The 131,397-nt window shown below is 31.3% G+C and overlaps 11 protein-coding genes, 1 long non-coding RNA gene and 2 pseudogenes across 37 annotated transcripts; 10 read left to right on the plus strand and 4 right to left on the minus strand.

Annotated features, from left to right (window-relative positions):
- Nucleotides 1-2,003: 2,003 nt before the first annotated feature.
- On the plus strand, nt 2,004-10,461 carry LOC111297142 (uncharacterized). Of its 6 annotated transcripts, none has more exons than XM_089740884.1 (13): nt 2,004-2,321; nt 2,643-2,759; nt 3,081-3,197; nt 3,519-3,635; nt 3,957-4,073; nt 4,320-4,436; nt 7,321-7,341; nt 7,981-8,019; nt 8,158-8,178; nt 8,280-8,309; nt 8,914-9,086; nt 9,262-9,501; nt 9,998-10,461. In XM_089740884.1, the coding sequence occupies exons 1-13, from the start codon at nt 2,240-2,242 to the stop codon at nt 10,031-10,033; spliced, it is 1,227 nt and encodes a 408-aa protein (XP_089597010.1). In that variant the 5' UTR covers nt 2,004-2,239; the 3' UTR covers nt 10,034-10,461. The 6 variants fall into 6 exon arrangements, with proteins under 6 accessions (XP_089597010.1, XP_089597008.1, XP_089597006.1 ...); XM_089740880.1 differs by having other exon boundaries at nt 2,007-2,321; nt 9,993-10,461; XM_089740885.1 differs by lacking the exon at nt 2,004-2,321 and adding an exon at nt 2,894-2,922 and having other exon boundaries at nt 9,993-10,461.
- Nucleotides 10,462-51,585: 41,124 nt separating this feature from the next.
- Nucleotides 51,586-55,125, plus strand: U11/U12-31K (RNA recognition motif and CCHC-type zinc finger domains containing protein). Of its 2 annotated transcripts, XM_089740886.1 has the most exons (3): nt 51,586-52,510; nt 53,811-53,884; nt 53,998-54,308. In XM_089740886.1, the coding sequence occupies exon 1, from the start codon at nt 51,655-51,657 to the stop codon at nt 52,441-52,443; it is 789 nt and encodes a 262-aa protein (XP_089597012.1). In that variant the 5' UTR covers nt 51,586-51,654; the 3' UTR covers nt 52,444-52,510; nt 53,811-53,884; nt 53,998-54,308. The 2 variants fall into 2 exon arrangements, with proteins under 2 accessions (XP_089597012.1, XP_022745860.2); XM_022890125.2 differs by lacking the exons at nt 53,811-53,884; nt 53,998-54,308 and adding an exon at nt 54,830-55,125 and having other exon boundaries at nt 51,587-52,510.
- Nucleotides 55,126-55,211: 86 nt separating this feature from the next.
- Nucleotides 55,212-59,893, minus strand: LOC111296077 (vacuolar acid trehalase). Of its 3 annotated transcripts, none has more exons than XR_016325982.1 (8): nt 59,587-59,893; nt 58,476-58,549; nt 58,144-58,185; nt 57,279-57,320; nt 56,599-56,682; nt 55,973-56,060; nt 55,598-55,868; nt 55,212-55,496 (listed from the first exon to the last, which is right to left on the minus strand). XR_016325982.1 is itself a non-coding variant. In XM_022890126.2 (8 exons), exons 1-8 carry the CDS (start codon nt 59,774-59,776, stop codon nt 55,470-55,472), a joined length of 645 nt encoding a protein of 214 aa, XP_022745861.2. In that variant the 5' UTR covers nt 59,777-59,884; the 3' UTR covers nt 55,212-55,469. The 3 variants fall into 3 exon arrangements, 2 of the variants coding, with proteins under 2 accessions (XP_022745861.2, XP_089597013.1); XM_022890126.2 differs by having other exon boundaries at nt 55,598-55,695; nt 59,587-59,884; XM_089740887.1 differs by lacking the exon at nt 58,144-58,185 and having other exon boundaries at nt 55,598-55,695; nt 57,279-57,325; nt 58,466-58,549; nt 59,587-59,887.
- A 114-nt stretch (nt 59,894-60,007) lies between these two features.
- LOC111296075 (serine carboxypeptidase-like) lies at nt 60,008-64,461 on the plus strand. The gene is made up of 9 exons (XM_022890124.2): nt 60,008-60,429; nt 61,166-61,334; nt 61,503-61,622; nt 61,778-61,921; nt 62,040-62,190; nt 62,385-62,473; nt 63,429-63,687; nt 63,776-63,909; nt 64,006-64,461. The coding sequence occupies exons 1-9, from the start codon at nt 60,089-60,091 to the stop codon at nt 64,129-64,131; spliced, it is 1,533 nt and encodes a 510-aa protein (XP_022745859.2). The 5' UTR covers nt 60,008-60,088; the 3' UTR covers nt 64,132-64,461.
- A 571-nt stretch (nt 64,462-65,032) lies between these two features.
- On the plus strand, nt 65,033-65,611 carry LOC149515780 (uncharacterized). Its single transcript, XM_089740888.1, has one exon. The coding sequence runs from the start codon at nt 65,120-65,122 to the stop codon at nt 65,483-65,485; it is 366 nt and encodes a 121-aa protein (XP_089597014.1). The 5' UTR covers nt 65,033-65,119; the 3' UTR covers nt 65,486-65,611.
- A 152-nt stretch (nt 65,612-65,763) lies between these two features.
- On the plus strand, nt 65,764-69,245 carry LOC111297050 (serine carboxypeptidase-like; annotated as a pseudogene). Its single transcript, XR_016325983.1, has 5 exons — nt 65,764-66,831; nt 66,938-66,990; nt 67,958-68,046; nt 68,587-68,840; nt 68,943-69,245. The product of XR_016325983.1 is annotated as a serine carboxypeptidase-like (transcript).
- A 2,675-nt stretch (nt 69,246-71,920) lies between these two features.
- Nucleotides 71,921-73,091, plus strand: LOC111296178 (dehydration-responsive element-binding protein 2B-like). The gene has a single exon (XM_022890303.2). The coding sequence runs from the start codon at nt 72,234-72,236 to the stop codon at nt 73,026-73,028; it is 795 nt and encodes a 264-aa protein (XP_022746038.2). The 5' UTR covers nt 71,921-72,233; the 3' UTR covers nt 73,029-73,091.
- Nucleotides 73,092-73,906: 815 nt separating this feature from the next.
- Nucleotides 73,907-78,050, minus strand: LOC111296254 (vacuolar protein sorting-associated protein 24 homolog 1-like). 2 transcript variants are annotated; one of them, XM_022890454.2, is made up of 6 exons: nt 77,732-78,050; nt 77,455-77,531; nt 76,539-76,641; nt 75,619-75,740; nt 74,291-74,485; nt 73,907-74,214 (listed from the first exon to the last, which is right to left on the minus strand). In XM_022890454.2, the coding sequence occupies exons 1-6, from the start codon at nt 77,841-77,843 to the stop codon at nt 74,134-74,136; spliced, it is 690 nt and encodes a 229-aa protein (XP_022746189.1). In that variant the 5' UTR covers nt 77,844-78,050; the 3' UTR covers nt 73,907-74,133. The 2 variants fall into 2 exon arrangements, with proteins under 2 accessions (XP_022746189.1, XP_089597015.1); XM_089740889.1 differs by having other exon boundaries at nt 77,455-77,519; nt 77,728-78,028.
- A 1,433-nt stretch (nt 78,051-79,483) lies between these two features.
- On the minus strand, nt 79,484-84,433 carry LOC111297947 (uncharacterized). 2 transcript variants are annotated; one of them, XM_089740890.1, is made up of 6 exons: nt 84,245-84,433; nt 82,714-82,953; nt 81,605-81,692; nt 80,488-80,554; nt 79,738-79,838; nt 79,484-79,648 (listed from the first exon to the last, which is right to left on the minus strand). In XM_089740890.1, exons 2-5 carry the CDS (start codon nt 82,838-82,840, stop codon nt 79,785-79,787), a joined length of 336 nt encoding a protein of 111 aa, XP_089597016.1. In that variant the 5' UTR covers nt 82,841-82,953; nt 84,245-84,433; the 3' UTR covers nt 79,484-79,648; nt 79,738-79,784. The 2 variants fall into 2 exon arrangements, with proteins under 2 accessions (XP_089597016.1, XP_022748296.1); XM_022892561.2 differs by having other exon boundaries at nt 79,484-79,838; nt 84,245-84,432.
- Nucleotides 84,434-85,354: 921 nt separating this feature from the next.
- Nucleotides 85,355-88,138, plus strand: LOC111296239 (uncharacterized). 2 transcript variants are annotated; one of them, XM_022890435.2, is made up of 3 exons: nt 85,355-86,703; nt 86,790-87,180; nt 87,442-88,138. In XM_022890435.2, the coding sequence occupies exons 1-2, from the start codon at nt 85,454-85,456 to the stop codon at nt 87,163-87,165; spliced, it is 1,626 nt and encodes a 541-aa protein (XP_022746170.2). In that variant the 5' UTR covers nt 85,355-85,453; the 3' UTR covers nt 87,166-87,180; nt 87,442-88,138. The 2 variants fall into 2 exon arrangements, with proteins under 2 accessions (XP_022746170.2, XP_022746169.2); XM_022890434.2 differs by having other exon boundaries at nt 86,790-88,138.
- A 5,752-nt stretch (nt 88,139-93,890) lies between these two features.
- SPD1 (P-loop containing nucleoside triphosphate hydrolases superfamily protein) lies at nt 93,891-98,884 on the plus strand. Of its 2 annotated transcripts, none has more exons than XM_022892553.2 (9): nt 93,891-94,453; nt 95,756-95,970; nt 96,417-96,567; nt 96,676-96,867; nt 97,023-97,185; nt 97,286-97,527; nt 97,731-97,907; nt 98,001-98,162; nt 98,444-98,884. In XM_022892553.2, the coding sequence occupies exons 1-9, from the start codon at nt 93,998-94,000 to the stop codon at nt 98,744-98,746; spliced, it is 2,061 nt and encodes a 686-aa protein (XP_022748288.2). In that variant the 5' UTR covers nt 93,891-93,997; the 3' UTR covers nt 98,747-98,884. The 2 variants fall into 2 exon arrangements, with proteins under 2 accessions (XP_022748288.2, XP_022748289.2); XM_022892554.2 differs by having other exon boundaries at nt 93,910-94,453; nt 97,268-97,527.
- Nucleotides 98,885-100,672: 1,788 nt separating this feature from the next.
- Nucleotides 100,673-105,572, plus strand: LOC149515781 (glycine-rich RNA-binding protein RZ1C-like). Of its 8 annotated transcripts, none has more exons than XM_089740892.1 (4): nt 100,679-101,012; nt 101,931-102,028; nt 104,566-104,998; nt 105,259-105,572. In XM_089740892.1, the coding sequence occupies exons 1-4, from the start codon at nt 100,951-100,953 to the stop codon at nt 105,485-105,487; spliced, it is 822 nt and encodes a 273-aa protein (XP_089597018.1). In that variant the 5' UTR covers nt 100,679-100,950; the 3' UTR covers nt 105,488-105,572. The 8 variants fall into 8 exon arrangements, with proteins under 8 accessions (XP_089597024.1, XP_089597018.1, XP_089597019.1 ...); XM_089740893.1 differs by having other exon boundaries at nt 101,934-102,028; XM_089740898.1 differs by lacking the exon at nt 101,931-102,028 and having other exon boundaries at nt 100,673-101,012; nt 104,508-104,998; nt 105,177-105,315.
- Nucleotides 103,194-115,029, minus strand: LOC111298053 (uncharacterized). 5 transcript variants are annotated; one of them, XR_016325984.1, is made up of 7 exons: nt 114,641-115,029; nt 114,366-114,508; nt 112,081-112,424; nt 111,552-111,725; nt 110,807-110,900; nt 109,056-109,100; nt 108,927-108,941 (listed from the first exon to the last, which is right to left on the minus strand). It is a non-coding gene; the product is annotated as an uncharacterized LOC111298053 (long non-coding RNA). The 5 variants fall into 5 exon arrangements; XR_016325985.1 differs by lacking the exons at nt 108,927-108,941; nt 109,056-109,100 and adding an exon at nt 103,194-103,327 and having other exon boundaries at nt 114,641-115,027; XR_016325986.1 differs by lacking the exons at nt 108,927-108,941; nt 109,056-109,100 and adding an exon at nt 106,017-106,035 and having other exon boundaries at nt 114,641-115,027.
- On the plus strand, nt 106,743-108,411 carry LOC111298052 (DEAD-box ATP-dependent RNA helicase 36 pseudogene; annotated as a pseudogene). The gene is made up of 2 exons (XR_016326235.1): nt 106,743-107,447; nt 108,061-108,411. The product of XR_016326235.1 is annotated as a DEAD-box ATP-dependent RNA helicase 36 pseudogene (transcript).
- Nucleotides 115,030-131,397: the final 16,368 nt, after the last annotated feature.

Below are 131,397 nucleotides of genomic sequence, written 5' to 3' on the forward strand. Positions count from 1 at the left end.
TTGTGCCACAAGTTTGTTGAAGCATCATTTTCAATGGTATTTACCTGGTTACCGTTCAATTGCATTCATGTTTTATACATTGTGCAGCATAGTTTTCTCCTTGCAACTATCATAGATCCTTTGAGAAGCTTTCATTGTCCATTCTTTTATCGACTTTCATATCCCTTCTTATCAAAGACATTAATAGCAAGTAAGTTCATTTTCATATCTGAAATGTGTTTAACATCCCTCAAAGTCAACATGCAGCCTGTACTAGTTTGTATAACAATATCATTAATCCCAACAATCTGTGACACACTCTTGTTTCTTATCTTGGTATAACCAAAATCTCTTGCTTTGTAAGTTGTAAATAACTCTCTCTTAGGAACACAATGATATACTGCTCCTATGTCAACTATCCACTCAATGTCGGGATCACTAACATGATTACAATCTCCATGTGTACAAATCAAAGTAACTGAATCACTATCTGAATTTACTGTTGCAACATTACCATCATTTGAACTTTTACCTTTCTCATCTTTTCGCTCTTGCTTCAAGATTTTACAGTTTCGTTTTATATAACCTGCCTTACCATAATAGAAACACTTCACTTTACCTCTAGACTTGGATCTATGTTTAAACTTACCATGACCTTTTGAGTCTTGACCTCGTCGATATTTTTACCCCTGTTCTCTGTGACCAGAGCTTGATTCTCAAGGTCTACATCTTTTCGCTTTACTTCTTCATTAAGCATACTGTCATTTATCATCTCCAATGTCACCTTATAATCAGGAGTTGAATTAAGAACAGTCACAACTAAAGTATTCTAGCTGTCTGACAATGAACCCAAAAAAAAAATATCTTCATTTCATCATCCATCTTAAGCTCTATAGTAGTCATCCGATTAAATATATCTTAAAAATCACTCAAGTGCTATGTAACAGATCGTCCATCCCTGTATTGTAAAGTTGTAAGTTTTTTAATAAGCATAACTTTATTCATACATATTTTTCTCTCATACAATGCTGTCAATTTTTTTCAAATAATATGAGCATCTAACTCCTACGCTACATGATGAAACACGCTGATATCAACCCATTTTTTTATTGTCACCAACGTTTTTCTACCTAGCTTCTTTCAGCTTTCATCTTTCATATCTGCTGGTTTAGGTGAATCACCCAATATTGGCTTATACAAATCTTTGCAGTATAGATGATCCTCCATCATAGGCTTTCAAATTGAATAATTCGATGCTGTCAATTTTATCATGGAACCTGTATCACCCTCCATGATCTCAAATAGAATTTACTTCTATCATGGGTTACTTTTGTATCGATGTCTCAAAATAAGCCTTGCTCTGATACCACTTGTTACGCCTGAAGCAATAATCACAACAATACAGAAGTAATAGACAACAATAAATAATCAAAGACGCAGGAAAAATAAAACACACCAAGATTTACGTGAAAAACCCTCCAGTGTAGAGAAAAAAAATCACGGACCACCAGAAAAATCTTCACTATCAAATAATAGGTATACAAAATTCTTCTCTAGCTAAAACTAGAACTAATTAATAACTAGAGAAACAATTAGAGAAATCTCACCAAATAAGTGACTCAACAAATACACCCTGGATTTGTTCCTAGAGAGCTTCAAACCCGATCTTCACCGTTCAAAATGTAGAACTCTGAATCGTAAACCTCCTGACAAGGTTTCAACTGAATCAGACTACGGATCGACTTTTGTTCAACTAATTTTTCTTTATCTTTTTTCTTTTTACTTTTTTTGATTTTTTTTCTATTTGATTTTTGACACACATTTAAAATAACTTCATTTTTTTTTATTAAACAAATAGAGCTCTATGTAAAATAAAAAATTAAAGCTCATGACCTTTACTTTACTTGGACCAAAACTATTTACATTAAGCTAGACCCATTTTTCTAACAAGTCTTTAGTCAAAAAAGGAAAGCGCTGAAGCGACCACTAAGGGCTTGCCACTGCTGTAGTGTCGCAAACTTTGTCGATCTGTTTAGGAAAAAAAAGTGATCAACGCGTTTGTTTTCCTTTGTTTCGTTTGTTCCTGCAACTTGTTCGCGAAAGTCTCGTATGCAGCGCGACAATTCAACTATGATTCAGAACCTGTCCCCCTTTTTTTTTTTCCTTTATATGTGGACTCGGAGACTTGGGTTTCCGATTTATCTAACCTCTCTCTGCTCAAGAACAAAAAATCCATTGCTCATACAACCAAGCTTTGCAAATGGATCAGAACCTTGGAGAACAGGATAATTCCACGATTAACAGTTTGCAACAAGTTCATTACTTCGATTTCATGACAGACGGTAAGTGATAAAATTGTTTCCCCTAATCTTTTTAGTGTTTGGTAAGCTAGAAAGTGAAAAGAAAAACATTTTGCATAAACTAAATACATAATAAATGTTTTGGTTAAGAAGATCTAAAAATATTCATTTGTTAGTGATATCCATGGAGAATTTCAAGGACAAGGCTAGTATTCAGATTCTTTCTCTGTCAAATTCTAAAGTTTAGAAGGTTTCATTGCTTTGAAACAGTTCTGATTGATGGGAAAATCTTGTCTCTCATCCTTTTTCTTCTAATATTTCAATTTAAATTATATCTAACCTCTCTTTGGCTTCATTTCTCAGATACTCAAGCTTTGCAAATGAATCAGAACCCTGGAGGACAGGGTAATTCCTTCATGATCAGCAGTAGTTTGCCGCAAAATGCTGACTTAGGCTTCCCGGGAAGACTTCAAACACTCGGTAAGTGGTAAAATTGTTTCCCCTAATCTCTTTAGTGTTTGGTAAGCTAGAAAGTGAAAAGAAAAACATTTTGCATAAACTAAATACATAATAAATGTTTTGGTTAAGAAGATCTAAAACTATTCATTTGTTAGGGATATCCATGGAGAATTTCAAAGACAAGGCTAGTATTCAGATTCTTTCTCTGTTAAATTCTAAAGTTTAGAAGGTTTCATTGTTTTGAAACAGTTCTGATTGATGGGAAAATCTTGTCTCTTATCCTTTTTCTTCTAATATTTCAATTTAAATTATATCTAACCTCTCTTTGGCTTCATTGCTCAGATACTCAAGCTTTGCAAATGAATCAGAACCCTGGAGGCCAGGGTAATTCCTTCATGATCAGCAGTTGTTTGCCGCAAAATGCTGACTTAGGCTTCCCGGGAAGACTTCAAACACTCGGTAAGTGTTAAAATTGTTTCCCCTAATCTCTTTAGTGTTTGGTAAGCTAGAAAGTGAAAAGAAAAACATTTTGCATAAACTAAATACATAATAAATGTTTTGGTTAAGAAGATCTAAAAATATTCATTTGTTAGGGATATCCATGGAGAATTTCAAAGACAATGCTAGTATTCAGATTCTTTCTCTGTTAAATTCTAAAGTTTAGAAGGTTTCATTGCTTTGAAACAGTTCTTATTGATGAGAAAATCTTGTCTCTCATCCTTTTTCTTCTAATATTTCCATTTAAATTATATCTAACCTCGCTTTGGCTTCATTGCTCAGATCCTCAAGCTTTGCAAATGAATCAGAACCCTGGAGGCCAGGGTAATTCCTTCATGATCAGCAGTAGTTTGCCGCAAAATGCTGACTTAGGCTTCCTGGGAAGACTTCAAACACTCGGTAAGTGGTAAAATTGTTTCCCCTAATCTTTTTAGTGTTTGGTAAGCTAGAAAGTGAAAAGAAAAACATTTTGCATAAACTAAATACATAATAAATGTTTTGGTTAAGAAGATCTAAAAATATTCATTTGTTAGGGATATCCATGGAGAATTTCAAAGACAAGGCTAGTATTCAGATTCTTTCTCTGTTAAATTCTAAAGTTTAGAAGGTTTCATTGCTTTGAAACAGTTCTGATTGATGGGAAAATCTTGTCTCTCATCCTTTTTCTTCTAATATTTCAATTTAAATTATATCTAACCTCTCTTTGGCTTCATTGCTCAGATACTCAAGCTTTGCAAATGAATCAGAACCCTGGAGGACAGGGTAATTTCTTCATGATCAGCAGTAGTTTGCCGCAAAATGCTGACTTCGGCTTCCCGGGAAGACTTCAAACACTCGGTTAGTAAATGCATAATAAATGTTTTGGTTAAGAAGATCTAAAAATATTCATTTGTTACGGATACCCATCGAGAATTACAAGGACAAGGCCAGTCTTCAGATTCTTTCTTTGTTAACTTTTAAAATTTAGTAGGTTTTATTGCTTTAATACAGTTCTGATTGATGGGAAAAGTCTTTCTCTCATCCTTTTTCTTCTAATATTTCAATATATATTATATCTGACCTCTCTTTGGCTTCATTGCTCAGAAAACCAAGCTTCGAAAAGGGATCTGAACCTTGGAGGACAGGGTAATTCCTTCATGATCAGTAGTAGTTTGCCGCAAAATGCTGACTTAGGCTTCCAGGGAAGACTCCAAACACGCGGTAAGTGGTAAAATTGTTTCCACCAATCTCTTTGGTGTTTGGTAAGCTAGAAAGTGAAAGGAAAAACATTTTCCATAAAATAAATACATAATAAATGTTTTTGGTTAAGAAGATCTAAAAATATTCATTTGTTACGGATACCCATCGAGAATTTCAAGGACAAAGCTAGTATTCAGATTCTCTCTTTGTTAAATATTAAATTTAGTAGGTTTAATTGCTTTGATACTGTGTTGATTGATGGGAAAATTCATGTCTCCTATCCTATCCTCCAGATCCTCGAGTGCCATAACTTTTTTCTGGCTTTAGTCTTAGAAGACTCAGGCCTACCTTTCTTGATCGCGTGATTCCCAGTATCTATCATGTGAAGTCCATTACTCTCTGGCTCATTAGTGGATTCCTTAGAGTCTGTACTATTAATATCTTCTCTTATCTGTAGGCCCACTACATTACTGATATCAACCGAATTGCCAATAAGACCACCGTCTTGTTCTATGTGCAGCCCACTCCTCAGGTTATCATATGCCTGCTGCTTCCGTTCTTTATTCTCTTCAACTACCAGATTGTCACTGTCCATCATCACATCTTGATCATTTTGCGTATTGGAACTACCACTGTTGATAGTGGCATTCCCATCTTCAAGAGCCATGCATTCCACGTTTAACTCTACGACCATTTCTTCCAATCTCTCAATATTTTTTTCGTCGCCATTTTCACTTCCACAGAAATTCAACTTTTCGGTTTTCAGGGTTCATCGTTTGCATTTCTCAAACCGTCACTTGAATCGGAGTAAGGAAGAGGTTTAGAGTCTTTCCTTTCTTCCTCGTATGAATTGCAGCAACAGTGAAACAAAGATATAACATCTGAACCAACTTCACTTACACGAACTGGAAAAGACTTATCACCACACTCAACATTTATTATTTCATCAATCTCTTCTAATCGATTTGTCGCTATTAGCATAGCACTTCTACAAAAATCGTTAAATTCCAAGGTTTTACCGTTCATTGATACTAACTCACCGTACAACTTGGCAATATTCTTGAACGTATTGTATCCCCATCCATGTAGTGGCACCCCAAAGCATGTAATCCATGTCGTTCTATATTTGTAATCAATGGATTCAGACCTTAACTCAACAGCGTCAAACGTGAATATCAAACTCAACATCTTCATCCATGTCCAGCCTCCTTGCTTCATGACCTCCATGGTTTCTTCCACGTCAAACTCAATAAACTGTCTTCCAAAAATTTTCTTAACATGAATATAAAAAACTCCCTGGATCTTGAAATTTTCTTGCAGCCTATTAGCTTCATAGAAACCCCCAGTCGTTCCAATTGCACATTTTCTCAGTTTATGCATCACTTCTACGTCCACATCAGCATTGCAATGTTAGACTTGAGAACTTGCCTCTTTAGGATTCTTGTTCGGAACTCCTTTGGTCACCACATCTTCTATCTTGTTTAATAACGCCTGTTTATAAGATTTTTGAGAGCTAATAGCCTTTATTGTGTCGCTCAAATTAGGCTTCGTGTTGTCAGCTCTCTCTTTCAAAGGCGCTACTTCTTCCGAGTTTATAATCACTTTCTCTCCAGTCTGCTTACGTCTCCCTTCTGATTGAATCTTTCTCCAGTGAGTTGGTCGTCCTCAGAATCTGGCGTGATTCATGCTGATTCTCTGACCAAAACACCAAGTCCTGTTCAGTTTATCCACTGCTCTCTTTGCTCCTTCATAATCTGTGAACCAAAAAAATCCAAACTTTTTCCGTCTCTGGCTTCTCTTCTGTGGAATGAAAACATCTGTACCTTCCCATGCTATTGAAAAATCTGTTGCAGCCCTCTCCAATGCACTTTGAATGGAATGTTGTTAACAAACACCGAAAAGACTCATTAATTAGGAAATAGTTAAAAACTGAATGATGTTTGTCGGACCAAGATTTAATGTAAAATGGAAATGAGTGGTCAACGGAACAATGTTTGTTCTTGCAAAACAACTTTCTCATGTTAATTTTTTTAAAAAAATTAAAATTGTATTAAATTCAAAATAAATAAGTCGAATTTTTATTTACATTCAAATAAATAATCTTTAAAGATAATTTTGATTTAAGAAATACAAAAATATAAAAAAAAAAGTTTGTTTAAACTTTGAAAAACATTTTACAAAGAGTTATCAATTTTGAAAATTTGTATTCTTTATATAAACATTAAGATCACTCTTTTAAAAAAAATTTTCAAAATATTTTTCAAATTAATCACTTTAAAAAACATATTATTTATTTAGTACGAAAAATAATAAAACTTAAGAACATGTATTAAACAAATTTTTTAAAAAATCTTAATCAAGCTTATTTAATTTAATATTTGGTCATTTCAAAATAATGATCAATTCAAAACTAATAGTTTTCCTTTTTTTAATATGATGAAACTTAAAAATAAATTTACTTGATAAAAATAATTTTTCAAAATCATTTTGAAGATCTACCTTTTAAATAATGCATGTTTCCTAGCAAAACTCTCCTTCAACTAATTCATTTTTCCTTTTAATCTAACATTCATAATCAATGCCATTCAACACTCATAATTCAATATATATATGTTAAAGCATATATACATTTGTGTCATAATGTATAAGTTCATAAACTTGATTACTAAACATAAAATCGTTATCAATCTTTTTTATTTAGGTGCGACTGAATCTGTCATCTTTTAAAGAGATTATACACTTAACTCAAGCTCTTTAATATCCAATTTCTTACCGTTTTGCAAGTCCAAATCCATATCTTGCAGCTTCTATCGGTATTTCCACTTTGAATTAATTGATGACTGAGTGGAATTATTTTGGTTCAAAAGTAGACTTTTATGTATAATATTTCTTGTTCTTCTTGCAGGTCCAAGTCAAAATCTACAAGGTAATCAAGGTTCTATCAAGCATTTTCATTTTGAATAGAAATTAGGAATTGAAAGTGAAATGTTTTGGCCTATATTACCATTTTACATGTATAATATATATGTTTTTGATTTTGTATATCAAATCTCTTTCCTTCTGAACTATTTTGGTTATAATATCATACAATTTTATATACACACACACATGTATAATAATCTATCAGGTTCTATTAAGTATTTTGCTTAAATATAAAAAAAGCCTTTTAATAAAATCAAATAATTATTTAAACGTTTATCATTCTATTGTAAATAATTGAGTCTTTAAATATTTATTTTTATCCAATTTAAACCCTTAAACATTTATTTTCACCCAATTGATCCCTTAATTAAAAGGAAAGAGGTGTTGGCAATTAATCAATTTTATCCATAAAAACTTAATTGAGTGAAAATAGAATTTTCAAAAACTCGATTGCATTTAAAAAACAGATAATTGAATGATTATTTAATTTTAATTCATGGGCTCTTTTTTATACTTAAGCCTTAGTATTTTCATTTTTAATCCATTAAAGATAGAGTGGAATTATTTTGTTTAAAATGCATACCAGCATATAATGCATACATACATATAGATAATAATATTATAAAATATTGCCTTCTTGCAGGTTTAAGTCAGTATCAAGCAAGTCCGCAAATGAATCCAGGTTTTATTAGTATTCTTATTTTGAATCAAAATTTGGATTGAGTTAATTGTTAATTCGGTTAGTTTTAATACCTATTATGAGTAATATATAGGTTATTGATATGTATATATATCTAATTTCTTACCCTTAATTTTGCAGGTGCAAGTCCATATCTTGCAGGTTCTATGGTTATTTCCATTTTGAAATAATTGATGATTGAGTGGAATTATTTTGGTTCAAAAGTAGAACTTTATTTAAAATATTTCTTGTTCTTCTTGCAGGTCCAAGTCAACATCCTTCAGCTAATCCAGGTTCTATTAGCATTTTCTTTTTGAATCGAAATTAGGAATTGAGTGAAATGTTTTGGCTAATGTTAGCACTTTACACGTATAATATATATGTGGTTGCAGATTTAGGTTTTTTTATTTTTTTATTTTTATTTTTATTTTTGTTTGCTTTGAGTGTCAAACTTATAATAGACAAATAAAATTATATAACAGGTTTATTAATCTTATTGATGAAAAAAATATTTTGGAAAAATTTTTGGGATGTCTAAATTTTTTTTTTTCAATATTTAGAATGTACATGAACATTTTAGTATTACATGTGGATTCATCCCTGCGTTTATGTTTTTGCTTGTGTATATCATACACAATCGACAACAATCATCGGACATATTCTATTAATTTTTTAATTTTAACAATTAAAATTCAATTTCGAATACCAAAAAGTATATACAAAATATGTTTTTATATAAAATATGAAATAAATAGAAAAACAATAAATAAATAAACAGAAGAATCACTCAAAACCGAGCCTCAATTATTTCTGTCTGACTGCTCACAACTTTGGTTTTTGACTTCACTGGTTCATTCAAATGATGGGTTCTAATTTCTTTAAATTTGAGTAATACAGTCATACAACTGGATGATTTATCGAAGGAGATGTATCAATATGGATTGTCCTGGAAAAGAGAGCAGGGTTCACTAGCCACAGACATTGCTCCTGGAGTTATCACAGAGCAGAGGGACAATAAGAACATGACGAAAAGCGCTACCAGATCTAGAAATTATAGGATCAGAAAGGAGGTATATGAATTACCTAGCTTTCTACATTTCTCCTTTCTGATGCGCATTGGTTCTTGTGTTTTTTTTTTTTAATATTTGAAATTATAAGGATTTGAATTTTATTAAAGTTAGAATTCGGCATTTTCCCCAACGGAGAAGACAAACATTCTTGATCTTGATTTTACTTTGTGGCCAGGAGGAAAAAAAAAATTTGACGTCCGAAATAGCTGATATGGCGAACGAAAACAAGAGATTGAAAGCAGAGAATGACAATCTCCATGGATTTTATGAGACTGAGATAAAAAATCAACGTCAAGAGAAAGATGCTAAAGCCAAGTTGATGGAAGATCTAGATCAAGAGAAAGATGCTAATGCCAAGTTGAAGAAAGAAATTAAAGCTCTCAAAGCGAATGTAGATTCACTCAGAGTGAAGATAGTAAGTTTCTATCACTTTCTAAGTAAAAAATGGGATGAACAAGGGATAGACGTAGGGATGCCATTAATTGGATTGAGTTTGGTCGAATTCAGATTTAGTAGATTACTCAAATCAGGATAGGTTTAAGCCGCAGCTTCATATTAAAATTCATGATTTTTTTTTTTCGCAACATGGGCATAGCTCATGAGAAAGGGAGAAGGTAGATTTCGAATAAGACCTCTTATCTTTTTATAAGCTTCTTAATTATTAGACCAAAGAACTAAGGATTAAAATTCGTAAATTTGCTAGTTATTATATGATTAATTTTACTGTTGTTGTCGACATTAAACAGCGAAATTCGATTCTCAATTAATTTTGCAATTTTTTTTTTAGAAATTAAACACACTATCCATTAGAAAATTTTACATTTTCTTTGTTGGAGACAGAAAAAACCATTAGTTAAAATAATCTTTCTACTAAAAGCTTCTGTTTTTTTTTTTTTTTTTGTTAAGATCAGCATGGACAATTTGCTGACAGAAAATGCGAAGCTTAAAATCGAAAATACTCTTTTGAAGAAGAATCTGACGGAAGATATAAACGAAACGCTTATGAAGAAGTACGTGAAATCGAAGTTAAATTGTGAACTACTCGAAACGGTGAACAGAGCTTTGTCATTAAGCATAAGGAACAATGATGATAAGAATCTCAAACCACGAAGTGAAGCAGTCGAAGTTGTTGCCACCGGTGACGGATCCAAATAGTGAAAGTGAATCGGGGTATTTATGAATATTTCTAGTTCAAATTGTACGGATGTTTCCTGTGTTGAGTTGTAGAAATAGGACTTTCACAAAAAATAGTAAAATTTAAATTTTTATATAATAATATTCGTACAATTTAGTAAAATTGATAACGTGAATTATTGCTGTCGTTATTGTAGCTGATGTGAATGTTGCTTTTTTTGAAGTGACAGTTGATTTGGTATCTGTGACGACTTGTTTGTTCAAATGGCATTAAATACTGATGTAAATTTTTTTTTGCTGGGAAAAATGCTGATGTGGTTAATTTTTTTAACTATAAAAGACAATTTAGTTTATCATTTCATCACATTCTTGTTACAAAATTTTTTTTTCAACTCTCTCAAAAAAGTCCCCCTTTTCAAAGCTTGAAACCCAGAGAACATGGAGAAATTACACAGAAATCACAGAAAGAAACACAGTGGGAACACACTGAGAAGAATCAAGCAAGACTCGATAATCAGCTCCCATTCCTAGCCTACTATTGCCAGAAACCACCTATCAGCCAAATTCCCAGCAACAAAGAATTGAAACAGAGTCAGTACACAGAATCGACCTCGCACACACACAGAAAACCCAATACCCAGTTGCCACATTCACAAAACCCGAAAACCAACAAGCACGAACAACGAGCAACAAGAACTAAACAATCTTGCAAACAGAACCAGTTTCCTGCAATACACAAGCAATACCTAGCACTCCCATACCCAAGTCATTCTCGATTCAACAAAAACAACTGAAATCCAAGCTCTAAGCAAACAACAGAAATCGGACAGGGAGTTGCTTTTGGAGGTTTCGGTTTATTTTTTGGGTCTTATAAACTGAAGGAATTGGGAGGAAGCTTTTTGGGCTTCTGACAAGCAGTGGTGATTGACAGTGCACGGTCACGGTGGAGGCTCGCCGAAATCTGAAATTTTGAGAGTTTCAAGTTTGTAGAGAGAAGAGAACGGGAAGAGACAGGAGGTTTTTCGATGGTCTCCTTTATCCTTGGTTGAGGTTTTGAGCAGAAAACATGACAGGGAGGAAGGAGGGGTTGCTGGCGGCGTAAAGCGGCGGCATCAGTGGTGGTCGACGATGGCGAACTAGATTCTTAAAGATTGGAACCCACGAGCGTGAAAAGCACCGAGATTATAGAAACATACTGAAATTTCAACCAAATCGAACGGTGAAAAGGAGCAAAAATGATGGTGGAAAGCCGCGGCTTCGCATCAGATCTGAGGCGAATGAGGATGATTTTCAAAAAACTGAGCTCAGATTCGGGACGAGGAGGCCGAGAGGAACCAACGATGAGATTTTAGGCTTCAACGGCAGTCGGATGGTGGTGGCACGGTGACCAGTAGCTGCGACCAGAAAACCCGGAGGAGAGAGAGGCTTTGGTAGAGAGAGGAAAGAGAGAAAGAAGAAAGGAAAATAACGAAAAATATAATTTTGCTTTTATGTAGTCTCACCAAAACAACGTAGTTTTGCTAAGTGAATGGGCAAAAAAATTTGCCACGTCATTTTTTTCCTGCTGGAGAAAAAAATTCCACGTCAACATTTAATGCTCAAGTGGACAAAAAATTTGTCATATATAGAAAGTCAACTATCACATTGAAAAAGTCTATATCCATGTCAGCTTCATTAACAGCAACAATAACCTAAGTTATTAATTTTATAAAATTGTATTAATTATTATTGTACAGGGATTCAATTTTTACTGTTTTTAATTAAGGAATTAATTTTACCATTTTAATAAAATACAAAGAGTTTCTGTACAATTTGATCGTATTTTTAAAGATTAAAAAATAAAAAAATTTGAAATAAAATTTTTTTTAGATATTTCAAAATTTTCTCATGAATATTTTTTTCGTCAATAAAATTAATAAGTTTTTCATATATATTATAAGTAGATATCTAAAAAAAAAATCATGAACTCACCTCTAGTTAATACTATTTCAAGCAGAGACCCATTTATATATATATATATATATATATATATATTATGGTAATGAGTATTTCGAGTTTTGTTGATGCACGTTAGGGTTTTATTTTCGGAGTGCTTTTTGTAAGGATCATATTGACAAGAATAAAAAAAACTTGTCTGCTAATCTGGATTAACCCTTGTGGTTAATTGATCATTTCTTGGTTTGACTTGTAATAATTTTTTCGTTAATTTGGTAATCGCTTCCACACATTTTAATCCCCCATCTGGTTTGCATGGTGGTTCTTCGGACTTGATTAATTTATGCTTTTATTAATCGACTGCTTAGAATTGAGCTTTTTTTTGGACTACAGATATGAAAATGCCTTGCATTATATAAGAGCAATTTTGAGAATTCACCATAATACTAGAAATAGTAATTTGGATTTAAATTAGATCATTTGTACTTGAAAAAAAAATTGAATAATTTCTTGTTTTGTGTTTTGTGTTCGAATTATTTCACCTAATCATTAAAAACCCATATACTTTTATAATAATTGATGCAAATGAGATAATTGATGTGAATGAGATTATAATTCATTTTCGTGCTATTACTGTCATTAAAAAGATACTAGATGAAAGAGCAAATACTTCACAGCATGTTTTTGAGTTCGTAATTTATGATCGATTTGATAAATATTCAACTAAAGTTTTAATATGTCACTCTTTTATAATTTATTATGAAAATTTAAATTTTTTTCTTTAAAATAAATTTTAATTTAATTTTTCACTAAATATTGTTGAAATTATTATTGGCATAGGTTTATCTTATTGTTAAACTATTGTTAACGAGTTCATAAAATATATGATGTATGCCTTCAAGATTTGAAGTATTATTTTTGTTTTAATATTTTTTTTTTTACGTTTACAATGTTATAAGAAGGATGATTTATTTATAAAAGACTATAATTTATTATTATTATCGGAATTAAATTTTATTAAATCATTTTTGAATGAAAATTTTACAACCATTAATTTGTGAAACAAATTTGTTTTTGAATTTGAAGAGAAGCGTTTAACTTTAAGAAATGACCCTCAAATTGTTATATTTAGTTTCTAAAAGTCTTTGAAATTAGTCAATTGTGAAATTAATCTCCAATTTATAATTACTTACATTATTTTTAATAGTTTATCTGGATTTGTTAAAATTTAATCATTTTTTTAGGTGTTATATCATTTTCTTCTTCAAAATCAACTAAATTTTACAAAGACAATACTATTTCTGAAATTATTCAATTGAAGTCAGGTTTGACACGAGTCCTTTGTGCCATTACAAAAACAACTTTATCAATCTGCCCATTGGAAATTGACTAAAAAAAGTACCAAAAATTATAATTGGGAATAATTCCCAAATATATGAAAGCACCTCATTATAAAAGTTCATGAAAAACTTTCCATTCACTTTTCTTTCATATCTAATATCTCAATAAAAGGATCTTCAGGTCCTTTTCCTAATTTTACTGATTATAAACCATCTTATTTTCAAAGTAGAACAGCATTAAAACAACATGCTTCAAGCCACATAACTTATGTTTCCCAATTTTCTAGCTATAACCTTAAATTCTTGAAGATTCAATTCTTACCAATAATACTTTCGGTTTCATAGCTAAGCTTGATCAAAATTATAACATGCAGCTTTTTGACCAAAATTTCTATCAAAACTAAACCAAAAAGTTACTTAAAATATTGTCTTTCAACTGTTTCTTTGTTAATTACCAACCTTGTAACTGCTAAAGCTTTCAGAACCATATGAGATATAGAAAAGTAGAAAATCTTAGTCTAATAAAAAACAGTAACTAAATCAACCTTAGACTCACATGCTAACACTTGGGGAAAGGTTTGAGATTCACGTACCCACAAAATAGGACTACAAAATATATATATATATGTATATATATATATATATATATATAACACAAAATTATATAAAAGAAAGAAAATTAATCAAATTACGTACCAGAACATGAGAGCTAAAGAAAACCATCACAATCAATCATATATGCCCTAAAGTTATGGAAAGATCATAGGAAACCAAAAGGCTAAGTGATCAAATTTTAAAATAAACAACTATGTAATAATAATCACCTCTGCATGCTCCGTTAGAAATGGGTCAACATTAATACAAAAAAAAAAAAAAAAAAAACCCTTCAAATCTGATGCTATGTCAAAACAGTCCAAGTATAACCAAGTAGTTAAATTAGTCTCATTCAAGCAAAAAGGTTTTCTTTTCTTGATCATACAAACCAAAACACTTAAATTTTAAATCCAAATTTTCCTTTCTCTTCCCAGTTTTTCTCATCAACCAAACAGAACAAAACCGTATTTAAATTCAATGCAAATTCTAGCATTTTGAGTTACAAAAATTGAAGAAAACTTCTCAAAAAGCTTGAAGTAAGAAGCTTTTCCAAAAACTCATACAGGATTTGACAAAAACAAACAAAGTAAAGGAAGAAACGCAATGGAATTCACCAAGAACAAAGAAACTTTTATAGCCAAAAAATGACTCACAAGCAATCAAAGATCAATTTTTATAACCCAAACCAAATACCAACGGGACAAAAAGAAAATCCACCGACTTTAAACATCAAAAAACTTAAATTTCAACAGTAAAACCAAGATTGAAAACAGCAGCAACAAAGCTGTTGCCACCACCAACAATAAACAGTCATCAACAGGAGATTGAACCCAAATAACAGCATTTGCAATCTAAACCTAAATAATAGCAATTGAAATCTAAACACAAATACCAGCATTTGCAGTCAAATCCATTAAAACTAAAAAAATTGGTTTATCCCTAAATTTTTCTGATAGTGAGATTAAATTAGAGAAATGAATTATGGCTAACTAACCGCAAATAAAAGATCAATTTTTTTTAACCAAGTAGAATACCTTGGCTTCAAGTTGGCATCTAATGGCCCAATCTCCTCAAAATTTCCAATTCCAACTCCCGGGGCACCCTATATTGAGAAGAAATCAAATATGCAAACAATATCAAAATTGAAGCAAAAATGAAATCTAGTCCAAGCTTTTACAAATGAAACATGAAAAAGAAAATTCAAAATTATTCTCTCCTTTGCTCATTAGTTCACTTTACACATTTTTTTTTCATGACATTTCATGTTACAGCAGATTCGTATAGATAACTTACAGGTCCACTTTATATCCATAAAATGATTGGCCATGGCTTGAAAAAAGGTTACTCTGTAAGGACTTTTATAAAGCCACCAAAACCTGCATGCTTCTATATCACAACTCAAAAAAACGCAAAAAAAAAAAAAAAACACCCAAACTCAGAATCATTCACAACAAACTTTTGGATTGAAGAAAACATCCAAATGAATGAGAATTATACAAATTATGAAGCTATTGTTTTTCTTGGTCTGACAACAATTCGTTGTTCATGAACTAATTCTAATGCAAGAAAACATCAAAGCATTTGACTCATACGTGAACCAATTCTAAATTTTTTAAAATTAAAACAGAACAAATTGAAGCAAAATTTAAACTTGGGTATACAATAAATCAAACGCATTTAGCTTTTTTTCTTTTTTTAAGACCTAAGCAAGTCTCAGCAACAACAACCTTTGATCAGAAACCATTTTAACTAATAGTTGGAAGTGAAAAATTGCTAACCTCTGTACAGGGATCATCATAATGACCTCTTAATAAGCTCATAAAGAGATATAACAATTTCAGCACTTATCAACACAATGATGAGCCAGTCCAGAAAATACGATTTCCTATTTTGAAGAATTTCTTGAAGAAACTGAATGTTGTGCTGCAAACGCAGAAAAGGATGCCATATGTTAGCAGGTAGGTAAAGTACAATATTTCCTATAGTTTTACCATAAAAGAAAAAGTCCATATCAGTAATGACTTTGTTTTCATGCATATATGTGTCTTGAGTGGTACATTTAAATATGTATGCCACATATTGCCTTCTTTTATAAAGGCATGTTTTTCAGAGTGCAAATAGCATACCTCAACAAACTTCAACTTAAAATCAAGACTTCAAAATCTTTGAGTTAATTCAAATTCATCTCGTAAAAATTCTCATATTTGATTGTATTTGGCATTTTTCCAAGCAATATCTTATCTGTTAAAACCAAGAAAAATGCATGAGCTAAATTGCATACGCTCCGAAAGAAACATTCTTATTGGTATTTTTTTTTATCCCAGTATGAGACCAATCTAAAAACAGATAAAAGTGAAAATAATATGTAGACATCAATTTTTGTCCCAGAATAAAATAAAATAAAATAAAATAATATTACAAAATACGAAATACAAAAAAAAAATACCAAAAATAATACAAAATACAAAAAAAAAAAATGAAAAATACCAAAAAAAAACAGAAGACAAAAAAAAATTAAGGACGGCACCACTGCCATCAGACCCTACCCTCCACACTTAATTACTTCTTCAGTTGACAAACGTCAAATAAAACAAAATTGAATAAAAGAGGCACGGGGCTCGTGTTTACATCCCGTGACCGACCCCATGCCTTTCCTTCCGAACGCGTATGGATGGAGCTCTATAAATAGAGCTCCTAGCGAAGACGTTGAAAAAAAGAGAAGAATGAGGGAAAATTTTGTAAAAAAAAAGAAAAAAAAACCATTTAAAAAAATCAAACAGTCCTCCCCGCAGGGAGAAACCCAGCGCCGAGAGCCCCCTGCACAAAGAAAAATCAAGGTCAGTTCAAAAAAATAATAATAATAAAGCCAGAATACAAAAAAAAGAGATCTGACTGAAGCTTCACTAGCAGATCTAGGAAAGTGGGGACACTTTTTGGTAAAAGGGACCTCAGATCTGAACTCAAGAGGTCAAGGGGAACGTTTTGGTATTTTCTAGGAATTTTCCGACCACCGTAAATGGCGGCCAGTGACCGACGAAAGGCGGCGGCAGCGGCGGAGGAACGGTCGGTCTGCCATCTGTGTTGGTCGGAGAAAAAAAAACGAGAGAGAAAAGAAGTTTTTTTTCTGAAGAGTGAAAGGAATGAGGGAAATTTTTTTTTTTTTAACTTTTATATAAAATATCAATAGCCAAAACGACGTCGTTTCAATAAACGCCCTAAAACGATGTCGTTTAAACCAAGGAGGATCCGCGCGTTGACCCGAACGCGACCGGGTCCGCGTAACCGACCCGCTAACCCGACTTCTCAACGGTTCTGGACCGGTTTGATCAGACCGAACCGAACCGCTCTTTGGACCAGACTGAACCGCTGAATCAACCAGACCGCTCTCAGACCGAACCGAACCATTCAGCCGAACCGCCGTTGACCGGTTTGGTTCAGGGTAAAAAAATTTTTTTTTTTAATTTTCTAATTTTTTATATAATATTATTTTTGTTACTTTAAGTATTTTTTATGCATAAATGTTTAAATTTATTAGGATAAATATTTAATTGTTATAATAATAATAAAATGAAAACAATATAAAAAAATTATATTTTTTGAAAATGTTTAAATAGTAATAATAATGAAATAAGCCTTTTATTTTCCCTACCTAGATGTTGGAGGGAATAAAAAAAAATACATCTTCAAACAAATAATTTCGCCTAGGTATTGGAGAATTATTATTTAAATTTTTATAAAAAATATATATATAAGAAAATTTTAACTAGTTTTCCAAAATTATAAAAATTTTGAACTTGCTCTGAAAGTCTGCCTAGATGATGGAGATTTTTAGAGATGTTCACGTTTTAATTAAACCTCAAACCCTAAACTTAAACCCTAAAATTTTTCTCTTAATTTATTTCAAAACTTTAAGACCACTTGTGGAAGTCTCACATGAGATGGTTTTATTCCCGAATACTACCTAAATGATGGGGTATTTAAGAAACTCCATTTCATTAAGTTTTTCACACTGTGTTCTAAATTTATTAATAATAAAATTAAAAAATAAAAAGTATAATAAAATTGAGATCTTAAATATAAACAGTCGCACCTAAGCTCTGCTTAGATGTTGGAGAGTCGAGGTAGTCTCATTATACTTAAGAATCCAACTCTTAAATTGCATTTCATGTTACATAACATTTATTGGCATACATACATTAGCATGTTATTATCAACATTTATTTGTACTATTCTGTCTTTAATTTTTTATTTACTATTTAATGATAAAAATTTTACAATAAAAAAAAATAATACTAATTTTTTTTTTGTGATGTTATAAAATAAAATAAGAATAACATTCCGAAAGAAATAATTCTTGGTGCTCTGCCTAAATGTTGGAGAGTTACTAACAATTATTTTCTATAAAAAGTGTTATTTCATTTTAAGAATTGTTGTGTTAAATCTTAAGCGAAAAGAGTTATTTCAAATTCTGCCTAGATATTGAAGAATTTCAAGATAATTCTTTAACTTAAAGATTTTCTCAATATTCCTAAATAAAAATTTTAGCAAAAATATTTTTTTAATGAAGGGAATTAATGTTAAATTTCAAATTAAAACTATTTTTATCTAATGTCGAAAATAATGCATAATTAAATGGTACCAATTTATGGGCGTTGTGGGGGTGCAAATCCTTCCCCAAGCGTAACCGACTCCCGGACCCAACCTGATTTTTCGTAGACCGAAATTTATCTTTTTGATAAACTTTAAACTTGTTTTTATAGTTTTATTAAAAAGATAAACTTTTGGGTGGTCAATTACACCCTAACAAAGATTGGTGGCGACTTCTCTTTTTATTTATTTTTCTCGATTTTAAAACCTCATTTTTATGTCTGACGGTCTCAAAACCGTTACGACATAATAGATTATTACAAATTAATTTGGAAATAGTAGCCATATTAAAAGTTTCATAGTTATGATATATATTGTGGGCCAATTACCAATATAATGGATAGCAAAACGTTACCTCTCAAAAAGTCCAAGCTTAAAAATCACATTAGAAAGATTAGAATTTGCCTTTCCTACTATCTTAAAAGGTTTTTTGCTGTCCATGGTAACTGTTCATGTTTTTTCCATCCCACAATTTATGTGGGTAAATTCTGCAGCCAACCCCATCAACCTATGATCAAAAAAAAGTTTTGAGAGTCATTATCAAGTTAAATATTCAGAAAGTTGACACTGGAGATCAAATACTGCACACCTGGCACACATAGTAGTCAAGAGCAATACTTTCACCAAAAACACTTCCAATGGTACGGTTTCCATCCACCTTGCATCCATGTGTTTAAAGTTGGCATCTCTTTTACCTCATACTCTGCAAATTCATAACACATTAAAAACAAATAAAACAAAAACTCCTAATGCAGTACCTTCTGCGTTTCTCTGTTCCTTAAGAAAGCAATAGATCTAATCTCTAATAACAGGGCATAGTGCAGAAGAATGATTATCCCAACTATGTTTAGAAAAAAAGGTTTAATAAGAAAATAGAACTATAAAAATATAGCATCAAATGAATGAAAATCTTTACTAAGAAGAAACCCACTAAAAATGACAGTAAAATACCATGTTGATATCATATATTAAATAATTGAATCAACAAAATAGTTAAATCAGTTGTTGCTTCATCATCAGTTTTCACAAACAACTCTGTATCTTCCACAAAGTTGTATCCTTTACAAAGCTGTATCCATTTTACAATCACAAAACAACATGCATGAACAAAAATCAATCAAATATAAGCTATTACAACATCCACAACCACAACAACATAAAAAATTGAGATTTTAAAGGATTATATACCTTTTTCTTTGAAAACTTAATCATTTTTTTTACATTGATGAGTTGTTATCTAAAATAGAAGCAAGGGACTGCTTTTATATATACTTATAGATTGTAATTGTTTTTTGTTACTTTTCTAGGTGAATCTTATTTGGTTAAAGCTTCAATAGTTAGAATATGAATGCGTGATAGATGATGGTATGTATCTTATGATGGTACACGTAAGAAAAAGTTGTCCCTATAGATCGTTTTATGCCGTGTCCTAAGTGTAACAAACTTATTTAACATCCTTAACCAACGCAACATATTGAAAGTTTATGTTTAAAAAAAATTTTACATTGTTCTAATTGGTTGTTATTGTTATGGTTTTGTAAATTTCATGATTACGTTGATGTTGAAAATTTGAGTAGGTCTACAACCTTTCTCTTGTTTGATGATATTGTTTCTAACTTTTTGAAGGTCACTGTTGATGAATCGGTATTTTCTTAATCAAATGTAAAACATGTTTAATCTTTTTAATCTCTTAAATTTTTTAAACTTATTTTCTTTAGTTCATTTGATAAATCATTGTTTATCTTTTTTAAAGGAAAATACTGATAATTATATTTTACCTTTTGCGTTGAGTAATCTCATTGGATCTAATTTTGTTTTTGAATTAAGAGCTGTAAATCAAAGAAGTCATGATAATTTTGAGTATTTTGTTGTTAGCGAAATGAGAGAACCTATAATTGCATCTATTAATTTAGAAACATTTATAAGCTTGTATATATATATATATATTAATATAATTTTATAGATGATAGTTATTTAAATGTTTGATCTTGAAGTGAAATACTATATAGGATGCAAGTGTTTATAATTTGTTGATGGATGGTTCAACTATTAAGCATTTTTAAGCATTTTAGTGATGGAGAAATTTATGAAACGAACTCTAATTCTAATTGAATGGCGGATCCCCAATTACATGACGTTATTGCTATTGAGCAAAGGATCATGAAGAGGAGGAAATAATGGATTTCTCTCTTTATTGCATATATATATTTTTTTAGAATTTATTATGTTTGCTTATTTATGTTTTAGGAAAAAAAGGTACTATTTTTTTTTAAGGAAAAAAAGGATTATTGATTTTGCAACTTTGGATGATTCTTTTACTTTCAATGATGCTGACTTAAATGATAGATAAATTATTGTTTATTTCATTATATTTTAAAACATTCTACTATATTTTTGTATGGTTTCATTTGGATACTTTGGATGTTTCTCTTAGATTTGAAGATACTTATTTAAACACTTAACTAATATATATGCATAAATATGTGTGTATGTATGTAACATATGTATAAGTTTTCTAAATTCTAAAAGTTTCTCAAAATTATATATTCATATTACTTTTATTGTTTCTTTATACTTTCTAAATTTATACATTATTTTAGCATTATTTTATTATCTTGAATTCTTTATTTTTTATTTTAATTAGAATATGATATTTATTTTTTATATTTTAGTATAAACTATTCCTTATTTAAAGTGTTTAATTTGAATTAATTTTATTAGACAAAAATGAAATTTTATGATAAAAGAGATTCCCACGAATTGAGGAAAAAAAAGCTTTTATTAAGTGACAATAAGGTATGAAAAAACTATTAATAATCACTTAAGACTATTGATAATTTTAATAATTTATATGTTAGACGACCAAAGGATTATAAAAAAGTTAACAAATAATGGTAGGTGATCAAAAGTCTATTGAGTTTTATATAATAAAATTAAGAAATTTAGGTTTATAATTTATGTAAAAAGATTTTGATATAACGAAACATCATTCCATTTAACTTGACATTTAGGGACACTTGAACAATAAGTCAAAAGAAAATAAAAAATTAATAATATATATGTTAGATAAGGAAAAATTTATAAAAAATTAACAAATTAAGGTTTTAAGAAGTATAAATACAAAGAAAATAAAAACTTATGAACTAATAAATGTTAAGTTACCAAAAGTTTATTGAATTTAATTTAAACTAAAAGAAAAAAGTGATCTCTCACTCTATGCAATGAAGTTTTAATATTTCACTAAAAATATTTATTATTTTTATTAGTGTGAAGGCCGCGCGGCGCTACAGGTTTGTTTTAGTAACTTCAAAATAAAAATGGCGTGCAGGTGCACAAACAACATAATAAACATACCCTATTCCCTTCGGTCCAATCAAAGGTAGTCCTTCGTCTCTAAATCGGAGCAACAAAGTGACTGCCACAATGAAGGCAATATCTAAAACATTCAATCAATGAAGGCAACTTAATTGATATTTCTTATGAGCCTCACGTAACTATTCCTCTTTCAACAACCCATCATTGTAATTTATTGCACAGGAAATGAATCTCAGTGTCAACACCATCAATGCTCCTAAATATCATAAGATAGTGCTCCACAATTAACTGGCATGTATAAAGTACTGTAGAAGCATTCTCTTGAGCACTCATGAGAAAACTATAGAAAATCTTTGAATAATAATGTGCATAATGAAAATGCAATGAAATTAATTAAAGGTCATGATTTGTTTATCCAAAAAAAAGAAAGGAAAATAAAATTGACGCAATATGCACTAAAAATTAAATTTCATCATCAATTTTTGGAGAAAAGTATAAATAATTAGCTTTTGTGCCTTCTCATATGATAAACAGAACATCCTGCAATATTCTGACCCTTATTTTATTACTTTTAAACATACTTTTAATGAGATCACCATCAGCAAGACCTTGCTCGCTCTAAATCTAGTCCACTACCCCCGCATTTATAGACCCACCCTTAGACTACAATACCCAGCCTTCCAAATTATGAACTTAAAAATCAAACTAATCAGAAATAGCTACCTATAAGTCCCATTGTTGCAATTCTTGATATGCTATCTGAATCAGGCAACACCAGTTGACCTAAAAATAATGATAGTATAAATCTTCATAGTGCAGATTTCAGAAGGTATAACATAACTGCAGTTAGTAGTTTGCTTAAATAAATACAATCTGACCTTGACATAAAAGACATGGTCAAAAGGTACAGCAGCTGCTGATCAGAAAGCATCGGAACATAGTTCATAGCAGCTCTACGAACTGCAGCTTCTTTAACTACTCAAAGCCATTGTGGAGTTCCAAAGTTTGCAGCTTCCCCACAATTAAAACCTGCTGAGCAAAAAAAAATTGACCATGACAATCAATGAGAATTAAAATTAGAAAACAAAGGCTACAGTAAATTCCTTGCTATGGTTTCCCAGATGAGATGAACAAATAAAATAATAGACTCCTGGCATAGTTCTCATAGCAGAACAAAGACTTCAATAATAATTTGTGTCTTACACAATATTGGTACATAGATTCACATAGACCAATACAAAATGCTCCTCCTCATTGTAGTGGTGTTTGTAATATAAATATATATTGATAAATTCTAGTCAATCCTAAATCCAGTTCCAGGGTAACATCACATATATTTTAAGTATATTTGCAAATAAGATATCCTCCTTTAGAACTCAGTTTAAATACTTTTAAACATGTTAATGAGATCACCATCAGCAAGACCTTTCTCGCTAATGATAACTATTAAGCTCATCCCCCAACCAATCCAGATCCAAAACACTTTGTCAATGAAGTCCTACCCCATCCCCTCTTTCTTGCTGCCCTCTCTGAAGAAATTTAAAAGGAAAAGAAAACTATTATTCTCATAATTACCAAGCATTAATGGACGAAACTAACAGAGGAAGTGAAACTCATCAATCCCCTATTAAGCCCCAAATTTTCATGTGTAAGTATGTTCATTAAGTCATGCCTATCATTTTCATATCATTTACGTGTATTAAACCTCACTATCCAAGCTGTGCACCTATCCACCTATCCATAAAGGAAATGGAAATTTCCTTTTTCTTAAATAAAGTAAGCAATTAAACCGACACATTCACTTAATTTTTGCTCAATTTCTATTTCGTAGTTCTAATAGTCAATGTCAAACATAAATGTGCATGTATCAATCACCAGTCACGAGCTCGACAACCAATAAAATTCTCAAAAAGGTCAAAAACAACTACAAAGCAATTATTGTGGCTGAATCCTACATGGTAGGCTCTTCGAAAAGTCACAACAAATTCATCAGGATTCTGTATTAACCTAAAGAAACAACTGTGTAAACATAAATAGAACTTTAGAACATTTAGAAGAAAACACCAAACGGAAGAAGTGAGCAAATAAGATCTGTTATAGTACCCCAACACATATACAAAGATTTATTGATAAATTCAAATGCTCAAGAATCAAGATGTCACAATACCTCTTAAAACAGACATTCCAACAAAACAATAAAAAATTATCCACATGAATGAGCTTCTTGAAATGAAACCAAAAAGCCACCAAAGCAAAAAATTACTTACTATCTCAAGTGTTTCCCCTTTCTTCAACATCTTATTTATTAAGCAAGATAAAAAAATTCTATAAAAGACAAAACTATCAAAACTACTAAACAAATAAATTTGAATAAAAGAAAACTACTACAATGAATTATTAGTAAAAATGCAAGCTATTAAACATAAGCAAAAAAAAATTTTTAAATGGCTAAAAGATTAAAAAAAAATTTAAACTCACACACTTGCATCTTCACGTCCAAGAAGATTAACAGGAGTGCCAAATCTCTAAGAAACCAAACAACCCTCAAAGAGCTTGTCAAGGCTTATAATCCGACCCAGCCACCACGAACCTAAAAAAAAGGAATGAATAATTAGAAAACATATTGAGGAATAATTTATAAAATGATTGGAAAATTGACACCATGTAAAAAAAAATTTAAGCAAAAGAAGGAGAAATTTTTTTATTTTCTAATTTCATATTCATCATAGATTTAAACAAAAGTAGAGTTGAAAAATAAAATTAACTCCATTAATTAAATAAACAGATTGCACAAAAATTCAACCATACTCCCCTTTCATTAACTTAGAAAATCATGTGTACTTGAATCATGTATCAATGCAAATTGATGTAAGCATGCATGTCCAAAAATACATAATAATTCAAATTTCAAGGCAAAATGACTAAATCAGCAGAAACTGAAACAACAAAATGATACCAATTCATTAATTTTCACCTAAAACCCAAAAAGGTAACACAATTAACAACTTAAATTTCACAACTTCGACAAAAATCCCATAAGAAAATGACAACAACATAGCAAAGAAAACTATATTTATAAAATTCAAGTGAAAGAATACAAAAACAGAAAAAAATAAAATAAAACTGTCGTAACGGTTTTACGTCCGCCCAATGAATTTGAAAACGAAATAAAAGTATAATGGAGTCGCCACCAATCTTTTTTGGTTAGGTGCGATTAGCCACCTATTAAAATTTATCCTTTTAATAAAATTAATTAAAATTTATTAAAAAGATGATTTTATGATCTGCGAAATAATCTGGGTTCAAGAGTCGGTTACGCGTGGGAAATGATTAGCACCCCCAGTGCCCGTTTAAAAATGATATCACTTAACTACGTGTTATCCTTTGATTTTGATAAAAAATAGTCTTATTTTCGGTGTTTGAAAAATAATTTTCTTGATTTTTTTATTTACTGAGAATTGGTTTTTATAGTGCTCAAATTTTATTTGAGAAAAGTAAATTAGAACCCTTTTATCGAAATAATTCTTAAAATGTTCCAGGACATTGGTAACATTAAAAGAATTTTTTCCCACCTAGAGATTTCTTAGGCATCACTTTTCGAAATACCTTAGAATCTCATCTTTGGAGACTCAAATTTATTTTTCGTAAAAAAACTATGTCATGCATGCAATGCAGAATGTTACCACATTGATGCACACATTTTATTCTCTTTTTTAGAAATTTCTATTAATTGTTTTATTAATCTTTTCATTTAAAACTTTGAAGAAAATGAAATTTTTATTATATTGAAGATTTTCTATAAATATTCTAATACATTGGTAATATTTAAAAAAAAACTTCTCACCTAAGGATTTCTTAAAGCATCTCTACTCGAAATACTTTTAGAATCCCATCATCGGATAAAAAATTTTTTTTCTCATTTTTATTACTTATTTTTAATTTATTTATTAATTAATTTTATTATTTTATTAAATAAAAGAAATTTTTTTATTGTATTAAAATTTTTTTATAAATATTCCAATACACTGATAGTATTTAAAAAAAATCTCCTCACCTAAAGATTTTATAGGTATCACTACTCGAAATACCTTTGAATCTTATCTTCGAATACAATTTTTTTTCTTATTTTTTATTAATTTTGTATTATTTTATTTAATTATACTTATCAAAAACTTTTATTATAAATTTTATTATTTATTATTAATAATAATTATTATAAAACAATAAAAATTTATTTTGGTAAGTTTAAACATTTTTATATGCATGAATATTAATAATAAAATTTAAAATAACAAAAATAATATTTAAAAAAATTCAAAAAAAAGTTTTTTTTTACCTAAACCGGACCAGTCAACGGATCGATCAATGCGGTCTGGGCCGATTTGGCGGTTTGATCCTGTATGATTCGGTTGGTTCGGGTTCAATTATTCGACGTTGATTTGGTCCGATCTGGGCCTGCTCAACTAGATCGATCGAGAGCCAAAAGGGAGAATAGGTTATCGAGTCTAGTGCGCAGATCCCGGGTCGGGTTACGGGTCGATGCATAGATCCTCTGGGGTTGAAACAACATCATTTTGAAGGCCTATTTAAAGGCTAAATCAATTTTTTCAGTCTTCTTTTTCTTTCTCTCTTTTTCTATCAGACAGCTTCTCCTCTCTCTCTAAAACCCAAAATCTGGTGATTGTTCCACTGCGTCGACCGTCATCGGTGGTCGCCGACCATTGTCTATCGATCGTCAAAAAAATTTAAAATCTCTGAAATGAATGTTCCCAGCCTCCTGAGTCCAGATCCGAGCCTAGTTTTACGAAAAAAGGCTCCAAATAGCAAGGATTTGGCCTAAAAGGTTTCAGCCAAATTGGCTTTTCTTGTTTCTATGATTTTTTTTTATTTTTTATAGACTGATGCTGTAGTTCTCATTCCAGGGACTATTGGTTTTCTTTGTATTTTGGTGTTTGATTTTTTTGTAGAAAGCTTCTTTTTTTTATCTGGCAGTATCTTTTTTTATCTATTTTTTTGTTTTTTTTCTAGGGTTTCTGGGCTTTTTCCCTCTCCTTTCTTTGCAGGTGTTTTAGGGGGCTCTATTTATAAAGCCAAAGGAGGATCAAAATTCAAGATTTTTTGGGATTTTGATCGCCTACGATTAGGGTGGCCACCAGCTGTCAAAACAACTATCGGTGGCTGTCAGACGATCGACAGAAAAGCTGTCAAAAAGAAAGAAAAAAAAAGAAGAAGAAGAAAAAAAATATATAATGGTGTTTTTAGCTGCCCTTTTTTGCCTATTTCTGAGAATCAGGAATAAGACAAAGACAAACAGACAACCATTTTATCCGAAAAGAAGAAAAATCTAGTCTAATCAAAGACTCAATTTTTTATTTGATTTTTTTTTTAAATTTAAAAGGGCTCATCTCAATAGATGCTTGACAACTTTAAAATTTTATCTTAGAAAAATACTCCTCTCATAGAGGCTCAATAACTTTAAAAATTTTTGAAAATGCTCATCTCAGCAGAGGCTTAACAACTTTAAAAATTCATTTTGAAAAAGCTCCTCTAAGCAGAGGCTCCACAACTTTAAAAATTCTTAAAAATGCTCCTCTTAGTAGGGCTCAACAATTTTAAAAATTCTTGAAAATGCTCATCTCAGCAGAGGTTTAACAACTTTAAAAATTTATTTTGAAAAAGCTCCTATAAGAGAGGCTCAACAACTTTAAAAATTCTTGAAAATGCTTATCTTAGTAGAGGCTTAACAACTTTAAAAATTCATCTTGAAAAAGCTCCTCTAAGCAAAGGAGCTTTTAAACGTTAAAAATTCTTGAAAATGCTCCTCTTAGCAGAGGCTCAACAACTTTAAAAATTCTTTAAAATGTTCATCTTAGCAGAGGCTCAATAACTTTAAAAATTCATCCTGAAAAAGCTCCTCTAAGCAGAGGCTCCACAACTTTAAAAATTCTTGAAAATGTTCATCTTAGTAAAGGCTTAACAACTTTACTAATTCTTGAAAATGCTCATCTTAGCAGAGGCTCAACAATTTTAAAATTTCATCTTTTCTCGAAACTAATTTTTCATATTTAAACAAGCAAAATTCTTTCTTTTGACATCTCTTGTTAGATCATTGTCTTCATCCGAATATCAAAATCTTGTTTTTCATTAAGAAATAAAAAGTTTCTATCTTTATTATAACTGCTCATGGATGCATGTACTGAGTGCTCTAAATGTAATGCATGTAATGCGATCAAAGTTATTCATCGCAGTAAAAAGGTTTTCGACATCTCTCACTTTTTACCCTTTTTTTTTATCAAACTTCTCAACAATTGCCTTATAACCAATCCATTCTTAACAGCTATCCATTGTATTATTCTCCAACAATATTTTTTCTTCAAAAGTCTACAACATCAATACTTTTCTCATATTCTTTCATCTGTCTTTGTCAATTTTTAAAAAGTAATACTGAGATCTTTCATATTTGTTTTTTCATCATTTTAAGTTCAAGACAAATAAAATGCAAACACACATTTCTCTCACTCATTTGTAAAGTGAACAAATATATCAAATGAGGTAATAGAATGGATAGGCATTATTTCCAAAAGAGAGCTGGCATATTCATTAGATTGATAATAAGTGCATGGAAACAAAAGTGTTCGAGTTGAAACAAAAGTGCCCAAGTAATAATCACAAGATAATCATGAACAAAATATTTCCATATATTTTTTTTAAAACTAAATCAGATGACTTTTTTTATTCTTCAGAACTCATTAAACTACACTTGCCCTTTTTGTAAGGTCATCTCTTGATGATGCTTCTCCTTCATATCTAAGTCGCTTTTTCAGGTTTTCAGCTTAGATAAGCCATCATTTTTTCATTTATTTTTTTCACTCTTTTTTTTCAAGCAAAATATTTCTTTACAGCATCTAAATTTATCAGAGTAGGTAAATCACTTCCATCCATTTTTGCCAAAATCAATGCCCCACTAAAAAAAACCATTTTCACCATGTACGGACTCTCCCAATTTGGTGTCCATTTCCCTCGATTGTCATGTTGATTTGGAAGGATCATTTCAACACTAAGTATCCTTTCTTAAAGTGATGAAAGTGAATTTTCTTATCATGTGCTCTCATCGTTCTTTTTTATATAATTGACCATGACAAAGTGCTTTAAGTCTTTTCTCTTCAATAAGGTTCAATTGTTCATAACTATTTCGAACCCATTTTGTTTCCTCTCTACTTTCATCAGGACTCTCAGTGAGGGAATTTTCATTTCGATCGATAACACAGCTTTCATTTCATATACCAAAGAGAACGAGGTGGCCCCAGTAGATGTTCGAACTAATGTTTTATAAGTATGCAAAGCAAAAGGTAACTTTTCATGCCAATCTTTGTAAGTATCAATCATTTTATCCAGGATTCTTTTGATATTCTTGTTCGCAGCCTCCATAGCCCCATTCATTTTTGGACGATAAGGTGTAGAATTATGATGACAGATCTTGAACTGAGTTTATACTTCATTCATCATTTTGCTATTTTAATTTTTGGAATTATCAAAAATAATTATCTCTGAAAGCTCATATCTATATATTATCTCTCTTTTTAAGAATTTACATACTACAGATCGGGTCACACTAGCATACGATGCGACTTCTACCCACCTGGTGAAGTAATCAATCATTACAAAGATGAAACTATGTCTATTTGAAGCTTTTGGGGTGATTGTACCAATGACATCAATGTTTCGCATAAAGAATGATCATGGAGGAGCCAAAACGTGCAATGCTGATGGTGAAGCATGAATCTTGTCAGCATAAATCTGACACTTATGGCATCTCCTAGCATAATCAATACAGTCATCCTCAATTGTCAACCAATAATAGCCAGCTTTCATGATTTGTCTAGCCATCATATGACCATTTACATGTGCCTTACAAACTCCATCATGTACTTCTTTAATAATTCACTTTGCTTCAGCTGTATTTACACATCTTAAGAGTACTTATTTTTGACTCTTGTCGTAACGTCTAGATCCGGGGATCTATCGCTAGACATTGACTTTAGGGAGTCGCCACCAATCTTTTTTATCTAGGTGTGATTGGCCACCTAAGGAATCTGCCCTTTTAGGGAACACCTAAGTTTAAGGGTCCCTAGAAGAATAGGTTCAGGTCTACAAACCAGAACAGGGTTCGGGAGTTCGGTTACGTGTGAGGAAGGTTATAACACCCTCACAACGCCCATCAAAAGATGGTACCAGCTTAAATTTGTGTTATCCAAAAAGCCTCAAAATTTTTCAAGTAATTAGTTATTGGAAATTATTCTCAATTGACTCTAATACTTTTAGCAGAAAATTGAGAAAATTCCCTCACCTCAGGAGTATGCAAGAAAAACTACTGTTTCACTTACAGAGGCTCCGTCGTCGGATTTATTAAAGAAAAAACAAAATCATCCAATTAATTATTGGAAATTATTCTCAATTAACTCTAATACTTTTAGCAAAAAAATTGAGAAAATTCCCTCACCTCAAGAGTATGCAAGAAAAACTACTGTTTCACTTGCAGAGGCTCCGTCGTCGGATTAATTAAAAAAAAAAAATCACAATCAGCCAAGTAATTAATTATCGGAAATTATTCTCAATTGACTCTAATACTTTTAGCAAAAAATTGAGAAAATTCCCTCACCTCAGGAGTATGCAAGAAAAACTACTGTTTCACTTGTAGAGGCTCCGTCGTCGGATTAATTAAAGAAAAAAAGAAAAAAAAAATCAAGATCAAAATCAAAGTCAAATAAAAAAAAAAAAAAAAAACCTGGAGCGGCTCGGGTTGCGGCTCGGCTCGGCTCGGCTCAAGGAAGAGAAAACGGCTCGGAGAAGCGGCTCGGGAAGAACGGCTCGGCTCGGCTCGGCTCGGCTCGGAGGGGCTGAAACGCGCGGGTCAGAAAGCGGGTCGACGCTTCGGGTCGGGTCGGGTTCGGCAAAACGCGCGGATCCTCTGATTAACTTAAAGCCAAAACGACGTCGTTTTGGGAGGGTATAAAAGGCACCTTCCTCCGTTTTTCGGCAGAACGCTCCTCTCCCCTCTCTCTCTTCCTTCCCTTTTCTCTCCTTTCTCTCTAAAAAACCGAAGAACTCCGGTGGAAGATTCACCGGATTCTGGAAATTTTCGCCGGAATCTGGGTTTTTTCGCCGGAAATTCACCGGTTTCTGGGATTCTTTGCCGGTTTCTGGGATTCTTCGTCGGAAACTGGGCAGTTCGCCGGAAACTTCAATGTTGGCCGGAATTTTAGCCGGAAACTTCAAGGTTGGTCGGAAAATTCAACCGAAAACTGGAATTTTCCAGAAACTCCCAGAAAAAAAAATCTCGAAAAATCCCCAAAAAAATTTCTGATAATTTCTGGAACTCTCCTAAACCTTTTCCTAGCCTTCTATACTCTTCCCTACGCCTTTGCTTCTCAAATCAGTAGCTCTAGCTGACTGTTTTCTGTGTGTTTCTCTGTTCCATGGGGGTCTCTTTTATAGGGATTGATCAGGAGTTCCTGATCAATCCCAATTCCTCCTTAGACGGGAATTCAGTCTTTGAATCCAACTGGACTCTTCTGATTGAATTCCCCTCCAGAGTGGGATTCTTCAACTTTGAATCTTAGCCATCCAGAATTAAAATCAAAATAAATATAAAAAAAATACTAGATAATCAAAAGATATGATGGTATAAAAATAAAAAAATAATATCAGATAATTCAAAAAAAAAAATCAGATAAAATTAACAGATAATAAAAAAAACAAATAACATAAGATAAACCCAAAAATATATTACAAAAAAAAAAAGATAATAAAAATAATAAATATATAACTATATACATACAATACATATAAATCTAATCTAAATAAAAATAAATACACAAAGATATACATAATAATAATAATAATGAAATACATAAAATACAAAAGAAGAAAAAGAGAAAAAAAAAAAAAACCTGGATTGAAATGGGCCTTACCCATTTGGGCCAGGCCCAATTGATCTGGGCCGGACCCAATTGGGTGTCTACAGCTGCCCCTCTTTGCACATTTTCTGTGAAACAGAAATTGCGCAAAGACGTAGACACCCAATCAAGACTCAACTCAACATTTTTTGGTTTTTTTGTTTTTTTGTTTTTTTGTTTTTTGTTTTTTTGTTTTTTTTGTTTTTTTTTTTTTTTTTTACCAAAGCTCCTCTAAACAGAGGCACCACGACTTTTGGAAAGTAAATTGCTCCTCTAAATAGAGGTACCACAACTTTGAAAAAGTAAATTGCTCCTCTAAACAGAGGCAACGAACTTTGAAAAGTAAATTGCTTCTCTAAACAGAGGTACCACGACTTTGGAAAAGTAAATTGCTCCTCTAAACAGAGGCACCACGACTTTGAAAAGTAAATTGCTCCTCTAAACAGAGGCACCACGACTTTGGAAAAGTAAATTGCTCCTCTAAACAGAGGCACCACGACTTTGGAAAGTAAATTGCTCCTCTAAACAGAGGCAACGAACTTTGAAAAGTAAATTGCTCCTCTCAACAGAGGTATCACGACTTTGGAAAGTAAATTGCTCCTCTAAACAGAGGCACCACGACTTTGGAAAGTAAATTGCTCCTCTCAACAGAGGTACCACGACTTTGAAAAATAAATTGCTCCTCTCAACAGAGGTACCACGACTTTGGAAAAATAAATTGCTCCTCTAAACAGAGGCAACGAAACTTTGAAAAATAAATTGCTCCTCTAAACAGAGGCAACGAACTTTGAAAAAGTAAATTGCTCCTCTAAACAGAGGCAACGAACTTTGAAAAGTAAATACTCCTAGACGATCATGTCCGAAGGAGTTGAAAGTTGTGTTTGAAGGGATTTCAGGAGATTATGCCCAAAGGTCTTATAAATCAACCCCGATACCAAGAGACATCCTATTTCAAGGATTAGGAACTTACCTGACAAGTTTCTTCTCAAACTTGCAAAGTCTTTTCATATCTGTCTTTTTCATGTGGGATGTTGGAACACCCCTGCTTCTTGAATTTGTACACTATACTTTCCTGAAAGTAGTGTATGCTATGCAATGTGCATGATTTTCAATGCATGCTATGCAAATGTTGGCCAATTGATTCCTGTTCAATGTATGGTACTCAAGTTTCTCAAGCTCTTTTTTTTCTTTCTTGGGCGTCAAGCCCTTTGATTCCTTAAGGATCCAATTGCACTGCTCTTCTAGGATCGAACCAATGTAGCTCTCAATTTGTCTTTTCCACTCACATTCTTCTTTGTTCAGTTTCTCGATACTTTGGAATAAGCTTCATCAATCGATCATCACTTGACCATCATTCAATGAATTTCTCAGCACTAACAAATTTCAAAACAAGTTTCATCCACCATTACTGGGTCATTACTCATAGGTGTCTCAGCATTAACTTTTCCAAAACAGATTTTGTCTTCATCATTCAATCACAACTTGCAAGTCATATTGACCAATTCATCCTCGTATTCATCACTTGATTGTATCACTACCCCATTTCTTCATTTGATCACATCATATATCCTTCTAAATCATCTCCTCTAGGTTTCTACCATTTCTTCATTTTGTCTCCACCATCATCTTAGATTTCTTTTCAAATGAATGCAAGACTCTTTTAAGCACATATTCATTCATTCATTATCATTTCAAATCCTGACAAATACAATGCAATCAAGCATTTTCTCAATTCATTCTAAGGGTGTAATGATAAGAGAACACAAGGTGAATTATGGTAAAGATAAATAATGAAGATCTGTTTTAGTACAAAACAAATGGGAAACGAAATAAATTGGATACATGTCATTGGGGTGAATGGTATGTCCAAATGATGAATATTCAGACAATTTTCAACATTAATCTAGGATTCTTTTTCAAAAACTCATTCCATTTACTGTTGAAGTCAACTTGAGCTTGACGAACTTTGCCCTAGTCTTTGAGGGTTCTTCAGATGTCTTTGATCTTTCATTCATGTGAGCCATTTGACCTGGATCTTTTTTTTTTTTTTTGGTACCAAAATCACCCTTTCAGGTTTTTAATTTGGTTCTCTTTTTTCATTTTTTCATTTTTTCATTTTCTCATTTTTTCCCTTTTTTTTTCTTTTTTTTTTCTTTTCTCATTTTTCATCCAGTGTTGATATCTTTCATGTAGCATGATTTCATTGCTTCATCATGAGCATATCTTTGCTCAACCTATGATCATTCAAGTTGGGTATTCACACTTGATCCAAATGGACTTTTCAAGGTTGTAACGTAGGTCAAGGTGAAGGGTCATAAAAAAATGGATAGAATAGGCTCAAAATATGTATTAAAAAGGTTCAAAACCAAAGGATCATTTGATACAACTTGGCATTTTGCCCCCACATCGTTTCACTACTTTTCTCTTTCCTCACACAAAGGATTCTCATTACTTTGCCCCAAGTCATGTATGGCATTTTTTTTTTTTTTGCTTTTCTTTCTCTTTCCATTTTTGAGACCTTTTGTGGTGTTTTTTTTTTCTTTTTTTTTTCAAAATTTACCCTCCAGTGTAAAGGGTGATCCTTGGTTGGGGTTCTTCCAAAAAAAAAAAAAATGATAAGCTCAAAGGGGTAACAATAAATGGTTTTTCAAATGGTAAAAGAAAGATGGCCATTTTTCATCTCAATTGTGAATACCTTTCTTGAACATCATCTATTGAACAAAGCTCATGAACTTGTATAAAAGATTGCACACCTTCAAGATATATCTCTTTCATCTCTGGTAATGGCTTACCCTCTTTATTTTCGCTCAAATCATCTCCTCTGTGAATGAGTTCTCAAAATTAAATTCCAGAATTATTGTTACCATTGTCTAAATATTCATCATCTGAAATTTGAAAATGGGAATGTAAAGTCATGAAAGGTTGAGTGAAAGAGAAAATGTAATGAAATGCATTGACTTGCCTTTATTAAAATGATAACAAGTGAAGTTATATTGCAAAAAAATCTAACATTGTTTGAAAAAAAATCCCAAAATGACAGAAGAAACCTTCAACCAACCTTATCTCCATTGACATCTTGCCCCTCAATTCATTGTGAATCTCCGGATCCTTTCTGTTCTTGACTTTCGTTCAGAGCACTAACATTAGATGCCGTTGCTTTTCCCTGATCAAAACTTACCATTCCATCATTGATCAACCGTTGCACCTTATACTTTAAAGCAGTGCAATTTTCAGTAGAATGGCCAGTAATTCCATAATGGTAGTCACAACGGGCTGTAGGATCATACCACTTTGGATAGGGTGGTTTAAGTGGTTCTACATGGCTGGGGGCAATCAAGTGGCTATTATAGAGTTCTCGATATAACTCTGTATAAGTCATAGGGATTGGATCAAATACAGGTTTTTCTCGAGCAGTCCGTTGTTCTCGTGAGCCACTTGCTGGGTTAGTAGGGTGAATTTGGGTTCTTACAGGAGCTTGAATGTTAAGGCGGTAAGTGGATGAATAAGATGGTTGTGGGGCTAGCTGGTAGGGGTAGGATGAGGATTATTCATAACAGGATAGTATGGAGAGTAACCTTGGGATGGATAGGGTTGATAACCCCTGAATTGTTGTCTATCAAAGCTCACAGCTTGAGCTTCAGCTTCTTTCTTTTCTGATGTCTTCTTGGTTTCTCCTCCTCTCAACTTGCCATTTTTTATGGCACTTTCAATAATTTCTCCAGAGATTATCATGTCAGCAAAATTCTTTGTTGCATTCCCTATCATCTTTTCATAATAGGGAGGCTTTAAAGTGCTAACAAACAGCACTGTGGTCTCTTTCTCTGTAAGTGGAGGTTGTACCTGTGAAGCTATATCCCTCCATCTCTGGGCGTATTCTTTAAAAGACTCATTTGACTTTTTCTCCAGATTTTGCAAAGATAAACGATCAGGGGCCAAATCGATGATGTGTCGATATTGGCTGATGAAGTCATGAGCCATATCGCTCCAGGAGCGAATGTGGGTTCTATCCAATTGAACATACCACCTGGCAGCAGAACCAGTAAGACTATCCTGGAAGACATGCATCAAGAGTTTTTCATCATGTGCATGAGCTGCCATCTTCCTGTAATACATGGTGATGTGGGTTTTAGGGTACTTTGTACCGTCATATTTTTCAAATTTCGGTACTTTGAATTTATAAGGGATAACCACATCAGGAACTAGGCAGAGCCCAGCAGCATCAACTGACCCATAAAAGCTAAATCCTTCTACAGCCCGTAGCCTCTGCTCTAGCATGCTAATCTTGGAACTTTCCTCAGCTTCCACCCTTACCTTTTCCTTGTCCTTCTCTTTTACATCATCTAGATCAAGAATTGGTTCTGCTGCCTTTTCGGTGAAGACAGGATTTATATAGCTATTATACTACCCTGGGTTAAAAGCTGATGGCATTCCAGAGCATGTTGGATATGCAAAATGTTGTGGTGGGACCTCTTGGGCAGACTGGGCTTGAGGTGGGTCAAAACCTGGAGGGTACAATGGGTCAGCCACTTCTTGCTGGCTTGTACTTCCTTCAACTCATTTTCCTTTATTCATATTATTGAGAGCCTCCAGAATTTTGCTAAGTTCATTTTCAATCTTCTCCTGAGCTTTTTCTAGCTTTTCAAATCTATGAGAACTTTCTTCTTCCATTTGCCTTGCTCTGGATCTTGTGTTGTATGGATGAGCAGGGTTTTCGCTAGATGGAGCTATCCTCGGACCTTGAGTACCATACTTATGATTAGAAATATTATGCTGTGCCTTATGTATGATGCTTTGACACACAAATGAAATGTACATTTTTTGAATGAAATCTAGTATGAAATGAATGCAAATGACTGTGTTGAAACATGATCATGAAAAGAATACAGATGCATACAATCAGACAAACAACATAGTTAGTTCCGTGGATGAAACGTAAGTGATGTTGATGCATAATGTCACATATGATAAAAATAATACACAAAGTTAAACAATCAAAATGATTAGATAAATACCTTTTTTTGTGTCCTAATTTTAGGGTATATCTATCATTGGGTAGAAAGAGCTCTATCCTAGGTGTAAGCACTCCTAAAGTTCACTATATGTGGTTTAAGGTCAAAGTCTAAAGGTTCCCAAATTGCTCCTTACATCCTTGTCCATCACAGACTAGTAAGGCACCCTAATCCTCACCCATTACAGGCTACAAGCGGAAAAAGTTCAATTTGAGTGAGAGTATTTCGCTAGCCACTGCGGAGGCATTAGACCTCACGAAAGCAATAGGTACTTTACTCCCTCCTAGAGGGACGGAGCTCGGGTATAGAGCTCATGTTATGCACATGCATATGAATGACATAATTAACAAGGTAACTAAAACATGAATGAATAACAACACATATATACAACAAGGTTCAATTTCATTTGGCTTTTGGATAACACAAATTATTTGCTGGCCTGACTCTCAACGTCCCCAATGGAGTCGCCAAGCTGTCGTAACGTCTAGATCCGGGGATCTATCGCTAGACATTGACTTTAGGGAGTCGCCACCAATCTTTTTTATCTAGGTGTGATTGGCCACCTAAGGAATCTGCCCTTTTAGGGAACACCTAAGTTTAAGGGTCCCTAGAAGAATAGGTTCAGGTCTACAAACCAGAACAGGGTTCGGGAGTTCGGTTACGTGTGAGGAAGGTTATAACACCCTCACAACGCCCATCAAAAGATGGTACCAGCTTAAATTTGTGTTATCCAAAAAGCCTCAAAATTTTTCAAGTAATTAGTTATTGGAAATTATTCTCAATTGACTCTAATACTTTTAGCAGAAAATTGAGAAAATTCCCTCACCTCAGGAGTATGCAAGAAAAACTACTGTTTCACTTACAGAGGCTCCGTCGTCGGATTTATTAAAGAAAAAACAAAATCATCCAATTAATTATTGGAAATTATTCTCAATTAACTCTAATACTTTTAGCAAAAAAATTGAGAAAATTCCCTCACCTCAAGAGTATGCAAGAAAAACTACTGTTTCACTTGCAGAGGCTCCGTCGTCGGATTAATTAAAAAAAAAAATCACAATCAGCCAAGTAATTAATTATCGGAAATTATTCTCAATTGACTCTAATACTTTTAGCAAAAAATTGAGAAAATTCCCTCACCTCAGGAGTATGCAAGAAAAACTACTGTTTCACTTGTAGAGGCTCCGTCGTCGGATTAATTAAAGAAAAAAAGAAAAAAAAAATCAAGATCAAAATCAAAGTCAAATAAAAAAAAAAAAAAAAAACCTGGAGCGGCTCGGGTTGCGGCTCGGCTCGGCTCGGCTCAAGGAAGAGAAAACAGCTCGGAGAAGCGGCTCGGGAAGAACGGCTCGGCTCGGCTCGGCTCGGAGGGGCTGAAACGCGCGGGTCAGAAAGCGGGTCGACGCTTCGGGTCGGGTCGGGTTCGGCAAAACGCGTGGATCCTCTGATTAACTTAAAGCCAAAACGACGTCGTTTTGGGAGGGTATAAAAGGCACCTTCCTCCGTTTTTCGGCAGAACGCTCCTCTCCCCTCTCTCTCTTCCTTCCCTTTTCTCTCCCTTCTCTCTAAAAAACCGAAGAACTCCGGTGGAAGATTCACCGGATTCTGGAAATTTTCGCCGGAATCTGGGTTTTTTCGCCGGAAATTCACCGGTTTCTGGGATTCTTTGCCGGTTTCTGGGATTCTTCGCCGGAAACTGGGCAGTTCACCGGAAACTTCAATGTTGGCCGGAATTTTAGCCGGAAACTTCAAGGTTGGCCGGAAAATTCAACCGAAAACTGGAATTTTCCAGAAACTCCCAGAAAAAAAAATCTCGAAAAATCCCCAAAAAAATTTCTGATAATTTCTGGAACTCTCCTAAACCTTTTCCTAGCCTTCTATACTCTTCCCTACGCCTTTGCTTCTCAAATCAGTAGCTCTAGCTGACTGTTTTCTGTGTGTTTCTCTGTTCCATGGGGGTCTCTTTTATAGGGATTGATCAGGAGTTCCTGATCAATCCCAATTCCTCCTTAGACGGGAATTCAGTCTTTGAATCCAACTGGACTCTTCTGATTGAATTCCCCTCCAGAGTGGGATTCTTCAACTTTGAATCTTAGCCATCCAGAATTAAAATCAAAATAAATATAAAAAAAATACTAGATAATCAAAAGATATGATGGTATAAAAATAAAAAAATAATATCAGATAATTCAAAAAAAAAATCAGATAAAATTAACAGATAATAAAAAAAACAAATAACATAAGATAAACCCAAAAATATATTACAAAAAAAAAAAAAGATAATAAAAATAATAAATATATAACTATATACATACAATACATATAAATCTAATCTAAATAAAAATAAATACACAAAGATATACATAATAATAATAATAATGAAATACATAAAATACAAAAGAAGAAAAAGAGAAAAAAAAAAAAAAACCTGGATTGAAATGGGCCTTACCCATTTGGGCCAGGCCCAATTGATCTGGGCCGGACCCAATTGGGTGTCTACAACTCTTTTTGTAGAGGACATCTCTATCCAAGAAAAAACTCATAGCCAACCTTTTTATAGTCTTTTTATCATTTTTTGTTGCATACTCTGAGTATTACTGACTTTTAATATATTGCATAATATCATGATACCATGACCTCCCATCAACTTCTTCTTCGACACTTGAGTAATGTGCTGGTACATCCTTCAGACTCAACTTGATGGGTTGGATCTCAGTATTTGCATCTATTCTGATCATTACAGCTAGAGTAGCTAGTGCATCAGTAATTTGGTTTTCTTCTCTGGGCATATGCTCAAATTGAATTTCTTCAAATTGCTTAACCAACTCAGAGATGTATTTATGGTACCGGATCAACTTGAAATCTCTCGTCTCCCATTCACCTTGTAATTGATAAATGACTAAAGTCAAATCTTCAAACACATCTAACACTTTAATCTTCTTTTCAATTGCTGCTTGCAGACTCATAACACAAGCCTCATATTCGACCACATTATTTGTGCAATTGAAATTTAACCTGGTTGTGATGGGGTAATAGTGCCCATCAGGAGATATCAAATTGCCCCAATACTATGGCCTAAAACGTTAGTAGCTCCATCAAAATACATTCTCCAAGACTTTACAACAAGTTTGTTTTCTTCAATTGCCATCACATCTTCATCAAAAAAATCTAATTTCATTGGCTTATAATCTTCGACTACACAATTAACAAAAAATTCGACTATTGTACTCCCTTTAATAGCCTTTTGAGTCACATAAATAATATCATACTCTGAAAGCATAACTTACCATCGTGCTATTTTCCCTGTCAATGAAGGCTTCTCGAAGATATATTTAATAAGATCCAACTTTGCTATGAGCCAAGTGATATGATAAAGTATGTATTGTCAGAGCCTTCGAGCTGTCTAGGCCAATGCACAACACATCTTCTCTAATGGTGAATACTTGGACTCATAATTAATGAATTTTTTACTCAAGTAGTAGATTGCTTGTTTTTTTTTGTTGGTTTCATCTCTTTATCCCAACACACATCTCATTGAATTTTCATGCATTATTAAGTATAAAATCAAAGATTTTCCTGAAACAGACAACACCAACATGGATGGATTCGATAAGTATTCTTTGATTTTGTCAAAAGTTTCTTGGCATTCATCATTTCATTCTCCTGGATTATGTTTTCTAAAAAGCTTAAAAATGGGATCACATTAAGTGAGTTGAGATATGAAACGAGCAATATAATTCAATCTTTTCATAAAGCCTCACACTTCTTTCGGGGTACGGGGAAGGGATAAATTTTGAATAGCCTATATCTTATCTGGATCAACTTTAATTCTTCTTTTACTAACCATAAAGCCTAATAATTTTTTTGATTTAATACCAAATGTACATTTGGTAAGATTCAATTTCAACTGAAATCCTTTTAACCTATCAAACAGTTTTTTGAGATTGACTACATGATCTTTTTTTCACGAGATTTTGTGATCATATCATCCATATACACTTTTATTTTTTTATGCATCATGTCATAAAAAAGAGTCACCATTGCTCTTTGATAAGTGGCACCAGTATTTTTCAACCCAAAAAGTATGACTTTGTAATAGAATGTCCCCCATATAGTCACAAATGTGATTTTTCCATATCATCTTAAGCCATCTTGATCTGATTATAACTTGAGAAGCTATCCATAAAAGAAAATGTGAAGTGCCTAGCAGTATTATCTACTAGAGTATCGATATAGGGTGAAAAAAATTATCCTTAAGACTTGCCCTATTCAGATCTCGATAGTTGACATACATTCTCACTTTTTCATCTTTCTTGGGAACTAGCACTATTTGGCTACCCATTCAAGATATTTTGCCACCTCCAAAAATCTTGCATCAAATTATTTTTTCATTTCCTCCTTAATTTTTAGTAGCATCTTCAGCTTCATGTGCCTTAGCTTTTGTTATACTGGCTTGCATTTTTGTTTCAAAGGTAACTTATATTTTACAATATTAGTGCTGAGTCTTGACATATCCTGATAAGACTATGCGAACACATCTACATATTTTCAAAGTAACTCTTTTTCCTTATCAAGTTTCCTAAGCATATCCATTATTATACTAAGATCACCTCTTAGTTCTTCTTGAACTTTCTCAATTCTCTTAAATCGACTGGCTTGTTCTTGTTCCATGATTCTTGTCTGAGTCCTGGTGTTGTATGAATGACGAGTAGGTTGAGTTAAAATTTTTGAAGAGCGAGCTATTCTTAAACCTTTATTTTTACAAAAAATTTTTAAAAAAAATCAGAATGCCTTGTGTCAAAAATTTTATTTTTTGAAAGAGAATAAAAATGATGTAGATGATACATGAATACAAATGAGAGATATTTGCTCTTAGATAAATTTTAACACTAAAAATTTTTATTGATACCATACAACTTTGATTACATGAGATTTATCATCCTAGAATTTATATCTATAGAAGTGTTTGACTTACTCATAATAGTCCTTTGCCTCGTCTAGAAAGTTTACTAGGTGCTGTCCATATTTTTTTTATTGAATTGACTTCTTGTCTTAACGTTTTTATCTTTTCAACCATCTTTCATGCCTTTTTTACTACCTTATAAACTTAACTGGTTATGTGCTCTATGTACTGTTACCTTTCTAAATTTTTGACTTTTCACATCATGCGAGCATCTCTTTTTGAATCACATGTGAAGATCCAATCTTTTTCCCTTCTCTATCACTTATCTATTATTGCTAAAATATGGTTCTTGTGATCTTACAGTTGTAGCTCTAACCTTTGGATCATCTGATGAAGCGATTTTTCTCATTCAGTAATTTTAGGTACTTTCTTCTCTTCTTCGTGATTATGACCTTTAGCCTTTCCTTTTTTTTCTAACATTCACCAACCTTGTTGAAGTTGTATTATACAACCATTTTTCAATTCTGGCATTCTTGAGAGATTTTGGTGGCCTTTTCTTGTTGTTCTTGAGCTTTGCCCTTTCATTGGTTCATTTCTTCTCAGAGCTCATCCATTTCACGTTGTCGACTAAGGTAAGACTTAGTAAAATTTTTAGTCTTGAATTGGACTTGTAAACTCTTATTTTTTTGGTACAGATCTTTCAAATCATTATTAGTCATATCCCATTCTTTTATAGCTTTTTCCAATATGCTCTATTGTATCTCTTTTTCATATTTTAATTATCCCACATTCTCATGAAGTTTCAAATTTTTTTTTCTTATTTTTTTTCAGCTTCTAATTCTGTCTTCACAAGTTCAATTTTTTATAAATGTACTTCTTCTAAAAGATTAGTTGATCGATGTAAGCTGTCATCAAGAGGAAGTATTATATCTCTAGGTTGCTTTGCTTTCCAAATTTGATAATCAAGGGTGACTTTATCGATGAAAGGCCCTAATCTCATTCTTCGTATTTTCTTTCATGCTTGGATCAATTGTTTCAAGATTCTTAGTGGACTCAGTTCCCCGTAAATGAATTCTACTCGGGCAAGGCCATGAGTGGCAGGAATAAACTACTTTGTACCAAATTGCCTAAGCACCATTAATAGAGCATAACTTATAATGCCCTATAGCCCTAACAATGGTATCCATGGCTCGTTTTCTCCACAATACAACAAGGGCACCCAAGGCATCCAAAACGCCATCCATTCAATTTTATCCCTGAAAAGCTTTCGTAAGAATAAAACTCACTCTCCCTTGGTCTTCAATGTTGGCCACTGACTTTTGTAAAACTCTTCGATTGGTGCCTTATTTTGAAGATACGATTTTAAAAATGCACTCTTCTCACACTTGAAATGACTTCTAACCCACACATATAATAGAAGTGTACACCTTATGAACCATCCCTTTTCATTTCGTAGACAGAAATTCAATGACCTGATGGTTTTGGCTAAAACTGTTGGTGCGGGATTAATTGCTTGAGTTTCAATTTGCTCAAAAAAATTTACAACAATTATCTCAATGTAACCCAAAGTCTTTGAAAAGATTACCATGCCATACATGCTAAAGCAAACAGCTCTAAGCCTTGATAATCATTCAAATGCCCTTGAATGAAATTTTAAAGAAAGTCCCAACGGATGCTAAGATGTTCACCTTTAGGCTTCACGAAAGAATTTATAGTTTCTACTTTTACCCCCCATAAACTTGGCCAATTTTTTACGATAACCTGATTTTAGCTTTCGGGTAAACACTTTGTCCGAACACTGTAGTTCTATCCCAAGCAAAATCAAATATTCCTCAATAGTTGACACTAAATCCTCTTGATTAAAAGTAAAGCATTTATAGGATGGATCTCAAAACTGTATAGCTGCCTTGACCAACGGTTCATCAATCACTACTGAAATAAGAGATACAATCTTCTCATATTTTTTACAAAAGTTTTCTTTCCTTTCTTCACTTAACTAACCCCAGATAATGGCTAAGTCTTCTAAATTATTTTGTGTGAGATCTAAATGTACCTTTTTGGATAACTCAGACACATAATCGATAAACAAACAGTCTCCACTCTTTTGTTGGGCTTCTTTTGACCAAACATATACTTAATTATACAGTTCACGTGGGACATTGACTAAGGATGAGCAAATCTGTAGTTCTATGAGATCCATGAAGACTCCTTAGGAGAAAGCTATCTTAGAGCAAATATCTCGATGCAAAACTATATGATATGATTAATGTAAAAGAGAAAAACAAAACAAAATTGAGTTAGTGTAAGGATGTGGTTTAGAAAAAAAAACTTTTTTTTTTAGTTTTGAGATTTTTGAGTTTTGTTTTATTTTGTATTACTCACAACTTTTATTCTTACATACTTTGGTAATCTCTAAAAAAGGTAGGTGAAACTCTACCTAAGGTTGGCTTCTTACTACTTATTACATGCTGGGTTTGGGTTGACATGCATCTAAAAGTTCTCAAATTGTTTCTTACTGTCGTCCACATTAGACTAGTAAGGCACTCCGATCCTCACCCATTACAGGCTACAAACGAAAAGGATTCAATTTGAGTGAAAGTATTTCGCTTGCCATTATGGAGGTTATCACCTTACGAGGCATAGGTACTTTACTTCCCTTATAAGGGATAAAGCCTGGGTATAGAGCTCATGCATGAGATGCATCGTATCATTGTATGTGTATATGTTTCCTAATTTATCAAGAGTAATAGATACAAGAAAACTAAAGCATAAAAGACATAGTAAAAGAAATGTGTGTGAATTTTTCATTTTCGATTTGTTTTTTTTTTTTGTTTTTTCTTATTGAAAGTGGAAAATAAAAATTTAAGAAAATAATTAGGACTATTTAAATCAAAATTTAAGGATAACATATAGTTAATTTTGGCCTAACTCTCAGATGGCAGTCGCCAAGTTGTCGTAACAGTTTTGTGTCCATCCGATGAATTTGAAAATGAAATAACAATATAACGGAGTCACCACCAATCTTTTTTGGCTAGGTGCGATTGGTCACCTATTAAAATTTATCCTTTTAATAAAATTAATTAAAATTTATTAAAAAGATGATTTTATGGTCTGCGAAACAGTTTGGGTTCAGGAGTCGGTTACGCGTAGGGAAGGATTAGCACCCCCACGATTTCAGTTTAAAAATGGTACCACTTAACTACATGTTATCCTTTGATTTTGATAAAAAATAGTCTTATTTTTTGTGTTTGAAAAAAAATTTTCTTAATTTTTTCATTTATTAGGAATTGATTTTTATAGTGCTTGAATTTTATTTGAGAAAAATAATTAGAACCCTTTTATCGAAATAATTCTTAAAATGTTTCAGTACATTATTAACATTAGAAGAATTCTTTCTCACTTAGAGATTTCTTAGGCATCGCTTTTCGGAATACCTTAAATCTCATCTTCGAAGGCTCAAATTTATTTTTCGTAAAAAAGCTATGCCATGCATGTAATGCAAAATGTTACCACGTTGATGCACACATTTTATTCTCTTGTTTAGAAATTTCTATTAATTGTTTTATTAATCTTTTTCATTTAAAACTTTGAAGAAAATGGAATTTTTATTATATTGAAGATTTTCTATAAATATTTCAATACACTAATAATATTTTAAAAAAATCTTCTCACCAGGGATTTCTTAAAGCATCTTTGCTTGGAATACTTTTAGAATCTCATTATCGGATAAAATTTTTTTTCTCATTTTTATTACTTATTCTTAATTTATTAATTAATTAATTTTATTATTTTATTAAAGAAAAGAAAAATTTTTATTGCATTGAAAACTTTTTATAAATACTCTAATACACTGGTAGTATTTAAAAAAAATTTTCTCACCTAAAGATTTCATAGGTATCACTACTTGGAGTACCTTTGAATCTCATCATTGGATAAAAAATTTTTTTCTTATTTTTTATTAATTTTGCATTATTTTTATTTAATTATACTTATAAAAAACTTTTATTATAAATTTTATTATTTATTATTATTAATTATTATTATAAAATAATAAAAATTTATTTTGGTAAATTTAAACATTTTTATATGCATAAATATTAATAATAAAATTTAAAATAACAAAAATAATATTTAAAAAAATACAAAAAAAAGTTTTTTTTACTTAACCGGATTTGTCAACGATTTGGTCAACACAATCTGAGCATGTTCGACGTCGATTTGGTCCAATCTGGGTCGACTTAACTAGACCTATCGAGAGGCAAAAAGGAGAACAGGTCGTCGGGTCGGGTGCGCTGATCTCGAGTCGAGCTGCGAGTCGACGCAAGGATCCTCTGGGGTCGAAACAACATCGTTTTGCTATTTTCCTAAACAACGTCATTTTGAAGGCCTATTTAAAGGCCAAATCAACTTTTTTTTTAGTCTTCTTCTTTTTTCTCTCTTTTTCTCTCAGATAGCTCTCCTTTTCTCTCTAAAACCCAGAATCCAATGACTGTTCTGCCATGCCAGCGTTGTAGGTGGTCGTCGACCGTCGTCTATCGGTGGTCAAAAAAATCTAAAATATCTGAAATGAATATTTTCGACCTCCTAAGTCCAGATCTGAGCTTAGTTTTATGAAAAAGAGCTCCGAACGACGGGGATCTGGCCTGAAAGGTTTTGACCAAACTGGCTTTCTTGTTTCTGTGATTTTTTTTTATTTACTGTAAACTGGTGCTGTGATTTTCATTCCAGGGACTGTTAGTTTGCTTATATTTTGGTGTTTGATTCTTTTGTAGAAAGCTTCTTTTTTTTTTTGGATCTGGCAATGTCTTTTTTATCTATTTTTTTAATTTTTTTTGTAGGGTTTCTGGGTTTCTCCCTCCTCCTCTTTTCGCAAGTATTTTTGGGACTCTATTTATAGAACAAAAAGAGGATCAAAATCTCAGATTTTTTAAGATTTTGATCACTTACGATTAGAGTGGCCACCGACTATCAGAACAACTGTCGATGGCTGTCAGACGGTTATCGATGGCTGTCAGACGATCGACAGAAAAGCTATCAAAAAGAAAATATATATATATATATATAATGGTGTCTTCAAAAACTTTATCCCCATCCCAAGCCTGCAAAAAAATCCCAAAATTAAAAAAAAAAAAAAATTTGGGAAATACCAAAAAATGATAGTGTTCCAATGCTTGATATTATTATCTTGAGCAACCCCACTAATACTAATGGGTGGTCCTGCTCTAGCCTCTTGAAGTCTCTCATCAACCTCTTTCTCATTGAAGAAAAATAATTGATACCATTTTTAGACCTCAAAGATAGCATTTTTGAAGAAACCCATAAAAAAGCCATCATAATGAGAAGCAACAAAAACACCAAGCTTCCTTTTTCTCTTTCTCTATCTTTTTCTTTTTCTCCTCCCTTATCTCTCTTTCAATTTTTTCGGTTGTCTTTTAGAGAAAAATGTTGTTTCCCTAACCCCTAGAAGCTTCTCACTTGAAACTTAGGAGAAGTTTATGGACAAGCATTTTCCAAAATTATCCCTTAATTTTTTTTATTTACTTTACTTATCTATCCTTTTAAATTGAAAAAGGGGATAGCTTTTATTTATTCTTATAAATTATATTTTTTTAATTTAAATTACTTTTTAAAAAGATAATATATTTAAATTAGTTACGTAGAACTTAAATACTACAAGTTTATGAATGTGGACTCTTTTTTCTAGTAAAAAAGTGCTAAAACAACTTAGAAAATAATTAAGTAGTAAACAACATGTAATCAACGTAAATTATTTGATAATAAATTTGTTACATATTTAAATTTATGCATAAAATATTGACAAAGAAAAATAGTAAATATAATTAAATATTAAATAATTAAACTTTTTGTTTTATTTGCTTTATCTATTAAATAATGAAACAAACTTTGATAAATAATAATAAAATATTGATATTACCAAGATAGTTGCTACTTAAATAATGTGATTTACAATCTTATAAAATTCTAGCCATGTAGCACAATTTGAACATGTAATATAGTTCTCGAAATGTGCCGGTGCAATTGATCATCCATTTGCCAATGGTGAATACCAACCTCTTGACAAAAAAAAAAAAAAAGAAACAAATTCAAAATGCATAAAAGGTTCGAATCTAACCATTCTAACTAAAGATCAATATTTTCTAATTTCATCTCTTAAAATTGACTTAAATAATTGTTCCAACAAAATGGACTTGTGGCTATTATGAAAAGATAATAAAAAAAAATGCTATATCCATATTCACAAAGTTTATCTTACACTTCCTATCTCGTGGCAAGACATGTTATTCCTTAAAAAAAAAAAAAAAAACACTATCTTCATAGCAAAATGAATGCAAACCAAAAACAAAAAGTGTTGTCGAATGTTTCAACCTCATATAAAATGATTCTCTTTGGTTGACATTTCATTCACTTTTCTAATATAAGTTTTAAGATCCACTTGGAAGACAAGCTTTGACAAATTCTCCATATCCAATAACCTTTTGTTGCTGTATTTTTCAATAAAGAATAATTGAAATTTAATTGGCATGTTTGCAGGTTAATTAAATTCTTCTTTTGACATTGTCTTCTATTTTTTATTTATCTTAAAAAAAAAAACAGGTTTGTAGTTCCATATAATCGAGACTTTTGCAGAAATTTCAATCACATATTAATTTAAAATGGTGTAACAGGTCAAAGGCTATAAAGTATTTATTTAAATACTTAACTAAGGGCCTTGATAGAGTGACTGCAATTATTAAAGAGAACATCATTTCCAACCAATCTTCAAGTAAAGAAGATATAGTTAATGTTGATGAATAAAGATATTTTTATATTGTCGCAATGTGTCTGCTTGTGAATCATATTGGAGAATATTTAAATTTGACATACACTATTGATCTCCTTCAGTTATGCACATATTTTTTCACTTTCCCAGGGAACATTCCATTACATTAAAAGATTTTGATAACTTACTACGTGTTTTACATTGTTCTCGATAAAACTATGTTCTCAAAATGGATGTTGGCAAATTCCAATAGTGAAGTTGCTCATGGATTGACTTATGCTAAATTTTCAACAAGATTTGTTTGGGTTGAGCATGACAAAGAATGGGTTCCTAAAAAACGTGGACAAATAAGTGAATGAATTATTTATGCCCACCCAGCTTCTAATGAAATGTACTATTTAAGAATTTTACTAAATATAGTGCGTGGACCAAAATGTTTCACAAAAATAAGAACAGTTAATAATCATGTCTATAGTAATTTCAGACATGCTTGTTATGCGCTGGGTTTAATAAGTGACGACATGAAGTGGAATGATGCAATTAAAGAAGCAAGGTTTTGGGTTACTAGAGGTCAATTGTGTGAATTGTTTGTTACAATTTTGATATTTGATGAAGTTACTAATATTTTGCTTTTTTGGGAAATAAATTGGCAATTACTTTTTAATGACATTTTGTATACAAGTAGAAGGCTTTTCAGTCGTCTAGAACTAGTTCTTTCAAATGGTCAATTGAAAAAATTATTGTTTGATTGAAATTCAAAAACTCTTGAATAGAAATGGTAAATCTATGTTGATTATAATAGGTTGCCAAAATCATATGAAAGTCTATTATTTGTTATAGGATATAAATTAGTTACAAAAGAACATAGTTACAATGTACAAGAATTAGTGGAAGAGTATGACGAAGATTGGCAATCTTTGAATATAGATCATCAAAAGGTTTATGATTTTACTGTTCGTGTTGTAATGAATAATATAAGAGGTGTTTTCTTTGTACATGGTCATGGTGACATAGGAAAAACATTTTTGTACAAAACAATATTGGTAAAGTTAATGTCCCATCAAAAATTGCATTAGCTGTAGCTTTTTCAGGTACATTTTTTTTATTAAAATTCAATAATCATGGTACAATAAAACTAAAGTCTTATTTTACATGTTTATATTTGTTTTCTTAAATGTAAATTCTTTTTTTTTTTTTGTTGGAATTGCATTTTTATTGTTATCAGGTGGTAGAACAGCATATAAACAATTTGATATTCCATTTGATATTTTTGAAAATAGTACATATGAAATAAAGCAAAATACAAATATTGCTAATTTATTGTCAGAAACATGAGGTATGCAATGATGAGATATGCAAGGGTTTCATGGAAAATGAAGAACAAAATGATATGTCTTCGACTAAGTTCTTTAATAGTTTAGAGTTTCTTGGTATGCCTTATCATTTGTTAAAGTTGAAGATTAGTATGCATGTTATGTAGTTAAGGAATGTGAATATGAGCTTCGAAATGTGTAATGGTTCATACTTGATTATTACTAACTGGGTGATTGGGTGGTTGAAGGTAAAATTATGTTTGGAACCAATATAGGATTCAAAGTATTGATTCCAAGGATATCAATGACTTCTCAACAAACAAGATGGCCATTTGTTTTAAAACGAAGGTAGTATCCATTGAAACCATGTTATGCAATCACAATTAATAAAAGTCAAATACAATCCTTGAAATATGTTGGTCTATATTTGCCGAAACTAGTTTTCAATCATGGCCAATTATATGTGATCTTTTCTTGTGAGATTTCACAATTAGGGTTAGAAATTATGATTTTAGAAGACATTGATAGGTTTAAATATCATATAAAAAAACATTGTGTATGAAGAGGTTTTTAATAGTTTGTTTTCATATATAGCTTAGTTTGACATTTTCTTATTACAATTTCATGTATTGAAAAAACAAATAATTATAATTGTTAATAAATAAATTATTATACTTTTGTTGGTACAAATTTTGAAACTATATTGTCAATTTCACGTGCACATTTGTTGTGATTTTATGTTATATAATTAACTGTGCAAAACACGGTCATAAAAATCTAGTATTATGTAAAGTCAACATGTTACATATTAATGATTTGCTTATTCAATTTTATTGACATGTTTGAAGTTTTCAATTTTAATTTTTATTTGGTTATTTTTTATTAGAAAGTTTTTTTGTTGATAATAAGAAATCTCACAAACTTAATTTTTAAAAAAATCTATCTAAGCCTTATGATCTTATCTTAATATATAAGGGTGTTCAAGTTCGGTTAAAACCAAATTAACTAACCGAATCAAATTAATTTTGAATGATTGTCAAAATAATTTTATAAAAATTTTGATTTTCGATTAATTTGAGTCAATAATAGAATTAATCGAATTTTAATCTAAAGATAAAAAAAAAACCCAATATAAAAATAAAAATACATGAATTGGATCGTTTTATTTTATAAATTGTTAAAGTTTTTAACTTAATATTTTAATATTTTATTATTTTATTGAATGATTTTATTAGTTTATTTTAAAAATGAGAAATTAATAGTTTAAAATATAATTTAATTTAATTTAAATGTAATAAAAAATTCATTGAGACAATCGAATTAATTCGATAAGTTAATTTTTGAATTAATAAATTTTATTTAGTTAATAAAAGTAAAATAAAATAATTTAATTTTGGATAACAATTTGAAATCAATTGAATCGATCAAGCAAACATTTTTATTAAAATAATAATATTACTTGAGGATCATATTGATGAAATTTAAAGCTAAAGATCAAAATGACACTTTGAAAACAAGTTAAGTACTGCAACTGCAATTTACTACTATTTTCTTTTCTTTCTTTTTTTTTTTTTTAACAAATTCACTCCTCTTTTCTACTTGAACTAAATAGCTTTGGATTTTAGAATTTCCAAATTAAAGAAAATGACTTTGAAAAAGAAATCCACCGTCAACAGCGATAGCGAAGAAGACGAAACCTTTTATTATCGCTACTCCTCCGCCGCAGCACCACCGTCCTCTTCCTCCTCGAAATCCATAAACCCCAACCAAACCCACGCCAAATCCGCCGGTGGCAGTGGTGGATCCGGCGGTCTAGCTCCATCAAAATCAACCCTTTACGTCTCCAACCTCGACTACTCCCTCACAAACTCCGACCTCCACACTCTCTTCTCCACCTTCGGCAAAATCGCTCGCGTAACTGTCCTCAAAGACCGCACCACCCGAAATTCGAAAGGGGTTGCCTTCGTCCAGTTTGTTTCCCGCGATGACGCGCTATCGGCGGCGAGTGTCATGCACGGAAAAGTGCTCAACGGCAGAACCCTCAGCGCTTCGATCGCCGTCGATAACGGACGGGCCCCGGAGTTTATTAAGAAAAGGGTTTATAAGGATAAGTCAAGGTGTTATGAATGTGGGGTTAGTGGCCATTTGTCTTATGAGTGTCCGAAGAATCAGTTGGGGCCAAGGGAGAGGCCAGTGCCAAAGAAAGCCCGGAGAGGTGGCGGCGGTGGAGAGAAAACGGATGATGGTGGGTACTGGGGGGAAGAGGAAGAGGACGGTGGAGAGTTGTTTGAGGAGGAGAATTGGGCGTCAGTAGTGGATGGGGCAGCGGAGGAGAGGTTGAGGAAAGTGGAGATGGTGGAAGAAAAGAGGAAGAAGAAGAAGTTGACCAGAAAAGCGAGTTATTTTAGTGATGAGAGTGATGAGGAAGAGTGATTTAATGGTGGAAATAGAGAAATGGGATTGCTTTTTCAGGGTCAATCTGGAATCAATTGAATTTGAGGTACATTATATTTTGTTGGTTCTATTGTTTTATGTTATGAATTTGAGTCAGTTTGGTGGTAATAATTATTGCACTTATGCATATATTGTATCTCTAGTGGGATATCTGTTTATTTCTGTGATGAGAGTGATAAGGAAGGTGGCTTGGTGAGGGAAATGAAGTTGCTTTGTTGGGTTAAAATCTGATGTTGGATCATTTGAGTTTTAGATATCAGTTTTAGACAATCTGATTAGTTATATTGTTTAAAAGTATGATTAGGGTTTGAATTTTCATGGTGATAATGGTGGCAAAATGTGCATTGTTGTATCAACTAATTTGATATTTGATGCATAAATGACAAATTGGTTATGAACTAGGAAAAAAATGGTTGAGTTTGTTTGGTACTTCTTGGTCTTCTCTATTTATTTTTTTTTCTCGGGTGTTGTCTTATTTGTACTATTTTATGCTTGAAAGACGTTGAAAATAAAATGGTTCCCATTCATGTGTAGTTGGTAATTGATGGTTTGGTTATGTCAGCTTTGTTTTTTTAAGGATCGTGTTTGTTTCAGCTTTGTTTTGCTTATTGATCGTTTTGGTTCTTTAATTTTGTTGGTAGCTCATGTTTAACTAGTTTGAGGTTAACGTTCTGTTCGTTGGAATTAAACATTTATACTGATATTTCGGTGGATATTGATTGAGAACTAGAGATAGAAGTTGTTATGTGCAATGTAATTTTGCTTTATTTGAGCATGAGTGATAAATCCTCCTCATTTATGATGACCTCAAGGAGGACTTCAGAGCCATTGACATTTGATATCATTTCAGTGAATGCCTTTTACATATCTGCAAGCCTTTTAATTACGATGCATGTGTCAACCAAATGCATTCAGCATTCCTATCAATGGAAATAGTTGATTCATGTTAAATGCAAGATGCATGGTTGATAAGTGGTTGATGAAGGGAAAAGTTTTTGCTCCATAAGGTCTCTAGAGGAAAATCTCTAATATCTTAGATTGCAACTAATTTGTAAAAGCTCCTTTTAATGCTAGTGGGTAATTTGCAGTTGTGAAAAATAATAGTGAACTGTCTTGATAACATGCACATATATTTGACCTAGTAAAAATAAAAAGTGAATGCTCAATTGAGATATATTTCATCATTATGAAGTCAAAGAAGTAGAGCCGAACTTGTAAGATAAGGTTTTGGGAGTTGTTGAATTATTTTCTATTTTATCTTGTACTTGTCAACAGAAATTTGAAATATAGTTGAATTAGAAGGTTTTAAACTATATGTTCCTTTTGCATGATGCTCTATCATGTAGTGGCTCAATTTCCATCCCCCAGTTGAAGATGCTGGAGAAAAATGATCGAGACAAGATGTATATGATATATTAATGTAAGTGATTAGCCAGTAAGCTGATAGTTTAAGACGCTTTAATGTAGATGGAGATGCAGTTTGGTTTGAGATTTCATTTTGTCAAGTAACATCTTCTTTTGGGTGTTTCTCAGCACTTGAAGCTTTGCTGTGTTTCCTTTTCACTTCTTTTTTCCCTTGGAAGAACACTACAAAAAACTGGTCTTTGAAAGATAGGTTTACATGTGAAGCATAAAACTGATAAGACAATAAAGCCGTCTGTAGATGCATGCTTGTGCAAGAGGGTGGAGAGCACCTTTTGTCTGTCACAAATGTGTTATAATGGAAGATTTGAAAGTTGCAAAGTTTTTGTAACTGCCAACGAACACTGACAATGTTTGGGCTGCAAAAGGATATCTTGCATTTTCTCTTATGTTTAATGATCAGTTCTTAACTTATTTGTGGAGTATTTTGAGAACCTCTGGAAGTGATTTTATTTGGTGTTATGTATCTTTCTACACATCTGTTTTTTGACACCTGTAACATGAAGAGTACCATGGTGTTTTCCATCCTGCAGATAATCAAAAATAAAATTAAGTTCCTAAGTATTTCCACATTAGGGTGGACTAATGCATGTGCCATTTGGTGTGTCCTTTGCTACTGTGAAACTATAGAAATTTATTTGTCTCTTGACACAATGATGTGGATGTGTATATATATATATAGTGTTTACTCTTTGATATATGAGCGTGGTTTGCATTTTTAAATGATGTGCACTCTATTTTTACTTTTTTTTTTTTGTGCTTGAATATGTCGGGAATTGAATTTTAATTACTGAAACTAAAAGTTCAGCACTTTGACAACAAGTCACAGTTTTTGGTGCTCTGCCATTACTTTGGCTAACATTTTATCAAAAAAATCAGGCTGTGGCTTGTAATTCGTAATTAATCTTGTTTAAACAATATTTTTTTGTCTCTCTTTTGTCAGAATTTACACTGAAAATGATGTTGCTTCATTGCTTCTACATTCAAGGAGCTTTCCACATAGGAACTGAGTGGTTTGAGGGCATCTTAACCAACAAGAAGAGTTTTTATCTTAGTATTTCAGTCTATGAATGATGTTTTTATCTTATATTTCAGTCTATGAATGATGTATAATAGTTTGATGAGTTGATAAATAAAATTATAAAATGAATCCTTTACTGGCAGTAAGTAATAGAATAAATAGGAGGGCAGCAAAGCAGAAGTTTGGTTGAATGGTAATTGAGAAGAATTTTGATGTTATGGCTTGGATTTTTGTTTGCCTGCTTTTGCTTTTGATCTTAAGAATTAAGACATCAGTTAGTTCAAAGAGAAAGAAGAATCCCCCGAACTAAAAAAGCCTTAAGAACAGCTTTTATGGATTTACTCTCAATCTAGAGAGTACTGTTGTATTTGAGTCTATTTATACTATACATAAAACAGATGGAAACAATTAATGGAGTTGATCACCAGATTAAATCCAAGACTATGGCTACAGTTCAGCCAATATTGCAGTATCATTGCTGCTTTCTTCTGAGTTATGGCACAGAACCAGGGATTACCCTTCTTCCTGGCATCCGATCACTTTTGAGTTGCCCTACACGTGTTTATGATGAGCCTGACTGTTGTGAAGTCTGCAAGAAACACAAAAACATAGGTAAAGCAACAATGCTGCTGGACGCAATCATATAAACACTTTAAAAATGGAACAGGCAGCATGGAAACACCAACTCACCAGCATTTCATGGTCTCCCATAATTTCTTCTATCAACTCAGCAACCGGTTTATCAGCACTGTTGGGAACAAGAGCAGCAAATACAGCTGCCTCTAATCCTGCATATAATCAAAGGAATAATTAGATTGGTTTATTTAAACTGGCTCTAATAATTTCAATCCATAACTTTCATAAGTTTATTTGAAAATTTGACTCGAATACAATAAAAATCTGTGGGAAGGTAATTTCACAAATTCACCAGGCTCGACGTAAATAAGCTTGTTTAGACAATCTGGAGAGGGGATGTAATAGACAAAGTCAGGAATCCTTTGCCGCTTAATAAAAAATGTGTTCAAGTTACTTCAACTGCAACTTTAGGCTAAAACTTTTAGATACCAGTTTCTGGAAATGCATCAATGAACATCATCATCTCCTCCCCGCTAAGACCAGAGAAAAAACAGATCCGAGGCAGTGACTTTGCAATCTGCAGAATGTAATATACTAATCACATTTGAACATGAATAGCTAGAACATCACAGGACAATATATGCTTCGGTACATAAAATCTCTAATCCGCTACCCATTTCATCCAGAAACGAAATTAAGTACTTCTTTCCTTCCAATAGCTAAAAGCTTTTTACTGCATTGTTATATGTCAGATAATCCACTTATTAAATGCATGCTAAGTTAATTCTGTTGACTCTTAGGTCCAGTTCTGGATATAATGATGGCCCAAAAACTGGTACAACACCGGTATTCCAGGGTTTCCCCGTGTCTATGCGTTATAGCTTTTGATGATAAGTTGATACTAAACTAAATTATGTCTCTTGACAGCCTCGAACATTTGAAATTCCCAATGACCCTTTGAAAAGCTCATTAGATTCATCATAACCATGTTACCTCTCAAAATTTCTAATAGAAACTCTGTTGAGCCTTATTCTGCCAGCAGAAAATGGTAAGTAGTAAACAGGGATAAGATGGTGAACAAGAAGAATGACTTTAGAATGAGCTAAGATATTAACCTTCACTTCTTCCAAATTAGGTTGCCTTGTATTCACAGCTTCCCAAAGTGAACGAGTAATCATGTCTTCAGTGCAATAAATAATCTGAACATATGAGCATTCAAATGAGAAAAATAGAGTACAACATGTTTGAATACAGCAGATCTAAATTTCCTTCTGATACGTGAAATAGTTATCATAACATTAATTTCCTGGAATGCTGGAATTGACACCAACAGCAAGAATGAAGATCCTAATTTGCCTTCTCACGTGAAAAACGACGGAAAACTGAGATGTTTTATAATAAATTTAGTTCAAATGATATGGAGAAAAAGAAGATAATTGCATTTCTAAAGCTTCTGCCTTCCTGAATCTTGTTAATGACTATAGGCAATAGTATTTCATATATGAAAACTCAAAACAATAAAAGCCATGCTACTAAACCAATCCCAAGAAAATGAGAAACAGAAAAATAATTCAAATACTGCCAAGTTCATCAGTATTTTGTGAGATTAGAATTACTACTGTACATCGTTAAGGCAAGAGCAAAAGTGCTTTTTGAGAAAGTTAAGGAGCAACACAAAATATAAAATTTCTTTTGGGTGCCTTGCTGGAAAATCAAATTTCAGCAGGCTCTTTCATATTTTTTCCCCATTTTGCATCATTATAGGAAAATGTAGAGACAAGAAGTAAAGTATTACCTCCAAGAATTCACCGTCCATTGCTTTCAAAAACTGCCGTATCTGTCCTAAGAAGTCATACAGAGTTGCAAGATGAGTAAGGGAGTCGTTCTAAGAATTAGTCCAACACGCACATTCAAAGCTGTCTAATAATTTTCGAGAGATGAGACAGTGATTCATCTCATGCTTACAAGAATGTACTTTGTATAGATTAGAAAGTGAAACAATAGATCTTCATTTTAACCAGTTTCTTATATGAACAAAATGAAAAGAATGTATACCCAACGTCTTTCTCCCACCATAGCTAAGCTGCTTAGGCATAGCCAAGTTGGGAACCGGACCAATCTTCAAGAAAGAGGTCCTAAATTCAAATTCCACCTCCCTCCAAGCAACAAAAAGGGGAAAATGTCATCCCAGCAGTGGATCTAGGATTTTTTTTTTGAAGGTGTCTGCTTAAAATATATATAAAAAAATTGCCCATGGATTTACCAATTTTGTCGACAAAAAAGGGTATCCATGAAAAAAATTTTAGAAGTGTTGAGAGAAAAAATTTCCTTTAAATTTTCTTATTTTCCAGTTTTTGGTAGTGTCCGTGAATGCCCTATTTCAAAAGGTGGATCCGCCTCTGGCCATTGCTAGATTTTTCTTTCCCTCTTCACTTAGTAAAACAAACGAAGGGAAAAAAAACTTATAAGCTATCAAAGGTGGATCTGCCTCTAGCCATCCCTAGTTTGTCTGCAATAAAGGAGGTGCATGCCCACCTGTGTTGTTCACCAGGGACATATAAGCTACTTGAGCTCTAGAAAGAATGTACTACAGATAATCAAATTTTGGATAAATAGCTTCTTCCAGTTCAAAACGAGCAGTAAAAATTGCTAAACATTACCTTCTCTGCTTCCTCAGGTTCAAATCCGAGCAACAATAAAGCCTATGAAACAAACAAAATTAAAAGTCTCAAATGTCATGTGGGTTCAGACTTCAGACTGTGTATTTATGTTTATGATTCATCACAAGAACAGTTACTGTTTGATACCTTTAATGCAAGGATTATTCTTTGTAATAAGTTCTACTACTGATTCAAATTGAAACAACTTGCATGATTTATCTACAATCATTTTGTTAAAAGTAGGAAACTAACCGGAACTAACTGGTAGTAACAGGTAAGAAACTAACCGGAACTAACTGGAAGTAACAGGAAAGAAACTAACCGGAACTTACAGGTGGACCATATGTGGGATCATCAGCATTCAATGGAACAAACTTTGAATCCTCAACTAACTCACTGGGAAGTCCTGCAAAATACGAATATGTTAGGAGAATATCAACACAAACACACAGAAGATAAACTCTTAAGGATGGGAAATCTGCAAAGAAAATAAATAAATTAAATAGAATGGATTCAATAATATCAGTAGGAAGCCCCTAAAAGGCCTCAAATCTGAATTTTAACTCAACAATAATAACTAATTGGTGTTTCTGAACAGATTTTAATCCGTTAAAGATCTAATATGATTGATCTCGGAGCTTTACTTAGTAGATTCATGCAAACACACATCTAGCAGGTCTGGGGTTCACAGTACTTGCAATCCTTTCCTCTATCCTCAGGCTGTGGCCTACTTTATATTTTAAAAAAAAAATCAAATATGTTTTGCAAAAATTAGATCTTCACTTATGCCATTACAAACCGAAAACTCTTCTCCTTTCAAAAGTCAATAGAGCAATTTATTTGTCTGAGAAGATGAGGATGAAAGCTCAAATAAGTCCTTTTCGAGACTAAGGGCAGACCAAGAAACCACTAAGGCAATAATGTTGGACATAATTTCGTACATGCAACTCTTATATGGTCCAGAATTTAAAACTTTCAACTTGTTTATCCATTTTACTTTCGCTTACTTTTGCATTCTATTTTCTAAACTACTCTACATCCAAACATGACTTTTTTATTTTTTCTTTTGCCTAGAACCAAACAAGATTATATAGTCCCCAAGCCTTTAGCTTAGTGGTTAAAGACGCTTGAGGAAATATCAAGGGCCAGGTTTCAAATCAGACCCTTCTCTCTCCATTGCTTGTACCAGGCTTTGACTTCATGATGTAACAAAAACAAAAACAAAAAAATAAGCTACAGGCATCATATAGAAAATGAGTAAAGCTATGACACATAAACACAAAATTCTAGATCTAATTAAAAGTAATGAAAATTCAGCTACCTTAACCACTCAGACCAATAGTAACCCAACAACCATATATCCATTTTAAACCAAAAGAATGAAACTTTAAGAAGTTTCCATTAAAAAACAGGAGGGAAATTAACTTCAAAGGGTAAGCATACCTTCAGCTGATGCTCTTGTTGGTCCTCTGGAGAGCTTGAGATTCTTCTTTGGGTGACATGTATTCTTGGCTGACAATGCAGAAAATATTGAACTACGTGAAGCTGCAAAAGGATTTGATGAAATTCGAGGAATTAACGAAGCTTGACGCTTTGCCAGAAGATTCAGACAAACCCCAAAAGTGAAGGCCATTTTTCAGTTCTTCACCGTTCAAAAAAACTTTGGCTTTCTGTTTTTCTTGATAAAGTTCGAGTCTTTTTCCACCGAAAATATTGGTAAATTTGGTTGAGTGGACATGGATATTTTCCCCTGTGCAGTGTATCCTTTTAGACCCCATGCATCAATATTGATCAACCAATCACTTACTACCACGTAAATATTTATTTAATATTTATTTTTTTATTTGTTTTTAATTTTTAGTTATCTTTTTTTTTCTCACTAATTTTCATTTCTCTTACAATTTGTTTGCTTTCTCTGAAGAAGGAAAAAAAAAATCAAAGACCAATGCCAAAATCGAAATTCTTATGTGTATTTTCCCTTTCTCTTCTGTTCCTTGTTTCTTTGGCCTGCTTTTCCGCCGCCGCTTCCTCTGTCTTAGACGACCTGCGCCTCGCCGGATCGAGTTTTCCATCGGTGCATACAAAGAAGTTGATAAGGGAGTTGAATTTATTTCCTAAAGAGGAGGTCAACGTTGTTGATGGAAGCCGGGTTTCGTTAATGGAGGATCCAAAGCTGGTCGAGAAGCGGTTTAAGTTCCCAAATTTGGCAGTGCCTGCCGGGATTTCCGTTGAAGATTTGGGTCACCATGCTGGGTATTACAAGCTTCCTAATTCTCATGATGCCAGGTAAAAATAAATTTTGGTTTTTTATTTAAGTTGGGATATTTGGTGGGTTTGATTTGGTGTTTAAAGTTGGTTGTTACAGTCCAATCAATTAGAGAATGGGTGCTTTTCAATGTGTCTATTTTTGGGTAATTTTATGTGGCTTTTTGGGTTTAATCTCAAAATCCCTGAAATTTATTTGGTTTCTGGGTGAAGTTCTGTGTGTAATTTCCCCTGATGCTTGGTAAAAATCAAAAGCCTTAATTTTTTTTTTTTTCACTAACTCTGTTTTAGTTAGTGAATTTGGTGATCTTACGTTTTTTATAGAGTTTAGTGGTTGCTGAACGTGTTGGCTTTTTTATATTATCTGCATGTGTAAGACAATCACAGTATTAATTAATTTTTAACATGTTTTGAATATTGCAACTTTGTTGTATTGAACCCGGAGTTTTAGCTCGGTTGGTCACGCAGCCACCCTTAAACTGTGTTATGGAAGTTCAAATTTTAGTACCCGCAACCTTTTCGCTATCTCAGACTATGAACTCCTTTCTACAAAATAAATAAATAAATAAATAAATTTTATGTGATGCTGCTAAATTAATTAACCTTCAAATTGTACATTAATGTTCTTTTATCAACTATTACAGTCAATTACTTCTTTATTTCTATGTTTTCAAAATTTTTCTGAAAAAACAGCTTCCTTGCTAGATATTTCCCCTTGCTTTTATATTGGTTTGATGTCTAGCTTTTTTTTTTGCAGAATGTTCTACTTCTTCTTTGAATCACGCAATAGTAAAATGGATCCTGTTGTAATCTGGTTGACTGGAGGGCCAGGGTGTAGTAGTGAATTGGCTTTGTTTTATGAAAATGGCCCTTTCACCATTGCTGATAACATGTCCCTTTTTTGGAATGAGTATGGTTGGGACAAGGTACTTTTCTTCTTGATTTTCTCTTCCTTCTTTTGTATTTGGTATTTGTGCAAGTAATATCACCCTGAATAATGATTAATTTTTATCTTTCTGATACTATGTAATATTAAAAATTTTAACTTCGAGATACTAATGATTGATGGACTCTTTTTCCATTTTGTGTTGTAGGCATCAAACCTTCTGTATGTGGACCAACCTATTGGTACTGGCTTTAGTTATATTTCTGACAGAAGGGATATTCGTCATAATGAAGACAGAGTTAGCAATGACCTATATGACTTCTTACAGGTTAGTATGTTTATCTTGGAAGAGATATTATAAATCTTTACTGTCTACTGAATTATTTCTTGTCAATATTGTGAAAAGTGAATGAACATCATTCAATATGTTGAGGAGAAACGAATAAATTTGTTGTTTGACTGATTCTCTCTTTATTATGTTAGGCATTCTTTGTGGAACACCCTGAGTTTGCAAATAATGACTTTTTTATAACTGGAGAATCATATGCTGGGCACTACATTCCAGCTTTTGCCACCCGAGTCCACCTAGGAAACAAAGCTAAAGATGGAATTCATATAAACCTAAAGGTATTTTACTAATTATATGATGTCAAGCTTCTAAATATTATTTTAGTAATTTCTCAAAGTTACAACTTGTCTGGAATCGATTCCTTTTGCTTACTTCCAACTACAATGCGGTTAACAGGGATTTGCTATTGGTAATGGCCTGACTGACCCTGCAATCCAGTATAAAGCTTACACAGATTATGCTTTGGACATGGGGGTAATCAAGAAGATTGACTATGATCTGATCAACAAGCTGGTTCCAGTTTGTGAACTGGCAATAAAGCTTTGTGGTAATTTTGCATCTGAAAGGGCTTCCTCTTTCCTGTGATCATTTTCTACATTTTTTTATCTCTGTTTCAAATTTCAAAGCCTGGATATATTAGTTGATGCTTTTTTTCAATTATAAGATATATCACAGATTGAATCATTGCTGCCTATCTTCTCAATACTTTTTTTTTAAAAATAAAATAAAATAACTTTTCAGGCACTGATGGTACAATCTCTTGCATGGCTTCATATTTTGTCTGCGATACCATATTCGGTGGCATCATGGCACTTGCTGGCAATATAAATGTAAGAGACATGAAATATTTATTTTTATTTTATTTGGTGTCTTGTTCAGGGAGAGGCTGACAGCGATGGCTTGTCATTTTTATACGTTATTATTTATTCAGCTATTTGCTTTGCTCTGGTGACACATTAAAATTACCTTTAATGCTAGAAAGTAGAAACACATTTTATAAATAATTTGCATATTTGGCTTGTGGTCATTCTTGTTTTGATTGTAATATCCTGTAAAGTAGAATGTCCTTCTTTCCCTAGCATTATCAAACTATCTTTGTATAAAAGGTTTGGAGAAATGTTTTTGTGCAAATAATGTAATTTGCCTGATTAGAAAAGAAAAGAAAAACAGTTTATTATAAGGTCTTTAATTGGTCTTCATGTCATTGATAATCTTCTTTTTTCAGAACTTTTTTTTTTGTGCAGGATACCTTGAAAGTTTTGGGTTAATATGTAATTTGACCCTTGAATTATACCACTTTTCACAATTTGGTACTTATAAAAAAAAAATCACGATTTGGTACCTTAGCTTTCATTCTGTTGTGTCATTTGCCTCAAACATCAACTCTGTTAATCATTTAAAAAAAAAAAGAAAAACTCTGTTAATAATATGCCAATGTGGCAAGAAATCAGGGAATAAAATCATGACACATGAGGCATTTTGATTGAGCAATAAATGTCACGTCATCACTTTATCTAACACCATCAGTCAATGGTGCAAAGTGCTTGACAGAAGCAAAGCTAAGGTACCAAATTGTGAAATTTTTCTGTAAGTATCAAATTGTGAAAAGTGATATAGTTCATGAGCTAATTTACACTTTAACTCAATTTATTTTCCTTTGTTAAACTAGTAATCTATAAAGAACTCTTTGCTGTGAATAAGCTGTTGAGAAGAGTAATCTCTTTCCTGATACATTATGATTCTTTGAATAAAATTTGAGTAAGCACCAATTTTTTCTGACTGCAGTACTATGACATCAGAAAGAAATGTGAAGGGAGCCTTTGCTATGACTTCTCAAACATGGAGAAATTTCTGAACAAGAAATCTGTTAGGGATGCCCTTGGTGTAGGGAATATAGACTTCGTGTCCTGCAGCACTACAGTTTATCTGGCCATGTTGGTCGACTGTATGAGGAATCTTGAAGTTGGCATTCCCGCTCTCCTTGAGGATGGAATCAAGCTTCTTGTATATGCTGGGGAATATGATCTCATCTGCAACTGGCTTGGTACATATTTTCTGTTTAATATGTCAGATAAGAGCATATTATACCGGATAATGAATTTGTATCTGCTCAAATTATTGTACCTGAACAGGCAATTCAAGATGGGTTCATGCAATGGAATGGTCTGGTCAGAAGGAGTTTGTAGCATCTTCTGAGGTTCCTTTTGTAGTTGATGGCTTAGAAGCAGGAGTCTTGAAAACTCACGGACCGCTTGGTTTCCTTAAGGTCTTCTTCTCTCTACCAACCATATCCGTATCTCTAATCAAGCTATAGTGAACAATTTGCAGCCGGTGCTGATATAGCTGTATGGTAATGTAACAGGTTCATGATGCGGGTCACATGGTTCCTATGGACCAGCCCAAGGCAGCATTGGAGATGCTGAAAAGGTGGACAAAGGGTACCCTATCTGAAGTTTCTGATTCAGAGAAACTGGTTGCTGAGATGTGATTTCCATCACCTCTACTGCTTGCATCCAATCTAGTTGACCTTAGAATGGCAATAACCATAGTAAAAATCTCCACGGTTTCTGCATCAACCCTCTCCCCTAAAAAAAGAGTTTCTTTGTATGCCTGTAAATATCTGGATGTGGATGCAATAGAATCCTGGTTATCTTGGTTCGTTTTTATTTTTAAGATAACCTAATGAAATTAGAGTTTTCTGTATTCCTTTTGTCTGTTAATTTGGTAATTTGTGTATTTATGCTATTTATTTTGCATTTAATGTGTAAAACACAAAAATTAACGTGTTATAATTAATGTCGATGAGTTAAACATAAAACATATATTTTTTATTTTTGTCAAATTTATATTCAATATTTATTAAAATTTAAATCGTGTTGAATTTGTATTTTTATATATTGTTTTATATTCGTAATTATTTAATATCGTAATATTATGTCATGTTTAAAATTATGAATAAAAATTGTGTAAAAACCGATTATTTTTGTTACAATCTTACAATTATTTAATTATAATAGAAAAAAATATGTAATAATTTTAGTGTTTATAAAAGTGAACTTCATATAATATTTTAAAAATTTTTTATATAATTTTAAATTATGATTTATTAATTAATCGTAATATAATAATTAAATGGGAGGCAAATAAATTTTGATTTTAAATTAAAATAATTTAGGATATTTCAGTGCAAAAATAAATCCAAAATAATTAGATACTCTTCTTACTCAAATTGAATTTTAATTTTTTTTATTTTAACACGTTATTCAAAACCTTTGAATATGTAAAAGTTCTAAAGTAAAATTAGTAAATTTTGAATTTTGTAAATTTTTTAATATATATTTTTTATAATTTTAATTAATATAATATTTCAAAAAATAATAATCAAAACTAAATTCCTTAAAAAGAACCAATAAAATGAGAGGTCTGTAGGTAGAATAGAACGAATTATTGAAATTGAACGGCGATAATCTCTAGCGATGGCTCGCCCGTCGGGAACGAGAACAACAAGCAGGGCATCATCATCGACCTCCTCCTTGACCACCACCGTGACAATCGAGAACAACACGGGCGCCTCGTCCTCGTCGCAACCTCAAGAAACCCTCGTCCTCGAACTCCGCCCAAGGAAAAAGAAAGTTACGTGGAAAAAAGGAACCGTGGACAACGAGTTCATGAACAAGAAAAGCTCCAAGATCTGCTGCGTTTTCCATAAAGAAAAGCCCTTTGACGAAGATGACAGTGATGATGAGGGTCATGACCATCATCACCATCCATCCAACGGCCATGATTCCTCCAAGGAGCGCTGCAGGCCTGACAGCAGTGCCAGCACCAGCACCAGCGCCTGATTTTGTTTTGGATATGTGTTTATGGTCTTTATTATGGATGCAATGAACAAACTATAGTGTTGATTTCACTGGATATTTTCTACCTTGCGTCATTAATATTATATATTTTGTTTTTAGATTCTTCAATTGTTTGTTTTGATTCTGAATAATATATACTATTGGTATGATTAATTGACATTTGATAGCAAAAGATGAACTTAATCAATGTTGCTGCTGAACCTGGATGTTGCTCAATATTTGGGGATAACTTCAAGGGTTGTCATTTTGTTTCTGCTTATGAAATCTTTTTTCTATTGGTTGATGACCCAACTTTCCACATTTTATTTCTGCTTAAGAATTCCAGCATCAGGACTAAAGGCATGCTTCATAACTCTGTTTTGCATGCATGTTGAATATTCTGTTTCATTAGGAAGGGTACATAGCAAAACTATGTGATTTGCCTAACATTGTGTTTTATGGTAAAAAAAAGTTGTCTTGTCGGATATTCTGTTTCATTAGGAAGGGCAAAAAAAGTTAGAGGCAAAGTTGTATAAAATAACTGTAAGGCTTGTGTTGTTATATGGAATTGACTATTGAGCTCTTAAGAAACAACATGAGAAAAAAATGAGTGTAGCTGAGATGAGAATGCTTAGATGCTTGTGTGGTAAGATTGGAAGAGACAAAATAAAAAATGAAGAGATTTGAGGAAAATTAGGAATAGTCTGAATTGAAGAAAAGATGAGAGGGTCGTTTGAGATGGTTTGGACATGTGAAACGTAGGCCTATCTTTGCACTAATTAGGAGAAATGAGTTTCTAGATTTAGGAGAAACTAAAACTTCTAGAGGTAGACCATGAAAGACAATGCAAGTAATAAGAAATGATATGAAGGTTAAGGAAGTAAATGAAAAGGTTGTTATTGATAGAAATGATTGGTGCAAGAAGATTCAAAACTACAACCTAATATGATTCCTTTTTTGACCTTTTATATAGCCGGTCCGAGAGTTATAAGATATAAGGCTTAGTTTGTTGTTATTGTTGTATTAGAAAGGATATATAGCAAAACTATGTGATTTGCCTGACATTGTTTTTTATGGTAAAAGAAAGCTTAGGTGAGGGGAGGCTATCCATTCTAGGGTGAGGGCATACCACTGGTTTGGTGAGGATTTATATTGGATTTACAGATCATACATCTAAAAGTCCATCTAGAAGAATTGCAAGCAGTGAAAATCGAACTTAAGCCTTATTTGGACTCTACTTTTAGACAAACTGAGTCTCTAGTTACAAAATGGAGTCGGAAATAGCAAGAAAGAGGACGCTATCCCAGTTAGCTGTTGGTAGGAGAGTGGGGGAATCAAATTAAGAACATGTAACTCACTATCCTGAAATATTGATTCCATTTTTATTTATAAATATATTAAGCCTTGAAAACAGGACTTTGATGTTGGGTGTCTGTCTGTTTTTCTACAATTCAGATTCAAAATGGCCTCATTTTTGGATGCTGGCTGGCTTCAATGCAGTTTCCTTGGTGTGTCTGTTTATCTATATCTTTTATTGCTTTTGGTTTTTTCATTGACAGACTCCACTTTGCCTCTAGTTTTTGTTTTCTGCTGTTGCTATTGCTGCAGTGGCGCTTTATTGATCTATTGAGAGGGGTGCTGTTGGTTCCAAAGAGTTAAGGGGGTGGGTGAGAAGACTGTCGAGAGAAGGGGAGTGAGGGAGGGAGGAGATACGGAGATCAGAAACGGGAATAGGGGATATGGTGTCAGGAATCTGTCAGCTGTCAGGGAGGGGGTTAGAAAGAGATGGTGAAAGATCAGTAAAAAAATGGAAAAGGTTAACAAAAAGGAGAAGGGTTGAGAGGAGGTGTGTAGTTTCTAAAATGTAGGGTTGGCTGGTGAATTGTGAGGCTGAGGGAAAGAAGAGATCAGAAGATTGAGAGGATGAAAGTGGAAAAGATTGAGAGGAGAGATCAGAAGATTGAAATGGCAATTCCAGTATTTATTAATTTAAGAATCATATTGTCAATAGCATGCTTTCCAGATTACAGCTATCTTGTGATGCTGTGCTAGATTAGTTAAACCTTAAAATTGTGCATGCATTCTTCTTTTAATGTTCTATTATCAGTTTTTCCAGTCAATGACTCTTTTTCTTCCATGTTTTCAAAAAATTTTCTGCAATGAGGGAAAAAAATTTTCAAGTAACCCCCTTTTATGGTTGGCTAATCAAAATGTGTAAGCTGCTTACTTGCTAGATCTCTCCCTTGCTTTTCCCACTGGATGTTACCTACATTTTGCTTCCCAATTTGGTTTGACTTCTTGATGTTTTTGGCAGAATGTTCTACTTCTTTGAATCACACGATAGCAAAGGGAACCCTGTTTTAATCTGGTTTACTGGATTGTTGTATCCATAAGATATATGATAAATTGAATCATTGCTGCTCATCTCCACAATGCCTTTTCCTCTTTTTTTTTTTGGAATAATTTTTTTTTCAGGCACTGATGGTAGAATTTCTTGCGTGGCTTCATATTTTGTGTGCAATACCATATTAAGTGGCATTGTGGCACTCGCTGGCTATACAAATGTAAGACATGATTTTTTTTCTTTTTTAATTTTATTTAGTGTCTTGTTCTGCGAGAGCCATAGCTTGTAATTTTATTTGCTTTGTTATTTATTCAGTTATTTGCTTTGCTCAAGTGACACCTTAAAAATTACCTTTTAATGCTTAGAAACACATTTTGTGAATTATTTGCATAAACGGCATGTGATCTTCTTGTTCTGGTTGTAACATCTTGTCAAGTAGAATGTGCTTCTTTTCCCTGGCATTAAGAAACCGTCTTTGTATAAAAATCTGAAGAAATTTTTCTGTACAAACAATGTAATTTGCTTGGTTATTAAAAAAAAAAAAAAGAAGAACAGTTATTAGTGATAGAGTAAGGCCTGAAATTGGTCTTAATGTCATTGATATTCTTTTTTTCATAATTTTTTCTTTTTGCCATGTTAAACCACTTATCTGTAACTAACACTTTGCTGCCAATAAGCAGTTGAGAAGACTAATCTCTTTCTTTATACATTATGATTCTTTGAATAAAATTTTACATGCACCAATGTTTTCTGTTTGCAGTACTGTGACATTAGAAAGAAATAAGGGAGCCTTTGCTATGATTTCTCGAACATGGAGATATCTCTGAACAAAAAATCTGTTAGGGATGCCCTTTGCGTTGGGAATATAGACTTTATGTCCTGCAGCCCTACAGTGTATCAGGCCATGTTGGTCAACCGGATGAGGAATCCCGAAGTTGGCATTCCTGCTTATCGAGGATGGAATCAAACTTCTTGTGTATGCTGGAGTATATAATCTCATCAGCAACTGGCTTGGTAAGTACTTTTTGTTTCACGGGATGAGTGCATGTTATGCAGTATAAATCTAGCTAATTACTATGTGAATCTGAATTTGGTCATATTATTGCACTTGAACAGGCAATTCAAGATGGGTTCACGCAATGAAATGGTCTTGTCAGAAGGAGTTTGTAGCATCTTCAGAGGTTCGTTTTGTAGTTGATGGCTCAGATGCAAGGGTCTTGAAGACTCAAGGGCCTCTTGTTTCTTAAGGTCTTCTCTCAATGGGAAATCTCAATGGGAAGTTTATTCCACTTTTAAGTTTTAACACTTCTTTTTCTCTTATATTTGTCAACATTTTTTTTATAATTTTGTTTCACATTTAATTTTTTTTATTAAAAGTTTTAAATAATTTATTTTTTAACAAAACCAAATTGTTTATTATTTATTATTGGACATAAAAAATAATTTAATAATTTATAATTATTTATCCATTTCATAAATATTAAATAGCTTAAATTTTTTTGTTATATATAATTTTAATCTAATTTTTTAATGATCATTTCTATTTTCATTACAATTTATCTCATCGTTACCTTTTCTTTTGCATCAAGATATATATATATATATATATGTATCACAATTGATTTTAATTTTATTGTTATATAACTAATTTTACTTTTATTATAGTTGTCAATCTTATCATATATTCAAATGGATCTTTAAAAAAATTGGTTATTGAAATGTAGTTTTATACTGAAATGTAATTTTCATTACTCCACTAAAACGAGAATAATTATTTTTTAAAAAAAGTAATCATAGTTTAAGAATAAAAAAATTATAGATGTTAAATTTTAAATTTTAAATTTTTTAAATATTAATTTTTAAAAATAACTATATAAATCAAATGAATTAAAACATCTTTATAATTTTGCTTCCATTGTTTCCAAAATAACTAAAATCAATTGTCAAATAAGTTTGTCTCTAAGGTTGAGCTCTCAATTTCCAATGTCATAATTTTTCATGCTTCTTGCTCAAATTGAATTTCATATTTTTATTTTAACACTTTTATTCAAGTAATAACTGTCACATTAAAATTATAAGAATTATAAAGGGTTGTTGGCGAGGCAAATTGTTTTTCCAAAAGAAAAGCACTAATTAACTAATGTTCCTATAAATTTAAGAATTTAAACGGCAACCTTCGGCCAATCTACATTTTTTTTTTTTTGGAGCACTTTCTTCGCTTCAAGGGAGAGTTTGACTCAAGTGGTAAGAATTCAAGGAATACGAGCTCCTATATGACTCAAGTGGTCATCAGCGTCCAAACATGTCCTTAATTACTTGTTCAGCTATTCATGTAATCGTTGATAAGATATAAAAGAGAGAATTCAGTAAGGCAGATAACATTTTCAAGTCTCTACGCTTATTACTTTTTTAACTCTTCTCCTCGGCTTCTTTACTTCCTTCTGTATGGATATTTGATTCAGTTGAGCATTGAAATGTATTTCGAAATTTTAATTCTGCTGCTTTCGAATTCCTTTTTGACAAGTTTGAGACGTTTACTAGCTCAAATCTTTAATCAATTCTATATTCACTGAACTCAAAAATGCATGAACACGAACCCAAAATAAAATTTTAAAAAATAATTTTATCAATAATTTCTTTTTAAAAAATTAATCATTGAATGTTAAATTTATAGAGCTACTCTATTTAGTTATATAAAAGGTTACGTCATGAATAGCTCTTAAAATATAATAAAATATTTTTATAATAATTAAATATAAAATTTTTTTAATATAATATTTAAATTATAAATTTATTAATTAACATAATATTTATTTATTTATATACTTAATTCACTTGAACTTCGAAATGTGTTTCAAAGTCCTATGCTTTCAAACCTTTTTTTCTTCTTTAACAAGCTAAATACATTTACGAACTTAATCCCTAATCAGTATTGTTTTCACTAAATTCAAAAATATATTAACACAAAGCCAAAATAGAATTTTGAAAAAAATTTTTATTAATAATTTGTTTTTGAAAAGTTAATTAATAAATGTTAAATTTGTAGAGTTACTCTATTTATTTATATAAAAAGAATTAATATCATGAATAATCTTTTAAAATATAATAAAATATTTTATGTGATATTTAAATTTAAAAAATATTTAATATAATATTTAAATTATAAATTTATTAATTAATATAATATTTTGATATCTATTTGTACACTCGAGTTACTTAAACGTCAAAACATATTTCAAAATTTTAATTTTAGTGTTTTTGAATCTTTTTCTCTTGGATAAGTTTGTCACGCTCATCAACTCAACCTCTAGTCAGTTCTGTTTTCATTGAATTCATAAATGCATTAACACAAATTCAAAATAGAATTTTGAAAAATAATTTTATCAACAATTTATTTTTGGAAGGTTATTTATTAAATGTTAAATTTGTAGAACTACTATATTTATTTATATAAAAAAAATTAATATTACAAATAATTTTTAAAATATAATAAAATATTTTATGTGATATGTGAACTTTTAAAATTTGTAATATGATATAAAAATTATGAATATATTGATCATTGTGATATTTATAAATTTATTTATTTATTATGTGTTATCATTTAAAATTTATCATATTAAAAATAAATATAATATTAATAAATAAATTTATAATTTAAATATTATATAAATTTTTTTTAAATTTTTAAATAATATATTAAATATTTTATTATAATTTAAATAACATTCACGACCTTAATGCTATAAAAGGAAATTTTGAACTTGAATTACAATAAAAAAATTTACCTTTACTTTATCATGTATCTAGGTTTTCGTTGGTAAGGCCCGTATTATTTTGTGACAGAAAAGTCCTTCCCTTGCTAGTTTAGGAGTAGTCTAATACACACCAAGCGAGTGGCAAATTAAAGAACTTTCAGTAAGAATGGAAACCATCATAACAAAAATTCTAGAATAACCTAGATAGGCTCGGGAAGACTCGGGCGACGCGTGCAGCTGTCTCCTGGTGACGCAACGCCATGCGAAACAACTAAAATCTACCACGTCATCACCCAAAAATTATAAATAAAAATAAAATTAAAAATCCCAAAACAGATATATTTAAGTATCTCCACCGCCGTTTTCTTTCCTTCTCAAACACTTCCTTCACTGCTCGACTCCTCTTGGAAAAACCTCTGTGATTCTTTTCCTTTCTTTTCTTTTTCTTCGTTTTAAGGTCTTTGTTTTGGTTTTAGATTCAGATTTTTTGGGGTTTAAAGCGCTTAAAAGTTAATCTTTTTGGTTTTAGTTTCAGATTCTTTGGTGTTTAAACCGAAGAGGGTTTCAAATATATTTTTCTCTGTAACTTTTCCTGGAAATTTTGCTTGGAAATTCTGCACTATTGATATAAATTTGGAGAAATTACAATATGGGTTTTTTTGGAGATAAAAATCCCAAGGTTGGTCTTCCTCTGTTTGGGGATTCTTCTAGAAAGAGGAAGAGACGTAATGGGTTATCAGTTGCTGATACTCTCAAGCTCTGGACTGAAAATAATGGGGCCAAACAAGCTCGTAAAGCCCCTGCCAAGGGCTCCAAAAAGGGATGTATGAAGGGTAAAGGAGGGCCTCAGAATCAGAATTGTAACTACAGAGGTGTTAGGCAGAGGACTTGGGGTAAATGGGTGGCTGAAATCCGAGCCCCTAACGGAGGGAAAAGACTTTGGCTTGGTACTTTTCCCACTGCATTCAAAGCTGCCTTGGCCTATGATGAAGCTGCGAAGATGATGTATGGCGAAAACGCTATCTTGAACATGCCTCGTATGTTGGATTCTGACTCAGTTGCAACTACCTCACATGCCTTTTCTGACTCCATGACTGCATCAAGCAACTCTGAAGTTTGTGGCGAACATGTGGGTGGTGAAGGTGAAACGACAACAATGACGAATACCCACTTTCTTCCTGTTGATTCTGAAGCTCCATCGACGAGTGCAGCAATGAATTTGACAAGGGATGAAATTCAAGATGGGAGTGATGTCAAAGATGAAGTGAACAACGAGGCAAAGCCAGAAGATGAGTCTACGAAGGAGACGGATTATAGCTGGCTTAACATTTTGGAGTTCATGGATGATGTTCCAATGGATTTTGGAGGGAATAGTGAATGGGATGGTCGACTTTTTCTCAGCGAGGAAGAGTGTTTTAACATAGATGAGCTGCTTATTGGTTGACTTGTACAAATTTTATACACATTCTATTAATTCAAATTTTTTTAAGTGCTTAAAAATAATAAATTGTAAGTGTTTAAATTACTAAATTATTAGAATATTATCTTCAACATTGAGAATCAAATCCTAAAATTCTTCTATTCTGAGCTGACAATAAAGCTTTTCATTGATTTTTTCACTATTCCATTGAATTTTATCTAAAACATGGACTTATGGGGGAAAGCATTTATTTTTCTTTATCCGGAAAGGCTTGGTAAAAAATGGTTTTGGTTAAGTGAATGGTGAATTCTAGAAAATAAGGGTGAGCTTTTAATTAAGGGTATAATTGAGTTGATATATTTTTGCATTTGAGTTTAATACAATTCAAAATTTTAAAACTCAAAATTTAAATTAAGTTGAATTGAATTTAAATTCACAAATTTAAGATTTAAAATTTTATTTAAATTCGATTGAATTTCAATTTTATGTTTGAAGCTCATAATTTAATTGAACTTTGATCGAATTTCATTTATACGATTCAAAATAATTATTTAATTGAACTATTAAAATTTGACTCACTAAATTTAATAAAATTATAAATATTAACATTAAATATTATATTTTTATTATTTATTTAAATATTAAATATATTTTAAAATTTTTGATTAGGTTTATGAACCTCTTAAATCAAACATTGAATTACTTAAACTCAATTTTGACTTATTTCTCAAATAATTCGAATTAAACTGAACTTAATAATGATCTAATTGAATGATTCACATATTATTTAGATACATTTACACCTCTAATCTATATCACAATGAGGTGGTTTTCTAACAGTACTTTATTAGAGTAAAAAGGGTTTTAAGTAAAATACTAGTTAAATTTTAATGAAGACAAAATTAAAACTTTCTGAACTTGCATAATGACATAATATTATCCAAAAACAAAAGGTAGAATTTCAGTGCAGCAATTGCCCCCAATGCATCCAATGTCAATCCCTCTCTGATGGTATGGTGGGTTCAAAGCTCTCCTTCAAACACAACCAATGAGCTCAAAACGCTCTTTAATAATACAAAGCAGAGTTTACTTGATAGATAGCAAAATCACACCAAAAGGAAGTATGAGTTTATGATCTAACTCGGGCAAGTCGAGCCCTTATCTCTTCTAACTCTTCCTCATCATCTGCACCCTCCGCTACCGCTTCTTCCTGTAATATTTAAAAGCAAGTTAGTTCCTTCAGCTTTTGGCAATAACAAGTAAAAAGGGGATGAAGTTTTGCATACTTCATGGGAAGTGCTTTCTCTTTGGGCAGGTACCCTCACTCTTTCCTTCCGAACGGCTTCAGGAAGCTGTGCGGCAGTTTCACCAGCTATTTCTGAAAGAACCTTATCGACTTCTTCTTCAGTCTCTTCTTCAATGTCTTCTGAATCCAATGCTGTGTCAACAGCATCATTTACTATTTCTTCAATAACCCCAGCCTAGAAACCAATATATGACAGAAGTGTAAGAGAAATTGACACAGAAAATGGTTTAACAGGGGCATTATCTTGAATCAAGAATTAAAAAACTCAAAATAGAAAAGAAAAGGATAATGGACTGGCCAAATATGTAGCATGCAAATGCTTCTCACATGCCACTTAAGTCCCACATACTTTTGGGTTAGTCCCTAAACTATATCACTTTTCACAATTTGATATTTATAAAAAATTTACAATGAAGTACTAGAACTTTGTTTTTTTTTCAAGTATTTTATCACACACACTAATTCTGTTAACAATAAATTAATGTGGTAAAAAACAATCGACAATATCTTGACTCATGGTACACTTTTATTGGTCAGTATTTGCATGTCAACATTTTGACTAACGGTGTTAGTTAATGGTGCAAAATACTTGATGGAATCAAAGTTCGGGTACCTAATCGTGAATTTTTTCTATAGGTAACAAATCGTTAAAAGTAGTACAGTTAAAGAGCCAAATTACATATTAACCTTATACTTTTAGAAGGGGATGTTCATCAGTTATGTTACTAAATAGTACCAATTTGTTCTTTGAATGCTCTTAACCCCTATCCCACTTGGCTGAGCTGCAAAAGAGGGAATAGCCCTCATCCCCATCTCATAAACAGCTAAACTGCAAATACACACCACCCTCCCCCACCACAATTTAAGGCAGGATTTTTATATCCATATTATTTCTCCCAGGAGAGCTTTTGTGAACTTGATAGTACATCTCATTTTGAAAGACAATGAAAGAAAAATCAAATCTCAAATGTTGTAAACAGAACCTTTGAACTAAAGTTTACTGTTGAAAACATCATATTTCAATTGGACATATCCAAAAATGAATTTCATGACCAAGTTTACTTCTGTGCACCTTTCAGCCAAAAAAGCACCAATAAAAAACCAAACTTGACGCAACATAGCAACTTTAAACAACAATAATTAAATATCAAGTGCTCTTAATATTTTAATGTCATTTCTAATGTGTTGAGAAGACAGACATTACGAGCAACTGAAACAGGAATATTGCTGACAAGGAAGACAAATATTATGAAACAAAAAACGACACATAAATGCAACAAAAATAAAAGCTTTAAACTTTAAAATTACCTTGGTCATTTCTTTGCTAAATTCTTGCATCGTGGCAGCCATTTCTGGAGCTTTCATGAGGTTGTTTACAAGTTTCATGACTTCAGCACTCTTTGACAAATGACCAACAGTACGAGCAATTGCTTCAAGTCCATTACAGTATAAGAAAATTTATAAAGAAAGGTTAGAAAGGCGCAGAAGAGATCTATGTCAAGCAGTTCTTCCCAAAGAATACAAGCATGAAGTAAAAGGAAAAAAGTTGTTTCTGTACGATACCCCTTATTTTGATCAAGGCTTTCCCAAATGACATCTTATCCATCAAGCCAACTTAAGACTCAAAGGGGATGGAAAGAATTTGGACAACCACCACTTCAAGCAACAAATCAAGGCTTCATTGGGGCAGACAGAAGTTGAAAGTGAAAATTTTCAAATGCTCAAACAACAATGATTTTACAGGGGAAGTTTTCAAAGGATTTGAAATGACTAAAAACTCTTTTATTAAGAAAGATTTTGCAATCAATCATTCCTATTCTTCTCCCACAATAGGTACCTCCTTTAATTGAGATCTGGAAAGAAAGCTCCAGAACATTGACGTTAATAAGTCCTCTTACACTTTGAAAGCTGAATCCATTGGCAGAGAAAGGCGTAAACATAACAAACATGGAAAGCAAAACGATTTCCCAGAGCATTCTGATATGAAAATTTGTTTTTATCAGTCTCTTCTGAGTCTTCAGCGAAAATTTTACCAATAAAATGGTTAAGGAAAATTTCCATAGCGAAAATCTAGATTTCCATAACCTTTGAAATACCAGGATCATTTTGTTTCTCTATCTTTCTAACTATTAAGATATGTAGATGCATAGTTTCCCTAAATATAAAAAATAAAAAAATGATACTTCAGTAACATAATGCATGAATTTCAGATGCATAAGTTGTCATACCAACACTTTCTCCAAGGTGCATTGATATTGAATTAAGCTGGGCTTTATTCTCATATAGACGGTTCACAGCTTTTCTTGACATTACAATTTCTTTTGCAAGTGCCTGAAAATATAAAACAAAGATCATCACCATGTGAACGTACTGAAGAGATGATCCATCAATAACAACGAGGCAAATGCAAAATTACAAACATACAAACATGCGCATAAAGGAAATAGATAAATATTCACATATAAAAGACACTTATGCTAGGGCCACACAGGCCTCAGTTGATCAGACCACCCAACTAAAACACGAGCACTTCTTGATGCTAAAAATCTACATCTTTCCTGTTTCCAGTTAGCAGTTCCCACTAATAACGAATCAAGAGTTTCTCCAGCTTCCTGATCCTAGGTTTAGTTTCTCAAATTTAGAAAACTTACTGCTGCATACCTAAGATCTGCTAGTATTATGATATTCAACTAGCATCCTTTTCATGCATGCCCAATCATCTCATTCAAAAGGCATAAACTCCAATCTGCTTCAGCAATTTAAAGACCTAAAATTACTCTATATTAAGAGTAGGATCCTAGTATAGTAAACTTAAATTTACAAGGTATAGCAAAACAAAAGTTAAAAAGCTAAGACTTGCTATTAATAAATGATAAGAGGTAGTACTTTCCAGATGGAATTTCATGAAAATCAGTCAAAAAACAAAAGAACAAGTAAATAAATTTTCACTAGAAAATAACAAAAGCCACTTTGACAACAAGATCAATCAAATAGTCATTATGCCTTAATGATCTTTAATGTAATTATATAACAACTTTTCTTCATAATCATACCATTCTAACCAAAAATAAAAATCAAATTGTTCAACAACTATATCATGTTCAACGCATTTAACTAAAGTTCCAAGAAAAATTAAGATTTTACCTTGGCAGAACCGATGTCATTTCTCTTGGCAGCTTCTCTAATTGCTTTCTGTACACTTTTCTCCTCTCTCTGAATATCTAAAACAAAAACCACATAAAAACCCTATCAATTTTCTTATCATAAAATTTAGACCTAAACCATAAAAAATAGAAAAAAAAAAGCATTATTGTAAACCTCAAATCTCAACTACCCATTAAGTCAAAAATCAAAATTATCACCAAAAAACAGTCTTTAAAAAATTTGCCCCAAAAATTAAGAAGAAAAGAAAGTAACTTGCCTCTGATTTGGCGTTCAATGTTACGGCACTCTTGACGAAGTTTTCTTTGCCAATCTCGTAATAATTGTTGTGGGTTTGGCTTTGGTTTCAACATATTCTTAAATTTATCCATTTTTTGCTTCTTCTCTCTCTAAATTACTAGGTTTTTTTTTTTTTCCTTTTGTTTCTCTTTCTAGCGTAAAGAAAAAAAGTGAGAAAATTTTGCTAGCAAAACGAGTGAGACTTTTCTCTAAAGTGGAGGAAAGAAAATGGCTTGGGATCAAAGCGTTGTTTTCTCTTTTCTCGAATTTTCTTTTCCGTGTGTTTCCCCATAATTTTTACTTTACTTTTTTGTCTTTTGTATTTTCCGGAAAAGTAGGTCGTTAAAACAGCGTGCGGCCGTGCAGTAGGCAACGACGTCATCTCTGTTCACCGCGTTAGATTTTTTTTCTCTTTCCTTTACCGAATGTGACAGTGGCACAGAAATTTGGATTAATCTAAACAACTTGTTACAAATTTCAGTATTTTTTATTTTTAGAAGGAAATTTCAAATCTTAAAGAGTTATATGATTAATAAGTAATTGATTTAATTAATTAAAATAAATTTTTTTAATAAAAAATTTTTGAATTTAAATATTATTGTTGATTATTTATTGAGATTATTTAAAATACATAATTTATAATTATTTATTTTAAATTATTAAATATGATATATTTTATTTTAATTTAAAAATTAAATAATTTATTTATCTCAAATTTAAAAAAAAAATAGTGGCATGAATTTCACGATTTTTAAGGGATTTTACATATGTGAACAACGAAGAAAGAAAGGATTGAATGAAATAGTTACTTTGATGCCTCTTTCGTTAAAATTATTTTATGTAATTATATTATTAAAAAATTAATTATTTAATTTATATTACATGTAATAATTAAAAGATGATTATTTATTTTAATAAATTTTTGCATTTGATGCGCGATAAATAATTAATTTTTTTAATAAATGATTACATGATATAATTTTAATAAAAATTATTTATTGATGTGAAATAATTATTTTTTATAATTTATTTTCATGGAAAAGGGTAGAAAAATAGCGCGCTTTATTGAAAAAAACTCCCTTTGTCTTTTTTTTTTGTTCATTTTTTTGAATGTCTCAAAATTAATTTTTTTATATTTAAAATTCTTACTTTTTTATATTTTAAAATTATTTTATGATTTTTTTTTACTTTTTGACATTAAAAATGAAACTTTAATTATATAAAAAAAATTTAATTTTAATATTAAATATATTAAAGTGAAAATTTTTTTTAAAAAATTATGTGAAAGACAATACACGACAGATATTTTGAAACGAAAAAAAATAATAGAATGAAATCATATTACAAATAAGCTTTTATAAAAAAATAATAAAAAACTTCCTGCACTTTCCTCCTAATCAACTTATATAGGCACCAATGACATGATATGAACTAATTCATTCATTAATATTCAAATGCAAAACTTAAGTGAGTTTAAACTCGAGGTTTAGATTTAATCCAATAAATTTATTGCAAATACCTTTAAAAAATGATATTTAACAAATTTAAAATTCATTTGTAATCTCTTTATTAATCACTAAATTATGATATCTCTTGTATAATTATAAAAAAAAAAAAAAAGAAACTTGAGTGAGTTCATATCAAGGGGGATTCGAAGTAAACAGCCACGAGATTAGATCATGAACCTAGCACTACTCAAGTACTCATCGCAATGCTAATGAAAAAGAAAATATACTCGTAATTTCTTAATTTGTAGAGTTCCATTAATTTATAATGAGTCTAATACATCAATTTCCTTTTGCTACCCAATAATGTTTACACTTTATACTATGTCAAAACATGAGTTTAATAAGTCTAATGGGGAAAAGACAATCCAGGCCTTCAACAGTCAGACAATCTGAAGAAGAATGGAGGCTTTTGATATGTGCAATTTCTGAGACCAAAAAAATAATTTACAAAAATCAGCTGTAAGAAACAAGTTCTCACCTGTCTAACAGTCTCCATGCCATTACTTGATCATCATCACTGATTATCTAATCAAAGAGACCATCATCGTGCCAAATATCAACTAGAAAATCTACCATCTCCTGCATAACATAACATGGATCAAGTAAACAGACATAAGAAGTTTCCAAAACGGTAAGAGTTATTACTGTTTCTTGTCATGTTATTTGTTTGTGATGCTATTCATGTGGCTGCAGTAATTCATTTGAACCAAGGAAATGGCATCTATCATTTCTTTTTTCTTTTTCTTTTTTTTTTGCATATATAAGCAACTACAACCTAACATGATTCCTTTTTTTGGCCTTTCATACAACCGATTCCAGAGTTATGGGATGTAAGGCATAGTTTGTTGTTGTTATTGTATAAGCAACTACAAGGAGGGACGGTTTCAAATCTTATGTTCTTTTTTATACAAAGGAGGTTGTGGTTCAGGGAAAAGGGTTGCAGGAACTGCGATTTGAATCCTAGACCAACTGGATACGAGATCACATGAACCACCTAAGATAAGCTCCGGATTCTTCAAATCTTAAACGTTACTCCTAAAGAAAGATAACCACTACACCAAGGTTGAGTTGTTGGACCATGTCCATTTTATAATACTATAACACAGTCGAACGACCCTCCTCGGCATTCAAAAGTATGATAGACAGTTAGGATCTATTAATTTAATCTTTCATGTTAATTCTACGAAAACCTATCTATTCCTGATGCGCAGTTTGGCAATATACTTACTGGCAAAGGAATCGTCTCAGAAAATGGGTCATTAGTTAAGAGAAGCTCCTCATATGTTGTGGACCAGCTGCAACAAAAAGTTTTTGCAGATGTTAACCACATTGTATTTGGGCAACTATAAGACAAGGTAAAAAGGTAAAATCTATATATCAAACAATTAATATCATATACCACACGAACAAATCAATCAGGAAGAGATATTCTTTATTTATTCATAAGATGTGTTATAAATTATATCATATTTATTCTATTTAAACCTACAAGTATATTGGAGTTTGAGAATCTATATCAATTAACATCAACAACACTGCTTTTTGGAGGAAACTATATCCGTCCAAGCAGTCACCTTATGATAAATATGGAACACAGCAATGAATGTGTGCCACCATACAAGTCATCTCACATAAAATGTCAGCAAGGTCTCCAGAAAACTTTCCTTTAGCATTGAACAATCATCTAAAAGAAACATTAAAATCATTGATTTTTTCAACAAAGTGATGTAGCAGTTAGGCAAACCCCCATTTCCCCCAACTACTGAAGCTAAGCCAAAATAGCTACTTCAGCTCACTATTTTATGGTTGAGTGGTTAGGGGTTCCTAGGTTTCGCCCAATACATCCCCTACCCAGACCATTCCAAACATGCTTATCTATGCCAGGCCTAGCAAATCATGAAAAATTACCTTCCACAGCCTCCCAGTGGATTTGAACTCAAGACAATTAAGAGAGGAGCAAACTCTTTTACCACTTGAGCCAACATCCGTTGGTAGCTCACATTCCTAATTGCATATCGTGAAGAGAAAAAATCTGGCCAGCCAAATGTTCATACCCCTTCTTTGTACCAACATTTTAGTTCTCCCTAACCATTTTCCATAAAAATTGCAAGCATTTTCCATTAAATGCAAATTTATTACATTTTTCATTAAATGCAAATGTACCAACATTTCTTGTTAAAGAAGGGCTACAATATGGAAATTGTAAATATCTAGAGGCAATAATGATGCAATTCCAACTAGGGATTTTCCAAATGCAAATATGGTCTCTATCTCCCCCACCCAAAATAGTATGCAGTTGAGCAGTCATTGCATAGAAAGGAAGAAGATTGGGAGAACTGGTATACCTTATAACTGGATCCTTACTGATCTTTTGTGAATGTTGAGATTTATCCCCCACCCACCTTCTTCTGTTCTCATGCCAAGCAATTGCAGCTACATAATGGATTCAATTAGATTATGACTTCATGTTCAAAATATAAAAATATAACTATAGACTCCACTGAAAAAAAAAAAAAAAAAAGACTGAACTAAAAAATACACCATGAGAAAACCACATCAAGCTTGAAAAGAAAAACCTTTAACACATTTATTGTTTACATCAGTCTCATTTTTATTTCTAAAAAGAATACTTCTATTTAATTTTTCTTTAGATATGTTTTTGTATTCAAACACATTTATTATTTATTTGCTTCCATAAGCAAAAAGCAAGTAGCAAAAAGTACTAATCAAACAGAGCCACAATATGTAAAAGCGCCTCAGTTGTAATCTTGCATTTCCTTTTAAATGCTGCCATTAGAAGGCCAGTACCTAAGTGTTTGGAGACAGAGAGAGCAATGGCTAATAAGCGATGTGCTCTGCAGAGGTAATAAAATAGAGATAGGGCAGGATCCATAGTGTCATATGAGGAACTGTCTCTCCAATTTCATGAAAATCTAGGGATTGACACTATTTTTGAAATGATATAGTTATAATCAGATAATGTCAGACAGCAAATCCTAAAAACAAATTTGCACATCTATGTTGTCTTTTCCCACAACTCACATCTAACTGGCAAACCCATAATTACAGGATAGTACATCAAGAGAACGAGTTCTGAAGAAATTGTAAGTAGAAATGACAAATGATGTAAACAATCTTTTGCAAATCAAATATAGAAGAAGATATAATTAGAATAGCTAAAATGACAAAAAAAAATAGGTTGATAGAATTTGCTTCCAATGAAATTAGAGGGAAATGACTAGGAAACCATATCTAAGCAGAAATATCTGCCATTGTAAAACATCTTACATGAAAACATGAAAACCATGCATCTTACCTTAAAGCTAAAATGGCAGGCATGGTGACATGATAATCTTTGTCGCAGATATTACTAAAATGAAATTTCTTAAGGTGATTGCAAAAAATGGAAAAATACCTATAATGAAATGCTATTTTGACAAAGCAAGGAACTTACCATGATTTACAAATACAGAAGTGCTTGCATCTTTTTCTGCAGGCTTTTTCCCTCTATCAGAAGATTTTGGGCACTCTGACTGTTGTTTTTTATTCAAACGGGAATTTCCAGCATTGACCTCCATCATATCCAAAACAAATGACCATTCCCTTTGGTAATAATGACAGTACTTGTCAACCAGTGTTCCTTTTAAGTTCCCTTGATAAATTTATCCACAAAAACTGGAGGGCTTCAAGACCACTGCCATGCAGAAACAAGATCTTTTATACAATAAAAATCAACAAGAAAGAAAAAGAAGAAATTTTCTGCATATATATAGACTATTTACAGCATATGAATCCATGAATTGAGCATGGTAATATCATATGCTATAGAATACATAACCGTGTATTGCAACATGATAATGTTAAATTTACATAAATCAACTTTTACATCACATATATCACCTTAGCACATATTTTTTACCTTTATTGTAATTTTCCTGATAACTAAGGAATCTAACCATCTTAGAACATTCACAAATACATATACAATATTAACAATAAAAGCTCAGTTCTAAATCACCAACTATCTTTTTCCCCCAGTACTTATTTGTTTCAATCCAACATACTCAGATTATGCTTATATACACAAAGCATGAAAGTTGTGTTTCAGGAGCAAGAGTGCAAGAAACCAAAAATCCTATTGGTGTGGAACTCCTCAAAGGACATTTATGCCTGTTAAGTACAATGTGGAATTCAAGAACCCAAGGTTACTCATAAGAGAAAGTCTAGCCTGTCTCCATAGATAGCGTATCCATTAAAATGAATAAACATCTTGCTGATTTACACACACATGCGCGCGCGCACACACACACAAAAGAAAAAAAAAAAAGAACTACGAAATCTAAACAACCCTCTAATTTCAGAAAAACAGAAAGAAACAATTTTGCCATATCTTTCAGCATTGGTACCATAGAGAGAAGTTTAATGCTTAACCCTTCTATGACATAGTAAAGATCACCTCAATCAATAGAAACCAATATATCAATTTCTTGCCATGAAAAAAATCAGTCCCATATAATCCATTAAGTTCTTGGTCCAAAGAGTTCAACAAAAACACCACTGAATTCCTCCATGAAGTGTCATTCAAAATCTAAAATTGTTCAGAAATCAAATTGAAGAGAAGGCAAAAACCCAGAGAATCTTCACTTTTTTAAGACATTAGATGGTACATTTTAATAACGTTGACTACAAATTAGTACTAAAAAAATACATTCCAAAATTCCTTGCTTTCAACTTAAGAATCAGCAACAATAACAACACGTGTTCTAACAAGAACATAAAGAAAACAAATCAAACAAATCATATAGACAAAAATTCATTAAAAAAAAAACCAAAAACCCATACTTAGTTTACAAAAATTAACAATGCATTTGGCCATGAAAAAGCAAAACAAAAGAAACCCATTTCAGAATCAACCAATCCAAATAATAAAACAACAAAAAATTAAAAAAAAACCCAATAAAGAAGAAAATAAAAAAAAACCATACCTTCGGAGAGAAAACAAAAATTGCAAAGGTGGGATTTTGGAGATGGTTTATGGGGAGAAGTTTAAAAGGACATTAAATTTAAAAAAAGAAGGAAATTATGTTTTTTTAATGTTTTCTTGTTTTGTTCGGTTACCTTTTTGTTTTGCTGTTCTTAGGTTCGGTTTGTTTTTTTTTTTCTCCTGTTCTGTTTCTCGTTTTCCACATGAAATTGTGTGTCTTCGTCTATGCTGACGTGGATGTGATTCGGAATTTTGACATGTGGAAGTTTGGAATGGATAAACTTCTATGCTAAGTGAAGTTAAATAATTGGAGCCATTTAATTGGTCTCCTATAAGGGCAAATTACAGACCGATGTTAACGTGGGCCAATTATGACCATGAACCTAATGGCTCAACATTATCCTAGTTTAGTGTATCGTTCAAGATAATTTCCCATAGGTGTAATGCCATTTTACTTTTCATCTTTTCATTTTCTCTTTTGACTTTGTGTTTGATAAATCATTAAAATTAAAATTATTATTATTTTAATACGTTTAAAAAATTATTTAATTAAAGATTTCAATAAAAAATGTTTAAAATATTAAATAACTTTTAGCTACGTAATCTAATGTCAATTTTATTTAAGAAAAAAAATCTAGCTAATTGCATTAGTTTTATAATTTTTAAATTTTTTATCAATTAAAAATAATTATAAAATTATATCTTATTTTTGCAAAAATATTAATAAAAATTTTTGTTAATATTTAATTTTCAATTGCATATCAAACAACCCTTATATTATAAATTTAGTATTTAAAATTTTCAAAACAAAAATTCAGTATTTAATTTTTAGTGTTAAATTTATTCAGTGTATTAATAGCATTTCAATCTTAAATTAATATAAAAATCTTAAATACCACATATGATGATAAAAAAATAATATAAAAATATAAAAATAATAATATTTATAAAATTTTAATAAAATAATATAAGTTAGAGAAAAATTAAAAATTTATTTTATATTTATGAATACTAATTATGACACGATTAAATAATTAGGAAAATTTTTTGCCAAAGTAATTACAAAAATTTAAGAAATATTATTATATTACATTAGGGTTTTGTTGGGGATGGAAAAGAAACAGAACACAAATTTGAGGTTTGAACAACCAACAGTTATCATTACAGCGAGAGCAGAGCTCCATCACCTATAAGAACATTTGAGTGAGACATGGACACTTCGGATACCTCTGACACGAAAATCGTTGCATCACCGCCGCCTTTGCAGGAACCAGAACCCAAAAAGCTCAAAATGTCTACGACCGCCACATCTGACGACGAAGAAGAAGCCGCTGCCACCACTGGGACCAAAAAACTGAGATACAAACGCCGCAAAATTGCCATATTCTTTGCCTACTGCGGCGTCGGATATCAAGGCATGCAAAAAAACCCAGGAGCCAAAACCATTGAAGGCGACCTCGAAGAAGCACTATTCCACTCTGGCGCCGTTCCCGAGCAAGACCGCGGCAATTCAAAACGCTATGACTGGGCTCGCTCGGCCCGAACCGATAAGGGCGTAAGCGCTGTCGGCCAGGTCGTTTCTGGACGGTTCTACATCGACCCACCTGGCCTCGTGGAGCGCCTTAATCAGATACTTCCGGCCCAGATTCGGATATTCGGTTATAAGCGTGTGACGGCATCGTTTAATGCAAAGAAGTTTTGTGATCGACGGCGGTACGTTTATCTTATTCCTGTTTTTGCTCTTGATCCAAGTTGTCATAGGGATAGGGAAAGTGTTTTGGCTAGTTTAGGGTCCGATAATGAGCTTGTTAAGTGCTTGGAGTGTTCTGAAAGAGGCCGTAAAGTCGTAGGTGTTATGGGCAAACGTAGTAGTTTCGAACCCATTTCGACGATTGTTCAGTCTGACATTTATTCGAACAATGGAGATACAGGAAATGCAATTAAGGAAGATATCCAGAAATCTGAACTTAAGCTGGCTACTGATGGTTCTGTCCAAAATGAGTTTACTGATATGGAGAATACTGCAATTAAGGAAGATAACCTGACATCTGAACTTAAGGAGGCTACTGATGGTGCTGTCCAAAATGAGGTTACTGAAATGCAGGATACTGGGGTTGAGCAAGATAAAGTTAATTTAGATAAGAAACCCATGGAGGAAAGAAGGTTTTGTTATGGTGAGGAAGAGAAGGAGAGGTTCAATAGAATATTGAAGCATTATGTTGGGTCTCACAACTTCCATAATTTTACTACAAGAACAAAAGCTGAAGATCCTGCTGCACGCCGCTATATCGTTTCATTTCACGCAAACACAGTTGTCACTGTTGAGGGCATTGATTTTGTCAAGTGTGAGGTTGTAGGTCAGAGCTTCATGCTTCATCAGATTCGTAAGATGATTGGAATGGCTGTTGCGGTTATGAGGGATTTTGCTCCTGAGTCACTGATTGAAACTGCATTGCGAAAGTAAGTAGTTCTCTTTCTTCTTAATTGCATTGGTGTTCTAAATGAATTCTTGTTTTTGGCGTAATATATATTTCAATGAATTTCAGGGATGTAAACATTAATGTACCTACAGCACCTGAGGTTGGTTTGTACTTGGATGAGTGCCTCTTTGCATCATACAACCAAAAATGGAAAGATAGTCACGAAGAGTTGTCTATGAAAGCATATGAAGAAGAGGCGGAGAAATTCAAAATGAAGTTTATATACTCTCATATTGCCTCAACAGAACGTGAGGAAGGAGTTGTGGCCTTATGGTTGCATTCTCTAAACCACAGAAACTATCCTGATTTACAGGTCTGCAGCAGAGACACAATAGAAGGGAAGAGTCCTAAGGTGGATGATAATGCAGACACCATTGAAGAGAAGAGTAATGCGGTGGAGAAAAATGGAGACACTGCCGAGACACAAAGTGCCAAAGAGTAGAATATGACTGAATGAGTAGTCTCATTGTCAAACTATCTACTTTGCATAGTAAATTAATATTTAGCAAGTTATAGTGTGGATGATCTTTCTATTTCATTTGGAACTCTTTGCCTTCTTTTTTTCTACTAACTTTTAGCAAGATGGGGTTGAAGTTTGGAACTCTTCTGGTGCTACTTAAAGGATGCTCATGTTTGGAAGGAAATTTCATAGATTCATTTTGTTTCATTACCACATTCATCAACATGCCTTGATCACTTGAATGACTATTCTGGACAGGTTGCCAACCAAGAGCAAACTTAGTTCCTGGGGACAAGCATTTGGATTTTGTTGACTGCCTGTTATGTAATCAAGCTGTGGAAGCAAATGACCGTATTTTCTTCACTTGTGGTTATTCAAAGCAGCTGCTTGACAAAATTCTTCATGCTTGTGGCATTTATAGGAGAACTGATCACTGGCATTCTGAATTGTGGTGAGCTAAGGATAAACTCGAAGGAAAAACACTTATTTCTGTCATCCTTCACCTTGTTATATTTACCACTTACGGACGGAGAGAAATAGCAGGCTTTATGGATAGAAGGCAAACTCAATTTCGTTTTTTTGTTCTGGCGTTAACACGGTAAGATCTCAGCTTCATGAGCTCATAAATATTGCTGGTGATTCTACTATGCCCAGGTTTTAAGTGACTATGATGGCATAGTTTGTTGCTTCTGTTTGCAGTCTGGTTTTTCTTTCTAGCAGCTTTACTGCATTTTTTCTTTTTGGCCTGAGCTTTGTAGCTTTTTTGGATAATAAATTTTTTTTTTTGGATAAGTTGTAATTTTATTATCCAAAAAGCAGTAGAACACTGGTACCAGATGACTGTAGATACAGTGCTAGACCCTGCACTCAAGGATTACATTACAATTATATCCCTGCTGAGTTCCAATCTCTCAATTAACTCTTTATTGATATGATCAAAAACAATATTTTTTATTCCTAGCAGTCAGTAATTTGACCACTTTATTTGCCGCGGAATTGGCTCATTTGTGTGTTTTTTTTTCATGTAAAATGCCTCTTATTTCGTTACTTCCAGATCAAGTATATGTATGCCTACCGTGCTAGCCTCAACATTTAGATATTAGAGCATATCCTATAATCTTGATAACAGCCCACTTTAGTCCTCTTCCCACAATACAACCTCTCTGCGTAGATTACATAGCTGCAAGACTTGCTCCCACAGTCTTGGGAGTATCTGCAGCTGAAGAAAATATGATTCCTGTTCTTCTCCTCTCGCCTGCACAAAGCACAATACACATTCCCCTTCAGCTGCCATCCCCCATGCAATCAGTCTGTCTTTGATAGAAAGCCTCTTTAGGATGGCCATCCACGCAACAATAGGATGCTTAGGAATGTGAAACTTGCACCATCAAAGCCTGTGCCAGGTATCTTTACCTGTTTCACCCTTAGTTCCTCCCATACATTCGCAGCTGAGTAATCAGTACGTCCATTGTTCCACACCATTCCATCGTCTTTTTGTTCCAAGAACCTGGAAGCGAAGCCCCTCATTTGCGGTAATTTTCTCAAGCATCAGCTACTGCTTGGATCGATTGGTACCTCCCATATCTGCATTTTTCAAGCAGATATCTTTGTGCAATCCACAAGGAGCCTGCTTGAGTAAAGATGGTCCATAAGCGCCTGAGTACACAAGCTTTGTTCGAAGTTAAGAGATCCTTCAATCCAAGTCCAGCTTCTGACTTAGGCCGCTAGCCTACATATAACTTGCCACCTAACTCTTGCTCTTTTAGCTGAATTCAACTGGCTCTTCCAAAAGAAGCTCAAACATTGCTGGATGACTTTTTTTAATCACCTTTTGAGGAAGAACAAAATGTCTACAACGTCTATAATTTTGAATACTGAAAATGACAGATTGTATAAGCTGTAAGTCTGCTTGCATATGTCAGGTGCCTTGCTGTCCAATTATGTATCCTTGCTGTGATTTTCTTAATCAGTGGGGGTCAATCTTTCATGGTAATCCTGCGCGTGACTAGTGACACCCCAATCCTGTCTCCTTTAGAAGCTTATGCAGTTCCCCTCTTTGAATCTGTGTACAACATTTAACTATTCGCGCAATTGAGTTGAAGCCCAGATAATAAATAGAATGGCTGCAATATCTCCTGAATACTATAACGGAGTCCAACTTCCCCTTTGTGAATCATCACCATAACATAAATGTCTAACCTGTAAACATAAATGGATAACAAAATTCTTACAAAAAGAAGTGACTTTTACTTTGAGCGTTGACCCTGCAAAGATCTGTTATTTGGACGTGAATGTTTAGACCAAGGCTTGATTTGGATGCGTGGTGGGAGGATTGCTACCCGTGCTGGGAGTTGAATTTTATGACTGCATCCAAAGGGCCTTGAGAACTTTTTAATTGGTCTACCATCTATCCCACAAGAGACGAAGGTGTTTATCGTGGATTAGACATATGTAATTAGCTCCAGTTGGTTGAAGATCAGGCCTTTACTTAAATAAAGCCGAGCTAATTAGCTCTAGCTAATTCAAGGCCAAAACTCAACCTAGCAACGCCAACACAACATTACACTACATGGTCGGATCTAATGTCTTTCTTTTGTACAAAGCTAAATAGAGATGCTAGAAAGTCTCTTAATTCAATTAAATTCGAGAAACATCATATGATAACGACATCATACGAAAGTAATATTAAAAAAAAAGAAAATAAATAATTAAAAATTTTAATATAAATTATATATAAATTTGATAAAAATTAAAAAATATATATTTTCTATTTGGTGTATTGAGAAAAATTGTAACATAATAATTTTGTATTCTATATTTATTAGACATGAAATAAATAAGTATGAATACAAAAATTATAAGATTTAAATTCAGCTATTAAAGTTAGGAAATAAACATTATTCTAAAACAAATACCATAAAATAGTGTCTGATGAGAGTAGATGTCCTGTCTGGTCGACAATGGCGGATCGTTAGCATAGCTTGGGGGCCAAGGCCCCCCAAACATTTTGCACACCCTATACCATATATATTACAATTATTTCATTTAAATTAAGTTGGTTCACATTAAAATTGTTATTTGTTAATGTAATTTTTAATTTAATTATATACATTATAATTTAAAAAATAAAATCATATTATAATTTATTTATTTATTTATTGTACCCATTATCCACTAATTCTTAAAAATAATATATTTGTTACAAATATTAAGTCACACTAATATACACTTAAACAAAAAAAAAAATTAGTTTTTTAAACAAGATTTCAAATATTCAATGAAGTATCAAAAGTATATTATTTTTCTTTTTAATTGAACACTTATCTTCTCACATCTTTTGTGATCGTTTTTAATTTTTTTTATTTGATAAATTTTGAAATGAATTATTTTAAATTTTTAGATTCTTTATTTTTTAAAAATATCCATATTCAATACATATACAATAAAAGTGAGTATAAAAGTTAAACAATTCAAATATATTTATGTCGAGGATATACACAAATCTAACACTCACTCTGAATTCAACCAACATAATAAATAAAAAAAAATATATAATTTGATTATTTTAAAATTAAATGTCAATATCCATCACTGTTGATCGAATGTTAAAAAAATAACATATTCTAAAACAAATAAAAAGGAGCTGTTTAATCTTATATTTTCCAAATGTCATTATTTTGAACTCCTGGTTTGATTCAAACTTGACATAATGCAAAGTTGATGAGAAATGGCAAAATTCATTGAACTGGTGGAGAGAAGCTAGACCCACCAACTAAACCTAAAGGACATAGATTAGCCAGCCCTTTCATGTTTCCTAAACAACATAAATTGATGTTATCCTACACCATGTTCCTTTTAAATTTATCTAGCAGTCGTTTTTATGCCATGTCCAAGTGTCACTATTCGCGCTTTGGTCCAGGCTTAGGAGTTTTCTGCGAGTCAAGTGAGAATTCTAGCTATAGCAGGATTGATTCAGGCAGCTAAAAAGACTAGGCCCTGAGGCGCGTATTAGAGGTTCAGGACGCAGGTTGATGGCCCACGACATGCGTGCAAGTAGTGAGGACGACTCTAGTGGCCTAAGCGAGGTGATCAGCTTTGGGAACTTCTAGCAAGCCTAATGCTCAACATCAATCTGGAAGAATCTGGGAAGATCGGGCTGCTGAATCAAATCCCTTAGAATCAAGGATTCAACTTTAAAATTAGGGATTCGTTGTAATCTTGGGAGTTAATGTAATGTTCGTGTAATCTCTTGTCTCTAGGATAAAATTAGTTTAATCTCATCCATTGATATAAGAGGATCATTAGGAAAAATAAAAGACCATTGAATGTTACTACAAATACAAACTAGACTCACCGTTAGCATTTCCAATTAATGAATAAACTAATACTTTATTTGAATATTTTTCTTGTACAACACACAAAAGAGACGAAAGTAAATAAAAAAAACTCAAACAATACAACATCATCGGCTCCAAAATTCCCAAAAACCATCTTTCTAGTTGATTTCAAGATTATTAATTTATTATTTTATCTTTCAATTAATCAACATCTCCCTATGTTTCCAGAATCACAATCACCTAATTTAACCATACAAAACCTTGGAAATCGGCTTTTTTTGTTAATCATAGACACAAGAAAAACATACTCAAGTAAATCCAAGACCACTAGCTTTGAAGAACAACAAAAAAGGGTGGGTTAAAAGACATGTAAAAGAGAGCTCATGGTTGCTGGAGGATGGATTAAGGTGCTTGGGTCGATTCTCAAGATGGTGACTTTTGGTGGTGCCGCCCAGGACCCAACTAAGGATTAGCAGGAAGGTCTTGTTATGGTCTCCGATCTCGTACAAATCGATCAACGATTGAACCTTGATTTGTTGGCGTGTTTCTGTTTTGGGGGCGTGGATCTTGAGGGGATTAACAGCAGAAAAGCGGTAGGAGAAAGAGAAAAAGGAAAGGAACAAGACTGAGATAGGCAAAACTCAGAAGAAGACGAGAGAGGCAGAGCACTTTTTATTTTGGTCTTTTGAGGGCGTGGGTCTTAGGGAATTAGAAGAAGACAAACCTAATATAAAGTTTTTCGGGTAAAATTTATAAAATTTTTTTTAAAAGAATATTTAATAAAAATTTAAATGGATAAGTTGATAGAATTTAATATAAAAATTAATAATATGTAAGAATATTATTAAAATATTATTTATAATTAAAATTTGATTAATATTTTTTTAATGATAAAAATTATTAATATTTTTATTAAAAATATTTATTTAAAAAATATATCAAAATTTATTAAATTTTACACATTTGATCTATATAATAAAATTTTTTAATTTATCAAATTTAATTTTTGATTTAATCATTTTTAATAAAAAATTTAAGAATTACACTTAAAATACTTTACTAAAATTTTCACTTAAAAAAAGATTTTAAGTTTTTTTAGATAAGAAGCGACATATTTACTCCCAATAATTAATCATTAAAAATGTTAATTACTTAATCAATTCAATTATTAATTTTAAAAATAAAAAATAAATTAATTTAATTAATTTAACCAAAAAAAAAAAACTAAAACCAATTTAATCAAATCAAATGAACTAAATTCTATCAATTTCAATAAATTAAATTGGTTTGAATCGATTTGTGCTCATCCCTAAGCGTCGTGGAAGCTGTTCATAGTCAAGAGTTTGGATGCATTTGGCTGGGATGGTTTTTCTTGCGTGGGTGTGTGATTTTGGCTTTAATAGGCATCATGTAATTGCAAACATATTTAATTGGTTGTCTCAAGCAATCTTTAACAATTTAAAGGAAACATATCACTTATAATTATGATAATGTAATTAATCAATATTGTGTAAAATTTATAAAAAGAAATGAGCTTAATTAATAAAGTGATTGTAATGAGTAACATTGTGACTGCAAATAAAATCTCATTAAGTAGTATTGCTTTCCTCCCTCCAAGTGGGGAGATTATTTATTACATGCTCATGTTGGGTTTGGACAAGAGCGACAACATAGACACCTCTGGCTACAAGTGCTTCTTGGGCCATCAAATACAATGTTAAGAACTAGAAAATTTGGGAAGGACTGAAGCCCCATGACCCAAATTGTACCAGGCTGTAAGGAAATTCACAATGCAAATCATGTAAGTAAAAGAAATAAAATCCAAAATTTAGTATGTTTATTTGTACTTTAATATGTTGAGCTCCAAACCAAGATGGTGATATTAATTAAAAAAAAAAAGAAAAATGAAATCAATGACCATAAATTAATTGATATCTTTTAATTCAAATTTCATTTATGATTTTTTTTGTATTTATTTTTAAAAAATAAATAGAAGAAAAAAGAATAAAAATAAATAAAAATATCAACCAAATAAATATATAATTTTAAAAATAAAATTATAATTCTCTCATTTTTCTAATTGGAAAAAGAAAAACAAGTCAAAATTTGATGCCTATGCAGATTTAGTTACATACTTTGAATTGCTTGGAAGAGAAAAAAAAAAGAAAAGAAGTCTTCTCTAAATCAAAGCCAAACTCAAACTAAAACTCTCTTCTTCTAATCCGGTCCAAAATCCAAACATCCGCCAAGTGTCCGCCAACACGACCAACCTCCTTACTTCCATAGTCGTTAACTTCCATCTTTTCTTTTTGGGTCCCACTTTCCCTCCAATCCTAGCGGAGATCCCTCCGAAATCCGAATCTTCATCTTTCTCCTTTCGTCCCATATCTTCTTTCTTTCTTTCTTCCCTTAATCTTCCCAAGAAAATAAAAAGAAACGAAAAACCCAAAACAGAGAAAAGCATACTAAAAAAAAAAATGAGAGCTTTAAATTCGAGATTTGTTCTAATTGACATCACCAACAACGCAACGTCATGGCACCACCGTCAAAAGCATTCGCACTTCACAAAAACGACACGTAGAGCTCATCAAAGACCAGCAACGGCATCTATAAAACAATCTCAAACGTCGGTTCTCCGGACCCCACATATCCGTAAACCGTCTGATCGAACCACGTTCTCGAATGGGTCTTCCTCGGATTACCCGAACCCGCCTTCGACTTCCCGGGTGGAGGCGTGTACGGAACTCGAGCTGTTCCTCGAAATGTTGCCGCTGCGGATAAGGAAAGAGCTTTGCGGGCATGAAGAGATAGGTGAGTTGATTGAGGTGGTCATGGATTTGGGGAGGCAACCTCTTGCTAGGTTTCCTTCTGGGGATTGGGTTATTTCGAAACAGCCTGTTAAGCATGAAGATTTAAGGCATGCAATATCTAAGGTAATTTTAAGTGAATTGCTATAGTTTAATTTGAATTTTTGTTGTATGTAATGATTTTGTCAGTATTTTTTTTAATGGACTCGAGTAATTTGACGTGACATAATCATGATCACAAATATAGTTTGATTAAATTTTTGACTTTAAGTGATGTCATGTCTAAATTTCATAATAATTTACTTGAATTCATGAGATCATTGTTTTGCGATTTCATATTTCTTGAATTATATTACAAGTATACGAAAATGATAAAAAAAAAAAAAAAAAGAAAGCAACGTAGTTTTAAATTCAAGCAAAAATTGTATAAGGGTTTGGGAAAAACAAAAAAATGTGCTTTGTGTTTGATGTGTTCACACAAATTTGACATGATAATTTTATGTTTTACGCCTATTTGACATGAAATAGACACGATACAGATACATAAAATTACTAATTTTAATAAGAAGTGTCTTTTTGAAGTTAATAGAAAGATGTTAGCTTCAAATAGGATTTTTCACATCAAATAATTTTGGCAAGAAGATGGTTTAATGGGGTAGTTACTCTTGGTTTTCATTGTGCTACTAATTGTTTGTTGCAAATATAAATGTTATTATGCATTGGAAGATTGAGATCTGGAAAGCATTTAATTTTATTTTTGATAATGGTATGTTCAGACTTTGCCCGAGCTTAATCCTTCTGAAAGGATCTTAAAGGCTTCCCACATCAGTTATTTGAATAAGTTGACTATTTTTACTTAAGTTAATGAACTGGGTCATCCTCTTATGCCTTTTTTCTTTTTTTATTCATTTGTTTAGGCTCAGGGTTGAACGAGGCAACATCTACTACGTTTTCAATATAGTTTACTTTTCTAGTATAGTTTTCTTTAGTTCTACCCTATTATGAACAAGTAGGGGTGAGAAAAAAAAATCTAGAACACTGATTTGAAACTGTAATATTCGGTTCGGTTTGGTTTTGTCTTTTTTGGTTCGGTTTAAGTTCGGATGTTAAGTGTTTCTATTAGGTTTGGTTTAGATTTTGAGTCGAAATAACCAAACTGAACCAAGCCATTATGACCCCTATGAATAGGTATAGATCCATTACTTTTTTTCTATCTAGTTGCACCTATTTATTTACCAGGTTGTATACTTTGCTGCAAACATGATCAACATTTGTTGTATGATGATAATGATTGATAGGTAAATGTTAATAGTATCTTTAAGTTTTGGAATTAGGATTTGGATGGTGGCTGGATTGAATGAGTTCATTTTAAGTGAAGTTGCCCCTTTTCGCATTTAAATGAATTGAAGTTACTGGATTTTGTTCTAGGTTGGTGACTTTTCGGATGACAACCGTTCGGGTATTGATAGATCTTTGCATCGCATAAGTGCTATTAGAAACCGTAAATTGCAAATAATTGGCCTCACTTGCCGGGTCGGTCGAGCTGTGTCTGGAAGTGCTGAGATTATACGTGACTTGGTCGAGGGAGGAGGTTCCATTCTGGTCATAGGTCCTCCTGGAGTTGGTAAAACAACCTTAATCAGGTACTTACCTGTGTAATAGTCACTCTACTGATTTGAAGTTCCTCCACAGTCTATTTTGTTCCTCAATGTCCTTTGTTGTTTAAACAATTATCGTGGAATTTTATCTTCAGCTTTTAAAAAGAAAATAAGTTCCGATTATGCGTTTCATGTAAGGATACATTTATTCTTTTGTTTAGATTAGATAACTCCTTGTTTGTACATCTTTTTTTATTTACTTTCTATTTCTGGCTGTGGATTCAATTTTTATTAAGGCAAAGTGTTATAATCTTAATATTGTCTGATCTAGCATCAGTAACAGACTGACTATTTGAGTTATACTGAGTTTTTTCAAGAACTTTATTGGGTTCAATCCTTTCGGTTATATCATTATGAATTTTGATGTAAAAACTATACTAGTTATTTATGGCACAGGATTTGTGTATCTGAAGGATCTTTGTTTTTGGCAGAGAAATAGCTAGGATGTTGGCAGATCAACACATGAAACGTGTTGTCATTGTGGATACATCAAATGAGATTGGAGGTGATGGAGATGTTCCCCACGAAGGAATAGGGCGTGCAAGGAGAATGCAAGTTCCAAATGTGAATATGCAGCATAATGTGAGTGGCTGTGTCTGGTTTTTCTTGTTGCTATACATCGAATTGACTTAAGCTTGGGGCAATTGTTTTCATAAAGTATAATTTTCTGTGGGTTCAACTACCTTGCAGGTTATGATTGAGGCAGTTGAGAACCATATGCCTGAAACCATCATAATTGATGAAATTGGTACAGAGCTTGAAGCATTAGCCGCCAGCACTATTGCTCAACGAGGGGTTCAGCTGGTTGGAACAGCCCATGGAATGACTATTGACAACATAATAAAGAACCCTTCTCTACAGATCCTTGTTGGTGGCATTGAGGTGCAAAACAACTCCTTTTGTCTTCGTTTCATATCACTCATATGGATTTCAATATACACCAAATGGCATTACTTTGTCCTTTGGATGTATCACTTAACGCTATTTTACAGAAGGCTTTTCATTGGATTAAAAGTCACTCTTTCATTTGAAAACAGAGTGTAACTCTGGGTGATGAGGAAGCAAGGAAAAGGAAAGTTCAAAAGACAATTCTTGAAAGAAAGGGCCCTCCAACATTTACATGCGCTGTCGAGATGATATCCAGGACTGAGTGTCGTGTTCATCATAGACTTGATGCAACTGTGGATGCTATACTGGCTGGTACAGTAAACTACTATTCCTTTAGAAGCCTTCTTTGAGTGTCTACCTTCTGGTATTTGAATTGAAGTTTTCATATTAGCAGATATTTTCTGGTTGCCAGGAAATTCTCCTTTATTCGAAATTCGTCAGATGGAGGCTGAAGCTGATATTCCTCTCAAGTCTACTTTAATGCCTAAAATTGAACATCTTGAACAATCCAACTTGCCCGTTAATGTGGAAAAATGTGCTGAAGCAGATTTTGATGTGGAAGATGAAGATTATCTTCCTAATCCTATTAAGAAACAGAGGCTTATCCGATCTGTGACCCAAAGGAGCTCACCTGTATGTGTTTATACTTACAAGGTGAAGTACACAAGTTTTCATTTCCATTATTTCTTTTTCATCATTTTTTCGTTTCTGTATCTTGATTTTCAGTCACATTGAAAAAAAAAGGGGGTGAGGGTTCAAGACTACTTGATGAATGGGTGAGATGCCCCCAAGGCTACTGTGGTCTATCATGCATGGCAGTGCTAATATGATCTTTGTTGGTTGGATGTATCCTTTAGATCCTGGAAGCTGATCTCTTACAAGTAGCAGCTGTAATGGGACTTGAAGATGAAATAGATGTCACTGATGACATTGGGATGGCGGATGCAATTTTAGCATGTGCTTCCGAAATAAAGCAGAATTCATGGATTCGAGGAATAGCAAAGTTTCAGCAGTTGCCCGTGTTTGTTATTGAGGTATGTTCATAACTATAGTCACAAACAATTGTGCTGAAAAAACCAACTTAATATTTTCTTGTTCCTGCCACAATCTTTTATGCTGATATGCAGTCCAATACCATGGCACAAATGGTCAAGGCGGTGCGTATGATTCTTGAAAGGGAATCATATGGCTCAAGATCAAAGCATCCTAACCGAAATTCTTTTGATATTGAGATTGAAGACGATGCACCAAAAAGAAAACCCACCTTGGAAGAGATCGATGCCTTAGAGGTGCAATATCTTTCCCGTGTTCTATTTGTTCATTACTGTTCAAAAATTCTTCAATTATTCTTGAATGCTTGTTGGTGAAAATTCATATGTATTGCAATCAATAGTAATTCCATAGCAAATACTGATGCTGCAACTTTCCAATGCCAGAAAAGTATGGAACTCTGTGCTTGTTGTTATGTTCAGTCAAATAATTTCTACTTCAACATTGATCAATTAACTAAAATCCGATCTACTCTTCATGAATTTCTTGTTAATTGTCATCTCTCTTCATTTTCTCGTAGGAGGTTCGTCTAGCGATCGAGTACATTGTCATTCCCGGTGGTGAACCAGTGGAGCTTCTCCCCAGACGTTCCGAGATAATTGCCCGCCAGCTTGAGCTTGTCGAGAGCTATAAGTTGGCTGCGGAAAATTCAGGTACTGAGCTTAACCCAAGGTTGCAGATTCTTCCTCAGAGATTGAACAAAAAGCTGTCATCTAAATCCCTCAAAACTACTTCAACTTCACAAAACGAAACCGGCTTGAAGCCTCTAACCGATGGCAGTGGAGGAACAAGTGTAACTAGGCTGCCACTCCTTCCTGAATAAATTTGACAAAATCTCCAATTATAACATATTTCAATCATGAATAGTTGATTGATACATGTACCAATTCTTTTACAGTTTTCCTGTGTAAATTATATACTAAATATTACCATAATGTCATCTATTTCTATTTCTGTCTCATTGAAACTGTTTGAGTATTAACTGGTAGTATTCCTTTAGTTTCCCTCCATTGTCCATTTTTTTTTTGTTAAAAAAAAATTTTAGGTGAGCAGACACTGCCCAATTATAGAATCAGAGCATATCACTGGTATCATGGATGACTTACCAACTCAAGGAGGATCATAAACAACAGAAATCAAATATAAATTTTTTAAGTGAAATATTTAATTTTTATCTAACTCAATCAACTCTTGGCCCATTTTTTTATATTTAAAGTATGATTTATCATAAGCTTTTTTTTTTGAAGTATATAACACATATTTATCAAATTTTTTAGTATAAAAGAGATTGTATCTTAAGAATATGAGAAATTATAAATATTAAAATTTAAATTTTAGAGCTAATTTGGATTAGCGATTAGCCCCGTTGCTGTGCGATTTCTTTAATCTTTTGTGCAAATTGTATTATTATCACGTGTAGGTAACACCAGTGAGGTGCAGTAGTCTCCAGTTTTTCACCAGTAGTTCCATTAAAATGCTTTCATTCTCTTCGCTAGAGTTATTTATGGGTCAGGGTGATAGGCTGGATTTGAGTTGAATTTATGAATGATATTAATAGTATATGTTTATTTAAATTTGATTTAATCTAAAATTTTAAATTTTAAAATTTTTTAAAAATTTAATCTAAATTAAAAAAGTAAATTTCATTAAATTTAATTGATAAAATAAAAAATAAAAAATATAATTAAATTAAGTTTAATAAGATTATATTTAATTAATATATAAAAATTAAAAATAAAATTTATATATATAAAATTTTAAAATAAAATATATAAAAATAAAAATTAAGTTTAATAAAATATATTTTTTATATAAAAATAAATTTATATATAATTTACATATATAAAAAATTAAAAATTTATATATATATAAATTTATATAAATTTAGATTGAATTGGATCGAAGTTTAACTTAAAATTTTATTTGAAATTTAAATTAATTTAAAAATTATATTCTAACAAGTTTTAATTTTTTTGTTTAAAATTTTTCAAAATTTAAGTTAATTTTCAAATTTAAACGGATAATTCGATCTTTAAATAGAACTACCCACCACTTCTTCTTTCCAATTTTGTCATTTTTTATATTTTTTTCTTTATGGCCCTTAAATTGATAGAGATTTTCACGCCATTTAATTGTTTAATTTTGATTTTTATTTAAAATTTTAAAAAATTTTATTAATTAAAACTAATAAAATTTATTATTACATAATAAAAATGATATATTAATATTTTGATTAAATTAGAATTTCAAGATTTTAAATAGTATAAATAATATTCAAATTATATAAAAATAATTTAACAATCCGTTTTTTGAATAAAATCTTAATAATGATATTTATTCTCACCTTATCATCACGATATTTTGTTATTTAAATATATATATATTTTTTATTATTATTATTTTTTATCCTAATTAATTTTATAATTATAATAATTAATTTTATTATCATCATTATTTTTATTTTCATAATTCATTTAAATAAAATTTTAAATATTATTTTAAAAAATAATTATATAAATCAAATTAAATTTCAAATTCATCAATTTTTTTTTCATTCACGAAAATCAGATTTTTAATTTTAGTTCTTCGATAATATTTCTTCAAGATCATCAATTTTCGCAATCATAAAAAAGGTAAAGGTTATTATTTTTGTGAATAAAATATAATTTTTTTTTGTTTAAAAACTTCCTTTATTTCAAATTCCTTTTGCAGTGAGGCCCAATCTACCGCTTATAGGTATTGTACCTTATGACCCATGCCCTAGAACGTACAACATCCAAGCAGCAAAAAATATTCACGTGCCTAGATAAGATAACCGTCAAGAGTTTCTCATAAACGAATCCCAAAAAATCACAATTTCACTGCAACCCCGACAAGCGTTAAGATTTTCTTCGGAAACAAACACATTTATTTATTTTCTTTATTTTCTCTCTTTTTTTAGGTTTTTAAAGAAAGAAGAAAGGAATTATATGTGAGGGATGGCGGGGAAAGAAGAGAACCGAATATTTGTCGGAGGATTATCAGGGGATGTCAAGGAACGGCAGCTTGAGCAGGCGTTTAATCGTTTTGGCAAAATCCTTGAATCTCAGGTACCCTTCTTTTTTTAAAAAATAGAATCTGTTTTTTTTTTTTTTTTTGCGTTATGTTTGGTTTCCTATAAAATGGAAGAGAAATTTGTAGGAAATTAACAAGTTGTTGAAGTTTATAGGAAAATGGGTTGTTGAATTTGCCTTCACTTTGGTTGAATATTGTTGTTTTAGTTGTAGAATTTATGTTATTTCAGTGCTTTGGCAATGGTTTTTTTTTTTGTTTGAATTTCTTCTCAAAAGAAACAGTCCTTGTAATTATTCAAGCTTGTTTTGTTCTATTATTGGTGTTAGAAACTTGTTTCCTGGATATGCTTTATGAAGGTAAACATGTTTTCACAAAGCTTTTGTATTTCATAAGGATTGAATCTTCATATACTTAACAAAATGTATGCAGGCAAAAACTCAGACTCCAATCTTTTATCTAGATTTATGTGACTTGAATATATTCACTAGGACAAGATTTTAAACCCATTTCAACTTTACCCTTTTCCTTTCCTAAACTTGGTTATTTGAGTATCATTCCTGGATTTAACCTGAAGCATTCACAAGATTTTGGTTCATAATAAAAGGCAAAAGATTGGACCAAATTATTAAGAAGTGAAACTTATGTTGAGTCATTATTGACATTTTTTTGACAATTTCTTGTAATTTTTCTGTGTTTTTGAATGATGTGTTACCTATGTTTTTTCAAAGATGGTTATTCTCCGTGGTACTTTAATCATGCCACCATATGAAATCTCTTGTTAATGTTAGAACCTTTTGTATAAGCTTCTTTGATATTGCGTTATAAATGATGTGTTCGGTTTTCTTTTATTTTTTTTCCCTTATCTTCTTCTTATTAATTTTTCTCACTTGTTTCTTGTTTTTGTTGAAATGCTGATAAAAACATTTTGGCATGCTGTGGATGGGATTTATAAGAAGTTTTTTTGGTTGGAGTGACTGCATCAAGTTGCTGAACCGCAAAGTCTTCTCTTTTTCTAATATTCTAGCCCAAAGCATTCGTTTAAATTTAAGGGGTATGGTTCATTGAAGACAGCTGAAGTTAAAACTGATTCTTTTAAATTATTTTATGGAGAAACAGTTTTATTTGGATTAAAGGATCCTTGCATGAAGCCACAAGCCGTAAGCTTTTGCTTTATTTGTGATATTTACTTTTGAAGAGCCTAAAATGATCGTTGATGCTCCATAAAGAAATTGCCTTGTTTCTTAAGTGGTTGTTTGTGTCAAAGCATCATAATGAAGATTTTTATGGAGTTAGCTTTTTAAAATTTTATGGCAAGACCAATGGCCTTATTCATCACATATGCAAATGAGTAATGATTTGTGTCAATTTGGCTTGGGAGAGGACTCAGAGGGTTGTCAAGAAATCTTTTACTTTTGTAAGGTATATGAAGCATTTATAGACCTTTCTTAGTCGTGAAGTACTTGTCGAGCCCTACGTTGTCATACAAATATAACATACCTGACCTTTTTAGTTATGGAGTGTGCTTGTGTACCATCTTTGTCTCTACTCTCTAGCATAAGGTTTTCTGGGCCATTATGTTCCAAATGATGACAAAGATTCTATGCAATTGTGTATCCTCATGCACGATTATGCAGTTTTTCTTGAGGATGAATTTATGTTCTTTTGGATGGGATTGACATCATTGTATCTGCTGATGTGGTGAGTCTGTGGTCCAAGTCTCCGAGATCCATTTTTTGGCCTCATTTTGTTGAGATTTCTCTTTTTAATTTGCTTTGAATTTCCCAATTGATTCAGAATAGAAATGAAGTCAGTACCGGATTAGTTGTGAACATGCTCAGGAAAAAGTTTTATCATTTCCACTGGATTATTGATGCAGTTGTGTTAATCTTTCATCTTATCTATCATTCTAAACTAATTAAAAGTAAATTTCAGATCAGTCTGAGACCTATTCGTGAATATCCATATAGCGAGCTCCAATCTTGCATTTCATGCTTGGACCGCCATTCAGCCACTCTATTTAGCAAACCTCAATTTGTTCTTCTTTTGCTCCTGCCTCAGATGGAAGCCTCAGGATCAAGAAATTGTTTTTAGTCCAAGATCCAAATGTGTTCTTTTTCTAGGACTGTATCTTATGTTAGATAATAGATCCAGCACTCTCTGTAGCACTAAGTTGGATGCTTATAACATTGCTGTGACTGCACATCTCCTTCGGATTTGATAACAGGAGCCTTTTCAAAGTTATCTACTTGTACCCAAAATGCAGAAGCTGTAAAGATATTGGATTGAAAATTTGTGGTCACCGGCAGAACCAGCTTTTAGATTTCTCCTCCTAAGCTGATGTTGTGTGGATCTGAAAAGTACAGCATTTTAGGGAAGCTTATGTCTGCCAATATAATCTAATTTCAACAAGATATGCATTTCTTTAATAAGTCATGTTGATGAGCGGGATGATTATTCTCTTGATTTTAATAAGTTCTGCTACTGTGACCTTGTGCATTAATCCTTTTGGTATCCCTGATGACTGGATTAGCCAATCTGTAGAAGCAGTTGGGCCTGGTTTGCAAATTGAAGAAAACTTGTATGATGCCTGATGTATTATCTGCTTCTCATTTCATTTATGAACTGCAGACACACAGGTTGGTATGGGAGATGTTTTTGGCTTGGCAAAGATTGATTTTGGCCCAATGGGGAATCTTAACATTCTATTGTTTGTTAACACTGACCAGTGGGAATGTAATGTCTTTGAATGAAATACTAGCACTGATTACTGGTTTAATCAGGATGCCAATTTGTGTTATAAAGAGAGAGTAAGAGAGAAAAGGAAAACCAGAAAGAACCCCATTTGTTTGACCATATGGGGTCTTATGCATAAACTGTTATGTCGGATGCTGTGGGAAATGAGGTCAGGTTAGAGTTCTCCTATTTTAACAGATCAGAAAAAGGAAAAATGTGCAGTATCTTATGTTTGATTTTAAGAATCTTTGCAATATCGATCCCTTACCCATAACAAGGAGGGAGTAAGTTATGTTTCATTCTTTTCTTCCTTTACTATCTAGTACCATTTGTGCAGACCATGGTTTTGAACTCCATTTATTTCATTTCCATAGTTGAAGTTGAATTTTTACTAGAAATATATTTTGTTTTTATGAATTTTACAATTATCGCAACAACACCATGTTCCTTTCAACTTTTTTCTTTTTAAAATAAAATTCGAACCATCTGGTGCTATAAGTGAAAGAGGCACAATAGTTCAGACACATAATTGTCTTGATAATCTTCAAATTTATTAAATGTCTCAATCTGTAGAGCATGAATTTATCACGAGCTCTGAGACTTTTGATCTATGTCTAGTAATCTTATCTGTAGGGTATTTTATGCATTTATTTTTCTTCTATCCGTTACAAATGATGCATACTATCGATTTGTTACTTCTATGACAATGCAAATTTATGATGTGTAATATATATGTAGTACATGCTTTATATTTTATTTTGTTGTTTGACATTAGCCTTTTGTTTGTGCATCTGTAGATCATGTTGGAAAGAGATACTGGACGTTCACGTGGATTTGGATTTATTACATTTGCAGATCGCTGGTCCATGGATGAGGCTATCAGGGAGATGAATGGACGAGAGTTTGGAGACCGCATCGTCTCAGTGAACAAGGCTCAACCAAAAATGGGTGAAGATCTTGACAATGGCTATAGAGGAGGTTACTCATCAAGTGGCAGGGGAGGCTATGCAGGTGGAGACAGGCTTGTAGCACAGGATGAATGCTTCAAATGTGGGCGCTTTGGGCACTGGGCCCGAGATTGCCCTTCAGCTGGTGGTGGCCGAGTTGGGAATGGCAGCATGTTTTCTTCACATTCAAGGTATGGAGGTGCTGATGACTGTGATGATCACTTCAGAAATCGTGATCGGTATGTGGATGACAGTTATGATGATGGACGATATGGAGATAGGGACCATTTTGATAGCAAACATGATAGATATGGAAGCCGTGATCAATATATTGGTAACAGGTACAAGGTTTTACCTAATGTTACTGCAGAATGACATTCTCTAGCCATTTTTTACCTCATCCATCATTTCTTATCTTTATTATTTTGGGTAACCATATTTCTGGTAAACTAATTTGACATATGCTTTGAAAAATACTTAGTATGATGTTGTGACAGTATACTAACTTTTATACTCTAGCCTTCAAATCCAACTCCAATTCATGCAGACATCCAGATTTGCCTTTCTTAAGACATTCCAATGTCTCCTGTAAACAATGCAGGCATCCCCCTTGTGGAGATCGATTTGGCAATTGTTATGGTGATTCAGACCGATTCCCTCGGAATAATTACAGCAAGGAAAGAGGTTATCGAGATGTTGCTTCAAGAGGTAGTGATAGGTATGGAAGTGGAGGGCCAGCACGTGATGATGGAAGAAGCTACAGGAACAGGGCCGGCCCTTATGATCGTGCTGGCAGGGGAGGGCGCCCTTCTTCCTTTGACCACTATTAATTGTACTCAATATGTTCATTGAACTTTTAAGTCTGAATGGTATGTTGGGTACTTTTTTTTCAATCATCTAGGATGCTTGAATTTCTATGAATGGCAAGGATTTTTTTTTTAATACAAAAGAGGTCATAGCCTAAAGATAAGAGATGATTTGTAGATGTTAAAATTTAAATTTTTTTAAAATTTTATTTATTAAAAGTAATTATATGAATTAATTGAATTAAATTTCGCATTTAATGATAAGATTTGACTCATGCAATTTTACCTAAGAATGCATTTTCCTTTGTCATAAAAAATGGAGTCAAATAACATTCCGGGCATTTGATGCAATGATAAATGTATAGTATGGTGTGTTTATTTTCTGATTCGAGCAGATTTGAATATATTTTACTCCAAAATCAACAAAATGAATAAACTCCTGAGGTAAAATGTACATGTGGGAGTTGAAAGTTCCTGGCTAATTTTCATGTATTTTTTCCCCCTTGTATCTGTACTGATGCGCAGCTGTTACTGTGAAAGAAAGCTACAACGTTTCTTGGAAATTTATGCCACTGAAAATCAAAACTGAAACCGTTAATACTAACCCTAATCGAATAACTATCATCCTTGATACTCTGCCTACAATGTTTTCAACCAAATACGATGATCTGTAGCCAAAAATGAAGAAAAAAAAGGATTGCAAAGATGCCGCTGAGGAAAAAAAAAAAAAAAAGGAAAGAACACGCATGCTTTGGTAACTATGCTTTGGTATTGATTTTTTTTTTTTAAAGTGAGAAAAATTTTGCTTAGATAAAATAATTTAAATATAATACGATAATATGATATAAATAAAATGTAAGTGATGTGATTTAAAATTATAATAATAATTATTTTTAAATTTAATAAAAAATTTATATTTTATATTTTATATTAATATAAATTATAATATAATATTTATATAAAATATGACATAAATATATAAATTTTAATATTTATACATAAATTTTAATATTTTATTCAACACAAATATACAATATATCTAATTGACAGTCTGAACGGATATCTCAGCTCACGAAGCTCCACAATTTTGGTAAGCATTGCTGCAACATATGTTGCTTGGAATCCTAGTCGGTAGTTTTCCATTTGTTTTCCAATTTCAAACATTTTTTTAATATAACAGATAACAATTTTCTAATTATCTTAAAATAAAATGTTTAATAATATTACCAAAGCATAACTAACGGGGGTAAATACTTGCGTCAAAAATAAAATAAAAAATAAAAAATAAAAGAAAATCTAGTATATCAAATTCTCAAAGGTTTCTCCCACTTTCTCTTCAACCAAACATTGAAGTTATCATTTTCTCTCAGTCATCATGGATGAAGAAGGACAAGAACAAGAAAAATCTCCAACTCTAATTGACAAAAGCTTTCCTCTTTTCTCCAAACCCCGCAAAACCAAACCTAATACAACCCCTAAACCCTCTCAAAACCCTAATCCCCAACTCCCCAAATCGAAAAATTTTCCTCCTCTTCAGCCGCCACCACCGCCGCTTTCTCCGAGCTGGGCCTAGCCGAATGGGCAATCCAAACATGCAAAGAACTCGGAATGCGAAAGCCCACGTCGGTACAAACCCACTGCATACCCAAAATACTTGCTGGTCGTGACGTGCTGTGGATTGCCCAGACAGGAAGCGGCAACGGCGGCGTTTGCTCTACCAATATTGCACCATTTAGCGGAGGATCCGTATGGGGTTTTTGCGCTTGTGATTACACCTACGAGAGAGCTTGCTTTCCAGTTGGCTGAGCAGTTTATAGCACTAGGGTCTTGTTTGCATTTGAGGTGTTCGGTGGTGGTGGGTGGAATGGATATGATTACGCGGGCGAAGGCCTTGGTTTCGAGGACACATGTGGCTACCCCTGGAAGAGTTAAGGTTTTGTTGCAAGAGAATCCTGATATTCCTAAAGTCTTTCAAAGAACTAAGGTAAAGAAATAAGGGAATGATGGATAAACATTTAAACTAATTGATTATGTATATGTTTTTATTTTTCAAGTTTATTCAGTTAGTGCTATAATTGTTAAAATCTAGGAAAAGTTAGGATGTTGGGTTTAATAAAAATTTCCATTTGTATTTAATTTTCTATAAAATGATTTTGATCAATTTGCTTGCTATTCAAGAATCTGAGGATAAGATGCCTGGTTATATTATGGGATTAAGGAATGGAGAAGGTTGTCTAAATATTTCAAAATTTTGGGTTTGAATCTAAATTATTTTGTATTCATTGCTTATTATTTGTTGACTGGAAATTTTTGAATATTTTCAGAATTCGAAGTTATTCTGTCGGAAAATGTGATAAATTTTTTGGGAGTAAAATTGTTGGGAGAAATGTCATAGTGAGTGATTGGAACAGGGTACCTCCATCGACCTATCCTTGATAGCCATGCATGAGTTAGGAAAGCAGGATAAGCTTGTTGAGATCATATGTCTTGCCACATGCTTCTTTTAAACCCTCCATGATAAATAAATAAATATGCTCTTTTCGAAATTGTTCCTCATTTGCATATTCCTTTTGATTATTGTTGTTATTATGTTTTAGTTTTTAGTTTTGGATGAAGCAGATAGAGTTTTGGATGTTGGCTTTGAGGAGGAACTAAGGGTGGTTTTCCAATGCTTGCCAAAAAATCGGCAAACTTTGTTATTTTCTGCAACAATGACCAGTGACCTGCAAACACTGCTTGAGCTTTCTGCCAACAAGGCATACTTCTATGAGGCTTATGAAGGCTTCAGGACAGTTGAAACACTTAAGGAACAGGATATTTTCATCCCAAAAACTGTGAAGGATGCTTATCTTGTGCACATTTTGTCTAAAATGGATGATATGAAAATCCGCTCGGGCTTTATATTTGTCTCAAGATGCAGGTATCAAACCTTTGGAGTCATGCTCTAACCCTTTTTTTTTTATTATTATTTAATTTATTTTTAGAATCAGTTTTTTTTTTCCTTTTTTCTCATCGTGCTAATAGCTGCTATTTTGGTTCAAGTTGAGAATCACATTCCAACTAGTAGATGTTACATTAGTTCTGTTCCTTTTTGTCATTATTATCTTTGTCAGAAATTATTTGAAGTAAACATTTTCATTTGTCTATAATTTCCTGGGTCTTTGATCCTCCTACCCTTCCTCTTCCTCTCTCTTTCTTTTGATATAGTATGCAGTATCCTGTGAAAATTAATTTCAACCTGCTGTGAAAGTTTAAAATAAATAATAATTAGAGTAAAGCTAGATTTTCAGCTGTTTGGTTGTTAATGAATTCAGTTGGGCAAACTATATGCAGTGATTCTAAAGAACTTTAGAAGCATTGATAGATGTAATTAGGATGAGATATATTAAAGTTTACCATAGTAAGGCTCCTGGACACACCTTCCTCGTATTTTGAAATTACTGAAAAATTTTTTGTGCTAACTTGATGACATGGAAGTCTAAACAAAAATCAATGATTAACCAGAGCATAATAAGACTACACATGGCCCCGATAAGCCCCTGATCTAGGAATTACAAATTTAAAGAGTTTTATCAATGTTGTGTTTACATACCAATAGAAACTTTCTAACTTTGAGCTGTGTCGTGAATTCATGATCCTGCTCTGATGCAGAACGGGGGAGAGAAAATTATTCTCCCTCTAGTTAAATAAACTTGCTAACAAAGAATTAGATTTCTTCTAGCATGCATTACTGCTCTGATATTTTTAAAAATTTTTTAAAAAATTCAACATATTTTTTATATTAGAGGTATTAAATTTCAAATTTCATTTCAATATAGGGATTAAATTTTAAATTTTGTATAAATATAAAGATCATTTACATATATTAACAATTAATTTTGTTAATCCCAATTGTCACGTCAAGTTAATATCATGTCAGCATGATCGGCAACCACTTCAGCATGGTCAACAGTTATGTAAGCTATTTACGGAGATCAAGTAATATTGTTATCAGTTATATCAACATTGTTAAATTAAAATTAGTATGAAATCTAATTTTAGCAAATTATTGTATAAGAATTAAAATTTAAATTTTATATAAGTACGTGGACTAATTGTAAAATTTGACCAAATAGAAAATGAAAACAAAAAGTATTTTTTACAACCTAAGGAAGTGCTTGATTTAGAAAATAAAGACATTTTCTATTTTCATTTTTTTGGAAAATGAAAAATATTAGGGAAAGTGTGTTTGGTAATTGAAAATGAAAATAAATTTTTAGAAAATAAAAATGAAAATGGGTTGAAATATGAATTTTTTTTTTAATTATGAAAACAAAGGATATTCATTACTTTTTTTTTATTTTTTGTTATCACACTTTTTAATGTTATTAATTAATTAATATATATTATATTTATAATTAGATTGTCATTAATAATAATATCATTGAATATTTTATTTATTTTCTCATTTTTACATTTCTAGAAAACAATGTTTATTTTCATTTACCAAATAAAATTTTAGAAAATAAAAATTATTTTTTAGAAAATAAAAATAAAAATAAAATTTTTTTTAAACCAATCAGAGCATAATATTTTCAATATTTTCTTTCATATGGTCAATATTATTTGGATCTAATTATGTAAATAATCCTTTTTGGGTTATTTAAAAAAATAAATTTTTAATTATTATTGATTAAAAAGTTTTTTAATGACATTGGTTAAAAAAATTTATGTGAAATAATAAATGATGTTTATTGATTTTTACTTATTTTATCCAATCAACTTACTAAATAAATAAAGTTATTGTTATGTCATAGAAGTCAAAAACCACATTAGTTAACTTAATGGAAGCTAACCGATAGAATTAAGAATTGAATTAATATTATCAAATTCAAAAGTATAAGGATTTTATTTTTATTAATTAACTAGATTTCAAACCCACACTTTGCTGCATGAGTAATTTAGAAGCATAAGAATACTGATAGTATGAGAAGAAAAACCAGTTGCCCAAAGAACTAAGCAAAATATAAATTATGTAATAGGAAACACAGCACCTCACACAAACAATCAATAGTTCACTTCAACAATCAATGTTTCATACATATAGATAACCGGCATAAACATGATATTCAAATGAAATATCCAAACCAAGAAGCATAGAGCAGTATTGCAGTAAATAAACTACATTCTACAATTACCAGCCAAGGTGCAAATGAAAAACCATCAACATCATGCAACATGCTATTTACTACAATTACCAGCCAATAAGCGGTAACAATATCCACTCACTGTATACAAAACCACAAATTTTACTTATCTTCAGGATAAGAAAGAATCCTTTGAACAACAATAAGCACGAAATACCTTGTACAATAGATTTGAGCATGTGGGCATAAGAACTTTGACACTTTTACAAAAGCTTCAAAAGGAGTTGGTGTAAGAGGAGTGTCACTTGGCCCTACATAAAAAAAAGGCAAACCAGGTGAAATATCACAATTGATCAGACAAGGATGCCTTGCTAACAACCTGAAATTTTATAGTCTAATCCTAAAAGGTCAAAATAGCAAAAGAATTCTGAAATCCTGAAGCTCAATCATGGTGTCCCATATCTTTCAAGTATAGCAAGACAATTAAAATAGTTGACCAATAAACCTTTAACGGTCAATGATATTGGGCTACAACTATCTGATTCCACATTTAATCAATTAACAAACACTAGCTCAAGGGCAAATTATAACTTACGAAAAATATAGCTGACATGTTACACAGAAAATTTATCAAAGTGGTGTGTGAAATCAAACCACAATAGTAAATGGTTAAAACACAAGCATCATGAGCATAAGCATGAATCTCTGTTGCCATGTTGCGAAGAGACTCATAATGTTTCATGTTCAATGGCTGTAGAAAGAATTACATTTTCATCAATGTATCAAGGTCATCATATAATGCTAACATGCAGCAATTAATATGCTAATGGTTGTGCAACAACATCTACTACTGGAAATACAACAAAGAATGTAAGACTTCTAACACATTTAAAACAAGTATAAAGATGCAAAGATGATTGACCTCACTGTACAGACCAAAAATAATAGAGTAAAGCTGATACCTCATGTCCCTTTTAGGATGTTAAGTCTCATTAACATGGCATATAACAGCTAATGTTCTGCCAACTGCAACAGATAATACCTCATCCCACAGATAAAACTAGGCTTTCTTCCAATGAGTATTTGTCCACAAGATCTCAACTTCTTTTGACAAGTAATCCTTTGTTGCATCATTACTATACCATAATTAGAAACCAATCCATCAACAAACCAATAAAACACAACTAAAAAAACATCCTAAAGAAAAGATCACACACTAGTTTGACAGCAACTTCATCTCCAATTTGCATATTTACCCCTTTTAAAAAAAAAAGCACAATGCTGACAAAGAAACAATACATTTTTCCATAAAAAAAGAAAAAGCTATAAAAGAACTCTGGATTATTATACCTAAATAAAGCTCTCCAAAAGAGCCACACCAATCTTTTTGCCAAGCTTGAACAGCCAATTCCTTATGTTTCAATGTGAATTTAACATAAAATTAAAAAATGCTACTATTCTATATAAGTGAAAGGAAGTAAAGAGTAATACCTCTTTATCATCTGCTTTTTGCTCAGTTGAAGACTGTATTCTCTTGTTTTGCATCAAGGATAAAACTTGAAACTCATGCATTATAGAATTAATAAGCAAAAAACAATTATAAGAGAAAAAAACTGAAAAAGAAAGATTTTCCAAAAGAAATTACTACTAAGGGATCCAAAAGCAAGGTATGTTTTAGACACATATTCTAAACCTTAATTTATACATTTTATAAAATATATCTAGATAATCAATAATAACTAGCTTGGCTGATGGACCAACTAACTTTCATTTTTACTGCTTTCTTGATTGACTCTTCAACTGAAAGGTATGTCAGCAACTCCATTAGCCGATCCCTGTTTTGCAAAATTCGAGACCAATAATGAAAATAAAATGCATCAAATGCTTCAATGAATTGTAATTGGAATGAAACTAACAAATAATACTTGTCCTCTAATGGCAATTCTATAGGCATCTAGAGATGTTTGAAATTTACACTCTACCACACATTCCTATAATGAATTCTCTTTGAAAGAGCTTGCAGTGACACATGAATATTTAAACATCCAACAGTATTTAGAAAATCATGTTGTTAAGAGAATAATCACCAGTTATAAGAAAGAACTGATCTGAACAACAAGACTCATGCATGCCACGAAAACCTTTTACAACCAACAATCTATTCTGGAGGCACTAGATCTGGTCTCGGAGTTTTTTTTTTTTTTTTTTTTGGAGCATTTGTCTATTGATTATAGCGAGAAATCCAAATTGGGTTTCACTGTTTATCTTAAAAAATAAAAATGCATATTTTACATGCAGTAACAAAATAAATAAAAATCAGAAAATCAAAACCTATAAAATCAAACCCAAAAGAAAATTTTTCACCACAATCTTATACCTGATAAAAAGAAAATCTTGAGTAAACATTAGTCACAAACCCTAAGCAATCCACCATCTTTGCAAAGGAAGCAGTAATTTTTTGCTATTTCTTCCTTCTTCTTATTTTTCATCAAAGTTTAAAGCTACTATCTTTGGTTAGCAATCCATGAAAAAAACCATGTCCTTGAGCTTCAATTTTTTCTTTTAAAACAAATCATTGAAAAAAACCCATTTTTTTTTTAAAAAAGAACAAAATAGTAACACTTCGTCTTTTAAAACTAACAATTACTATGCACTTTTGTTTGTTTCCTTCAATGATTGGCCTAAAGATGGGAACATACCTACCAAAAACTTCAATATTTTTTTTTTCAACAATGAAATCTTAAAGATCCAAGAGTTTCAATGCATGAAAGAGAAAGGGAAAGGAAAAGTTAACTCCCTCTCTCTCTTTCTCTCTATCTCTCTACTCCCTCCCTTAATCCCTCCATCCACTCTACTCACTCATCTTTCGTCTTCCTAAAACCCAAATTTGCCCTTCAATCATTTTTTTGAGACATAAATGACGTGATTAGTAAATTTGAAAACTCTCAATCTTGAGACTACTTTAATATAATAGTATACATATTAAATAAATAATCTTTTTTATTATCTAATAATCATTTCATAGATTAAAATTTTTTATATGGTAAATGTATTTCAAGTGAATCTTTCTCTTTGGTTAGGGTTAGAGAAAGTATATGAAACTTAAACTTTCATATGGCTAGGCTTATGATCCCCTTACTATTCTAATAGAATAATATAAGTCATACCACAATCTACCAACAAAGAATAAAATTCAAGGCAATTAAATAAACATCATAGACACATAATCTTGCTTGCAATGGAATCGAGAGCTTCAAAAGCTTTATGCCTAATCATTGGGTGTTCATTCACAATCCTAAATATATCGCTAAGTGTAGCTAAAGCAGCTTTATTTTGCTATTGACCAAGGCATAAGCAACCTGTATTACAGTAAGGTAATAAATATAAAAAACAACATAAATCCCACAAATAAGAACAACAAGAGCTACTCTAAATCAAGATTCAATTAAGTGAGAAACTACAAATATCTACAACCTCTGAATTGAAAAGAACAAAATGCAGTCAACTGGTACCTAAAAATATAAATATCAAACCTAAAATTCTATGCTTCTTAAGAAAGATAAAAAATAAAAATTACCCATTAAAATCCATTTGAAGGGTACCCATGAAATCGTCATCGTTAGAAAAACTCAAAACAAATTCATACATAAACATAAATTGGTGAAATACATAAGTTATGTCTTTGATCTTGCAAGAATCTTGGCTTTAAACCCACATTTCTATCTTTAATCGAAATTTACACCTTGCAAGAAACAATGTTACTGAGCACATCTCACCTCCAGCAATCTGGGTCTCATCTCTTGACCATCTCTGCCTTTGCCCAACATTGCTAATCCTCGCAGGGTTAGAGGTGAAATCTTGTGAAATTTGGAGATATAATTTTTATAGAAACAAACATGAAACTAATACCAGAAAAAACCTATCACCACATACAAAGAAAAAACTTTCATGAACACATGCAAAGAAATCAATGTATGAAAATAAAAATAATTAACTGAAAAAACAAAACAGCACATACCCAAACAAAAATAATAAACGGAACACGCCATACCTTGCATGTAGAATAAAATAGGAATGAACATTTAGAACAAAGTTGCATGGAGATGGTGGCAGAGCAAAACGAACAGAAAAAGGAGACAAAGGCTAGCAGCGCCTAAGCTTCTTAGAGACAAAAGCCGATGGCGTCGACAGGATATCCTCAAGGAACGGTCTCTTGCTTCCGCACATTGCTGCAGACATCCTTTGCTAAATCAAAGAAAAACTCTCTTTCTAACTTTGTCAAACATTAATTTTCCCTCTCTCTCCTTCCCGTATCTCTAATTTAGAAAAAGAAAATTAGGGTTTTTAAGGGAGTTGAATTTTCTGTTTAGTTGATGAGAAATTGATGAATTCTTTTTCAGAGGGTTTACCTTTGGACTTAAGTTTTCTTATTTGTGTTCAAGAAGCTAGATTTAATTTGTCTTCAAGAAGCTTCTAGAAAGTGTTTAATTTCAAAATTACACAAGCATTTTTTTTATGACATTGATGAGTTGTGAATCTCAAATAAGATGGGGACTGATATTAGATATTGTTATAGATTAGATTGACTAAAATAAATTTTCCAATTATTTAAGTCAAAACTACATATGAATATTTTGTTTATCAAATACTTTTTTGTTTCCTTGTGATTTTAAGTAATTCTAAAGATTTATTTGTGTAAAATGTTAAAGTTTTTAATTTAATAGAATCTGTAGAAAAACTCGTGTATCACTTTTTTTTCATATAAGTAGATTTGTAATTTTATTTTTATTACTTGAATAGTTTAAAAACCTTTTGGCATGAGTATAAAAAAATTTCTAAACTAAAATTAAATAATCATTCGAATCCTTATCATTTTATTATAATAAATTAAACCTTCCAACATTTTTTTTCATCAACAAAAGATAAAAACATGATAGTAAAAAAATCTAGTTAAATTAATATCAATTAACAAAATGCACATAGCTCATGAATTTTTAAGAAAGTTTATATTTCATCTATAAATAACTAAAAACCCTAAAATTTTTTTGTTCAAAACATTTTTAATTAAATATAATCTACTTAATTATTACAAAATAAAAAAGTTTTTTTAATCATCATTTAATTTTTTAGTATACATTAAAATTTATTGGGGCTTACATTTTATTAACTTGTTCCATTTATATATATATATATATATATATGTGAAATGTTTAGAGTAAGGGGACACTTTCTTAATTCAAGGTTAAGGTAAACTGCAAGTAAACATACATTGGATAATTTATAGATCATCCATCAAGGGATATTGTAGGTAGTGGGATTGATCCTAAATTTTATAAACAAAGTATTCAAATCTTACTCCTTTAAAAAGAAAATTAAGACCTTACTAATTCAACCATTTCTCTTTGACCAAAACATTTTTTTTAATATCATAAATAATTATTTTCTAATTCACTTGAAATAAAAATGTTTAATAATATTACCAAAGCATAACTAACAAGGGTAAACACTTGTGTCAAAATCTTTTTCAGTTTGTGAAAAGTAATTTTTGGTTTCTCAATTAAATCAAACCATGCCAGTTTTTGGACATAACCCAAATGATCATAAAGGCAAAATGATGGTTCATTTAGATGTTTGGGTGGGAGCACTTTCTTCATTTTTTTTTTATTAACTTATAATTTAGGTCAAAATATACTATAGGTTTCTGTATTTTACAAAAATTTAGAATTTAATCCCTATATTATAATTTATAAAAATTTAGTCCTCATACTATTTTAATTTGATAATTTTAGTTCAATCATTAATTTTGTCAACTTTTTACTATTAAAAATGCTTATGTGACCATTAATTTTATTGATGTGACATTGATTTATTGACATGGCATTGACTTGCTAACGTGACAATTAAGATCGATAAAATCAATTATTAAATTATACAAATGTTCATTGTACTTATACAAAACTCGAAATTTAGTCTTTACACTCACATGAATTTTGATATTTAATTCCTATACTCACAAAATTTAAAATTTAATCCTTATAATACAATTTTTTTTTTAATTTTATAAATTTTCTAGTTTTTTAAAATATTAAAATTTAAAAATTGACACAATATTCTCTTATAATATTTTATCACAATATTAACAAATCTATCACAATATTCTATCATAATTTTCATATATTGTCACTAAATTTATTATAATTTTTTCTCACTCATGTAAAATACTATCACTAGTTCTGCAATTATTTCATGTTACATTCCTTCATAAAATATAAATTTTTTACTAATTTTGTTACACTTTTTGTGATAATTATATTATATTGTGGTTATATGAAAAAAATTTTATACTAATCTATTAAAAATCTATCACAAATTTTTTCATATATTATACAAATCTGTCACTATCTAATTTTAGTAAGTTATTATTTTTTATTAATTTATTAAATAAATTATAATTATAATTATATCTCATAAAGGTAAAATTATTCATTAAATAGTATTTCTATTCCTTTAAATTAAACCCTATTTAAATGTTTTTTTTATAATAAAGTCTAGGTTAAAACTTCTAAATAAATTAAAGTAATTTACTAAACTAATTAAAATAATATTAACTTTGATATATTAATTTAAAGTATTAATATTAGAATTGATTAATAAAAATGATAATAATAATATTATTAATATGATATTATTAATAATTAATTATATAAAATAAAAACTAATATATTTCAAAAAAATATTTTTATATTAAACAAACTAAAATATTTTTAAATTTTAAAATTAAAAAAAAAACTAAAAAAATTTGAAATATTTTTATATTAGGACTAAATTTTAAATCTCGTACGAGTAAAAAGACTAAATTTTAAATTTTGTGTAAGTATAGAAATTAAATTTCAAATTTCATATTTGTAGAATGACCATTTATATAATTTAACAATTGATTTCATTTGTTAAGTTATCACGTCAGCAAATCAATATCACGTCAGTAAAGTTAATAACTCTGTCAATATTTTTAACGATAAAAATTTGACAAAGTTAGTAATTGGATTAAAATTATCAAATTAAAATAGTATGAGAACTAAATTTTTATAAATTATAATATAGAAACTAAATTTCAAAATTTCGTAAAGTACAGAGACCTTTGGCATATTTTAACCTATAATTTATAGTAAAAATATTTTTTTATTAATGTAAGTTAAAAATAAATAATATTCAAATATTTAATTTAATAATTAATACATGTATCTTTTATTTAAAAATTTTAGTTCAGATTTTATTCTCAAATAAAAAATGTAAGATTCTAAAACATTTTTTTAAAAAATATTGATAAAGTTTATATTTGATGAGTTAAAATCATTTCAAATTATAAATATTTAAAAGATATCTTAAAATTTAAAAGGGTAAACATGTTAAGGTTTTTTCTTTTATTGAAGCAAATTATCAAAGTTTGAAACCATTTTTTCTTATCCAAAGCCAAAAATCTAAATAAATTTTTTTTTTTCAAAATGTCCAAAATCTCACCGTTAAAATCAACTAAGTGACAATTTCAGATTTAGTTAAATGTCAATCTCACATGAAAAACCTTTTGGTTTCAATAAATTATTATAAATTTTCAATCAGGTAGCTACTCCCATACATACGTGTTATAATGCAACTTTTTCAATAATGTTATTCTCTCATCTAAACATTTGGTATAATCTCTGAAACAAAATCATGTCTCTTTTATAACTCTTTCATACTTTTAATTTTATTCTACATATAAAATAAAAAATTTGATATACGTTATCAAAACCATAAAATTAATAAAAAAGATTTAAAATAATCTAACAAACATGAGAAACCACCAAAGAAGTAATATGAATATAATATTCTCAACATTTTCTTCCATAAAGTCAATATTCTTTGGATCTAATTATATAATTAATCTTTTTATTTACAAGAAATTTAAACCTTAGTCTTTTTATATCATTCATAAAAATCTAATCATTTATAAAAAATATTGTTCAATAACTTCACCTTAAACTGTAATGCGAAGTGACAAATAAATAGTTTCTGGTGATTGAGATAATATAGCAAGATGGGTGCGACCAACTCTTCCTACAGTTTCACCATGTCCGTGGAACATTTTTAGCTTCACACTAAAGAACTCAACATTTATAAGCTCTTCCTGAGCTTTCTATAACTATTAAGTAACAGAAAGACGCCCAACATCTTTAACTGAATTTGAATATCCAATCATAACTTCTTGTTTACCATTAATCCGATTTTTGTATCAATCTTTGTTATGTTTCAGTTCTTGATATGTAGTTCTAGATTTTTACCATTTTTTTTTTTGTTTCAAATGTTAATGTGTTTGTCGAAAAAATCATAGAAGAGCATAATTTTAAAAGGCTTAGGAGTTTGAAAGATGATGGTAAGGATTTTGTTAATATGATGCTTGATTTAGAGAAACATGAGAAACTCAATGATTTTGATATGATTACTGAATTTGTATTTGATATGAATTATTTGATCGGATTTGATTTAAGTTGATTTTGGATCTTTAAATGAGCTAATTAATGGGTTTTTTATAAGTTATAAATGATTCTCTTAAATGATTTATGTAATGATTTTATATTAATGATTTCGGTTTATGTTGTTAATCATGTTAAAATTATTTCAAAATAAAATTTGATGTCTACACTCTTAAAATTTTCATCAAGTTCAACGATCAAATTTTCGAACAAAAAACCGACAATAGTTTTACTAAACTTTTCCAGGTCTCTAAATCCAATTCCACCCCTTGTTTTGGCCAAGCAAAGTGTTTTCCACATGAGCCAGTGCACCCCCCTCCTTGATTTATTCCGCCACCAGTAGTTGCTCATGAAGCTAGTTAGCTCCTGGCATACTGTTTTCGGTAAAGAAAGCAATTCATATATGATGGAATTGCAAGCAGCACCGCCTTAATAAATATTTCTTCCCTGCCATTGATAAAAGCCTTCCACTCCAGTGCTGAATCCAAGTCTAGATTTTTTTCTTTGATGTTTCTTAAAGCTTTTTTCTTTCTCCTTCCCACTAAGGTTGGTAGTCTCAGGTATTGCTCTAGACTATTTGTGGCATAGATTCCAAACAATTGCTGCAGTTCATCTCTCTGTCTCCTTGTAGTGTTGTGACTAAAAAAGAGGGCAGACTTTCCAAAGTTGATTTTCTGACCCGAGCTGTCTTCATATAACGTTAGCACGTTCTTTACCTTCTTGCCATCACTCCTGCTTGCTCTAGCAAACATTAAGCTATCATCAACCAAAAAAAGATAATTAACTCTGGGTCCAGTTCTGCTTACCCTCACCCCTTTGATTTCATCTGAGCTCTAGATAATAAGGCCGACAAGGCCTCTGTACAAAACAAAAATAAATATGGTGATAGAAGATCTCTTTGCCAAAGTCTTCTGCCTGGATAAAAACTATCAGTCACTTTCCCATTAATTATAATAGAGTATGACACAGCGTACACACTCCATAACATTCGAAATACCCCATCTTGGCCATGATATCCTCAATAAAGGACCATTCCATCCGATCGTACACCTTGCTTATATCAAGCTTTAAAGCAAAATAATTATTTCTTCCCTGCCTTTTGTTCTTAAGAGCGATCTCATAAGCTACCAACACATTATCTGTAATCAGTCTACCGGGAACAAAAGCACTCTGGTATGCAGTTATGCACCTAGGGAAAATATGTTTCATCCTATTAACCAAGATTTTAGACACTGATTTCTAAATAACATTAAAATGACTGATATGACTAAATTGTGTCATGTTCTTTGGATTCTTAACGTTTAGAATTAAGACAATGTAAGTGTGGTTAATATCATTCAATGATTGGTTGCCATTCAACACATCAATACAAAAAGGGATAATATCCTGTTCTATAATGTGCCAGTGTTTTTAAAAAAAGATAACGGACATACCATCGGCGCCAGGTGATTTGTTGGGGTGCATCTGTTTAAGGGCATGGACAATTTCTTCTGGCTGGAACTCTACTACAAAAAGCTATTTCATATCATCTGTGATTCGGTGATCCACCATCTCAATTACAGTTTCTTTATTGTGTGATCCTTGGCATTCAAATGGCTGCTCAATATAGTTTTTTGCTAATTTGTTCATGTCATCTTCCACCTCACACCAATTTCCATCACTATCTTCCAATCTCATAATTCTATTCCTTCCCCGCCTGTTATTCACCTGTGCATGGAAATAAGCCGTATTCTGGTCCACTTCTCTCAACCAGTCCACCCTTGCTCTTTTTTTCCTGTAGCTCGTTTAATTTCTTTTTAACAGCACGTTCCTCTTCCAGCATTCCATCAATGACCGCTTGCTTCTTTAACCATCCAAGCTTTCGGTTGGTTTCCACTATCAATTTACTAATGCTGCCTCCATTATTATGCCCACTCATGAAGTTTCCTTGTCACGAATCATTAGTATTGGGCCCCACATGGCCGAGACAACTTCCTCACACCCTTGTTCTTTAGTCCACATCTCTTCAAAGTAGAATCTTCGTGTCTTCCTCCTATTATTGTGTTGTATGCCATTGCACTTTGTGTTCAATAAAATAGGGCAATGAATTGATGTGGAGGTGGATAGGTGTTCAACCAAAAAATTTGGCCATTTATCGCACTACTTCTTGGTCGCTAGGAATCTATCTAGTCTTTCCCTCAACCAAGGTTTCGGCCCTAGTCCCCCTTGACCATGTGAACCACACTCCCTTAAAGCCGAGGTCCAAAAGGTTACTATCTTTTAAGGCTTCCCTGAAGGCCTCTATTTGTCTTTCTGGCCGCAAGCACCTCCCGTTCTTCTCACTATCGTTAAGGATTTCATTGTAGTCTCCTACGCAGAGCCATGGAAGGTTGCTTTGTACTGCCATTTCCCTTGGTAACGCCCAACAAAATATTTCTTTTACTAGTTTCAGTTTCTCCATAAAAACCAATTAACCTCCAAACAGCTTGGCCATGTTCTTGGACTTCCATGTCTTTGTGGTTCCTTGAGAAGGTTCTTAAATGAAGCACTGTGTCATCCCTCCACATCATGGCTAGTCCCCCCACTCGTCCCAACACAATCAACTGTAAAGCAATTTTCCATCCTACATTTCCTACGGACACCATCCATTTCAGCTGTTTTTGTGACGCCTCAATCCCACATTGGGATGCCTTAAGTTTTCCCACCTTTCTTCCAATACCTAACGCCATGTCCTGCGTGTACCATCCTAGTGCAAGGTTACAAGCTCGAACCAATAGAGATGTTGTGAACGTATATTCACTTGGCCTTAGTCTTTTGATATGGAACGCATGTCTATTTGCCTTAACTATCGATCATAATATATTCAAAGTATGAGATTAAACTTCTTGCCTTTTATTTTTTTATTTATTTCTCTTATCCTTTAAATTTATTGAAATCAATTATTAAAAAAAATATAATTTTTTTTTTAATTTTACATTGTAAGTTGATCTCTTCTTTTATATAAAATATGTCAGCAATTTTATAATTAAATATTAAAACACATTTCCACACAACAAGAAGGATGCCTTAACCATATGTCTACATGTCAACATGAACATATCTATAAATACTGAAAAAAAGGGTTTTAAAATTGTTTGATTAAGAAAAATTAATTCAAAAAATTTTTAATTAATCATTAAGGAAGGAAGGATGGTAGGGACATGTAACTATTCATAGAAGCTTCCATTAAGTAGCAGCCCCTTTACCAAAGAATTTATTCACGAATATACTGAGTTATCAATTTTTAAATATGAAACAAAGTCTTCAAAGATCACAATATATATTCTCGCCCACAAGAATCTTCACCAGAAAGATATTCTTCTTTAAACAATTTTATGATAACGATGATGTTCTTCTATAGGTTGTTTTTTTTTTTTTTTAAAGTGTTAATAGTAAAGTGTTTAAATGGTATTTAAATTTAAAAATTTTTTAATATAATATTTGAATTATGAATTTATTAATTAAAGTTGTACTAACATATAATATGATTAGCTTTATATAGTGACCTATGACAAATAAATAATACTTCAAATATTGTATTAATTATTTTTTTAATTTTTTTAAAAATAATTTTTTATTATACATGAAGTATTCGTCTCATCATGCTTCTAACAGTGAATTAATGTGATAATTTCTCATATATATGAAAGTCATTGCTTAATTAAATCTTAAATGTTTGTTTTGAAATTACAAATATAAATTATAATTATAATCAAGTATTACATCCATATATAAAAAATTATTGAATAATAAAATAAAAAATTAGAACATCACTAAATAAATCAATATAAAGTTGAACCAAATTTACACAAAATGAAATTTGAACCTAAATCTTAAACTCTAAACCATAAGCCTCATTGTCACTAAACTATCTTGTTGTTCGATTTTAAGGAGACCAATTAAAAGTTTATATATATATATATATATATATATATTTTTTTTTTTTTTTCATTTGAGTTATACCACTATATATTTTATTAATATAAAACATATATGCAATAATATACTAAAAAATAACAAACTTATAATATCTTAAATTTTATTAATTCAAAATAAAATTTTAAAAACAAAGAAATAGAAAATAAATAATTTTATTTAAAATTATGAGCAATGTTCTATTTTTTTTTAAATCTTCAACAATTGAATCTAAATTGAATATTTCTTTTTATGTTGACAAATAAGTTAAACATAAAAAACACATGAATTATGACATAATATTTGTTACGAACCAATCGATTTTAAGTATTTGTTAGTAATTAAAATAAATAGATAGATATTATTTTAATTTTATTCTTTTAATTTAAAAAGTCTAAATTAAAAAAAAAAGTTTTAATTTTAATTTATTTAATGTAAATACATATCCATATGTGAATAAAAGGGAAATTTAAAAAATCTTGGGGAATCATGCTTACCATCTGCCCTGCCAAGACCTCTTTAGCTTAAGATTGATGAATCAATTACGATAAAACAAAAGTTAATTTTTTTTTTAGCCCTAATTAAGTTTGTCTAAATATCAAATTTAATATAATACGTAAAGAAATACTTACTAAAAATAATACATATAACAAAATTTGATAATTAGTTTGAACAGTTAAATTTTCATCATTTTTTAAAATTGAAATACCAATTAATTTGTCTTTTTTTTTAATAAACAAACATCCAAATCTGACTTAGAAAGAATTAAAATTAAAATTTCAAATCTAATAAATACATCCTTAACCTTAAGGATAATTACTTGAAAAAGGAATAAACCATTTTTGAAGAACCAAATGGTGGTCAAATTTTATGCCGAAACAAGGCAGGAACCAAAGGAAAATCATCAAGAAAAATGGGCTGCAGCCCATGATGTTGGTTGGGTTGTCGGCATGTTGCGATTATATTTCTTTCATGTGGTAACTTTGTCAAAACAAAATCCATAAGCTGTGAGGCCGAGCCATTGCATTATTAGCTCTGACGGCTATTGAAGCCCAAATATTTATCTAATCTTTTTTTATTTCATTTCAAATTGGAGTAAGATGAAAATTTATTACACTATTTATGTGAGTCTTCAATTCATCACTAATATTTTAATTATTTAAAATTTACCATGATATTCGAAAACTTATTTGTATATTATATCATCTAGTTATCTTTAAGAGGTAATATTTAATAAGTTTGAATTTCAAATTTCAATGCTTAATTTATTCATGTTAACAAAGCAAAATGAATCATTAAATAGCGAAAAAGATTACAAATGTCGGAATTTGAATTTCAAACTTACTAGATATTACATTTTAAAAGTGATTGAATGAATCAATTAAGATAAGTTTTAGATTTAATATGTGCACTCAATATGTTGAGATTTTGTATGCATTCAAACATTTGATTTAATATCTACATGTATGTCTTGTTTAAAAACTTAGTTTAAATTTTTTTTTTCCAAATAATATAGGTTTTCCTTTAACCTTTAAAATCTTCAATTTACATTAGGTCAATTGACATTAGGAATGTCTGTAGGTAGGTATGGGACGGATAAAATATTTTTTTATCTCATTTTCGATTTTTTATAGTATACTCATATTCAAATTAATACTCAACGAATATTTCAATCCATTCTTATTCTCATTCCTCTGGCTTTAATAGGTAAGGGTAATTCTTGTATCTATAATTTTTTTAAAATATAAAATTTATATTTAATTTTTTTAATTTTAATCTTACATATTTATGTAACTTTTTTTATAAATATATATATCTTTAAATAAAAATATATTAGATCTGATTAATTTAAAATAAAATTTTATATTATTAATATAAATTTTATTTACTAAATATATATAAATATATAAGGTATCGATATGAATATAAGATGTATGCTACACTAGCTATCGTTATCCATGTATCAAATAAAAATTTTAAAATTATAATCATTTCTATTCTTATCCCACAATTTAATATTCATTCTCCTCCATTTGAGTAAAACTCAAGTTTTTCGTAATATAGAGAATAATGAAATTCTTATTTTACATTTTTATTTTATTTTTTTAAAATTCTGTCCTAACAAAAAAAAAGTAAAAAAAATATTTGATTTTGTCAAAAGAAATCGGAATATAAAAATGAAATATTTAAAAAGTTAACTGAAAAAAAAGTTATTTACCCTTTTGCTATGCGTAAAAAATTAAAAATTTTCATTTTGAATAAATTTTCAAAATTAATTTTATTAGGGGTGTTTATAATTTAGTTTTAATCAAATTAATTGATGAATTAATTTAATTTTGTTAATCGATCGGTAATTTTATTAATTGGTCGATCATCGAATTAATTTTGATTAATTAACAAAAATAAATTTAAAAAAATTTTGATCTTTAATTAATTTGATTCAAAAACTGAATTAATTGAATTAACCAAAATTTTAATCATAATATAATATAATCCAAATATAAAATAAAAAATATATGAAATTAATCATTTTATTTCATAAATTATTAGAGTTTTTAATATAATACTTTGATATTTAAATATTTTATTAGATAATTTTATTTAATTTATTTAAAATATGAGAAATTAAGAGTTTAAAATATAATTTAACTTAAATATATTTATTATTTGATTAACTAAAAAAATTAACCTAACCAATCAAATTAAATTTGATTAGTTAATTTCTGAAATTTATAAATTTAATTCAGTTAATAAAAATAAAATAAAAAAATTTTATTATTTTTTTAAATAATTCAATTTAAAATTAATCAAGTGGACTCAATGAATCTTCTAATTTTTATAACCGAATTTTGTTTAATACTTTTCGCACTGCAAAGCAAAACATCAGAAGCGAACAATGTCACTTTGAGTAGTAGCTCGTATGCATGTCAAACAGCTGCATCAGCAGTAATTTTCCACTGATGATCAGCTGCCAGTTGCCATTGTACGACATCGTTTCTTCTTCCTCCAGTCATCAAACTTGCCAATGCTCCAATCCTCTGCGCCAATCTTACAGCTGTTGTAGCAAGAGGCCTTAGAGAAGTGAAGCTAAAATTTTTTACTTTCAACATTCATATAAATTAAAACTTTAAAAACAAAAAAAATAATAATAATTATATATTGAATATATAATTGTATATTGTACAAATAAGTGAAATTAATAAAGCGCATGTTAACCTATAGAATTTGTTGCATGTATATTAATATATTATATATTAATTATTATAAAATTTATTACTTTCAAAGTTATTGTAAAATAAAAATTCTAAAAAATTTAATATAAATTTTAACTCACTTTTATTTATCAAATAAATTTATTTAATGAGAAGTAGAGTTCTTATTTATAAATGGTATATATTATATTAATATTTATATTAAAAAATAAAATAATAATTTTAAAATATAATGAAGATAGATATTATTATTATTATTATTATAGAAATAGTGATAATTTATAGATTTTAAGCATAGACTTACAGCCTATAGAAGCTAACCAGATTCGAGAGATTTATCCAATGCATTGGCTCAATTCAAATACAAAGCCCACTATGACTCATTCATTTATGATAAATTCAATACAAATTATGTTAACAAATAATTTAAATATTCATAAAGATAATTCAATTGATAAAGAGATATTAAACATAAATAATTTTTAGATCAGATATAAAATCAATATATTTTAATTGATATTCAAAATTAAACGTCTTTCTAACATAAAAATTGAACAAATGATTTAATTTTTATGAAATTATCTCTTTCATTACAATAATTTACTTTAATATTTCTTGATAAACTTAAAAATAAAAACTTAAACCTAAAACAATTTAAATTCGATATAATTTAATATATCATGACTCGAAATGCATGATATTACACGAATTGACCCATACCCAAACAAACCGAAGTGGCGTATCACCAACCTTAGATACATGGACATGAATGTAAATCCACTACAACAACTAATGCGTGTACAAACATAGCGTACTAATTAAAATAACTAAAATTTATTATTAATATCAATAAAATGGAGAAAATCAGTTATTTATAATATCTCAAGTTTGAATCAAACAATTTTAGCTTTTTTTCAAAAGCAATCATTTCAAATATTGGTAGTGATAAGCTTATTAGGTTTCCATAAACTTAGTGTTTCCTTTTTAATTGGACAAAAGAAAAAGGAAAACGACCCACACTTCAAAAAAAATATATATAATATATTGGTCGTGATAATCTTACTAGTTTTGCATATAAGGGTGAAGCTAGAAATTTGTCTTGGATATCTAAATATTATAATTATTGTTGCATATGTAAATTAATGATGCACTAAAATTAATCAAACTAATTAGTATTTTTTTTAAAAAGAAGAGCCAAAGTTACACTTCTTTAAAAACAAGGTAAACTATAGTTCTAGTCAACAACTTCAAGGGATTTTTTTTCATCAATCTTTGAAAATTTACAATTTTGTCATTAATGTTTATGACATTTTTTTTTTATCATTTAGTTGTTATTCTTTAACAACATATTTACATAGCAATATGACATCAATGTCATGTAATATTGTCATTGACATATCATTGAGTAATATTTCTAATGTATTTAGACAAAGACACACACACACACACACACACACACACTTGTTATAGGTATTTAGTATTTTATTATTTTGATATTCTTCTCATTTCATGATTTTTTTGGGTTAATTTTAGAAATATATCTTATAGTTAAAGTCCAAATGAAAATGCCTTTTGAGATTTAAAATATGAAATTTAACTATCCTATAATTTGTTTTGTTGGTTTTTTCTTCAAAATTGTTATTTTTTTTCATTTTATTTATTTATTTATTTCTTCTTCATCTCAAATCATATTTTCTCTCTAAAAATTTATTTTTTCTCTCTCTATACCCAATCAATCATCTTTCTAATGGTTTGGTTTGGTTTTAGAGAGAGAATAAAATTTGCCAATCCAAAAACTTAGTCAAAACCATTCTCAACAAATAATACAATTGAGCAAATAAGAGCAAAACACAAACGAGCATAAAAACAAAGGAGAAGAAATTTGGGCAATGAGTAATCTCAAGCAATTCAACAACTAGCACTCATCCGAATTCAACAACCCAAAAAAATTAACCAACAAGCAATTCAAAACCAAAATTCATAAAACAAACCAACAAAGCCTTAACACATATCAACAATTAATGAATCTAGAATCAACAATTAACCAAATCTAGAAAAAAAAAACCCATTTGACAATACAAAATTAACAATCACCCATGGCAAGCAAATATAGACACCCAAATTAGTAGCAAAACACGTACAAAAAAATAAAAAAACAAAATAAAAAGTTATCATTATAAGAGTTTTTGGTATTTTTTCAGTTGTGGGACTTTTCTCTTTGGAGTTTTGAAATAGAATAAACGATATTATTTTAGAGTTCTTGAGTGGTGAACAGTTGCAGAGATGATTTGAATGGTTTTGAGTTTTGATTTGTGTCTTGGAATGTTCAAATAGAGAAAAAGGTAACAACATCTTTTATCAGAGTTTTTGCTGGGTATTGGGTAGATAAGGAAAAAGAGAAACAATGCCACATAGAGGAGAAATGAGGCCAAGGCTGACGATCAATTGCGGAGTAGATGGTAATTTCTTAATTTTTGAGTTTTGTTCTTAAGTTTAAAGTTCATATAGAGAAGTTAGAGAATGTTTAGGGGTTTAGTTTGATTAGAGAGAGAATTTGTTTGGTTTTAAAGAGAGAGAGAATGAATTTTAGAGAGACAAAATAACTTTTTAGATAAAAAATATGAATTGACATAAAAAATAAAGAAAAAATAAAAAAAGAAACAGACAAAGTAACTATTTTGAAGAGAAAAATAATAAAATAAATTATAGGATAATTAAGTATCACATTTTAAATTTTAGGGACATTTTCATTTTGATCTTAATTATATGATATATTTTTAAATTTAATTCTTTTTTATAATTAATCTCATGGTCTAATGTTAAGGTGAAGGTAGAACTTTCGTCTCGAAGGGATCGATATAAAGGTCCTATGAACCTTTTCTTCTATTAAAAAAAACCATAATTTGAAATTAAAAAAATTATTGCATTTGACCAAAATTAATCAAATTAACATTTCTTTAAAAAGTAAAAGTTACATACAATGAGCTTCAAATGTAAATATTAGGAAATAATAAACAAATAAATAAAAGATAGTAGGAACTAAAAGAAAAACTATAAGAATATTATATACATAATATATATATAGCTATTAAACATTTGTAATTATTTATATTTGATATTTGAGTTTCTTAATATTTAAATTTTGATTATTAAAATTTAAAATTCAATGTTCTACAAATAATCAATGTGGCTGTTGACCATTTGTAATTATATTTTATCAATAAAGAAATAAATCGTTTGCTTCAAAAAATAAAAAAGATAATAATAAGTGTTAATATGTTTTTTTATTCAAAAAATATGTAAAATTTATGAAGCTAAAAAATTTTAGACTTCAAATTGATCAACTTAAGAATATGAATTTAAAAATAAAAATACTAAGTACTCATTAAATTTACATACAAGTGAAAACTAGGTAGGGGCAAACTATATTTGTGGCGGAGGGAGGAAACCCATAGCTTCTATGCTTGTGGCCAAAAACAAAAGAAACCCCCGTAGCTTCGCCCATGAATACATTGTTAACTTACTAAATATCAATCAATTCTTATTGAGGGATAAATTATTAGTTAATCTCAGACTATAAAAATATATCTATGTTTTGTGTATTTAAAAATTAATAGTAAATCTTATAAAAAAATTAATCCTAAATTTTAGGACTAAGGTGATGAATTTGAACTCTTATAAAACAATAAATTCATTGTCAACTTTTACAAGTGAGTAAATATATTAATTATTCTTTTTTTTTTGCTATTTTAAATTATTTTTTACATTAAAAATAGAAAATTCAAACCCAAATTTACAAAAAAAACAACATGCATCAAAAATTTTTTTATGATTATTAAAAATAAGAATCCGAATTTTTTATTAACACATTGATTGATGGTGGACAATGCATGCATCAGTTGTGTTTGGTGTCAAATGCATTAATGCAAATAAATATGAAGTAGGTTTTAAGTTGTAATTGATATGACTCCTCACATCATTTTATGGATGATGACTCCTTTTAGCAACAATCAAATTAGGCATTTGTTCTCCTTTTGGACTGTCAAAATCAACTTTCTACAATCCACGTTTAATATCCCAATTCCTGAATTATGGGTTTTGTGAAAGGGAACAAGTCAAGAAATTTTGCAATTGACTGTAACACTACAAATCTTTGTTGAAAAAAAATTATTATAACTTTGAAAAATCAGATTTGAAAAATAAAAAAAAATCATAGCGGAGAAAATCCATAACCTAATAGTAATAAATAGATATCAACATTAATTTCACATAAGCTAAAATTTTATTTGCTTTGTTTTTTTTTTTTTTTTTCTTATTAAGATTCAATTCTTTTTGCTGTAGGCGACAGCGAAACCACTATTAGTGATTGTAATACATAATTTAGGGCGGAACTATGCAGTGTTTAGTAGGAGCTTGAGTTCCAACGAGGTAAAACAAATTCTGAAATCGTGTACTGTCTTCAATAAAGTTCAAAGAGTCCTCATTGGTTCAGCATATTTGTAGTCGAGACTAGTATCGATTTTATCAGTTGTTACTGTCACAAGAAGTATTTTCAACAATAAACATCTTAAAAATTCATTCGTGTAATTGAATAAAAAATCAACGATTAAATGATAATTTAATTATGTACATTAAAAAATATGTTCAAAAGTATTGTTAACAAAAATTTTGTTCAACGTTTTCAAAATATAAAATCCTGTTAAAAATATTTTTTTTGACGATTATGACTGGACATGAAATTTATTATTATTGTTATTATTTAATGTATTTGAAGATAAAATTTCTGGTTCAGAATTTTCCTGTTCAAAGATTTGGTTTCATGTCCTTCCAAAATACTAATTATATCTTGTTTCTCCAAAATCATAAGGAATCTTGTACTGGGGAAATTTTAACAGGCATAAATAATTTTTTGCTGTAACAATGGTTATCCCTTCATGAGAACAACATACTTGTGTGCTACCAATATGGCAATACTATTAACAATTAAACTGAAAAGTTGCATTCCAGAAGGATTTTTATAACTTCGTTAGTTCAAAATGTTAGTTGAAATTGTTTTACCTTTTAAAATAGTGATTCCATTTCCTTATCAGATGGCCTTTTTCTTCATGTGATGGATGGCAGTTTCTTTTGTTACTCTCCAATTTTTGTTTTTG

Source organism: Durio zibethinus, chromosome 12 (genome assembly GCF_047325235.1).
Source record: "Durio zibethinus cultivar Kanyao isolate XHJ-2024 chromosome 12, ASM4732523v1, whole genome shotgun sequence".
NCBI classification, from domain to species: Eukaryota; Viridiplantae; Streptophyta; class Magnoliopsida; order Malvales; family Malvaceae; genus Durio; species Durio zibethinus.

Bases quoted from the DNA above. Each gene is read 5' to 3' on its own strand.
- LOC111297142 (XM_089740880.1), top strand. From the start codon at position 2,240: ATGGATCAGAACCTTGGAGAACAGGATAATTCCACGATTAACAGTTTG. The intron at 7,342-7,980 runs GTAATCAAGGTT...GCCTTCTTGCAG, and splicing joins TCCAAGTCAAAATCTACAAG to GTTTAAGTCAGTATCAAGCA. The intron at 8,020-8,157 runs GTTTTATTAGTA...TTAATTTTGCAG, and splicing joins AAGTCCGCAAATGAATCCAG to GTGCAAGTCCATATCTTGCA.
- U11/U12-31K (XM_089740886.1), top strand. From the start codon at position 51,655: ATGACTTTGAAAAAGAAATCCACCGTCAACAGCGATAGCGAAGAAGAC.
- LOC111296077 (XM_022890126.2), bottom strand. From the start codon at position 59,776: ATGGCCTTCACTTTTGGGGTTTGTCTGAATCTTCTGGCAAAGCGTCAA. The intron at 58,550-59,586 runs GTATGCTTACCC...CGTATTTTGCAG, and splicing joins AACAAGAGCATCAGCTGAAG to GACTTCCCAGTGAGTTAGTT. The intron at 55,696-55,972 runs GTATCTAAAAGT...GATTATATGCAG, and splicing joins TGATGCATTTCCAGAAACTG to GATTAGAGGCAGCTGTATTT.
- LOC111296075 (XM_022890124.2), top strand. From the start codon at position 60,089: ATGCCAAAATCGAAATTCTTATGTGTATTTTCCCTTTCTCTTCTGTTC. The intron at 61,922-62,039 runs GTATTTTACTAA...TGCGGTTAACAG, and splicing joins GAATTCATATAAACCTAAAG to GGATTTGCTATTGGTAATGG. The intron at 62,474-63,428 runs GTAAGAGACATG...TTCTGACTGCAG, and splicing joins CACTTGCTGGCAATATAAAT to TACTATGACATCAGAAAGAA.
- LOC149515780 (XM_089740888.1), top strand. From the start codon at position 65,120: ATGGCTCGCCCGTCGGGAACGAGAACAACAAGCAGGGCATCATCATCG.
- LOC111296178 (XM_022890303.2), top strand. From the start codon at position 72,234: ATGGGTTTTTTTGGAGATAAAAATCCCAAGGTTGGTCTTCCTCTGTTT.
- LOC111296254 (XM_022890454.2), bottom strand. From the start codon at position 77,843: ATGGATAAATTTAAGAATATGTTGAAACCAAAGCCAAACCCACAACAA. The intron at 76,642-77,454 runs GTAAAATCTTAA...TTATATTTTCAG, and splicing joins ATGACATCGGTTCTGCCAAG to GCACTTGCAAAAGAAATTGT. The intron at 74,215-74,290 runs GTATGCAAAACT...TAAATATTACAG, and splicing joins GAGAAAGCACTTCCCATGAA to GAAGAAGCGGTAGCGGAGGG.
- LOC111297947 (XM_089740890.1), bottom strand. From the start codon at position 82,840: ATGATGGAGGTCAATGCTGGAAATTCCCGTTTGAATAAAAAACAACAG. The intron at 81,693-82,713 runs GTAAGTTCCTTG...TCCATTATGTAG, and splicing joins TTCTGTATTTGTAAATCATG to CTGCAATTGCTTGGCATGAG. The intron at 80,555-81,604 runs GTATACCAGTTC...TTTTTGTTGCAG, and splicing joins AGTAAGGATCCAGTTATAAG to CTGGTCCACAACATATGAGG.
- LOC111296239 (XM_022890434.2), top strand. From the start codon at position 85,454: ATGGACACTTCGGATACCTCTGACACGAAAATCGTTGCATCACCGCCG. The intron at 86,704-86,789 runs GTAAGTAGTTCT...AATGAATTTCAG, and splicing joins ATTGAAACTGCATTGCGAAA to GGATGTAAACATTAATGTAC.
- SPD1 (XM_022892554.2), top strand. From the start codon at position 93,998: ATGAGAGCTTTAAATTCGAGATTTGTTCTAATTGACATCACCAACAAC. The intron at 96,568-96,675 runs GTGAGTGGCTGT...ACTACCTTGCAG, and splicing joins ATGTGAATATGCAGCATAAT to GTTATGATTGAGGCAGTTGA. The intron at 96,868-97,022 runs GTGCAAAACAAC...ATTTGAAAACAG, and splicing joins TCCTTGTTGGTGGCATTGAG to AGTGTAACTCTGGGTGATGA.
- LOC149515781 (XM_089740891.1), top strand. From the start codon at position 100,902: ATGGCGGGGAAAGAAGAGAACCGAATATTTGTCGGAGGATTATCAGGG. The intron at 101,013-104,507 runs GTACCCTTCTTT...GTGCATCTGTAG, and splicing joins GCAAAATCCTTGAATCTCAG to ATCATGTTGGAAAGAGATAC. The intron at 104,999-105,258 runs GTACAAGGTTTT...TAAACAATGCAG, and splicing joins GATCAATATATTGGTAACAG to GCATCCCCCTTGTGGAGATC.